Source organism: Ictidomys tridecemlineatus, chromosome 7 (assembly GCF_052094955.1).
Source record: "Ictidomys tridecemlineatus isolate mIctTri1 chromosome 7, mIctTri1.hap1, whole genome shotgun sequence".
In the NCBI taxonomy this organism is placed as follows: domain Eukaryota; kingdom Metazoa; phylum Chordata; class Mammalia; order Rodentia; family Sciuridae; genus Ictidomys; species Ictidomys tridecemlineatus.
In genome coordinates, this window is record NC_135483.1 from 97,574,727 (window position 1) to 97,706,914 (window position 132,188).

At 42.0% G+C, this 132,188-nt stretch overlaps 3 protein-coding genes, 1 long non-coding RNA gene, 1 other non-coding gene and 1 pseudogene across 14 annotated transcripts; 5 read left to right on the forward strand and 1 right to left on the reverse strand.

Annotated features, from left to right (window-relative positions):
• Positions 1 to 903: 903 nt before the first annotated feature.
• C7H2orf76 (chromosome 7 C2orf76 homolog) lies at positions 904 to 61,779 on the reverse strand. 8 transcript variants are annotated; one of them, XM_078017246.1, is made up of 8 exons: positions 61,608 to 61,779; positions 58,775 to 58,812; positions 34,424 to 34,493; positions 18,610 to 18,660; positions 14,132 to 14,169; positions 9,503 to 9,584; positions 2,859 to 2,911; positions 1,871 to 2,013 (listed from the first exon to the last, which is right to left on the reverse strand). In XM_078017246.1, exons 1-7 carry the CDS (start codon positions 61,777 to 61,779, stop codon positions 2,871 to 2,873), a joined length of 492 nt encoding a protein of 163 aa, XP_077873372.1. In that variant the 3' UTR covers positions 1,871 to 2,013; positions 2,859 to 2,870. The 8 variants fall into 8 exon arrangements, with proteins under 8 accessions (XP_077873370.1, XP_005315976.1, XP_077873373.1 ...); XM_078017244.1 differs by lacking the exons at positions 1,871 to 2,013; positions 2,859 to 2,911 and adding an exon at positions 904 to 1,080; XM_005315919.5 differs by lacking the exons at positions 1,871 to 2,013; positions 2,859 to 2,911; positions 58,775 to 58,812 and adding exons at positions 904 to 1,080; positions 32,684 to 32,828 and having other exon boundaries at positions 61,608 to 61,742.
• LOC144365515 (uncharacterized) lies at positions 9,580 to 13,315 on the forward strand. Its single transcript, XR_013424035.1, has 2 exons — positions 9,580 to 12,868; positions 12,991 to 13,315. It is a non-coding gene; the product is annotated as an uncharacterized LOC144365515 (long non-coding RNA).
• On the forward strand, positions 25,627 to 31,506 carry LOC110597528 (dual specificity testis-specific protein kinase 2-like; annotated as a pseudogene).
• Positions 52,692 to 52,847, forward strand: LOC120883820 (small nucleolar RNA SNORA29). Its single transcript, XR_005726012.1, has one exon. It is a non-coding gene; the product is annotated as a small nucleolar RNA SNORA29 (small nucleolar RNA).
• Dbi (diazepam binding inhibitor, acyl-CoA binding protein) lies at positions 61,735 to 66,798 on the forward strand. 3 transcript variants are annotated; one of them, XM_005315918.5, is made up of 4 exons: positions 61,735 to 61,873; positions 63,012 to 63,129; positions 65,099 to 65,161; positions 66,503 to 66,798. In XM_005315918.5, exons 1-4 carry the CDS (start codon positions 61,865 to 61,867, stop codon positions 66,574 to 66,576), a joined length of 264 nt encoding a protein of 87 aa, XP_005315975.1. In that variant the 5' UTR covers positions 61,735 to 61,864; the 3' UTR covers positions 66,577 to 66,798. The 3 variants fall into 3 exon arrangements, with proteins under 3 accessions (XP_005315975.1, XP_077873375.1, XP_040150045.1); XM_078017249.1 differs by lacking the exon at positions 61,735 to 61,873 and adding an exon at positions 61,893 to 62,031; XM_040294111.2 differs by lacking the exon at positions 61,735 to 61,873 and adding an exon at positions 62,149 to 62,265.
• Positions 66,799 to 124,404: 57,606 nt separating this feature from the next.
• Tmem37 (transmembrane protein 37) lies at positions 124,405 to 130,676 on the forward strand. The gene is made up of 2 exons (XM_005315916.5): positions 124,405 to 124,528; positions 129,603 to 130,676. Exons 1-2 carry the CDS (start codon positions 124,508 to 124,510, stop codon positions 130,230 to 130,232), a joined length of 651 nt encoding a protein of 216 aa, XP_005315973.2. The 5' UTR covers positions 124,405 to 124,507; the 3' UTR covers positions 130,233 to 130,676.
• The last annotated feature ends 1,512 nt before the right edge of the window (positions 130,677 to 132,188 follow it).

Here is a 132,188-nt window from a genome sequence, read left to right on the forward strand (position 1 = left end):
GAAAAATAAAAAATTTCCAGCAATGTTATTTGTACAAACCTAGATAACTGTTATGGTTTGGATATGAAGTATCCCCCCAAAATTCACGTTAGGCAATGCAGGAAGGTTCATAATATTTGGAGGTGAAATGATTAGATTGTAAGAGCTGTAACTGAATCAGTGGTTTAATCCACTTGATGGATTAATAATTTGAAAGGACGTCTGTACAAGGGGGTAACTGTACGCAGGTGGAGTGTAACTGCAGGAAGCAGGTCACTGCAGGCTGCCCTCGAAATTACATTTTAGCCCTGGCACCTTATTCCCTCTGCTTCCAGGTGGCTGTGAGCTGAGCAGCTTTCCTCCACCACGCTCTTCCGCCATGATGTTCTGCCTCACCTCAAGTCCACCGTGGAGTTGGCCAACCAGTTTCACCTCTGAAACTGTGAGCCCAAAGTAAATTTTTTTTATCCCCTCCAAGTTGTTCTCATCAGGTATTTTAGTCACATCAACAAAAGCTGACTAACACAATGTCTAAAAAAGGAAAGTGATTACATCATAAAACCTCCGTCATGTAAACACCATTCAATGTCACTTGTGGCGGGAACATCATACACTCCCTGACCTAGAAGATGGCACCACAGTCCTAAGAGCCTCTTCCCATCTCTGGCAGCCAAAGACAGTCACAGCTGTGCTAGCCAGAAACTATGGAAAAAATATAAAATAAACAGTATGACCTTGATCTTCTCTTTTTAAAGGACCCAACATGCAAACCACTAAAAGAATCACTAATTCAATAACAATTTTTTTCGCTTAAAAAAATCACATTTTTCTCATATTATCAAAAGAAGGAAGGAAGGAAGGAAGTCCAGTCTGGCTAAAGAGAGAGAAATCACCAAATTTCAGTTCAAATAGCAGAGCCTGGGATTAATTTTTAAAGATTTATTTGTCAATTTCAAAAACTCACTAGTGGAATAAAGAGCTTAATACAGGTATGCAAAGAGGAAGCCCCGAGGTGAGCCGTTGTTCACCAGGATGAAACGGGATTAGCTTTGTAGTTCTTATAATCTTCTTCACAGAAGAATGCAATTTCTGTTTCGCTGGCTGAAAAAAGAGAAACAGAAAATGGAAAAGAGATTTTAATGTAAAACTAAATTTTAAACAAGTATGGAAATCCATATTACTTTGGTTTGGCATTTTGGAATGGTTTCAGACGCCTGCAATGAAAAATATCAGTTAGTTGTTGGGTGATACCATACGTTTCATCAAATCAGCAAGAAGTGTCAGGTGTAGTTGTAAGAATCTAAAAATCAAATAAATAAAATAAAATAAAATAAAAATAAAAATAAAATAATTTAAAAATCAAAGGAAAAATAATCTGCAAAATTAAAACCCAGAGTTAACACAAGAATTAAGATTTTTCAGAAAATCATGAAATCGCTTATTTATAGTCTTCTTTGCAGTCCTGGAAACTAACAAACCTTGATATTTTTTCCAATATGCTACTCAGTTCCTGAGGGGGGAGGGACTCCCTCCCCTCCCTGAAATTAGCCCGTAGGTATAATAATTTAATAGTTAGAGGATCAGTAGAATATTTTACAGATCACTTTACATTCTCCCTCATGACCCATCAAAATATGTGTCTGAAGAAGTTAATTTTTTGCCCTGCTTATGATTAATTCATGAGGCTTCAACAATATGCAAAGTGAAAGACACAAATTGGCTTCTACCGCAATACCTTCAAATACCTCTAATTATTCACTGGGGAGATGGCACAGCTAAAGGACCCACAAAGGTTCAGAGCAGTCACAATTCTTTCAACCTAGCAGGTCAAGGACTCCATCTTCTAAAACAATAAGTCAGCAACATTATTAATTCAGACTGGAGACAAATCTGATGGAAAGCCTTCCAATTTATTAAACATGCGATTCTTTAAGGTGTTGCGCCAACAAGTTCCACATTGGTTTTTTAAATTAAACCAGAAGTTAATACAGTCTGCTTGGCTTTTACAGAAAGAGCAAAAGGGCCTTTGGAATCCTGAGGAGAAAACAGAAGAGATTATTTGTAATGAATACTGAGTATGCAATTAACATATACTCTAAAAACAGGCAAGTAAAACTCTTCAAGCCAAATAAATACGATGATAAGAAGGGAGCCATGGATTACCACTGGTGTGTGGTTTACAGCTCTAATCTCATCATTAGAACTTATCACAAAAGAATGAAATTAATGAGATTAGCATGTCATCTCATTAAAAATGTTTTTACCATTTGCAAGAATATCAAATGTAGTCTTTCTCCATCATAAGCTACTGTGCTCACTATAGAAAACACACACATGTTCGAAGAAAAAACCAAAATTATGTTTTCAGAGCCTACTATGTCTTCAAGATAAAATTTAATCTGAGTGGATGAAAATCAGATCACAAACTCTTACCCCCGTGAGACTGTGGGGGAGACATCAGAGAGAATGGGAACCAATGAGGAGGGGCTGTAAACAGAGGCACCCTGAGCAAACAGGTAAGTGTGCAGGACAGTTTTACAAGAAAGAGCATTTAAAAGAATGGGGAAGAGGCTCCACACTTGAAATCAGCAACATATTGAAAAGGGGGCATCAGAAAATTCAATATTCAAAGAAGATATTTGGAGAGCTATCTTTTTAACAAAAAGCTCAATGGGTTTCCTTTTTGAAAGGAGGTGTGCTCAGAGATAGATGTAGGTAATTTGCAATAATGGAGAACGAACAAGAGGGACTCTCTTCCTGAAAATCACAGAGCGAGGCTTTGTCTGTGATGTGTTATTTACACATGGAACTTTACACAGTTTTTGCCCGGCCAGCACTTGGCTCAAGCCACGCTCCCTGTAATTACAATTTTCACTTACTGCAGTTGACATTTATCTGTACTCCTTTTGAGAAGCTAATATGTCATGCAGATCTGCAATACAGGAAGAGCAGGTTCAGAATAAGCTGACAGAAAGCAAAGACTGACAATGCAGTTTTGTTGCGATGAGTCTAATTAACTTAGAGAGCGACTTGTTATTTATATAAAGTATTGAGGCCATCTCTCATAGGTGCCAAATGAAATCATCCAGGGTAATGATTTTATTTTCATATGAGTCTGTTCTTTTTTCAACAAAGCTAGGTTGACAAATGGGTTAAACTCAAATATTCAAAGTGATTAAAAAAAATGCTCACCCTTATATTGGAAAACATACACATTCCAAGTTTCTCTGAAATCCAAAAAATGTAAAACAAAATGGATTTTAAAACTTCATTGACAGAAGTAGTAATGTTTTTAAATCCATTGAAAATATTAGAGAATGATTTCCTGGATGTAATACTGCAAATTGATTTGCTGATTTAAGTGAAAACAAGTTACAAATGATTTTCAAGACCTTTACACAATGGCTCTTTTCACCATTATCCCTTACACTCGTGCTGCCCAAATTCTATTTAAAATGGCTTCTTTAAAAATGGTGGGGGAAGAACCCTCAGGAAGTCTAGCATGTGCCGGTCCCCTCGGGCACCTGGTTTTAAATTAAATGTGCTGCAGGCGGCAGTGCGGTCAGGTGCAGAGCGCGTTGGCATGGGAATCTGAAATGAACGTGCAATCTAAAATCCAATAAATACATCGCCACTTCATCCCTTCGTCTTACTATCAAATGAAATCAAGTCAGAGCCCTCCAAATGCATTTGTGGATCAGTTTAATACTGATGTTCTAGTTTAATGAAATGAACACAAGTCAGGACATCTGAACTTTGGCTATGAAATTAACAATTATATAATGCTTCCTAACTGGTCAGAAAGACAGGCAGGTGCACGCGCGCGTACACACACACACACACACACACACACACACACACACCATTTAACAGGAAAATAGTTAACAATGACTTGAAAACAAGAAAAAACAATTTTAAGTGGGTAATCCCAAAATAAGTTAAATGCAATGTTTTTTAACTCCTTCACTATCTCAGTGAACTTATCTACTGACAAGGATTCGCTGCTTGCTTTTTAAGCCTCAAGCTGGTTGGCCCCAAAGTAGTATAAGGGTCAGCCCCTGTGGGCTAGGGAAAGGAAACCAAGAAGTGTGCACTGGCTTTGTGGTGTGATCAGGACAAGCTGTCATGTGACAATCACTGCAGATTTTTAAAAATTATACACACACACACAGGTGAGTGTGTGTGTGTGCGTGCGTGCGTGCGTGCGTGCGTGTGTGCGTGCGTGCGTGTGTGCGTGCGTGTGTGCGTGCGTGCGTGTGTGCGTGTGTGTGTGTGTGTACTTAAAGGAGATTCATGGGGCAATTTGAGACCAAATCTGAAACAAAGTTTCACCCTCTGTCCTGCTCCAGGAATCCACCATATCTTTCCAAACTCCACAAAACCCCAATCTACAAATCAAAGAGATGCTCTGAGTTGAGTTCTATTTCAAAGTTTTCACCAAAGAAGCTCACAATCCAGTAAAGAGAGCAACTCCTGTGCTCTTATTGTCATACCTTCTTCAAATGTGTTTTGGATCAACTGGTAAGAGATACCAAACTACAGACCTAAGAAAACAAATGGTAAAAACTGACTGGACTGACTGAGCATGTGCCTGCAATTTCCATAGTAGCAAGAGGAAAGTAAAATGGGAAGGATAGTCATACACACAGTGGAATATTATTCAGGCATAAAAGGGTGAAATCCTGTCATTTGTGGCGACATGGATGGAATTGGAGGACATTATGTTAAGGGAAATAAGCCAGGGACAGAAAGAATAGACAGACAAATACTACATATTCTTACATGTGGAAGCTAAAGAATGTTTTTATAGAATTAGAGAGTAAAACTGGGAGGGAAATAGGTTAGGGAGAGATTGATCAATGGGTATAAAGTTAGTTAGGTAGACGGAATAAGTTCTAATGTGCTAATCCCAGTATGGTGACTGCAGTTAACAATAATTTATTGTATATTCCAAAATGGCCTGAAGAAAGGATTTTGAATGTTCCCACCCAAAGAAGACATAAATGTCGGAGGTGATAGATGTGCTAATTACCCTGATTTGATCATTACACGTTTTATATATATGTATCAAAATATTCATTTTTACCACCAATATGTACAATTATTGTCAAAGATAATTTTTAAAAATTCAAAAAATAAATAGAAGCCAGGGAAGAACAATCTGTGCAGTGCATTCTGACTCCTTGTTCTGAAATCACTGATTTCTAACCAAGTCAATTGTTACAATGAACATTGCTGTTATAATGTCAGCATGAAGAGGAGCCACTTGGGGCTCTGTCAAAGAAGAAAATGAGGACGCCTCAAGATAGGGAAAAGGCCCAAACCTTAAGGAAGCCCAAGTCAAACATGATCCTGATAAAGAAGCAGGAAGAAAAGAAACCTGTTTTAGCCACATGGAGGAGAAAACCAGAGATGTGATGCACAGGACCAGGTTCTACTCGGGGATAGATGACAGGAGCAAAATGAAAACAAACCACGAGGGAGTTTTGGAATTATTACAGGGACTGGCTTGACAACAACTCTTTCCTCAAATAAGTGCATACAGTCTGGCCTACTGTAACTTGCTTTAAAACATTTCCAAGAAAACACAACTGGCTTGAGAAGAATTTCTCTGCCTCAATTTCTTTCTTATACCAGAGTGGATTCAAAAGATAAATGGATGCAGTAAAATGAAAGAGATAAAATATCTCCCACCCCACAACTTACATGCAATTTATTAATTAGAAAAATTAATCCATAAACTATTGTTAAAAACAAGATAAAAATTTTTCTATCTTAAACGACATTTCTAGGTAAAATTCTCCTCTCTCTTTCTTCCACAAAGGAAATCGTCTTTATTTATGTATTTCTGCACCAGGGTAAGACGTGGACTATACAACGGGGATCTGTGGTGCAGATGAAAGACTCTGAAAGCAAGTTTCCCCCCTAATTTCCCCCTCCCAGCCTTTCTTTTCCTTTCATGACTCCTGCAGAAGAGTCATGATGATAAATTTGTTACACTGGCATTATTCCCATGGCAACTGGCTGTGATAGCAGAGTGACAGCTCTCCAGCAAGATCAAGTGGTGAAAAGGGAGAGAGGGATGACTTCGAATTTTTCTCTTAAACCTCTTAGAAACCTAATCAGACACAGCACGGAGGGAGGGAGGGAAAATTCCGTAGAAAAATCACATACTTCAAGTATCACGGTTTTTGTTTCTTTGTGGTTTTGGTGTGGTACTTGGGATTAAAGTCGGGCCTACACATGCTAGGAGAGTGCTCTCCCACTGAGCTACATCCCCAGGCCTTTTTATTTCATTTTTAGAGAGGGTCTCAGTACATTTCCCAGGCTGGCCTTGAACTTGAGATCTTCCCGCCTCAGCATCCCAAGCAGCTGTGATCACAGGTGTGCACTCCATGCCTGACTCTCAATTATCATTTTTTGCAACTCAGTTCCTACTTAGAATTTTCTGCTGCTCTCTGGGGATCCTCATTTCTTTGCCTGGATACCACCTTGGCTTGCTGTCAGGAGGACAACAACAAGCTGCTAGGAAATAGCAGAGGAAACAGCTCCTGGCAGGGACTGAAGTCGCGCCATGGCCAAGGCCACTGCTCTGCCTGGGTCTCAGGGGCGGTCTGCTCCCCATACCACCCTGACCCAAGTGGAGAAACCATGAAAAGGATCTGAATCTGATCAAAGTTCTGTGGCCTGACAACAAGAATGACAAAAAGAGGGATTTGATTCTCGCTTTTAAAGATGGTCCGTTACATAAGTCAGTCTGAAATAAATGAGAATGAGGCAAACTCTGTCCTAGCAAATTCAAAATATTTGCCAAATGCCACCTCCAAAATGGGTTCCAAATAAAATAGTTATTTTGTAGGGCCTTTTCCATGCATTGTCCTGGACACCTTCATTCTTTTCAATCCATATGAAACCTTCTGAAAGAGGTTTCATTATTCACATTTATAGAGAAAACAAAACTGAAGTTCAGAGAGGCCTAGTGGCTTACAGAAGGTCACAAAGCAAGTGATTAGAGATTTATTATTCTTTTAAAAAACTGGTTCCTTAATTATAAGGAATACTTATAAACTATGAAAAATTTTGCAAATCCCAATAATCATATTAAGATAATACAGAGAAGAAAGGAAACTCAGTTTACTGGCAATACCACCACCCTGAGAAAGCATTTCTATAATTGTGGTATATGATCTTTTCTCTGTGTAAAATATAAACATGTCTATGGATACATTTCCAAATGATAATGGTACTGCACATTATTCTTTGCTATATAAAAATTCCTGTGTCAGTGATTCACAAACAGGGAAGGTAAAAGAGAACCCCACCATCGCTCTGAAGGCAGACCACAACCTCAGAGTTTGAAGAAGCACATATCTGATTTAGTAACAAACACAAGAGAATGTTCAACTTGATCTACGGAACATGAGAGGCAACATACATTCCCAACAGTGGTACTGAGAAACACCATTTCCTTACCCCAGGGGCTCCCCTGGGTACTGCATTTTTTTTTCACAACCGCTAATCCTGTACTAACTGCTACTTGACCAAGGTCACCCACAGAGTGAGAAGCAGAATCGAGGTCTGACCCCACTCGCTGGCTCTGCGCTGTTATTCTTAACCACTAGACCATGATAAAAAGCAGTGTCTATTTTAATGTGCATCTCTCATTACCAATAAGGTACAACTGTTTTTCCTATGTTAGCTATACCTTCTATCAGATTTCATATCCTCTCATACTAATACAAGAGCTCTTTACAAAAGTCTGGCTAATAACTTTATCTTTCATTTATGTTTCACATGATTTTCATAGTTTATTGTTTCTCCTTTAATGGTTTATAATTGGCGGGGGAGTTATTTGGTCAAATCTCTTGCTTTCTCCTTTTACGGCACTGGCCTTTAGAGTCCTGTTCAGAAAGCTCTTCTCTCTCCAATATTAGGTTATCACTGAGCTGCATATTTTGTTTTCTTAATTTTTACAGTATAACATTTATTTCATCTAGAATTCCTTTTGGAATAAAGACTGAGATAAAATTTGAAATTTATTTTCCTGAATATTTTGGCAATGGACCTGATGTAATTTTCTGGTTAATTCAATCTTTTCCCATTTATATGAGATGTCAACTGCATCATCTCGTTAAAAATCTTACCTTTCTTTTTTTGGTTTGTTTTTTGCATTTTCTAACCTTTTCCATGGAGCTATCTGCCAATTTCCACAACAAGGCCAGTCTATTATATTCATTATAACATTATGCTTTAAAGACAAACAGGGCTACCCCTAGGTGCCACATGTCTCAATAACACAGGAGCCACCTGATACAATAATGTAATAACATTTGAAGAAATAAGTGCCAATTAAATAATGTTTTTCAAATAAAAATCCATCTCACATATTCATTATAGGGAACAACACTGATCCTAGCAAATAGCACAGTTTTATACACTGAAACAAGTCTGATTTTACAAACGGCCATGTAAAATTCTATTTAAATAGAAATGCCCATGTCAGAAATTCACATTATTCACGTGAATCATTTCAAAAGTGAATTCCTGCTGGGTGAGGTGGTGTACACCTATACTCCCAGCAACTTGGGAGGCTGAGGCTAGAGGATCTTAAGTTTGAGGCTAGCCTTAGCAACTTAGCAAGAACCTGTCTCAAAATATGGATATTTTATAAAAGGACTGGGGTTGTAGCTCAATGGTAAAAACACTCCTGCATTTAATCCCCAATTAAAAAAAAAAAACTCAACAGAATAAAACAAACAAAAAATGTACAGGTTCCCAGTGTGGACCTCACCTTGCATGTTTTGAAGGAAGTGTGATTTGTGACTTTGCATCATGGTCACAGACCACAGAGGTGTGTTAGTGACACAATGCCTTCACCTGCTGGGACCTCCGAGCTAATCTGTACTCCTCTATTGCCAGATCAGCTTAAGGTGACCGTGTAAGTAGAATAACAGTGACATCTAATGGCCACAAGATATGTCACATACATTTTTTAAAAATTGGAACTATACACACATTCTAGGTTTAATAGTTAAATCAGGCAATTCTTCAACTGCACACACTAGGTCCCTATTTAAAATTCTGTGCCTTGGTCAGCCCTGAGTGACTTGGATGACTATCAGAAGCCACACTGTACGTTATACAAACAACATCTCATTTCATTATTTCACATTAGTTCTACTACGTCCATTTCTCTCAAACCATCGACTCGAATGACACTGATGAGAGTAAGTAGACATGGTACTAATAGCCTGTCAATCATTTAAAATGACCCTCAACAGGATTCTGAGCAAACCTTCTGAACGAACTATTTGCATTTTGCCCATTTGGTGAGAAGATAACGACTGCCCTCGATCAAATGATCAGAATGCGTTTTCCTCTTCCTTTGAATAGGGATGGGAGAGTATGAAGAGCAGCAAGAGGCATTCAAATCACAGGGAGTTATCAAATATAACCAGCCAGGCCTGGCCACATAGGCCGGGAATGTGAGTGCCCCTTCAGCAAGATCATTCCCCTTCCTCACCAATTCCGGCTGCTTTCAGGGTGCTGTCTTCTTTTAGCAGGAGTCTGTCGTCATCTTCCAAACTCAACACCAGTTCATTTGTCTAAAAAGAAAGAAAACATGCATTTCAACAATACTGATATGCTTCTGCATTCAGCAAGACTTCCCAAAGAGGTGGAGCTGAAGTTGGAATCACAGTAATAATCCGAATCACATCAAGTCACATTCTACTCCCTTAATGGCATTAAGGGATATACAGTGCAAACCTACTAAGTGCACACACTGTGCACTGTGACAGCCCTGGCTTTCCAGTTAGAGGTGGGTTCAAATCCAGACTCCCCCGGCACTCAGCTGTGTGCAAACAAACTACATAAACTAAGACTCAGTTTCCTCATCTCTAGAAAGGGGGAAGAGAAATGTACCTTCTTCTTTACCTCCTGCTAACTTATTTTTATTGAATAAGTTAATGAATGAAATAAAATGTCAGTCTTTTATGATTGCTCAATTTCTATCATACTTCAAAAGACTTCTCCACTGCAAGATTATGTTTTAAATTCCATGTTTTCTTCACATATTTTTATGAATTTCATTTTTAAAACTTTTAATTGTGGAGAAATTTGAACATATAATATATATAGAATAGTGTAATGAACCCTGCCCCATACCAATTACCCAACTTGAACAAATTATCAACTCAGGTTCAACCTGTTTCTTCTCTAACCTCCTCTATGAATTTAAATTTTTACATGAGTCATTAAAACAATGGGGATTTATTTTGGCATAAAGAAAAAGATAGGAATTCAACTAGTCTTCTAGATGTCAACCCAGCTATTTCAATACCATTTATTGAATCCTCCATCTTTTGTCCATAGATTTGAAATGCCATATTTACTATATACTAAATTTCCATGTATATTTGAGTCCATATTTGGATTTTTAATTCTGTGCCACTGAACTACCAATTCATGTGACAGTGCCACACATTGTTAATTATTAGAATTTTATAATAATGTCCTAATATATATTAGGGCTAATCACTTATTTTTTTTCAGAATTCTTCTCTTTTTATTTTTTATGTATTAACTTTTTAATAAGCTTCTATAATTTACATATATGCAACTATTACTACTTTATCAAGGTACTATTAAAATTGTAAATTAACCAAGAATTGATATCTTCATACTATTGCACGTTCCTATTTAAAATTGCATAACTATTTCTATGTAAGTCTTATTTTGGATTCCTCATGGTATATTTCACTTTTTTGTTGTTGTTAAACTAAAGTGGAATTTAACATAATAAAATGCATAGATCTTAAGAGGAGCTTACTTTATGAGACTGAATAATTATTCCCAGAGTTTGGATTCATTTTTCAAGTATGTTTGTGGTGAAGATGGGAAAGAACAGTAGCATTTAATTTTCTTCTGGGTTTGGGGTGTAGCTCAGTGGTACAGTACTTGCTTAGCACGTGTGAGGCCCTGGGTTCAATCTCCAGCACAATAAATTAATAATAAAAAAAATTTCCTTCTTGAAGATTTTGCACATTTCTTACACAGTTTATTCGAGGATATGATTTATTCCTTTAATAAGGATAGCTATTTGATTTCCAAACCCACAAAATGTAAGATGGAGATCAAAGTTTTTATTTCAAATCTTTCTAGCAAAAATTATTCTCACTATAATATAAACAGCCTACTGATTACAATCCATAATACTCATACACACATTTTTATGAATTTCTTGATAATCATAGCACAGTAATATTATGATAATCATTTGCATTCTACTTTTATTCATTCACTAAAAGACATTTAGCTCATAGTCCAAACAGGAGGCTTAGGTGGGCAGGGATCCAGACAGCCTTTTTATTGTGGTGATGAGAAGAAATTTTTGAGGACACCTGGTAATTGCAATTAGGAAAGTCTCTAGACCCTTATGTGAAGAAGTTCATTAAGGGTTAGCTGGAAGTCTCTCGCTTTGGCTGAGGAAAGAAATTAAAATTCCAACTGGCCTAAAAAACTGACAAGCTTGGCCAGAGATGCTATAGGCCTTGCAGACGGAAACAGAAGATAAAAAGACAGCAATCACTTGGAAATGAGAAAAATGTCTTGTAGTCATATAAGGCACCAATAAGAACATGTAGGTGAAGTTTTTCTGAAGTTTTAAAACTGTATCTGTAAAAACAGACCTTATCTCTTGGAAGCTTCAAGAAGCCTCTCCAGGGTACAGAGTCCAGACTTGGATTGTTACGGTTAAATGAAGTTTTATAAAGCCAGAGTCCAGAAACATTCTAAGTGACTTCATTTGTTTTGGGGATCTACCAAATAATTAAACAAATTATTTGTTCAACTGAAAAAAAAATAGTCCTAATTTTGAAACTACAGCTGGTCTTTTGTATGGAAGGTTGGTGATCTGCAAAGTCAATCAGCTGCAGGCTGAACACTTGGTTTGGACTATGCTGGTTGCATCTGTACTGAACGTGTGGAGACTTTTTTCTCAACATTATTCCCTAAACAATATAGTATAACAATCATTTACAGTGCATTTACATTGTATTAAGTATTATAAGTAAACTAGAAATGAGTCCAAGTGTATGGGAGAACACACACAGGTTTTACATGAATACTATACCATTTTATATAAGAAACATGGAGAATCTGTGGCTTTTGGTATCCACAAGGGTCCTGGAACCAATCCTGAGGGATGATTCTATATATAATGCACCAAGGAGAGACATGCATTTTAAGTGTAAATAACACTTCTAAGATTTTTTTTCTTCTAAGTTTTTATTTCAAATTTTTTTTCCTGAAGGAAAATTTCCTGATTTTTAAAAAATAATTTTTACATATACTACTGATTATTTGAACATGATGAACACGGTCTTCATTACAAAGAATGAAGAATTTGCCAATTCCTCTTTCTAGGAAAAAATAAGCTTACAAGCAAGACAAACAATATAAAATTAACGCTGAATGGAGAATGACATGCACAATTTGCTTCACAACTTTTTCTTTCTTTTTTTTTTTTAAAGAGTGAGAGACAGTGAGAGAGAGGGAGAGAGAGAGAGAAATTTTTTTTAATATTTATTTTTTTTTAGTATTTGGCGGACACAACATCTTTGTTGGTATGTGGTGCTGAGGATCGAACCCGGGCTGCACGAATGCCAGACGAGCGCGCTACCGCTTGAGCCACATCCCCAGCCCAGCTTCACAACTTTTTCTAAGAGCATATTGCTTCATTTCAACTTTATTTATATATTTATTTATTTATTTATTTATTTGAAGAGAGGGAATTTTAATATTTATTTATTTTTTTAGTTTTCGGCGGACACAACATCTTTGTTTGTATGTGGTGCTGAGGATCGAACCCGGGCCACATGCATGCCAGGTGAGCGAGCGTGCTACTGCTTGAGCCACATCCCCAGCCCCATTATTTATATTTTTATAACAAATTTACATATGTTTATTCCATATAAAATAGAACCACAGTTGCTCTTCTCTACATTTTAGGGTCCAAGTTGAAAACATTTCAGACCTGGAGAAGAGAAAATGGTTAAAGTCTGTGGCCAGATATAGTGGCAGAACTTTCTAATACCCGAAGGAGGGGAAGATGCCACACTTGATCCCTGACGCCTGTGAGCATGAGGTACTTGACAATGGATATGATAAAATTTGCACATACAAAAGAAAAATCCCACAAAGTTACTAATCCAGAGGCAACAGACATATCCTCTTTGTGATCTGTGGCAAACATCTTTTTGAAAGCTGATTGAGTTCATGGAGTATATCTATGACTACACCCAGAATGAAACAAAATAAACTTTATAAATACTTCATTCAAAACTTGTTTTGGAAAAATTCATGTGAACCAGGCATTGCCCAAGGTACTGGAGATACAAGAGGCATACAGAATAAGATATGGTCCCTTGTCCCTGTGTGAACATCATAGGGAAGGCCACTGAGAAAAAACACTGCTCTGTAATGAGAAGCAAACCTTTGATTGTGGCTTAATAAAACATGACTAAAGTAAGAAAAGAGCAATGTAAACATATGGTACACACACAAACAGCTAAAGGACAGAATTCAGATTGCAGATGGCGCCCTCTGTAGAGTGAGCTGTGGTCCTGAACCTTCTCTTACAGCAAGCACCATGGCAAGCAGATCCTCTGGGTCAGCTTCTAGCCCAGTTCTTCTGTGGACTTAAGAAAGTCAAAGAGAGTAGACTGACAGACAATAAGTGGCTTCCCTATATTTCTTTATTGTTTTATGTTTATGTTATATAAATTTATGGTATGCTTTTTTTTTTTTTTTGTGTGTGTGTTTGTGTGTGTGTGTGGTGCTGGGGATTAGAACCCAGGGCCATGCAAAGCAAGCACTCTATTGAGCTATATCCCCAGCCCTGGTATGCTTTATTTTATTAACACTTTTTAAAAGAATCTATGAGCAGGCATATACAGCTTAGTTTTTTTTGTGTTTGTTTGTTTGTTTGTTTGTTTAATTCTCTAATCAGAAAGTAAGGCTATAGAAAGAGTACCTATAAGATAAAAAATGCTATTATAATGGAAAAGACTTACATGCACATTCACTTACTCACCAGTTCAACTAATATGGATTACTGCTAAGTGCCAGATACTGCACAAGTGGAACATACCTTTGATTTATGTGCTTGGTGAATAATCTTCAGTTTATCTGAAAGAAAAAAGCAAATTGTATCCTTACACAGAATATTCTAAGACTTCTTTTGACATTATTAGAGAGACAAATGAGTACCTATGAAATTGAGAAATTCTAAGTTCTTTATAATTTTATGAACACATTTACTTAAAAATCTGTTATAGAGTAAAAGGAAATTTACTTTTGAAAATCATTAAAATTAAAGATAAAATTAAATTTTAAATTAAATTTTAAAATTTAATTTAAATTAAGGGAGCTGAGGGTGTGCGGCTCATTGGTAGAGCACTTGCCCTACATGTAGGAGACCCTGGGCCCCATCCCCAGCACCAGAAAATCACACACACACACACAAAGATAAAAGTACACAGAGAAGCCAAGTGTGGTGCTGTATGCCTCTAATCTCAGTGACTTGGGAGGCTGTGGCAAGAGGATCACAAGTTTGAGGCCAGCCTCAGCAACTTAACAAGATCCCATCTCAAAAAATAAAAAAGCACGGGATGTAGCTCAATGGTAAAGCACCCCTGGGCTTAATCCTTGGTAACAACAACAACAACAAAAAAAAGTACACAGATATTTTAAAGCCTTGGGCTTTGACACACAACTGTGTGTGTGTGTGTGTGTGTGTGTGATTGTGTGTGTGATAACCTGAAGTCACCTCGACTCATTTTTTCCTTTGAACAGAAGACAAGCAAATCACATTACTCTATTTTGTTTTTGAGTCACTAAATTTTAAGATTAGCAGATAATATCAAAAATTACATCTATATAATCTTATCTACAGGTTTAATTTTATGCATTTGTATTTATATATTATCTATAATCATTTATGTATTATATATAATCACATTTATATAGTATATATAATTATATTTATATATTATATATAAAAATAAAGAAAGACAGTAACAAAGGCAGTTTAAAAAACTATTAAGCTCTCAGGAGGTTCAATGATCATGCTGAAAAAGTGTGACCACTCTCAGATTTCTAACATTACCTGGGATCACCGGTAATCTAAGCAGGGCTGTTAATGACTAAAGAACACCAAGATCTGCTTCTTGGTTTTCAAATACTGCACAGGCTTCCATGGTCCAGTATGTTTTATTCAAACCCAATTTCATTCTTTAATCGGTTTATCCTGAGGTCAGGCCACAAGGTCCTTTTGCAACAGGCAATTTCTTCACACTTGGGTAACATTCTAACTCCGAGATAATCAGCCCCTAATTACATAGCAGATGTAGCCATTCAACATGTTTAAATTCCAGAAGTTTCTGATTCTTTACTCAGTTTTATTCAGCCATTTATTGACTAAATTATAACTTTATCTGAATAAGCTCTAAAACTTACACTAAAATTCATTTCTATCAATAATGCTATAACAAGAAATTCCAATAGTGATATGAAATAAAAGGATATTATTTTTTTTAAAGACCTCAATTTAACTATGTTGTCTTAGTGCTGAAGAAAGAATAGGGTACCAATCACCTAGTTAAGACTGGCACTCGACATTACCGATTATTTTAAATAGTCAACTTTTAACTATCCATTGCAATTTTTTAATTGCGATTTTAAACAAGATCTACAGCCTACAACTATATTTTTAAGAAAATAAATAAATTTAACCAAGTAAAATATGCACATCAAGAATGTAAACATGCCACAGATGCTAAAAATAAAATTACAATGGACATAAGAACATAAACAAATGTGACTTTTGGATTATCTATTATTCTGAGTTGCCTATTATATTCTCTTTCTCACTATGAATAGGTAGGTATTGGTTTATTACTTGAGACAAGTTATGTAAAGGTCTGGCGAAACGTCGGAGGGAGAGACCACCCAAGAGACTGTCTCCATGCAATTGGCAAAAGGGGATATTTATTGGGGATCCATTTCAGCGCGCTGGGACTCTGTGCTCATTCAAGAAGGGAGAGCAGCCCAGAGCCCAGAGCAGAGTTCAAGTGGAGCTTAAGTACACTTTTTGGAGAGGGTGGGGGGCTTTGCATACATCAGAACAAATCATCATGAGGCGCGGGAAAATTGAACAACAACCCTGAGTCAGGATTAGTGCATACATTGGCGGGAACAATCAGGCAGGAGTGATTGGTGCTCCTAGGTGGGGTACACATTCAAACTGATTGGTTTAGGTCCTGCAATGCCTACGTGCCAAGCAACTTGGAACCCTTAGCTATTAAACAACCAGAAAGTCAGTGGAAATATTTACTGGGCAGTTCCAGTATTGTCCTAACAGCTACAGGGATTACAGGTTTTGGGGGTAGCAGAGGGACTCTAACAATACCTACTCTTTTACTTTTTAACCCAATCTCTGCACTTTGGAAACTTTAGGATGCCTGGTCTTTTACACTTTAACTCAGGCTCTGTGGCTTAGAATCAGCTTGGAAATTTTACCTTTACAGTTAGAGAAGTCAACAGTAATTTTTTTTATAAAAGAGGCTTAAAGTCTGTTATAATCAAGCTGCAAAACTACAGTTTGACCTTATAAATATTAATCATGTTCTATATATTTTGCTAATAAGCCTTTAAATTTGAAATAACTTTGCTCTAATAGATCCAGCAAACCTACAATAGGAAGTCTACATTTAAAAGAAAGAAAGAGAGAGAAAGAAAGAGAGAAATGCTGTGACTGGATAAGTTCACCTGATTTTTCTCCCCGACAGAAATTGGCAGGACCCAAGAGGAGGACAAGGAAGGAAAAATGACATGCTAGCAAAAGATGTTGTATTAATGTCTCTTTCTTTGTTGAATAATCTCCTTTACTTGTATTAACTTCTTAAAAAATAGACTCAATTTTTTTAGACTTGCTATTAAAAAAACAACATCTGTGGGCATTGTTTTCTTAATGCAAATTCCTTAAGGAAAGGAACCTTACATCATTTGTTTGGGGGACATTTAACAAGTTGGCCCGCGCATAATTTAATTTCACACAGCCTCATGAAACATGCAGGGATTAGCAGCCACATGCTGTACAACATTAATGTGGGCACAAATGCATTACGTCTAGGTAGTAAGGATTTAAAAATAAGTAGCATGAGAGGTTAAATCAATAATAGATGATGATAATGACAATTAAATGGAAGAAGGGTTTCTGAGAAATCTCAGACAGTGGGTGGCCTAGACCACAGCCCTCTGCCCAAGGGCACAGAGACAGTAACTACTTTACACCCTTTCTACTCCCCACCACCCAAAACAGTGTTCTATTCCCAGGGGCCATGCAGCATACTGAGGACAATGACAGGTGAAAAGCAACACTCTAGCCTTCCTGCTCAACACAAAGCAGCAGATTGTTAAAGAGCCAAACTCAAAGAAAGAACCACCTGAAGTCTATCAAAACACTAGTGGTTCTATAATTTCTTCTCTGACAAATGTATTAGCTTTTTCTGTCAATTCACCTGAATATACAGAAACACCAGAATGAAAGGTCGTTAATGAGATGGGATAAGCTAAAAGGTACATTATCTACCCCAATGATGCTTAGCCACTCAGATACTCTGATGCTTTCATTATTTAAAATTTATCTTTTGAAATAACTTGCATGGAACACAGGTTTGCATATAGATACACACACCATGCAAAAAGGGAAACCATATGTAACTATTCTAATTTGAAATGGCATCTGTAGGTTGATTCAAGTTTAAGGTTATATTTCAGGGCATTACACTTCAAAAGCCATGAAAGCTACAATTGAGAAGTTTCATATTTACCTTAATCATGCTTTTTATTCCTTTCTCTTATTCAATATTGAGTATGTAAATTCTTTAGGGCCAATAAATCAAAGTACTTTCCACTCAGTGCCTTCAACTTCTGCTTGACTACCCCTTATGACCTCACAATTAGTCTCTGGATATTAAAATGCAGACGCACGGAGAAGATTGTGATTTCAAAGGACTGTAGGTCACGAGCTGCCCTATTGAATGGGAACAGAATGAAAAGCCACTCCAAAAAAATGATCTAAAGTAATAAAAAATTTATGCTTTAAAATGTCTGCACCAATTAACAGAAATATGCATTAGGTGCACCATAACTTTCAAATACAGTCTTGAATTCTAGTCTGCTGAATACCATATTTATAATGAATAATTACAACCAGCTTTTCACTATACTTTTAAATAACCAGTTACATCATATAAAACTACTACATCATATTTAAATATTAAATTCTTAGTCCTCATTTTTCCTTCTGATTCCCTGCAAACAAACCCATCTTAGATATAGTTTTGCCAAACTTGCTATTCTTCACCTATATAGCACTTCCCTATATAATTACAATAGACCTTAACAACATTCTAGAATTCTTATATTCCTAAATAAACTTCCAAAATGGTTTTTATTTGCAGATAGTAAATTCATTTTTGAAAACCAAATATGAATTGTGTCAACAAAAAACTAATGCCAAATTATATGAATATACATATTTAAAGAAAAAGAAAAATCAGTTACCATATTTATAATTTCTGAATGGTGGTGGAAGGCTGGTCCTCAAAGAGACATCTACAAGAGAAAAAATGTTTTTATTATAAAATATTCAAACAGCACACATAGTCTTTTGGTTCTTTTTGCCTACATCCATAGACTAGGTTACTTTGAAACAACTGACAGAGACAAAAATGGCAGCAAAACATCCATGGACCAAGGAAGACAATGGCACCATCAAAAGCTGCTGAGCAGTTCCTAACAAAACACAGGCACACAGTATTAGAAGAATCAGTACTCTAGCCAACGCAACAGTCTCGATATGCCCTTGAAACCTGTAAAATGAATCTATGAGACAAAGTTGATGTTTGTTTAACATGTGAATCCAAAAACCCCTTGAAGATCTTCGGCCATTACTGGGAACCAATGATCTAGAATAATCTTCATACTCTTATCAAAATTCAGGCAGCCTACAACATGAATTCTCTAACTCATCAAAGAAAACTAAACAAAACAGAATAAATATTATTTTAAAAACATCTCAAATATCACATATGTTACTAATGACACAATCCTTACAGAAGGCAATTTGTAACACATATCAAAATTACATATGTGTATACTCCTTACTCTAGCCCATTTCACTTTTTTAGGAATTGATCATAGAGATAATGACATATATGCAAGAGATCCAACTGCAGCATTATTCTCAGTAGCAAATGTTTAGAAAATTCCAAATGCCCTTCAATGAGATACTCTTTAAATAAATTATAATATGCACAAACAATAAAATATATTTTTTCAACTGTGGGGGAAAAAAAGGAAGGAAGCTCTCTATTAATATAAGATCCTCAAAATATGTCAAGGGTAAAGAGTTGCAAGGAGAACGTTATTTTTAGTAAGCCACGTTTAGTAAGCAGTAAGAAGGTAAAATAAGAATAGTTGTTGGTGTTTGCTTGTATGTGCCTGAGGGGTGGGAGGCCCCTGCACTGGTCAGAGAGGAACAGAAGGAGGAGGCAAAATTTCCATCATAGTTCTTTCTACATTTTGATCTTAAAACCACATAAACGGTTACTTACTGAAGAAAATAAAACAACAAAACCCACCTATCTGAATTCGGAAATGTATTGTTTTATTTTCAAGATGTAACTCATTCTTTTATTCCATAAGTATTTTAAAATTAGTCCCATGATGGGCCCAGGCCCCAGAGCAAACAAAACCAACAAGGAATTTGTGTTTTTTAAGTACCCGTACCTCTTAGAGATGAAATATATACTCAAATTAAAATATACTTTAGTTATTTATGCTATAAGCATTTCAAGTGCCTACCACTAGGCAGTCCAGGTACAGGATAAATAAGCAGTTACCAAGAGAAGTTCCCAGTCATGAAAGTCCTCGTAGCAGCCTGGCCCTGGGCACAGATGATACAATCCCTATGGAAACACCAAAGATGTCCTTCATAGAAACACAAAAACCAATACTAAAATTCACTTGGAATCACAAAAGCCCCCAAATAAAGAAAGTAATCTTGAGCAAAAAGAACAAAACTGGAGACATCACATTCCCTGATTTTTAAATATACCACAAAGCTATGGTAATCCAAAGAGCATGGCACTAGCACAAAAACAGACACATAGACCAATGGAACAAAATAGCCTAGAAATAAATCCAGGCACTTACAACCAACTGATTTTTGAGAAAGGTGCCAAGAATACACATTGGGAAAAGGATAGTCCCTCATAATTGGTGCTGGGAAAACTGGCTATCCATATGCAGAAGATGTTTAAACACAAAACAAAATCCTTCTGAAACATCTTTTAGTTGAATATATTCACAGGACCAGATAGGTAACCATATCACTGGACCCAAATTAGTCTGCTTGCCTCATACAGGCCAAACCAGTCTAGAGATATGGTATTGAGAAAGGAGGAGACTTTATTCTAAAAAAAAATTATTTTAAAATTTGCAGGTCACATGCCTCTCTGGTTGAGACCAGACTTCCCGAGGTTTCTGTAGCTGTTTCTTGTTAGTACAGATGGCCATTGTGAGTTACACATTAATAGACCATCTGCTTCCTGCCACCTATACGTAAGAACGTAGACCGCTTGAAGGCAGTGTTTATATTGGCTCTGTGTTCTGTGACGTTAGTGGTGAGCCATTAAGTTTTAGCAAGCCTCTATCTTCAAAGGCTAACACAACATTCCAATATGGAGGCAATGCTGCTAGGACAAAGTGAGGAAAGCAGGTCAGCAAGAGGGAGCTGCGAGATCTGAGTCGCGAATCCCAGCAGAAAGGGGCGCCGTCTTCCAGTTCTGACTGATCACAGTGCTACAGCCACAGGACCCTATCTGTATCAATGGAAACTCTAAAAGTCTGGGGGAGGGGGGTAGGTGAAATTTCCCAATATTTAAAACACAACAGGCCAGGGCTGGAGATGTAGCTCAGTGGTAGAGTGTTTGCCTGGCTTACATTGGGTTCATTCCCCAGTATCCAAAGGAAACTGCTCTGAAGACAGCATTTGCCTGGCAGACACCTACGAGGGGAAACCTCTGGTTTAGACTTGTCAGAGTGCATAAATACTTCATTTAATCCCTCTTGTTCCTACTCGCTTAAGAATCATGGGCCACAGAAAAGAAGTATTCATTAAACATCAGAAAGGAACAGTAAATCTATTTATGTTCTACCATTCAGAGTCCCTAGATTTGATCATGAAAAGCCCTGAAGAAGGGGGAGAGGTGAAGAGCAAATGGCTGCATGAAACTACTATCATCAGAACTTGAGAGAGGCAATGCCGGGACACACAAGAGCTCCTTTTCTCTTTCTTCCCTTAGACCTCAGCTTCAGTGTCGCCTCCAGAGAGAGGCTTCTCCCAATAACACTGCCTAGAGGAGCGGTATCCTCCCATGTTGTTGCCTTTGTGACTTTTTTTTACAGTTGTAATTTTGTTTTTTTGTTTTTTTTGTTTTGTTTTTTTTTTTTTTAGAATTTTTTTTTTTAATATTTATTTTTTAGTTCTCGGCGGACACAACATCTTTGTTGGTATGTGGTGCTGAGGATCGAACCTGGGCCGCACGCATGCCGGGCGAGCGCGCTACCGCTTGAGCCACATCCCCAGCCCTACAGTTGTAATTTTGTCTACTTACCTATCGTTGTCTCTATTCTCTACTAATTCTAAATTCTCAAAACCTAGAACAGTGTCCAACACAGAACAGATTAACAAATACTGATCCCGTGAAGGCAAGGACTACAGTTTTTTCTCTTCATCATGCTGTCATGACCTCAAATATTGCCCGGCACATCACATGCAATCAGAAATACTCATGAACAAATTAATATAATTTAATCACTTCAACTGAAAATTGAGAGCACAAGGTCCCAAGAAGGTAAGTGGTCAGCCACACTGTCTAGGACAGGGAGAAAAAGCAAATAAGCTCGGACAGTTATCAGGAGGAATACAAACAATAATAAATGCTGGAGAGGATGTGGAGAAAAAAGAACGCTTTTACACTGTTGGTGGTATAATTAGTATAACCACTATGGAAAGCAGTATGGAGGTTCCTCAAAAGACTAGGCATGGAACCACCACATGAGCCAGCTACACTACTTCTAGGTGTTTATCGTAAAGAATTAAAGTCAGCAAGGCTATAGTGATTCATGTACACCTATGGTTATAGCAGCACAATTCACTATAGCCAAACTTGTGGAACCGGCCTACATGTCCATCAATGGAAACGGTATATATATACAACAGCATTCTTCCCAGCCATAAAGAAAATAAAATTATGTCTTTTGCAGGAAAATGAATGGAACTTGAGACTATTATGTTAAGTGAAATAAGCCAAAAAAGATCATGGATTGTATGTTTTCTCTCAAATGTGGAAGTTAGTGAGGAAAAAGAAAGGTGAGGGGGGCGGGAATCTCATGAAAATCAAAGGAGCTTATTAGAATAGAAGAAAGGGGTTTGGTAGGAAGGGGAGTGACATTGGCCAAATTATACTGTCACATTTTGTGCATGTATGGATATGTAACAACCAATCCCACCATTAAGCACAACTGTAATGCACCAGTAAAAAATGGTGAAAAACCCCAGATAAACCTGGAGTATCGTGTCCTACCAGAAAGGAAGGATATGGTGCACACATGCACACACACAGCATATGTCAAATGGGTGGTATATGTCAGAACAGCACAGGAGCCAACTGAAAGAACTCCCAATGGCCAAAACTAGAGCAAGCCAAGCATATTAAAAAATGAACAGCAAATAAAATCCTCCATGCAGAAGAATTATGTAGATGTCCCACCCTAAAGGAAGGAAGCAAAACCTTTCACTCTTTAACTGTGGACTATGCACATGATTTGCTTTGCTTCTGAAGAGCATGGTATAAAGTAGGAGGGGTGGGGGGAACTACTGTGGCAAAATCTAGCACTCCTTCAGCCAGGAGATCAAGGGCAACATCGCCAACCACAAGTCATGTGGAAGTACACACCCTTGTTCCTAGGCTCAAGAGCAATTTAAATGAAATGTATGTGCTCTGATAAGTCTAAAGCCACACTTATCTTTCTTATCTTACTCTTAAAAACAGACAACTCCATCATAATCAGGAGACAAACATAAAAAAATATTCCAACTGAAGGAGCATCCTACAACATACCTGACCAGTACTCCTCAAAATTGTCAAAAAATCATCAAAAACAAGGGAAGTCTGAGTAAATGTCACAGCCAAGAAGAACCTAAGGAGTCATGAAAATCAAATGGAATATGCGATTCTGCAACGGAAAAAAGAACGTTAGGTAAAAACTAAAGAAATCCAAATAAACTATGGACTTTAGCTAATGATAATATGTCAATATTGGTTCATTAACTGGAGCAAACAGCATACTAACATAACTGTTAATAATAGAGGAAACTGGGAGGCATAAGACAGGAAGAAATATGAAAGGTAAAAAAGTAAAAAGAAAATCAAACCATTTAGCACTTCCCCAGTAGAACAGACAGCTTTACAAAGCAACAAGCCACAGGAGGGAGAGGATGACAGAGAGCAATGGAAGCCAGAGGGCTGGACAGCTCCTCGGGGCACTCTTCTTTTTTCATGGGTGAGATGACTTGACATTCAGAAGTAAGACCTGAAGCGTGACAAAGCACTGAAATACTTCCAAATCAAAGAACAATGAAAACGTCTTCTAGCTAGATAAATGTTTTGTATACTATTCTGAATCTAGAAAATTAGTCATCTTTTCAAGGTAATATATTATGGTACCTCTGTAATCAAAATATCTGATTCATCTATTCCTTCTTTGTCAACAATAGGTTTATTAATTTACTTATTATACTTATCTAAATACAGCCTATATGTTTATATTTACTTATAAATACACACACTTATTGTATTTATACAACTCCATGTTTAATGGCCTGATGCTTTTAAGTCCAGTGGTTCTCAATAGAGAGTCAATCAAATTTAACCAGCACTCCTTGGCTGCAGGGCAAATACAGACAGACTGTGGCAGTTAACTAGGTTAAGCCACAGATGACAGAAGGGACTAGGGTAAGCAAAGAACAGGGAGAAAAATGAGTGAGGCTTCCTAAATAACCCCAAAAGATCACTCATCATAGTGACCATTTCTGTCTGTGGGCAAAATTCACTATGCCACAGTGTCAAACCAACCTTCCATCTTTCAGTATTCAAAATCCTGGATCAAGATTAACAAAATTCAAAGACACTTTTGACACCAAGTAAATCTACTTATTTCAAAGATCCTACTTAAGCAAGTGACACACAAGAGAATACAGAGGCAATTTGGGATAGTGCTTAAGAGCACATATTTCATAATTAAACTGCCTGGGCTGATTTGCAGCTTTGCCTTTCACTAGCCACATAATCTCAGGCCAGTTTCTTGGTCTTTCTGTTCCTCAGTTTCTTCATAGATAAAATAGGGATAATGACAATTCTTACTCTAAAGGGACACTGTGAGGATGAATGAGAAAACCCTGGTAAAATTCTTGGCCCAGTACCTGACCCAGCAGTGTTAGCTATCATTTTACAGTTTCCAAAATGTCTCACTGTCAATCCATTTGTTTCTAGTTATGTGCACAATTCATCAAATGCAAATATGTGGCCTGCCAACTTTTCTGAATTCCACAGGACCTCAAATCAGATGACAGAAATAAGCTTGGGCACAGACCTTACAGCTTAAGAATCTGTACCCCAAAAGTTGGCCTTTGACAGTCAGTGGAATACACTTCCTCAGGTGCACAACGGAAAAAGCAGTGGTTACACTCCTGCTCACTCAGGTGAAAGACCTAAGCGGCAGGCCTGAGCATCCAGTGGGCTGGGTACCACGGCTCTGCTGGGGAGGCGTTCTGTGGCCCCTCCCAGCAGGTGGGGGCTCCACAACTTCCCCCAAAACCTTGCAGCAGCTTGGAAATTACATTTTCTTCTCAAGGATTTCAAGAGGAACCTATTCTGCCTGTACCAAGAACATCACAGCACTTGCTGTATCAATATCTAGAAACATCGTAACTCTCAGTACTTGGAAAGATTATGAAACAAAAAGGTAAGGACTTGTTTTTAGTTCAAAACCTGAACATGTTGGGTGAAGAACTCTCAAAAGCAGCACGCTTTGTAATCGACTTGTGGGGGACCAGAACATGCCACCTCAAAATGTGCCTCTCTGGCATAAGGATCGTTTTGAGCTATAGGCTCAATTAAGAAGCAGATGCAAAAATGCTCTCTGCTTTTCCTCAATTTATCTAAAAGTAGGATTTACAGATTTACAAAGGCGAAGGATATCCCTCTTTCCCTCTCTACTAGGGAGAACAAAGGGCAGCTACTGAAGACAACTTTAACCCTTACTAGTCTGCAGATGGCACTAGACGGGATCCACATTAGAAAACTAGCTTTAACCTGCTCCCTCCCCAAAGCTGCCACCCCCAAGGATTCAAAGTCCTTTTTATTTGTGTCACTTCTTTAAAAACTTAACTCTTCTTTGATGAAGATGCTATATGAGCTAGAATTCAAAGCCTTCTCTTTCAGAATGACTCACTCCTTGGGCATCTGCAGTGCATGTATGAAATCTACTTTTTAATAAACTTTTGCTTATTAATCTGTATTTTGTTAAAAGTATCCTTTCCATCTAAGAATTTACGAGGGTTGAGAAAAAATTATTTTTTCTCCCCTACAACATTACCTCTTAGTAACAACTGTTGATTCTCTCCTAAGAACACGGCAAAAACATTTACATTCTCTATGTAAGTCAGTAAAGTTGTCTTATAAGTAATTATGTCCTTTCTATAAAATCCTTTAAAAATCACTACAAAGTAGACCTGTTCTGCAACCCAGGTCTGTTTACTCACCATTATAAAAGGACTCAACAAATCATGGACAGGCTTCTGAAGGGCAAGAAGAAAGATGTATGCAGAATGCCAGCAAAACAGGCAGCACCCTAGGGAAAGACCCATCTTAGCCTAAGTTTCAAGCTCCTTCCATCCTTGGGCCTGGAGGAAAGAAGGGGGCTCAGGTCAGGGAAGGGCTGATGACTGAAGACTTCAAGGTACCATTGCCATGGATGGATGGAACTGGACACTGTAACACCTGGCAGTTGGAACATACCTAACCACAGGGTCATGATGCCCTGCAAATCTTAAAACATTTTGCTTTTATCTCGGTATCTTCAGCTTGAAGTGGGAGGAAAAAGATTAGGTAAATTTAGGGTAAAAATCAATCTTGTACTACCAGTTCCATACAAATGTTCCCTAAATGACTAACCTGTCTGCAGGCAGGGTTGAACAGAAATCTGGGTTAAGGCAGCAAAGAGGACAAAGACAACATGAAGCAGAGATTCCAAGCTTTTCATTCTGTTTTTGTTCCCCACTGGACGCCCGCTCAAGCCCAAGGGAAGAGTCACTGCTTTCAGCAAAAAAAGCCGCCTTTTCAGGGTGTGTTGGCACACGCCTGCATCCTAGCAGCTCGGGAGGCTAAGGCAGGAGGATCGCAAGTTCAAAGCCAGCCTCAGCAAAAGTGAGGCACTAAGCAACTCAATGAGACCCTGTCTCTAAGTAAAAAAAAAATAAAAAAGGCTTAGGATGTGATTCAGTGGTTAAGCACCCCTGGGTATAATCCCTGGTACAAAAAAAAAGCAACCTTCAAGTCCCTGAAAGTGATGTAGACAACCATATCTCATAATCCACACATCCAGAGGTGTCATCCACATCTACTACTAGTGGGGTCTACTAATATATTGCTCAGGTGCATGAACTCCATTTAAACTTATTTGAGTTTTAAAGTCAAATAAAACCAAGTGAAACCAGGGGGGCTTATTTAGGTTTTCTTTCTGTTACAGATCAATCTAATCTTCTTTCTTTTATTTATGATTAAATAAAAGAGGTAGGGGACATACAAAGCTCTTCCTTGCTGTAGATAGCCAATTAGTATATGTAAAAGGAAGGTTGAAATTGAAAAACTCACCAGCTGTCAATTACCATCATGATGATTAAGTCATGCAAGAATCATCAAAGAAAGCCAACATGGCAGATGAAAGTTTGAGAAGTAATAGGATATTCATCTGGTCTCAGGCTACTTCCCTACAAGTTACTTTTCAATGACAATTACAGTGAAAAAACCTGGCAGACACCAACTTAACCAACTCGTTGGTGACCACTGCCTGATCAGTGGTACTCATCCTGGTGTGACACCCCGAGAAGACTTCTCTGCTCTTCCTGCTGAAAGGTTTTATAAACTATGGAAAAGATTAGATACCCAACTGCAGAGTGTGCTGAAGTGCCACAGTCTGGTTGGGCACAAAATCATGAGCCACTCAAGCAGGAACAAACTTTATTTCCAAAACTTCCTCGAACGCTGTGCACCCAGCCTTCTCCCGGGCCACACCACACCAACCGGAAACCCCTCCTCCAGAAATCCCTCCTACCACACTTCCCCAACCAATGGGAACTCTCGGGGAGTCCTTTGAGAGCTCCAAAGTAGCAGACTTAGGCGGAGAGCAGGGGTCTAATATCCAATTGAATGCACATCTTAACATAATCATTATCATCTCAATGGCTTGCTGGCTTCACCTTTCAACCAAAAATGCCATGCGTCATTCCTACTGGCTATGGCTCTTAGCACTGAAGAATAGCCTGTGCTGTACAAAACTGTCCAAGTGATGAAACACAAGGAAGACTCCAGAAGTATTCTGAATCAAAGGAACTGAATGCAATGTATGACCTTTGTCACACAAGACCCTATTGAGACAAATGAAATCTCAACAAGGCCTGGAGATCAAAGAGTACCGGCTCAATATCAAGTTCCTCAGTTTGATCACTGTACTGTGGTAACATAAGAGAAAGGGAATTCCTTGTTTAGGAAATACATAGTGAAATATTGAGGGGTAAGGGGGAATTATGTCAGCAGTGTACTTCTACATGGTTGTCATGGTTTGGACATGAGGTATCTTAGCAGCTCTTGTGCTATTACAGAAATGTTCAGACGTCAAATGATTAGATTATGAGATTTGTCACCTATAGAGTGGATTAATCCACTTGGTGGATTAATAATTAATCCACTTGGTAGATTAATAATTTGAAAGAACTACTTTGATGGATGGTAACTGTGGGCAGGTGGGTTGTGGCTAGAGAAGGTGGGTCACTGTGGGCATATCCCCAAAGACGGTAACTTATTGTCTGGCCCCTTCCTCCCTCTTTCTCACTGTCTGTTTTATAGCTGCCAGAAGCTGAGCAGCCTTCCTCCACGATCCTCTTCCACCATGATGTCCTGCCTCCATTTAGTTGTCCATGAACTAAAAACTCTGAAACCGTGAGCCAAAATAAAGTTTTCCTTTTCTAAGTTGTTCATGTCAGGAAAATCTAACTAATACAATGATTAAGAAAAAAAAAAAAAGGAATCGGATTGGTAAGGAGGGTGAGAGAATAAGGAGAAAAGGAAAAAGAAGTAGAGTTAAAAAAACACTGTAACCCTGTTGTATATAACCTATATTAACAGTATTGTATTCTGCATCAAGAGCAGCCAGGGCTGCTCTGCCCTGTTCTTGCAATTTTTTTGTGAATCTGAAATCATATCAAATTAAAGAAACTAAGGTGCATATAAAGTGATACTTTGTCAACCCTAGGAACCATACAGTGAGGTGTATCCATTGCACTATATATTAATGATGTTTCAGTTAAAATAATAAAAGCTTATGCTAGCTGTTTTATCAAATGTTGATGATTCAATAGTGAAAATCAGAGGTGAGAAACCCATCAAAGACCTATCAAAATGAAAACTAATTTTATGCCAATTTGAAGTTCAAAATGATAAACCACTACCATCAGAATGATCACCATTTCTGTGACTTAAATGACTGACAGCGGCATGATCTGGCTGTACAGGCCTCTGCTACCTTCCTGCCACCCTCCCCAACTTGGCCCTGTGTGCTCAGCTGGGTAACAATTACCCACACTGCCCTTCCTTGTTAATCAACCTCCAGACTCATAAGTCCATTGTAAGAAAACAGATCTTGGGAGAGCTCAGTGGAGCTTCCAGCTGCCCTATGAGTCTCGCTTTTTGGGTCATCCTGGTCACACCAAATAGGTGCAGGTAGATGCCCTGACTGCGGGGCCATGGCTGTAGCCTTCTTGTCCTCTGCTACTAGTTTAGCTGAATCGCCCGCAACTGCGCAAAGGACCCCCACTGCCTCTGTGGGCTTAGCCGCTGCCAAAACAGAGTTTTGAGGACTACTATGCTCAGTCTTAGACGCTGCCTCCCCCTCCTGCCCTTGCAGGTACCCTTCGGATGCTCAGTCTGCCTCAGTGGAAGAGAAGTAAAATTCAATAAATACTATGTATGGAGTTCTTTCTTAATAAAAGAAAGTGATTATTGAGACTATGGATCGGAGCAAATGGAATTCAATTGCAGGATTTCCCCAACGTTGTGGAGAAACGTCTTGAAGAGTTTGAAGGTGGTGGTGGAGGGGATGGAAACATGACTCAGGTGGGAAGAGTTTGGCCATCCTCATACAGAGCTCTTATAAGTGCCATTTCCAGACTGACTCGTTTGGATGACTTCACCTGTAACAAAATAGGGGCTGGTTTCTTTTCTGAAGTGTTCAAGGTGCGCCACCAAGCTTCTTCTGGTCAGGTGATGGCTCTCAAGATGAACACATTAAGCAGTAACCGGGCAAATATGCTGAAAGAAGTACAACTCATGAATAGACTTTCCCACCCCAACATTCTTAGGTATTTGGATATATGTGTACATGAAGGAAAGTTGCATGCACTTACAAAGTATATCAATTCTGGGAACCTGAAACAGTTGCTAGATAGTAACTTGCATTTGCCCTGGACTGTGAGGATGAAACTGGCCTATGACATAGCAGTGGGCCTCAGCTACCTTCACTTCAAAGGCATTTTCCATCGGGACCTCACATCAAATAACTCCCTGATAAAGAGAGATGAGAATGGTTATTCTGTAGTAGTGGCTGACTTTGGCCTATCTGAGAAGATTCCTGATGCCAGCATGGGAAATGAGAAGCTGACTATGGTGGGCTCACCCTTCTGGATGGCACCTGAGGTTCTCTGAGATGAGCCCTATAATGAGAAGGCAGACGTGTTCTCTTATGGTATCATCCTCTGCGAAATCATCGCCAGCATCCAGGCTGATCCAGACTATCTTCCCCGCACAGAGATGGACCCCAAACTGCATCCATCTTTTATGAGATTGAGAAGACCCTGGAGGAAATTATGAAGCGCCTACAGGAAGAAGAGCTGGAGAGGGACAAGAAGCTGCAACCCACAGCAAAGGGACCCTTAGAGAAAGTGCCTTCAGGAAAGAGGCTGAACTCACTGGACGACAAGATCCCCCACAAGTCACCACATCTAAGACGTACTATTTGGCTGTCTCGAAGCCAGTCAGACATCTTTTCTCGTAAACCCCCAGGTACAGTGAGTGTCTTGGACCCCTCTACCAGCCACCAAGAGATGATGCTACCTGTACCCTCAAAGTCAACCCTTTCAGTGCTCGTCAGGACCTCAAGGGCTGCAAGTTCAAGCTCTTTGACCTACCCAGCAAATCTGTGATCTCCCTGGTATTTGACCTGGATGCACCAGTGCTGAGAGCCATTGCCAAGTAGGAATAACACATGGCAATTTCTTTGTCAGCCTACCCCATGTTGCTTAGAGGGCAGTGACTTTGCATGAAAGGTGACCTTGCTCAAGAACAAGGGCGGATTCGGGTTTAGGGTGGATCAGGGTTTAGGGCAGATGGGGTTTAGGGCGGTTCCAGGTTTAAGGTGATTCCTGCTGGGAATAGGGCGTATCCTGCTGCCTCAGGAGCCTTGAGTTCCCATGGAGTTCTCCCAGCATTCTGAGAGTATTTTGGGATTCAGAGCCCTGTGGAGAGTGTGGATTTTCCCCAGAACATGCGTGTAGAGTGCCGGTGAGAGTTCGGGAATAAAGAATTGCTGTTTGAATCTACAAGGCTGTGAGTAGCTCGTGATTTTGTGCCCAGCCAGACTGCGGCACACCAGGGTCTAGAACTACACCCCTAGCTGACTGGCAGGAGCCCTTGGCCCCACCTGCTTGCCGATGGTGTTCTTTGCCCGGTTCACCAGAGTTCTTACATCAGGAGGCCTGTCCATTTTTGTGCCATGAAGAATCACTATCTGATGGGCCCCCGCCACGACTCAGTAGTCTCAAGTACAGGGTAATAGAGATCCCACTATTCGGGGCCAGCTGCTGCAGTCCATGAGGCCATGGACTGCTATACTCTCCAGGAAAAAAAAGGTGTGGGGCCCAAGCCCCAGGAGATAAGCCCATGTTGCAGAAGTGTCTCCAAGGAAATGGAGATAGAAGAAGGCAAGCCAAGAAACTTGGCTGCAGTCCCCTAATCTATCTCAGGCATAGGACTGCAAGTCCAGGGAGAATAGGATGGGTAAGGAGGTTTAGTCCCTGTCTTACCTTGGGGATGGACCTCCACCTGAAACCATAGGGACCCCTTGGTGCACATCCTCCACTCTTCTCTGGGGCCTGGAGAGCAGATCAAGCCAGGCTAAACTTTTGGGTTCCTATTTACCCAATGGCTGCATGAAAGGGAAGGCCTCAGTGAGAGGCCTTCCTAGTTAGGGCTAACTGGTGATGTTAAGCAAGGAGCTCTAGTTCCTACCTGATCCAAGTACACTTCCCCAGACAGGACCAGAGAACTCTTAGTTCTAGGTTGAGCTGGCAGGCGGTATTACCCTGGTTCTTCTACCATCCCAAATCTATGTTGCCTTTTTGGGGGGCATATAAGCTACTGGATGGAACTTGGAGCTGACCAGGAAGTGATAAAGGGCTGAAGACTGGGGTGCTTCTTGCACTTGAATAATTGCTGTTTGTACTTACTGCATGGTCAGACCACATCACTACGTTTCTATGCAAGGGGAGGGCAAGGCAGCGTGGTGGTCATGGCTCTTAGCTAATCCATTAAAAGAACTTTTCCAGTTGATTAATCTATTTTCATATTTATAAAGGAGTCTTAATGTTCTGCCTCATTAAGACTTTCAACCTTGTGGTTGGGAGTGGGGCTGGTTTTGTAGGCCCTAGGGCCTGCTCTATGTCAGCAACAGGTGATAAACACCCAATTGGTTAAATGGTTTATACTTGGACTGATTTTTTTTTTCCCTTCCTGCTTTAGCTGGAGCTTCAGGAACAGTCTGTCCTTACAGAGCCACAATAAGAAATAATTAAAGAATAAAGTTGGTCAAATATTTTCATAACTCGTTTCTGTTGATTTTTTTGTAAAACTCTCCCAAGACACTTTCAGATTTAAAAATAAAGTTGGTGTTGCAGGTGAAAAAAAAAAAGAAGAAAGAAAGAAAGAAAAGAAAACACAGATCTTATTTTTTTTTTTTAAGTCAAGCAACAATCTGTGGTGAGGACACACACGTAGCTTATTAAGAAATCTTGGGGCAGGCTGATGCCAAGGCTCAGAACAGGAGCCAGCCTAGCACCTGGCTCAGAACCTAGATTAATATCTTCCAATTACCTCTGTGTTTTAAAAAGATTACCATTAACATCACAGCCAGCTATATTTTCAAACCACCAGTAAAACAAAATGACTTTACTGTCTCATACCTTGCTTTAGAAATACTATAAAGTCCCTTACGGTTTGATCCAAATTAACTCCATGATACACTACGGACTTGAAATTTCGGTGCTCAAATGAACGAATGAGGCGCACTGTAATGGTCACTTCCTCAGCAGCCATGTGAAGAAATTCCTGTGGCAAGAGGCAACAGAACAATCCAAATGAAATCAACTCACAGTATCTATGACTGACCAGTCCACATTGCCGTCATCAGCTCTCTGGCACACGGCCCACCTATCCCATGCTGTATGGTTATTGACTGGGTTCCCAAATAGAGCCAGATTGCGGGGCACACAGAAGGGGCCTGAGGTTGTGCCCACCCACCACTATGGGTGGTCCCATACAGCTCTATCACTGCCTTCTGACAGGACACAGAAGATGAGCATGGTATACAGGGAGAACCAAGACAGTCCTATGCAGACACTTGATAGTTCTAGATTTTTTGTGCCAATGGTCTCCTTGATTGAGATTAAAGTACATTTTATTAGAGTCAACTATCAACACATGCTTCCAAATATCAGGACTGATCCACATTTATACCATGGTATCACCCATCTTTCATAATATTGAAACTGAGTATGTATATTTCATCCTAAAACTATATACTAATCCTATGTGCTAGGTGTTAATGACATCTAATTTTGTCATCAAATCATAAGATATACCCATTTAAAAGATGAAGAGGCAGATACTCAGATTACATAAATAGTTGAAGGTCATATAGTGATAAATAATAGAGCTGTGTGTGATTCAAGCATCAATCCAAAGTACATGCTTTTTAAAAATATACAATCAAGAAACCACCCCAAATTATGTCTTCCAAAAAAATGTGCAAAACTGCCAATATTTCAAGGATAATATGGTATAGTTCTATCTATCTATGCTACTTTCAAATTTGCACATCACTTTCAACCATTATATACAATAAGTCCAGTCATCCCTTGGTGTCCTCAGGGGACTGATTCCAAGACTCTTTGCCCCCCATGGATCCCAAAATGTCAAGATACTGAAGTCCCTTATATAAAATGACATATTATTTGCATATTATACTGTATACTTTAAGTCATCTCTAAATTATTTATAGTGTCTAATACAACATAAATGCTATGTAAACAGTTGTTGTGTTGTATTGTTTGGGGAATAATGACACTGAAAATAAAGTCTACATAGTTGGGCACAGAGGGGATTGCCCATAATCCCAGCTATTTGGGAGGCTGAGGCAGGAGGATTTCAAGTTTGGGGACAGCCTTAACAACTTAGTGAGACAAAAAATAAAAACAGAAAATAAAAAAATAAAAAGGAGTGGGGATGGAGCTCAGTGATAGAGAATTTACCTAGCATATGGAAGGCCCTGGGTTCTATCCCCAGTTCTGGGGGGAAAAAAAAAAAGTCTGCATATTCAGTACAGATGCATTTTTTTCCCAAATGTTTTCTATCTGGGGTTGATTAAAGCCACGGATGTAGACCCACAGATATGGAGGAAAAACATAATACGATGAAATATCTATATTATTAATAAACACAAGAAGAAAAGGTCAACCTCAACAATAATCAAGAAGATTCAAAACAATAAGATATCACTCAATGGCACATTAATCTTCAACAATACCTAGTGTTGGTAAGGGTATAGAACAATGAGAGACCTAATTGGCAAAGGTGGAGATCTTAATGGGTACTACCCTTGGTGACAACCTGACAATGTTTAGCAAACGTGGAAATACACATACCTTTTAATTCAGCAATTTCATTCATAGAAAAGTACTGTAGGGAATCTCTCACATATAAGCACAGGGAGACCTGTAAGACAGCATTGACAACAGCATGTTTTATTAAGTGCAAAAACTGGAAACAACTACCTGTCCATCAGGAGAAGAATGTATAAGTAAATGATGACATGCTTATAGATCATAATATTACCAGCAGTAAAATGAACAGACTAGAACTACACATGTCAACATGGGTGGATCTCAAAAATATCATATTGAATGAAAAAAAGCAAACTGCAGAACAATTAGCTTATACTATCATTTACAAGGTCCAAAAATGGTTATTATGTTTTAAAATAGAGGCAGAAGAAGAATCAGGCACTTGAAGAGCAGTACAGAGGGACTTCAGTTATACTGGTAAAATTCTATGCCTTCAATAATATGTTAGATATAAGGATAAGATATTATCTTTATGCCTTTCAGTGTTTCTCACATATTTTATAACATACACAAACAAGCCAATTGATTTGCCTGGAAAGTTTCTCTGAATCACAGAATGCTACTTTTCTAAGTAAGAGAGAATATATGTGTGTGTGTGTGTGTGTGTGTGTGTGTGTGTGTGTGTGTGTGTGTGTGTGTGTGTGAGAGAGAGAGAGAAAAGCAAAGGGTTCTGCTGTTTGAATGAATTTTAAAACTCTGTAATTATAATTAGCATATTATTTATAATTGAGTAGTTTTAAAGGATATGAAAATAGACTTCCCCCTAAAATAATGACTCACCTTATAATCTTGTCTTGTCGTTAATAACCTTAACAAATCTTTTGATAATTCCAATATTTATATTATTCTTATTAATCCTAGTTTATAATACTCCCCAGAAAACTGATCCTAGAATCTACCAAATAATAGCAGTTCAGTAAACATCTACAAAATAGTTTAAAACATAATGAGGTAGAGCATTTGTCTAGTACTTGCAGAACATAATACTTAATGAAGAATAGTTCTTGAGAATGAGATGGTGTATTATTAAAGTCTTCTGTGTTTTAGAAGCAGTGCCTTCAAGTTTGCTGAAACTATAACCACTTCTCTCTCTGCTCACCCCTCCAAACAACAAAAGTCCTCCAAAATGCAGGCGCATATGTACATCTGCACACACTCACAATGGCAGGAGTCTGTAATGTAATCTGAGACCTCGATGAGTTGAAGCCTCGAAGATTTAACTTCACTATCAATTCACCTCCTATCTGCAACATAAGAAATCCTTAGAAAGCTGTTCAGTGAATTAAAGAAATTAACATATATTAAATATGTAAGATGGAGAGCCTAGCACATAGGACAATCTCAGTAAGTAGTAGCTGCTTTTACCTTTACTACTGTACTTTGGATAAAACAGGTTTGAGCATTAAGACAGCTCATACAAGCAGCAGAAAAAGATAACAATTCCCAGGTACAATAAAATAGATCCTATAAATAGTCCAACCAAGAAAACTGGCAGGCTAGAAGACACATGCCTTATGAAAATCTTTTATAATTGTAGGTTCATCTTGTCACTTGATAAAAAGTTGCCTGAATGATGTAAAGAAATAACTGAAGTTTTCAATTTAAAATTCCAAATTTGAATTAGCCTTTAATTTTGATCAACAATGTATTATGTCTTCCTCAGAAATTTGTTGTAATTTATACTTAGTAACTAAACAATAGTGACTATCAGAAGGAAACTATGACTGAATTTGCCTTAAGGACAGTGGGAAATAGAGCTTGTCGGCTTAGGGAGCAGCTTAGAAAGCTAATATTATAGATAATAAAGTCTGACATTTTTCCCAGAAGGTATGACCTCATTAAAAAAAAATTGAATCTGATCAAGTTTAAAAGGCATTCCTCAAACAAAAGGACAGAGAAACTAACAATAATAAACTTAGAAATAAGGTAATAAAAAATACTCAAGGACACAAAAGATGACTTAAATGAATGAAAGACTACATTCTTAACCATGAGAGTTTAAAACTGTAAAATCAGTCCTCCTTAAATGAAATATAGAAGGTATTTGGAGAACTTTACAAATATTTTCAAATCCACTTGGATCAATCTGTGGGCTCTGCCAGCAAAGTCATAAAATAAGAAAATAGACAAGCAATCAAATATTAGAACATGTCACAGTGTCTAGGGACGTAGCTCAGTGGTGGAGCATTTGTCTAGTTCTTGCAGGGCCTTGGGTTTGATCCCTAGCACTGCAAAACCAAACAAAAACAACAACAAAATTAAACATTATAAAGCAACAAGAATAAGTTCATATAATTTTCAAAATTTCATAAATTCCAGTAACAAAAATGTTAATGGAAAATCAAGCTGTGGTAATATAAATTGTGACAGGAGACCAGTCATAGACCTATCAGTGGAACACAATACAAAACTCAGAATCAAAATGACAGAGAACTAAGCATAAAAGTGGCATTCCAAGTTGTAATCAAGAGTAAACCTTCCAGCTTCACCTGCTTGCAGCTGACTTTAAAAATCACAAATGTTGGAAGCTACACCATGGGGCAATGCATTATTAGTTTCCCAGGAGCCTTGCTGTAGATAACACTTCTGAAGTGTAGGTTATGATGACACAGTGGCCTAGGGTACTTATCAGGGACTTGGAGAATGCCTTTGTAGAAAGCATTGACTCTTCACTTGGGCCTGCACAGGTGTCCAAGGGGTGACTGAAACAGGCTAAGAAAGCCTGGCCCTTCTGCCTTCAGATCTGCTGTTCGCTAACCTTTGGGTTAGACTGCTTCTGCTCAGCTTTGTATGGATGCATGGTAGTCATTTAAGGAATCTTGTCTAGAATTGGTAGTACAAGGCTGATTTACTCAAAACTTCCCTAATCTTTCTCTTCCTGCTTCAATGCTGAAGATGCCAAAATGAGAGTAACTAAATTTTTGAGATTTTTCAGAGGCATCATGATTGACAGATTGCCAACCACCAGGTCTCACAACACCCTGTTCCTTAACACAGGAGTGGCACCTTAGGTCTCCAGTCATCAATCCTTACCTGATGCAAGCCTTCCTTCCACCCTACCCCACTAAACCTAAGGATAGGAGGAGCTTGAAATTTATACTGAGTTAAGATGGATTTTTAGGGCACTGGCCCACTATATTCTTGATTTCTCTGGCTTACTGATACACTGGGCTTCTTTTTGGGTGGCCCAAGTAAATGAACTTGGATTTGGTAACAAAGTCAGTGGGTAAAGATAATTTATTTAATACGTTGGCATGGGGATATTTTTTTAAGTCATTTTTTTTAGAATTTTTAAAAATATTTTTATGTATTTATTTTTCGGCAGACACAACATCTTTGTTTTTTGTATGTGGTGCTGAGGATCGAACCTGGGCCGCACGCATGCCAGGCGAGCGCCCTACCACTTGAGCCACATCTCCAGCCTTGGCATGGGGATATTGATCAGACATTTGGGAAAATGTAATGCTGCACCTTATTTCTTACATAAAAATAAGCTCTCCATGGAGCCACTATTTAAATTTAGCTATAATATTTAAATATTTAAAGGTACTAGAAAAAATAAGTACATATTTTTATAATCTTAAGGTAGGAAAGAGTCTAAGCAAATAGAAAGCAGAAACCATCAAGGAAAAATACTGATAGGCATAACAACAGAAAAATGTAATAAAAGACTAATATCCCAATAGAAACACAGGTAAAGTTAATTAACAGACAACTGGCTAGTTTTTTAAAAAATTCAATAATGTGAAAAGATCAATTCTAACTAAGCGCTGCAATAGAAACAGTAAAATATCAATTAATCATCAGATTGGTAAAATTAAAAAAATAAAAATTAAAAACAGGCCAAATCAGTGTTGGCAAGGATATAGAGAAATAAATATTTTTATATAATGGTAAGAGCACAAAATGGTATGATCTTTCTGGAGGTGAGAGGGGTAATCTATATAAAATTTTTAAATTTGTCTACCCTTTCATAGGACTTCTCTTCTAATAATTTACCTTGAGAAGATAACCACATCAAATATTTTTAATCCATGATTTCATGATGATACTTAAAAAAAATTGCTAATTAGTCACTCTGAAGGCTGGCAGGGCACAGATCTGTGTTCTCTAAAAATTGGCTTAAGGGAGAGGAATAGAGAACAACAACAACAAAAAAAAAACATGTTATTCTTCCTTTCTTCTACAGACTATTTCAGAGTCACCAAATAACTGAGGAACAAGAGTTCTTTATAGAAGAATTGCAACTGAAAGGTAGTAAAAGAATGAAACAATTTAAAAATCATCATTCACAAAGCTATCAGAATGACTAAAATAAATACAGTGATAACCCCAAACGCTGGTGAAATTAGATGTCTCATTCACTACTGGTGGAAATACGAAATGGTTCAGCCACTCTGGAAAAAGAATATGGCAGTTTCTTACAAAACTAAGCATGCTTATTATATAACCCAGCAATTGTAGGGGGTTTTGTTGTTGTTGTTGTTGTTGTATGTAGTATTAGGGATTGAGCCCAGGGTCACTCTACCACTGAGCTACATCCAAGCCCTTTTTATTTGGAGACAGGCTCTCATTAGTTTGCCCAGGCTGGTCTCAAACTTGTGATCTTCCTGCCTCAGCCCTCTAGTATCTGAGGTAACAGGCCTACATCACTTCACCCCCATTCTTGGGCATTATTCAAGAGGCAACCTGTATATGAATGCTAGCAGCATATTGATATATAACACTAAAACATTGAAAACAACCCAAATTTGCTTCAATATTTGAATGATTAGAAATGCTAAGTAATAAAACAAAATAAACCATTGATACATGCAGACATCTGGCTGGATCTCAAGGAAATTAAGCTGAATGAAAAAAAGCCAACCTTAAAAGGTTGCATACTGTATAATTCCCTTTCTTGTAAAAACAAAATTATAGAAATGGAGAACAGATTTGTGTTTCCTGGGGTAAGGGACAGGGAGGGAAGGAGATGGCTGTGGCTCCAAAAGGTAACCTAAGGGATCCTCGTGATAGATCTTGGTCCTTGCCTGTGGTTGTTATCCCTGTTTGCCTATACATGTGATGAAATTGCATAGAACATCTGCACACACCAGCATGCTTGGACGGACGGACACACACACACACACACATACACACTCACACATATATACACACACAGGGATATGTAAAAGTGAAATCTCAATGGCCACCATGGATCACATTAGTGTCAATTCCCTGGCTCTTTCTATATACTCAAGCAGGATATTACAATGGGAGGAAAGTGAGCAAAGGGTGTAGGGATCTCTCTTATTTCTTAGAACTTCATAGTAAAATACAATTATCTCACAATTAAAAGTTTCTAAAAAGTATCATTCTGAAAACCCTAACAAAATAAGAAATATAGGCAACGCGTCAAATGACAGGATGCCAAAACTGTCAGGTAGAAGCCTAATGGGGAACTTTGGAAGGGAGTCAGCAGGGGCTGACAACACCTCAACTTCCCAACCAATCCTAATGAATGAAAGGAGGAGCCTCCAGATCTCCCAGGCTATGTGGGGAGGGCTGTGGAAGACGGGTTAAGTGACACCACAAAGAGGACACCAGCCAAGTTCAACTGGTAAGAAAGCCTACTAGAGAAATGACTCAGCTTCTTCAACAAATAGATGACATAAGAAATGAAGAAAGTGAGGTAGGTTTTAAACTAGAAGAGACTAGAGGAGCTGTTTCAAGCAATGCATCATTTAGGCCTTGTCTGGGTCCTGATTTGCATTGTATTAGATAATATTAAGAAATATGTTAATTCTGTTTAGGTGAAATTATGTCTTAAAAAACTAAGGGACATATAGGTGAAATGATATGATACTGGTATTTGCTTTCACACACTCTGGCAGAGGAAAGACAATTATGGAAGTATAAATTAAAAACTAGGACAGGACTGGGCATGTAGCTCAGTGGCAGTGTGCTGGTGTAGCATACACATTCAATATCCAGCCCTGAAGACAACAACAGTAAAACATCGTTAACTGTTGAAGAGTCGGGTATATATAAAACCTCATTATCTCATTATCCTATTCTATTTTTGTATATGCTTGAAATTTTTCACAACAAAAACATTTTAAGATAAATACATAAAGATATACATTCAAGGAAGATTTTCTTTCATTGAATATATTTCTAATAGTTAACAAAATTAGAATCCATCTAAATGTCCATCAGTGGAGAACTAGTTAAGTGAATGTGTCACTCCCTAAAATAAAATATCCTGTGCACATTAATGGGTGAAAGGCACTGCAGTTTAGCTATGGCTTAAGTATGTGTCCCAAGGGTTCATGTGTTGGAAGCTTGGTCCTCAGTGTGGTGATGAGAAAGACGGGGGCAACTTTTGAAGGCAGAAGTGTAGCTCAGAGTTGGAGCCCCTGCTTAGCACGTGTGAGGCCCTAGGTTCAATCCCCAGCACCACCCGGTTGCCGCAACCCGGCTGGGCACAGAATCACAAGCCGCTCAAGCAGAAACAAAGTTTTATTTTAAAAAGGCCGCCAGTACCCCGTGTGCGCCCTGCTAGCAAGCTGGTCCACACACGTGTGTCGTCTACTGGAACCGGCCGGACCTCCCCCGGAAATTCCCTCCTACTATCTTTCCCCAACCAATGGGAACTCTCCAGGAGTCCCTAACATGAGTCCCCTAGCAAGGTGAACAGCAGGAGTCCAATTTCCATATGAATGTAAATTTTAACATAATCATATCATCTCAATGGCTAGCTGGCAGTCACCTAAACCAAAGGTGCCATGTATCATAATACTTTTGCTGTGGCTCCTAGCACCCGGTTATACTCCTGATGTATTGAGAAATAACAAATAAACCCAAAAAGCATTCATCAGTCAGAGGCATGAGAAGCAGGTCACATGGCCAGAAGGTGTTGGAACTTGTCTAAGATGGCACAAAAGGCTTTCCACGCTCAGCCCCTCCCTGACTCTCAGATGGTATCTGCGACCATCACAATCTACTATTCACATATCCTTCCAGCTTCTAGGACAGCAATGATGGCTCATAGCTCCCCACACCTACCACACTGCTGTCAAGCCTGTGCCACACCTTCCACCCTAGCTTCTCTCAAGCCCCTTCCACCCTCACCCACCTTACCTTCCAATACAAGCATCCTTCAAATCTTGACCCAAGGACTATCTTCTGCAGGACACCTTCAAGGTCAGCTGCTCCTCCCCACCGAGGCTGAGTTATAGGCCCCTCTGTCTGCTACCATACCAAAGTCACTTATCTAAGGGGTCCAGCCTATGGGCTCCTTGAAGAAAAGAATGCTGCATGGTTTATTTTTCTGTGCCCAGCAACTTGTGTAGCATGGGGTACATTACAGGCACCATGTTTGCAGAACTGAAGAGCAACCAAAGGGCTAAGGAAAATCTGAATTCTTTCTTTTCTGAAGGACACATTGATGCACAATCCTGCCCTAAAGACACAGAACACAGGAAAACATGCGAAAGCTGCGGTGTGGCTCGGTGGTGGAGTGCTTGCCTAGCATGTGAAGAGGCCCTGTGTTCCACCCCAGCATGAAAGAAACAGGGAGAGGGAAAGAAGGAGAAAAAGAAGGGGGCCAGGGAAGGATGGAGGGAGGAAGGCAGGCAGGAACAAAAGAGAGAAAGAGAGTGAGTGAGAAACAGAAAACAAGTAAGACTGAACCTTGTAGAAAAAATTTTATTGCTTCAGAATATGAAAATGTTTTTTAAAATCAAAATTATGATTTAATTGAATATCTACAAAACATAACATTTCAACAACATAGGTTCGATGTAATGTGGGTATGGGAATGTTTTAATGCATTTCATATGACACAGGGTGGGGCTTTGAGAAGTAAGAGGGATGGGATGGGAGCTAAGGAGGGTCTTTAAACCTCCCTGCCTACAAACCTCTTCTGGCAACTACTTTACCCAGGGTCTGAGACAATGAAGAAAACTCCATATTAAAAGCAAAACAAAACTCTTTCAAATAAATAAATAAAACAAATAAAATCCACGTAGGAACTCCCTCCATGGAGCTCCAGTTCCCCAGCCAGTAAGAAGCCTGGAGACCCACCTCCTAGTCCTCCCTGGGAATTAAGAGCTGCTTTTAATTCCAGCATGGTGAAGAGGGGCACATGGCTTGGGACACATGTTTTGGGTCCCTACAGCTGAGATGGGCTTTCAGCCTCCAGTTCTCAGGGCCTGTGGTAGAAACTCAGCAACCAGAGAAAGCCGGGCAAGCTGACACCAGGCTCCCTAACTTTCCCAACTACTGCCCTTCCCAAGCTGGATCCCCTCCGGGTGGTAGAATTCCCAACTGAAAAGCCATAAACCAGAGAGAGGAAAACTAGCCCAGCACAGAAAACCTCTGAACCCAGCATATAATAAACACAAAACATGCCTGCTCCCCAAATACTTGATTCCTGACTCTGGACTGATCTGTATCAGTTTAAAAAACAAAATGTAACTACAGTCAACCCTGGTTATTTGTAGTAGTTACATTCACTGTATCACAGTGAACAGTGAATTAGCATATCCTGAAACAATCAATGCTTCTAGGGGAAATATGGGGTAAAGTTCCTAGAAGATTCTGGTCGCAACAGTCAATCAATACATAACCTCATTTCACTCATGTTTCTGTTTGGACTTTAGTTATGATATACAGGTAGATCTATTTATCTACCTGTCTAACTATCTATCTATATAGTTGATTCATTTAATATTGAATTCACAGCCAATAACACTGTAACTCACAGCTTATCCAGCACATGTATTTCCTCCCTACAGCATACTGAAACCTTCTTGCATGTAAGAATATTCAACAGCACTTTAGCACTACACCTAGGAGCATTATATACAGCAAAATTACCAATAAAAAACAAGAAATGAACCACACAGACTACAAAATGGATGCTTGTTTATACTACACAAGCTAGAACAAGAAGGCCAAAGGCAGCTTTGATTGATCTTAGACAAGTCAATCAAATGTGAGCTTTGGGTGACTCAAACTTCACTTCTCTGCACATGTCCAAGAATGACTGAGAAAACACTTTGAGCACTGCTTTGGGTTTGGATTGTGAGTAAACTTTAGTGAATACATGAATTTGCAAGCACAGAATCTGCGAACAATTAGGACTATCTTTCCAAAATAACAATACCTCTGCCTCCCAGTGTTTGAAATAAGGATGCCCTTAACTTTTCTCTTGAGAATGGAATCCAAAATGAGGTAACAATTAGAAACCAGAGCATTGGAAAAGCACTCAAGCACTGAGCCAGTTAAATGGAGAAGACTTCCATAGTAATTGGGTGGGAAAGCACCCTGGCTGACCTTCCTTCATCCCACAGAAGCAGGGTTTTAACAGACTCCTGGAAAGAATTACTTGAAAAACTGAAACATTTTACAAAGTTATATCTATTCCCTTAAGTACAGTAAAATCAAAATTGTCACATATGAAGTTTGCTTTAAATCTGGTCTTAACTATATGAAAAAAACAACTTTCAAAAAAGTATGGTTCTGGGCTGGGGATATGGCTCAAGTAGTAGCGCGCTTGCCTGGCATGCATGTGGCCTGGGTTCAATCCTCAGCACCACATACAAACAAAGATGTTGTGTCCGCTGATAACTAAAAAATAAATATTAAAATTCTCTCTCTCTCTCTCTCTCTCTCTCTCTCTCTCTCTCTCTCTATCTATCTATCTAAAAAAAAAAAAAAAGTATGGTTCTAACCACATACAAAAATATACTCTAATGTTAGGAACCAGCATTGTAGGTCAAAAAGGCATTACCTTCCTTTTAAAATAAATAAAACAATAAAAAGAAGACAGTATTTTCTTCTATCATATTAGGTATATAAACCATCACAGAACAGCAGGGATAAAAGTAGAAAGAATACAGGTGTGGTGGCACACAGCTAGAGCCCCAGCAACTTGACAGGCTGAGGCATGAGGATCACTTGAGCCCAGGAGTTCAAGGCCAGGCTGGGCAACATAGTAAGACTATGTCTCAAAAAATGGGCAGGGCAGAAAGAGTAGAATTCTACTGAGAGGAGAATCACTGAATATGCAAATGATTCTGGGATTACACCCTAATGATTTTGGAGTAAATAATCCTTAAGTTCTATATCATTATATCATTCAAATGTCATTATAAGAAAAAAAAAAAAAAGGTTAAAGCCAGGGTAGTGGAGAACCTACATTCTTTTTATTACTCTTTCTAAAACTACTCGGTATCCAGCATACTGCTAGTAGGTGAGTGATAAGTGTTCACCTTTTAAAGAGAACTTAACCTTGGCAAATTAATAACTTTATATAAAATTCCAGTTTAAAGTTCAAAAGAATGATCAATTATCATTAATTCACATTTAAGACTATGACTAAAATGGAAATGTTCATTTCATTTTAAATCTATTCTGCCTTATTTCAAAAGCACAGTTTTCTTTTAACTTTTAAATGGAGAACAAATTTTTCCTCTAAAAATGGAAATTAGAACAATGAAAAACCAAAAGTTGGTCATTATGATAAAAAGAAAAAAGGTACCAGGAATTAGCTTTTAAATATTTTAAAAAGCATAATTTTAAAATATGAAACTAAGCATACGTTTATAACTAGGACCATATAAGTAGTACATAAACATTTTAAAACTTCTTAGCCTTTTTCAAATTTGTATCATACAAACCAAAGTGTCATTATTTTAGGAAATCCAGTTGAATCAGTTTAATAAAACTTTTGAGAAATGTTCTGTCAATGATTAATTTATGAATCATTTTAAAGTCTCTGACCTCAACCATTTTTTAGGTAGTTTAAAACAATTACTTGCAGGTGTTTAAGTAACCCAGCAGATCCAAAATAAATATGAACTAAATCTGAGAACTATACACATGTATTATTTTTTTATTGCACAGTGACCTTAGCAGCCAGCCCTACCTGAGGACAGATCATAATCAATGCTAAATAAATAAACGCATGATTACTGCCCACACCTAGAATACACCACCTGGTGACAACCATTTCCAGTTCCACGAACCTACACTCATTGTGACAGTCTGGGGAAAATATCCAAAAGCATGTGAGAGTCAGGAAATTATTCTGACTCTCACATTTTTCTAAAGTGTTAGAGACAACCATTTGAAAAACTATTTTCATCCTAACCCATTAAGTCCCAAGCTTCCAATTCTGAAAATATTTCAACAAAATTGATACAGGTGCATAAAAATAAGTTGGAAATTATAATCTACAGCTAACATATTGTTTTCTAAATCATTCACTTATTTTTCTCAAAAGAACAGAACTCCAAAAACAACATTTATTTCAAATGTTACCATGAGTGGTATATTTGTTATTCAACTTAAGTTTTTATAGGTGTCCCACATTTGGGACTATAGGACTTAACAGTTAAACAAGGTATAATGCATATAAATTTTATTTTTCTTGATTCACAATCATCAGTGAGAGTGTTAATCCTGCCCTGCTTTGGGGGATACATTTCTCTATGGGCCTCTGGCACTTCTGCGTGTCTTATGAGCAAAAGGGTCTGCTTTTGTTCTGTGATGGCTGCTTTTGGTCTAAACTTTCTTTGGATGATGTGCACATAGCGAATAGCCCAGCAAGACATAAGATCTTCCACCAGAACCAAGAGTAGATTTGCTTACTGTCCAGTAAAACAAAGACAATATCTCCCTCTTGAGTAAGGTTGCTTGTAGCCCTTTATAAAGAATTTGGATAACCTATATCTGTGACACAAATATACTCCATGTATAGTGGTCACCTAGGCCACCTTTCACTGGTCATAACGGACTATTGGTGTAAGAAGTACTGACACAAACAAGCTTATGCTGTTGGCTCTACCATGTGTAATACAGTCCTTTGTCTCTGACCCAGGAGTCTTATGACTTCTGCCAACAAAAAGATTTGGATTATTTAAATGCAAGGCACCTCAACTATGACAAAAACCCACTACATGGACAGTGTTCATCAAGGCCACTCAACATTGTCCCTGTGTGATTTAATAAGAAAAGAACTAATACAAACACGAAGGTTTTTGAAGCAAATAAGGGAAGCAAGTAGCCTAAGGTTGTCTCTGTACCAGAATTCTTATGTAAAAAAAACTGGGAATTTAATTTGGGAACATTCTAAATAAAACAACAACAAAAACACAAGCCACAGCCTACCAACAGAACAGTCAACTACTGACTGGTTATACAACTGGGATCTCTGCTAGGACCACTTTCAAATAAAGAAAATGCCTCATTATACCATACCTCATAAAGCAAACACCTCACTGTAGCCAATCAGAGATTTCTGTAGTTTGTATATTGGCCTACAAAAGCTTGCTGCTCACATAGATAGAGTGGAGCTCTCTGCATTTTTTGTTTCTGATGCTGCCCAATTCATGAACATTCTTTTTTTTTTTCATTATTTTTCATTGTAGTTGGACCCAATACCTTTATTTTATTTATTTATTTTTATGTGGTACTGAGGATCAAACCCAGCACATTGCACTTGCTAGGCAAGCACTCTACCACTGAGCCACAGCTTCAGCCCACATGAATCATTCTTTACTCAAATAAATCATGTTAAAGCTTGTCTCAAGTTTTTCACTTAACTAGGTCACACTGTTGGCTGTGCCATGAGCAATATAGTCCTTTGTCTCTGACCCAGGAGTCTCATGTCTGCTGAAACCATCCAGTAAACTGCCAGGCAGAGCTGTTAGCTTGCAAACACGATAAAATCTCAGACCTCTTCTACTTCTTGACTGTTGATACAGGATGGTTTTCTAAAACAGAACAGGTTTTCTAGAACAGAACTGACAGAGGTCTACATGTTTGGGAGATGAGAAGATTCTTCAGGGTTCAGTAGCAAATGTGGTAGGCATGGGGAGTAAAATTAATTAATGTCTAGTGGGTAGGCAGTAAGGAGTAGGATTTAAACAAGCTGCTCCACCAGTGGGTACTTGTTTATTGTTCACTCTCCTCTGGGTGAATAATCACCTGATGAGAGGAAATGTGGCTGCCCGTTTGAGTATAGTCCCCAAAGTTGAAATGAATGATGTCAGCAATGAAAATAGATGTCTTTGGGTGAATGAAAAGGGCATTATGTCCGGCCAAGAGTATCCATCAGACTACATGAAACTTAAAGCTGACGGAGCAAAGTCAAGCTCCTCCATCCCTTCCCCTTGTCCTCTAGCCTGACATCTGCTTTAAGGAGAAAGATGATTAAGGATGGACCACACTTATCCTGGTCCCTAAGAGGAACTAAAGGCCTTATGCACTTATCCAAGTATGCTGTTGGGGGGCGGGGGAGTGGGAGAGAGCAGGGAGGACTCAAAACTTTCATAGTTCTGTGGACACGGGCATGTCCTGTGGTGACATCCTGGCCTAGGGGAAGAGAACTCAGATTCAGCTAATGGGGTTTGAACAGGATTCACAATTGAGGAGTATATTAGTCAACTTCCCATTCCTCTAAAAAATACCTGAGGAAATCAAACTATAGAGAGAAAATGTTTATTTTAGCTCACAGCTTAGAGGTTTCATCTCATGATTTGTTGGCCCTATTGCTTTGAGTCTACGGTGAAACATCATGGTGGGAGTACATGATAGAACAAAATTGCTTGATTCATGGTTAGGGAGCAAGAAAGAGGGAGGAAAAGACTGAGGTCCCATATTCCCCCTCAAAGCCATACCCCCAATAACCCAAAGCCCTCCCTCTAGGTCCCATCTCTCAGAGGTCCCACTGCTTCCCAACAGTGCCAAGCTAGGGACCAATTCTCTCATACATGGGCCTTTGGGAAACACTCAAGATTCAAACCCTAGCAGGGAGGGAAACATGTCCTAGTTAACAGGGTCATTTGTGCCAAGCAATATACCGCTGTCAATTCTCTCAATGTATAGCAGGAAGTGACCTGTTAAATATAGTTGCCCTTTTCATGGTGCCACCTGTTACCAGTGGGTAGGTCAGGATTTAAAGCACTTGTCCCTACTCTCCAATGTTCCAAGAATGCACTATATAAAATGATGCTTGGAATGGCTTTGTGATGTGTCAGCTTGGCTAGCTGAATTGCAGTCTTCAAAATGCATTTTCTAGTGTGTTTCTGATGCAGATGGACAACAAGGGACATTCTCTCCTGAGAGAAACTGGGGAGAACAGTGGCCATTTTGTAACATACCCACCACTCCCCATTTTTTAATCAGATTGAAGGGCTGCTGAGAAAGGATGTTGCTGGTATGATTCAAGGCTCCAGTAAGGTGACTTTAAGTTAGTCAAAAGGGAGATTATACTGGTAGGTCTGACTCACTTGACCCTATAGGGGGATGTAGGCTTTCCCTGACCTAGAAAAAAAAAAAAAAACTGTAGCTGGGTCTTCATTGCTCTCCCTTTTCCTTGGGTCCTTCTCCTGACTACTGCCTGGGACAACAAGCATCAGCTCCTGCCTAGAGAGCATAGTCTGCTCTTTATCAACCCTTGTGACTGCCAGTTTGGACTTCAGACTTGCTCGGCCAGTACCCACAAATGAGTAAGCCAATTCTGCACACCTGTGTGCATACATACAAGTGTCTTTTGTTTTTTCTTTACTGGTTTTGCTTCTTCCATTGAACTCTGACCACAACACTCCACATCTGAACATTCTATGTGGTCATTTATATTGGCTAACCCACAAGCAAGCATCCTGAATGGTATCTAAACCAACTATTGGAAGCCACACAGCAAGCTATGGCACATTCTCTACTTTTGGTGCCCCTCAACCCTAATGACCTCTCTGAGGTACCAGTCTCTGTGGCTGATGATTTTGTCAACTAGAGTCTCTAGCAAAGGGAGACAGCTTCCACCTAGATGTGCCCCTTTAGGTCTTAGATGCCTCACCTCCCTGACATCACATCAAGATGATGGCTTCTGACAAGCTTCTATGAGCTTACAACCAGCTCTGGCAAAACTCAATAAATTACCCGTGGACCATGCAACACTTCAGCATAGAATCCCCATTTGGAGCAAGTACTCTAACATGTAAGGTGGGAAGGGCCAGACAAGCTCACGTGTTAAATGGAAATGGTATGTTTGTCCCTCCAGCTTGATGTGCAGGAGAAGCTGCACATAGCTACAGTAAGTTAGTCAAAAGGGAGATTAACCTATTGTGCCCCATCTCCCACTTGAAGCAAAGCTTCTGTACCCTAAGGACTCTCAATTCACCAATGTTCAAAGGCCTAAATCCTTAGGCCACCCTTAGTCACAGGTGGTTTGGCTAAGCTGGAACCCAATGACATCCACTGGTCCACTGTGGCTATTCAACCTCAGTTCCAGGCACAAAGAGCTGAAAATGGATTGATTCAGTGGACAGAACTCCCCCAAAACTTATATGCTGAAACCTAAGTACTAATGTAATGGCATTAGGTCCTGAGGGTGCCCAGAAAGCTGCCTTGCCCAGACTACCACATGAGAACCCAGCTAGAAGCTACCATCTATGAGCCAGAAATCAGGCCTTCACAAGATACCAAATCTGCTAGTGCCCTGGATCTTGGACTTTGAAGCTTTCAGAATCATGAGATAAATTGCTATTATTTACAAACTACCCAGCCTCTGGTATTCTGTTATAGTAGAGGGTACAGACTAATCTAACATGATTGTTGTCCTTACAAGAAAACAACCATGTAAAGACAAACACACAGGGACCATCATGTGGAGCTGGAGACTGAAGTAACATACCCACAAACTGGAGAACAACTGGGGCTCACAGCAGCCTAGAACAGATTCCCCCTCAGTATCTTCACAAGAAAACAACTCTTCCTACACCTTGATTCTGGACTTTCGATCGCCAGAGCTGTGAGACACTGAATTTCTGTTGTTTTAAGCTGTCCTGTGTGTGCTACTTTGTTCTGGATGCCCTAGGAAACTAACACAAATGCCAAATTGGAAAGACTTAAGTGAAAGAGACTCTAAGGGGTGATGGAAGGGCTAAAGGAGGTATGAATGGCAGTTTTAATATTGTGTTTCTTTATTTAAATTAAAAATACCAGGTTCAGGGTGTAGCTCAGTAGCAGCACACTTGTCTAGCAGGCATGAGGTCCTTGGTTCAATCCCCAGTACCAAAAATAAATAAATAAATGAAACTTTCATTTTTTTTGAGTAACCTATTAAAATATGGGACTATCTTACAGTGAGGCCTCACTACCAGTCCCCCCTCCCCACAAAAAAAAAATCAGGCAAATATCTTATTACAACAATCCATGCTAAAAAAGAATAGTTCTTGACAAATCACAATGGTGTCAATGAAGAAAGGCCACAAACTCCTTAATCTCAATTCTATGACTTTATGATAAGAACCACAGCAGATTATTTGACCTCTGGTTTTGTTAAGAGTTTGCTTCAAGGCTGCAGCTTCAATAAACTTCATCAATAATGGTAATAACAGTGACAGTGATGCAGTGTGTGAGTGTGTGTGTGTGTGTGTGTATGTGTGTGTGTGTGTAACATGGTGCTAAATGCTTCAGATGTATCACCATAAGCCTCACTTAACAATACAGCAAAGTTAGTTACTGAATGATGCTAATTCAGTAATTCTGTAACTAAATACAAATCTTCATACTTCCATCAAGAGCTACCCACTGTATTATACCAATAAAGTATCTGACACACTATAAAGAACAATTAGTTTCACTGCAGCAATCAGAAAATATTATTAGGAAAGATAAATTCAAAATTTCCTTTTGGCAACACACATGCCAGAAAGGATGCCTTTTAAAATAAACTATTTCTACAGCTAATACTCAGAAGTGGATGTTTTATTAAACGCTAGTTAAAATTAGATTTGGCTTTACTGAAACTCATGTTTAATGAACAAACCAGTAAATACCTGACCACATGGATTTTTTTAAGAAAATAAATCTGCTATTATATTTAGTAGATAATAATCTTCAACCTTTGCCACCTCTTTCCAATGGCCAAACCCACACTAATGTTCTCCCAAAGAAAACAGGGAAACAATGAATCTTTACTAGACTTAACAGCCACAACAAAAGTTACTAGTTCAGAACGCAATATATTTCATGGAAATAACAAAAATAAATTATAAATGGTGCTGTCCTATATGTGAAGATGTACTTTTCCCTATACTTCCTGCTAAGTACAACTGAAAACTGTGGGCATTATGTATAAAACAAGCATAAGAAGACTCTGAAAGATGAGAAGAGGGCAGACAGGTTAGGGAACTCCAGACCCAAGGCCTGACATGGTGGTGAGTTTTCTGGTTTTTCCTGGGTCTCAGACTTGGAGTTAAAGAAATTAGCAACTGGAAACACCAACAGGTGTAGAAAAGAAGAGCCTCAACAAAAGCCTGTTCTTTCTAGCCAAAGGACCAGGAAGGGGCAGCCTAGCAAGTGAGAAAACTCTCAGAGAGTAACTGCTCTCCTCTAGCCAGGAATCAATAAAAACTGTGGTCCCACCACCACCCACACCAGCAAAGCCTGTGTGGGGAGCTTAGACCTCCACCCTTGCCAGGCTCCTAACGAGGCATCCCAGTGATCCTGCCGGGGTGGTGCCAAAGAAGGTCAGAGGGAGCAGGACCATAATAAGCCTGACTCCCGCTCTTCCCTGTGTCGGTGAAGACCATCTGAGGGACACATACTTCTACCCTGTCTCCCAGTAAGAAGGGCTTCTTTCCCTCAATGGGTGGGCACAGGTGAGGCCTACTGGAGAGGCAAGATGAGGCCACCCTCCCACACCTAGCTCAGTGTCCCTGGAAGACATGTCAGGATCAGTAGCAAGGCACTCCTATCCTCCCAGAAGCATCCACCTCTGCCAGAACTCCCACTGCCACCTCAGCTGTCAACAAGAAGCAAGCAGAGAACCCGAATTTCTGTCTCTGCCTGGTAATAACAAGTAAGCTAGCTGTCCCCTTCCTCTGCCAGAGTGTCAAAGAAAGTCATTAACCCAGGAGATTTAAAATTGATCCAGAGTCTCAGAACCCAACAACAAATGTCTAGACTTCAAGTGACAAAAATCACTTGACACATTGAGAAGTGGGAAATCACCTGAACAAAAATTCAATCAACTGAGGCCAACACCAAGAGATGTTAGGATAATGTGGTAAAGGTTTAAAGCAGCATAAAAATGCTTCAACACACAATTATATATAATCATGAAATAAATGAAAAAGAGGTTTTATCAAAGAAATAGATATAAAGAACCAAACAGAAATTTTAAAACTAAAAATCACAATAACCAAAATTTAAAAATTCCATGGGTAGGCTCACACCAGAATGGAAGGAACAAATTAAAGAATAAGTAAACAAGAAGATAAAGCAATAGGAATTACCCAATCTTAACAATGGAGAAAAAAGAAGACTTAAAAAATAAGCAAATAAGCAGAATCTGTGGCTATGCTTTTGGGATAGATTAAAGTTGCCATGATCTGAAGAGGATTTTTCAAATGTTCTCCTTCTATATGAAATAACTGAGCAGAGGGGAAAAAAAAAAAGCAAAAAAACATCTCCTATGGAACTGTAACACTCTTGTCATCAGAGTTCAAAAAGATGGGACAAAAGGGTGGACCTAAAAAGTTAAGACTGAAAACATCCCAAATTTGTTTATAGACATAAACTTTTAGACTTGAGAAGGGAACTGTAAACTGGACAAAATCAAACAAAATCTATATCAAAACACAATACAAACTTTTCATTACTAAAGGCAAAGAAAAAAAAATTTGGAAGAAGACTTAGAGCAAAAGAGCCTATTGAAAAATAACAATTTAAATGACAGTGGGGTTTTCACCACAAATTATGGAGGCCAGAAGGAAGTGCACACACTTTGAATGCTGAGAGAAAAAATCTGTCAACTCAAAATTCTTTGTCCAATGAAGACACTTTTCAGAAATAAAGGGGGAAATCAAGATATTCTCAGACAAAGGAAAACTAAAAGAATTCATCACCAGCACATCTCAACTAAAAGGATAGCTATAGAAAGTCTAAACAGAAAAGAAAGCAGTTAAAGAAGGCACCTTGAACTAACAGGATGGAAGGAAACTGAGCAAAACTGTGGGTAAATACATTCCTTCTCCTCCTGAGTTTTCTAAATTATAATTAAAAATGAATATTATATGCATGTATGCAAAGAGAAAAGTTACCACATTACCTGATAAGATTCAAGACGTATACAGAGGAAATATTTATAGCAATTATCAATTGTGGAGGGGGTAGAGGGTGATAAAGGGAGGTAAACTTTCTCTACGTCACTCAAGCTGATAAAATGATGACACTAAGACTATGACTGCAAATAATATGCATTACCTAGAGCAACCACTAAATAACTACACAAGATACACACAAAAACACTACAGATAATTTTTTTAAAAAAGTAACTCTAAAATATGCTCAAGTAACAGACAGAAAAGTAAGAAAAAGAAATAAAATAAAACAGAAGCAACAAAAAATAAAATGGCAGGCCTTAATATGTAAATAGTTACCTTAAATCTAAATAATCTAAATACACCAACTGAAAGAGAAGGTCAGAGTGGATTTAAAAACATGACTCAACTCTATGGTAGTAGCTCCAGTAATCAACACTGTGCAATATTGGTGGAGGAACAGGGGAAGAGACCAATGGAACAGAACAGAGAACCCTAAAAACACCACATAAGCATGCCTAACAGATTACTGAAAAAAGTGCAAAAGCAATTCAACAGAGGAAAAATCACTTTTGCAACAAATGGTGCTGAAGCAATTGGACACCAAGGGGGAAAAAGAACCTTAAATCTAAATATTTTGTTTAAGATCAGGGTCTGGCTATGTTGCATAGGCTAGCCTTAAATTCCTGGGCTCAAGTGATCCTTCTGCCTCAACCTCCCAAGTGGCTGGAATTATAGCATATACCACTGGGCCTGGCTTTTAACCTAAATCTTATACTTTATACCAAGAATTAACTCAGAATGTATTATGTCAAATATAAAATACAAAACTACAGAATGTTTATGAAAAATGGATCTAGACAACACTAAGGTACAATCCAGAAAAAGAAAAATTGATGAACTGTACTTCATAAGAATTTAAAAATTTAGGCTCTATGAAACAATGCTAGGAGGATTTAAAAAACCTTGAAGACAATATTTGCAAATTACCTATACAACAAAGGACTGGTATCTAGAATATATGAAGCATTCTCAAAAATCAACTCTAAAAAATCAAATGAGAGTATGGGCAAAAGAATGAGAAAACATTTCCCAGGAGAAAACAGATAAATGGCAAACCCAAGACAGTGCCAGAGCAGTGTGAAGAAGAGGTAAGAACACCTCTGAACTGACCAAAACTGCACAACACTGCGTTTCTGCATCCAGTGCCTATAGCACATCGCTGTCTCCATCATGCCCAGAGGAAAGGCTGGAGGAGATGCTAAAGGAGATAAAGCCAAGGTGCAGATGAACCACAGAGAAGATCCTCAAGGTTGTCTGCTAACCTGCTCCTCCAAAGCCAGAGCTCAAGCCAAGGCCCCTACAAAGAAGGGAGAGAAGGTACCCAAAGGGCAAAAGGGAAGAGCTAACACTGGCAAGGATGGGAATAACCCTGCAGAAATAGAGATGCCAAACAGCCCAGGCACAGAAAGCAGAAGGTTCTGGAGATGCTCAGTGAAGTGTGTGCATTTTTGAAAACTGTGAACTTCTGAGGACTGTAAAGTTTGAAATACTATTTTTTAATCAAGCTTTATTAAAAAAAAAAGAGTTTTACTTTTTTTTTAAGCTATGTTGCTAGTACACAGAACACTTCATTGTTATTTGGAGGAAAAGGAACAGACGGCACTGATAGAATGTCTCCAAACCTGGATTGCTGAGGAGGAAAACTGAGAGATTTCCTCATGGCTCAGAGGAAGAGGAATTCCCTGATGTTGGCACACATAGCCACCTTGGCACAAATGCCTCGTGGTGTGGAAATACTCAAATCATCTTTATGTCCTCCTCTCCTCTCTGCCAACTGCATAGACTTAACTTCCCTGAACCCGTAGATCTATTGAGACCTGACACCCACCAATTGGGTTTACAACCAGGACTTCCCAGTGATATCAATGAGATAATGTCCACTAAAAGAGCAGCAGTTCCTTTTCTAGATTGCAGATCTTCAGATTAATAATTCTGCTATTTTCATTTCATTTCCTGGAAGTCAGGATCAATTCAAAAGTAGTTAAACAACATGCTGAAGGTGAAACATCAACCTCACTCTAAACTGTCCTTATTCAGAGGATCAAATGAAGACTTCGTTGGGTTTTATAGTGGCTCTAATTTTGGTAGTCCATCAAAATTAGATGGGAGTTTGAAAGTTGTTGTACTCTGTTAACAATTATCTGCCCATCTCCTGCCTGAAATATCATGATTGTTTATGAAAAGTATTTTTAATAAAGCTGGATAGTTTGGCTTGGGAAAAAAATAGTAATGACGCCATGTTTGCAAGGATGTGAAGATTCACTGTTGATTCATTGCTCATGAGAATGTTAAAATAGTGCAACCACTCTGGAAGAGTATGGCAGTTTCTTACAAAACTGTACATGAAATCATCACCTATGACCCAGAAATTCACTCTGGACATCTATTCCAGAAAAGGGGAAATGTGCACTCACACAAAACCCTGTATATGTGATAGCAGCAGCTTTATTCACAAAAGTCAAAGAGCAGAAACAATCCAGATATCCTTCTCTAGGAGGGAATGGTTAAATGGACTGATTCATCCAGGTGACAGACCTCTCTACAACAAAGAGGAACAAACCACTGATAACACCCAACAAGGTAGAGGAATATCCACAGAACTATTGAGTGAAAAACCAAGCCCAAAAGGTTACACACTGCATGCTTTCATTTAAATAACGTTCTTGAGGTCTAAGGAAGAAGAGAGGCAGGAAAAAAGTGGTAACAGCTTTAACAGGGCAATACAAGGGGTCCTTGTTGATGGAAATGATCTGTTATCTCATCAAATATATCAATGCACTGTTAGGTCTTGTACATGGTTTTGCAAGATGTTACTGTATTAGTCAGCCTCATATCACTACAACAAATACCTTACACAAGCCTACTTATGAAGTAAAGAGATTTATTCTGGCTCACAGTTCTAGACATACAAGTACAAAATGGGGGCAGCCCCATTGTTTTGGGGCTCTGGCAAGAGCAGCACATCATGACAGGAGGGCATGTTGGAGCTAGTCACATCATATGACAGAAAGCAGGAAAAGCATATGAAGTCTCACAGTTCCCAATGACCTAAGTACCTGCCACTAGGACTGCATTCCCAATACAGCCACCCTGGGGACCAAGCTCTTACGTTGAGTTTTAATGACCTTTGGGGGACATGATCATATTCAAACCATAGCAGTTATCATTGGGAGGAAGTAGGTAATGGATACAAGGGATCACTCAATATTATTTCTTAAAACTGCATTTGAATCTAGTTATCTCAAAAAATTAGCTTTTGTTAAAATGGCATTATTTCAAAATGGTTTCTTTTTAATGGTATTTGCCACCAGCATCTGCCACCAGATTTTAAACATTTCTAATTTCCTTGTTGGCAAGTGATAAAAGAGGTAGGAAAATTCATCTCCCTGATAGTGGTGGTGTACTCCTGCCATTACAGCTACTTGGGAGGCTGAGGCTGGAGGACTCCAATTTTATGGCCAGCTTGGGGGCAACTCGGAGAGATCCTATCTCAAAATAAAATTTAAAAGGGGAATACAACTCAGGGGTAGAGCATTTGCCTACTATGTGATGTCCTGGATTCAATCCCTAGTACCACCAAAAAAAAAGGGGAGGGCCTAGAAAATTCATCTCTAATAGCTTAACTTGGAAGCAGTTACCAAGTGCTTGTCATATGCAACTAGGAAACAGGCAAAGATGCAGAAAACAATGTAGAATATATATTTCTAGTGAGGTTGACCAAGAACTATACTATTAAACTCAAAACATTTTACATCATGTTCCATTATTTCTGCCCTGTAATCATAACTATTTCTAATCAAGAGTACAGGAAGGGCCTGACCAGTGGATGACAATTATATAGGATAAGCAATTATATAGGATAAGCAATTATATAGGAAGTTTTCTTTCCTTCCTTACCCCTAGCCAGCCTAGGACACGTCCCTACCAGATTCTCCCACTCCCGAGTTATCTCCCTATCTCTCTTCAATCATCCTACCACCCCAACCACGTGTGCCTGGGTAGAAGGAAGGGAGGGAAAAATGACACACAACGGCACGCCATCCACACACCCACATTTACTCTCATTTCATGCCCCTTGCTGCAATTCCTCTAAAAAAGAGGGTATAAATGGCAAACAGGGAACTGCCCAACCTCTTCTTGCCCCATCACTTTCAGCTCTGACCTCCCTCAACCATCACACAACCCTCCACTCCACCCATCTCTCCCCTCTGTAGTCCCAGAAGCAATTCCCAAAGCCTGCTACCAGCTTTGCTGAAGCCCTGCTACAGGAGTCACATTCCAAGAAAAGGAAAACACATACAGAATGAATATAATTCATCAATTGTGAATGCGTTTCCTTCCAATGAATCTCTCTTGTAACTGTAGTTCACTTCTAAATAATCCAATTACTTTTAGAAATTAGAGGTTTAGTTTATACCAAGACACCTAATATTAAACTGTTATTCACCCATGGGGCAAGAACCACTTACACCTGTTAATATATCTTAACTATCAAGCTGAAATCCAGCAAGTGAAGCCTATGGGTGGTCAAAATGGTATCCTACAGATGTAAAAGCAAGGTACAACAATGACAATGGCCTCTCTATGGCTGGCTAGGTCAATTTGGCTGACAAGTTGGCTGGGCAGGTTGCCCATCTTCCTTTAACCCTCCAGGCACTCTGCTTCCAAAGCTGGACTGCTACAAAGAGATCATGGGGCCTTGCAACAGAGTTCATTTGCTTTATTCAAGCCCACAGTTTCACATTTGTTTCTAGCAAATTTAGTTGGTTTCCAAGTTCACAGCTAACCAGAAGGGACAAATCTTCAGAGAGAGAAAAGCACTTCATTCATCTAAAAATCAAGTTGCGTACCTAAGCACTAGACATTTGAAAATAAGGCAGTGGCCAATACACAGTAACCCCTATCCTCCCTAGTTTATGTAGGGGAGAAAACTTAAAGTAGAAAATTAAACTTAAAGTAGGAAATTAAAATAACTGTAAATAAAATAATTACAACATGTGTTAGTTGCTCACAGAGACATAAACAGAGCTGAGGATCTTATACTCTCCCCATCTATCCCATTCTAGACCTGAATCCAGTACCAATGAGCTACATTCCCAGCCCTTTTTATTTTTTATTTTGAGACAGGCTCTCATTAAATTGTTGAGACTGGCCTCAAATTTGCAATCCTTCTGCCTTAGCCTTCTGGATAGCTGTGGAGATCTTGCACCTTCTCAGGATTATGAAGAGTAATGATCCTTTCCAGGCCTATAGAAATACAGAATTAAAAACTCACACAATCCATTGACCTCAAATATACCCTAAAATTTATATTTAAAAATGAAATCCAATATGTATGTAAGGGAGAAACCTGGGCTCAACCCTACACCTGCTGCCAGGGCTGTTAGATATCCAACACAAGTATCTGAACCCCCAGGACACAGGATGCATGCCTTATTTTAGGTAACTCAGCCAATCCATCTAGCTTGTTTTTACTGTTTATGAACTGAAAACAGAAGCCATCAGACTTCTTGAGCCTCATGAATGGAATAATATGCATGGTTGAGTTTTATAAACAGCACAGTTCAAATGTTGCTCTTGTTGCTAATGTTGCTAAAAGGTTGATAAACATCCTGCTTAACACCCACCCACCCCCCCAAAAAATGAAATCCCAGCTGGCAGTTTGAATGCCATCCCTATTTCTTAGAATATAAGAATTAACTAAAGGGCTTAAGGTGGAATTTCCCTAGACAGAAGTAACAAAAATAGTCACTGAAAAGTGAGGAAAGGAAGCAGAAAGTATGCTAAAAGAACACCTCCAGTTACTTTGAAATTTGGCCTAGGATGCACGCTGCAATAAGCAAAAGCACTCTTCCTTTTCCTAGTCAAGGTCACTTAGCATCCTCCTCCCTGGGATCTACAACCCTTACTCATTTCATACTTCATTTACTTTAAATAACTTTTGTAGAATTAACAGGGAAGCACAAAACCACAATGTGGAAAAAAAAAATTCTTTTGGAAGGGTGAAATGCATTCCAAACAAGCAACCAACAATCAACCCTACTCGAACTGGAGACTGTATATTTAACGTCAACGCTCTCACTAGCCTTACTTTCTACATTTGACTCCAGTCAAATGTAGATCAATCACATCACTGATCTTGACAAAATGATAAAGAAAACAAACTATCCAAGGTTATCTAATATTTTCAATCTGTCACAGTATTCACCTAGGCCTCAATAGGGAAAAGAAGTTTTGAAGAATCACTGAGGACAAAGCCTGCATTTCTTACAGTTGGAATAAAATTTTCCCAAATTCAACCCCAAGGTTCTTGTTAATTTAGTTTTGCTTTCTCAAATAATATTATTCATAGACTAACAACTCTAGGTTTGTTCCCTACAATTGAAGTTCCACTTCTTCCCATTTATAAAGCCTGACCTACATTAAGTTATGAAGTGACATCTAAAAGCTTCTACCTGGCCTTCCTTTCTGAACACATACAGCTGTAAATAGGGGGAGGGGGCGGGGGGTAGAAAAGGTAGAGATCTGTAGCCCTCTTGTCACACATCAGGAATTGCAGAGAAATAATAATTATTATTATAATTACTATTGGTACTGGGAATTGAAACCCCAGGCACTTAACCTCTGAGTCATGTCCCCACCCCTTTTTGAGACAGGGTTTCACTAAGTTTCACAGGGTCTCACCAAGTAAGTTACTGAGGATGGTCTCAAACTTGCAATCCTCCTATCCTGCCTCAGCCTCTCCAGTCACTGGGATGACAGGCATAGGCCCTGTGCCCTGTCATTTCTTTTTCTTATATGCAATGCTAGAAGCAATGAGGGGGGAGACACCACCTTAATCCGTGGTATCTGATCAGGTTCCTCCGCCTCAGCCACCCACCCGGTGATGAGTCTGGTGGCTCTGACCTGCCTTTGACAGAGAATTCTAAACCTATTCTCAGAATGATCTCTTTATTAATGATCTCCAAGGCATTTTCCATCATTTCCCTTCCTTCACCAACTCCCTTTTAGCCACTGCCTGAAAATTCTTCCCTTAGCCTCCAAAGCATCAACCCTCAAACTACTCTATCCACCAGTGCCTCTCCTCTGTTCCCACTATGATCAACCTCTGTACCCACCTTGCAAAGATGGATCCCTGTCTCATTCATCATCTCTGCTCAAAACCCTCTGATTACTTGTCATCTCCATCAGGATGAAAGTCCAATGTAGAATGGCCAACCTCTGCATCATCTAGCTGGTCTGCCACCTCCCCAGCCTCACGCCTTTCTACTCTCCTCCTTTATATCCTGCCCACATTTTGTTTTGCACTTGTTCTCTGCCAGAACGTTCCCTCCCCTCCTGTGGGACTTGTTCAAATGTTAGTTTCCCTATGCCCTGCCTCCAACTTAAAATGTCCAACTCTATGTCCCTAAAAACTCTCTATATAATTTACTGCTTTACTAACCCACTGTAAGTTCCATGATTACAGGGATTCATTTGTTTCGTACAGTGATGTTTCCACCAGGTCTAGTACAGTGCAAGTTAGCTGACAAAGGTTCCACAAAAATCCGGGATGAAAAGTCACTTAATAAAGGTTTGCTGAGCACCTGTTCCTGTCCAAGTCCACTAAGACAAGCCACTGTCCCTGCCTTTAACGCCCCGAATGAAGCATGGCACCACAAACGTGTTTAAAATCAGGATTTCAAACTAACAGGTCAAAGAACGTGCCAAAGTCCAGAGGATGAGTCCTGGGCTTAGCCTTTCTGGGACCAGTCCAGTTTGCTACCATCACACAGTTCACCAGGGGCCATTTCCGGAGGATCAGCCCTAGGAGCAGCGGGTCCCACTTGCAATCCCCAGGCCTGAGAAGTTACTTGTTCGGATTGGCAACTTCCGGCCTCTGGGCGCCGGGCATGATTTTAAAACCGTTAAGGCGTCTGCCCTCGGGCCTCAGCCTCCTCCGGTTAGACCCGTGTGCAGCCCCCAACCTCTGTTGGGAGAGCAACCCAACTCTGGGCCTATAACCCGCACCACCGCACACCCACTATTTCGGCGTTCCCCACCTGCTCCCGACGTCCCCTGCGGCTTGCCTTGCGCGTGCGCAATCTGCCTTTCGTGGGCTTGGGCGGAGCTGGCGCGGGAGATGAACCTAAACACGCCCCCGACGTAGAAGCCGCTTCTGATTGGCTGTTGATGCTCGCCCGAGCGAAACTGGGACTCCCGGGGGCAGTGCATTTAAAGGCGCTGGCCAGTCCGCTGTTGGCTGTCGCTTCCTGCTCTTGCCGCTTCCACTCCGAGGAGTCCTTGTAACCCCGCCAGCATGTCTCAGGTACAGCGCGTGCCCTGCCAAACTGCGGAGGTGGAGCGGGGCGGGAGGCCAGAGTGGGGATCTCGTCCGGCTGGCAGAACCCCGCGGAGTCCTTCCCACGGATGCCCTGCTCTTGCTCCTGGACCCATGCCCAGCTCTAATTCTTTGCACGGAGCCTTGTAAGCGGAACTTTCCGTTTGTGGATTTCTAAAACAGCTACCCACTCCGCAACTGCTGGAAAGTTGCCCATGGGGTGGACTTTTCGTGGCGAAGCAGGCTAGAGTGGGAGGCTAGGGTCCTCGATAGAAAGATGGGGTGATTGACGGGACGGTGATTGCATGTACGGAAAGAGCAAGGAGACTGAGCCCCACACTTGGAAGGATCTGGCGGGACTTGGCAGTGGGGGAGCGAAGGTAAAGGTGGGAAGGTAAAGAGACCGTAGCTGGGTAGTGGAGGTCAGGAGAAGTAAGAGCCAAGTGTCTGGCGTGCGGGGAGAGGATAGTGGCTGCTCAGGTAGAAGTGACCTAGAGGCCTTTCCCTGCCCTCTAATGTAGACCCTTGTCCAGTACCGAGCTATGTGGGGCGATCGCTGGCTCCTCCCACCTGCCTCTCCCCACTCCGGGCACTGGGACAGAGGTCAGCGCTGAACTCCCAGGCCCCATGGGAAAAGGGGCCAGCGGACTTCTGCTTGGAGAACACTTATTTGTGTCCTGTTCCTTTATCAGATGTTTCCAGCACAGTGTGCCACCCCTCTCCTTAGGTTAGGGCTTCACTGGGACCTCAGCCATTCCCTAGTCTGGCCCAGTGGTGGCCAGGCAGTTGGCCTTGCTACTTTTCCTCAGTGCCCACTCACTGTAGGCCAAGTCATGTCCTGCTTCCCTCACCACTGTATTTCCAACTCCTGATGTTTCTGTTGTAGGAGCACCAGATAGTAGTTGTAGGTTGAATAAGTGAACTAATATACCTTCCCTCTTTAATTTACTGAATCCGTAATTGGGAAGGGAGACACTCTTGAGGGGGGCTGCTTTTCCTGTCCTGCATGGCACTAGGAATGCTGCCTTTCCATCCTCTCATCCTGTCCCTGGGCTCCATTCAGGCCACTTTCTGCCCTATCCCACTTGGAATCCACTCTCATTCCTCTCCCCTCCCTCCCACTTAGGCTGAGTTTGACAAAGCTGCTGAGGAGGTTAAGCACCTCAAGACCCAGCCAGCAGATGATGAGATGCTGTTCATCTACAGCCACTACAAACAAGCAACTGTGGGCGACATAAATACAGGTATGCTGAACTGCTCATCAAAGCAGGGGCTTGCCGGTGACTGGGAGTCCTTGATTGGAAGTCTGGGAACTTCACTTTCAAACTACCAGAGGCTCTATTCTTCAGGCATGGCATGGTCACAGTTCTTGGGGTTTAAGCTAGGGAGTTTCCCCAAAGACCATATTCCTGGATCGTCAGTGTCTCAGGTAGCAGAATTCCAATCCTGGTTTTAGAAGGGCTTATCTGATTATCACCAGAAGTTTCCATCTACTGGGGAGGAAATAAAACCCCAGGAAAAGAGCTCTGTCCCAGGCTTTCAGCTCAGAATTAGCTTTGTTGAGCAGTATTGCTTCCACCCGGGGTGGACAGTCCTCCCACCAAGCCTTATGGAGAAGCAGAGAAGCACCTGGTGTCTTGGGACAGTCAGGAATGTTTTTGTGAACTACAGTCTGTACCTTCCTGATGATTTCTGTTCCCTATCCAAAAATCTTGTTGCAGATTTTGAAGCTAGGCTTTGTACCACTATCATCTACAATGTTATCTTTCCTGCCTTGGGCAGTTTTTAGACAAACTAAGTTCCTGAATTAATAACTGTACAGTGAGGCGAGAGCTTAATGCATTCCATGCAAGGACTCAAAAGTCAGTGGTCATGTCAGCATCAAAGGAGTGACCCTCGGACCCTTCAAGAGGAGGGGAACTCTAGCCCCAGTTCCTCAGGAGCTAGGGTATAGGGTGTAGGGTGGAGCTGGTAGGCTGGCAGCTGGCCAGCTGCAGCAGTGCCCAGAACTAAGGATCTTGGGCAATGCCAAATGAGGCTCTATGGTTCACATCAAGGGCTTAGTTAAGGAAGGTCTTGTAGCAAAGATGAGTTTTACAGTAGGTGTATAAATTGTCTCCTCCCAAATAGGGAAAAGAGAGTGAAGTGGGTGTGGCCAGAAGGGCTGAGATGCTTTTCTGTCACATAGTGTTTTCACAGAGCGTGGCCTCTGTTTGAGCTAAAGGGACTTGCTCTCATATAAATGTAGGTAGATGGACATGGAGTCTATCACTGCCTGATTGGAGATATTGGCTCTCTCTAGAGCTGTACTTTTCATACAGTAGCCACTGATGACTATTTACATTAGAACTCAAAATAGTTAAATAGTATCTAAAGTTCAAGTGCTAGCCACATGAGCTCTTTTTCCGGGAAACTTAGTTGCCACAAGTGGCAAATGATCCTGAATTGGATATTGCAAATAAACATGTCCACAGTGGATAGAGGGCCCACAGTGGTTAGAGGGCTCCCGGTGAGTGCAGCTTGGGATTCTGGTGATTACTATTGACTGGGTATAGTTTTTCTTAGGTCCCCTGAGGAATGCTGCCTTGAAAGCACTCAGGAGCACTTGCTATTTTCTTCAACACAGTGCTACAGGTTATGGACACTGCAGTCATTCCTCTTGGCAGTGAAATAGATCATCAGGGAGGAAGGGAATGTTTCCCAACTACAGATGATTACCCATCTGGAAATAGTCTAACAGCTTGCTAGAACAATGGGACCAGGATAGGAACAGACAGTTCACATTGCAAGAACACCCAGAAGACTGATAACAATGATTCGTTAGGGAGAGAAATTGGGTGACGGAAAACAGAAGTAGGAGGAACTTTGATACTGCTAACCTTTGTAGCTTTGAATTCTGAGCCATGTGCATAGATCTTTAATTTTTTAAGTGATTTTTTTTTTTAAGGATAGAATTTGAAGGTAACTTGCAATTCAGAAACTCTCCTGTAATGAGAACAGTTTTCCTCCTGTTTTCTCTAGGTTTTTAAGTTTGGATTTCTGTATACCTGGATCTGTTAAGGCAGAAGCCACTGTGTAAAACTCATTAAATTCCATGAGAGAACCTAGAAGAAATCAGTTTAATAAAAGATGACTTTCATGGAAAGAAAGTTGATGAAGTTCAATGTTAGAACTTGAGCAAATCTAATAATGTATTCCTTTGCCTTCTTTAAGAACGGCCCGGAATGTTGGACTTCAAAGGCAAGGCCAAGTGGGATGCCTGGAATCAGCTGAAAGGTAACTATTTCAAATCAGTTTCCCTCCTTTGTGAAGCCCAGTAATGAAAGACTCTTCATTGTAGAGTACACACGGGCAGAAGGAAACAAAGTACAGGAGGCACATGCTGGAAATCAGCCTGACCTGAGCCCAAGTGGGGAAAACTAGGCCACCTACTTTCTCTCCAAATATTCTTCATGCCTTTTCTAAAAGTGCCATTTCTGCAAAAGGGTATCATCTGGAGGGGAAGGGCTAGGGGTCTAGGCCAGTGAGAATGGGCTGAGAGGTAATGTCTTTGGATATGTTCAGAATAAGGGTGGATTCCACACCCCCCTCTCCACAGGAAGGCCAAGCAGTGACCCCTTAACTGGAATGGCCCTCCCCAGTTCCCTTCCAGCCAGAAAGGCACATGAAAAAAGGGGATGAGGTAATGCCTGGCCAGCCACTGGTAGGCTCAGTGAATGAAGCTATTATTTGCTGAGCCCCAACAGCCGAAAAGTATCCAAGTTTCTATTGAATCACGTGTCCCCAAGGCAGCAAGACCCAAAGTTGGCATCAAAGCTCCTGGCAGCTTTTGTGTCCTCACTAGCTAGTTGCTGAATAAGCCTGCTGTCTTCCTGCAAATGAGAAGTCCATGAATTCAGAAAAGACCACAATACAATAAATATACTCCTAGGATTTGCAAGCGGGGGGGGGGGGGGGGGATGCCCGTCTAATTGTTCATTTTCATCAGGCACTTCAGAATAAGTCCCAGAGGGCCTCTCTTTTTACCAGAGAATCCATGGAACTGGGTGTGGCTGTCTCAGAAGATATATTCAGTGTCTTTTATGCTGCAGCAGGGAAAAGAAAGATTTGCCTCATTCCCCTCCAAGAATCAGCTGCCTTTGCTTAGACTCTCAAACCTCTTCTAGCTTCTCTCTGGTGAGAAGAGTGTGGCTGGCTTTGCTCTTTCACTGCCAGCTTAGTAGCTCTAGGAGATAAGAGCCCAACACAGAAATATTTGATTGAATAAAGCCAAGCATGAAATCATCAGGACAAGTAAAGTCACCATGGTGACAGTTGCTTGCTTGACTTGGAAGGCTAAGGCTCACCCTGTCACGGGAGACCCATGGGGGACAAGCATTGGATCTGCCCCTCCATGCATGATGAGTTCAGTGCGTTACAGAGCATAACTCAGGGCCATAATTCTCAGGTGTTTTTAAGTCTAATTATCAACAGATCTCGGAGATGTGGGTAAACCCCTTCCACATGGAGGAGAAACTCAGCCCTGGAAAATTCAACTGGAGCTGATGAGGGCCTTAAAACCTGCTGCTTTTCTACCTCACTGCCTCCCTGACAAATAATCCTATTGATTCCTTCTAGGAACTTCCAAGGAAAGTGCCATGAAAGCTTACGTCGACAAAGTAGAAGAGCTAAAGAAGAAATATGGGATGTAAGAGACTGGATTTGGTTGCCAGCCACACAGTGAACCTAAAATGATATAATGCCTTTTTTTTCTTCTAATACCATGAATGATGTGAAGAGTGAAAATAATCAGTTAACCCATTTTATCAAGGCTTCCCAGCATGTGGCTCTAACAAAGTAGGGGCAGAACTGATGACTGACCCTCCCTGAATAGTTTTTATCTGCGATTATTAAAAGTATGTTTGTTACTTGAAGTCTTCAGTAATCTGGATTCTTGAAATTATTCACCCTGTTCCCATCTCTCGTCCTCACCTCCTTTTTCTAAAGACGTTCTCTGGAAGTACTTCCACCTGCCTTCCTCTGTATCCTGGTGGTCTCACCTGTTCCCAGGCCCCTGGTGGACTGAGCCTTGGTGTCGAGGAAAAGGGTTACAGGGGTGGCTTCTTCTATACTGAGGAGGATTGGGTGGGCTAGCTGAGACTTCCGATTGCAGATACTTCCAGCCATCTGTCAGGGACATGGCTGGCCTCAAGGTTTGGAGGGGAGTGGCGTTGAAAAGTTTTGAAGTTTTGTCCAAGGGCCAACCAGTCCATGGATCCACATAAACAAAGAGAGTGGGGAGCCCCTATCAGGAAGAGGGTGCACATCTGGCATGAGGCTTCCCCAGGTAAAGTTCCTAAGGAAGCTTGGCCACCAGCTGGAGTGGCAGTGAGTTTTCAGTGAGCCAAAGAATTCCTCAGCAGGGAGATGGGGGAGCAGGACTCCAGGAGGCTGCAGACAAGAAATGCTGGAGTTTGGAGGACTTTAGTTATTGGAAAGGAAGGAGGAAGAGAAAAAGAGTGGACAAGATCAAAATTGCCAGATGTTTCCCTTCCATCAATTCTGTAGTCCCACAGGAGTTATGGTTTTCTCGTTTTGCAGGTGAAGATGCTGAAGCTAAAAAGAATTCAGGAGATACTGAGGCCAGATAGCTCTCAGGCTTCTTCCATCCATAGACTAGGCTCTGGTCTTAGACAGTAGTTCAGCCTCACCCTCAGAGGAACAGTGGGCCTGAGAACAACTTGCCCACCGTCTAGCAGATAGAAATATGGGATGTAAGAGACTGGATTTGGTGGCCAGCCACACAGTGAACCTAAAATGATATAATGCCTTTATATATAATGAAACCAACTTTCAAATTCAGATCACCCTGGTTCCCAGCCTGAACCTCCATAGAGGAAGGAACACAGGGGACAGCTGCTTGGGGTGGCTGGGTTTGGCACACCCTCTGTAAAATAGGACTAGGGAGTGAAGGGGCTTGCAAGTATGGAATTTGATCCTAGGCCAAGGGGAGTGCCCAGGAGCAGTTATGATAAAAGGTGATCTGAGTAAATCAATAGCCATTAAGAATTAGCACCCCCAGTTCTGGCCCGGCCACTGAGGTGCAGATGGGAAGTTGCTCTAAGAAAGCATACGGGCCAAAGTCCAAAACCCACCTATGCATCCAAAGCAGGGAACTTACTGAATGGCAGCGACATTTGCACCTGCCTCCACACTCCAGTGAGACTGCTAATGCAACCAAACTCAGGCACGTCCATGAGATCCTAGAGAAGCAATGGGGAGCCACAGCCACCAAATAACATGGACCATGTTTGGATCATTTCCTTGGCTCAGTTAGTGTTTCAAGAATAAATCAAAAGAGCCCAGTGTAGTGGCACACATCTGCAGTTCCAACTACTTGGGAGGCTAAGGAGAGAGGATCACTTGAGACCAAGTTCAAGATCAGACCAGGCAATAGGAGATGGCAAAAACCTCATCTCAAAAAATAAATAAATAAATAAAAACTGAGGGTAATCTCACCAGCTGGGAATGTGCTCAACATGCACAAGGCTCCAGGTCTTATTTCCAGGCCAAAAAAAAAAAAAAAAAGTTAAAGGAGAAACGGCCTTAAATGGAGTACAGGCTGTTGTTCCTGTCCAGCCAGATCTGGCTCCAGGCTCAGTCCAAGCACAGCTGTCCAGAGTGGTGAGGGTTTGGTGGGTTAGTATGAGAAGCTTCTGGCATGGAGTGTGCACCCAAAGCATACCACTTGATAAGGAACCTTGTTCCCATCAGCTTTCAAACCATCTCTAGTCCCTGGAAACCTCCCTTGCAATAATTGCATGTATCAAGGACTTAGTCTGTGAGCGAGCATCACTCCACTGATAACGATGGTGGGGATCAGAAGCACCTGCCTCTTTCTGGCTTGTGCAAGGTAGCTAAGCCAGCAGACTAGCTCCCAGGCACAAAGTCTGCATGTCAGCACTGACCAGTATCAAAGAAGAGTCTAAGGAAGCCCTCACAAAGATGCCGCAGTTTGGCTCTGTGCAGTTACCCTGTTCTGAGACCATATTTTGATTACTTATTGTTCCCTTTCTTGGGATGGAAATTAAAAGTCTTGGACCCAAGACCCTTTAGGGCCACAGCTGCTGTGGCCTCCGGTTAGTGACCATCATTTACTGAGAACCTGCTAGGGCCAGGATCTGACTCCAGTTCTTCACTTCAGTTCTTGCATTTAACCCCTCAGTCCTCTGATAGGGGGATTAAGCCTCATAGTCATTTGTTAATTTTTAGTAATATATTCCAAGATGTTGCATGGATGCCTGAAACCACAGATACTACCAAAATCCATATAATTTTTTTTTATCTTTGACATACTGTGTAATCAGTGGGCTTTGTGTCTCTGTCACCAAAATACCTGAAAAGAACAACATAAAGGAGGAAAAAGATTTGGGCTCATGGTTTCAGAGGTCTTAGTCTGTGGCTGGCTGACATGGAAGAGCATGGCAAAAGAAAGCTGCTCAGCTCATGGCAGCCAGGAAGCAGAAGCAGAGAAATAATCCAGGCCACACCCCCAGTGACCTATTTCCTCCAGCTAACCCCTGCTTACTTAAAGTTACCATCCAGCAATCCATTCAAATTATTAATCCACCAAATGGATTAATCCAGTGATGAGGTTATAATTCTCCCAATCCAATTACTTCACCTCTGAACATTCCTGCATTAACACATGAGCTTTTGTGGTGGGGGGGCACCTCATATTCAAACTATAACATACATATCTATGCTGGTTTATAAATTAGGCACAGTGAGATATTAACAATAACTGATGAAAATAGAACAATTATAGTGATATAAGTTATAAACTATTATTTAAGACTTATGACTTGTTTATTATTGAATTTTCCATTTAATAATTTGTGGACCATGGTTGACCTCAGGCAACTGACACCACAGAAAGCAAAACCACAGATAAGATAAGGGAGACTACTGCACTTCATAGTGGGGATTGCCGTGCCCATTATTCAGATGAAAAACTAAGGCTGAGATGATATAAATAGATCCACAACCACGGCTCTTTGATAGGAGTGTCCCGGTGTCCCTTTTATGTCCCTTCCCATGACCACTCAGCTCTGCAGCTTTGCTGTGTGGCTGATCACAAGAGAAGCATAAGGTGTTCTTGTGAAATCCTGCCCTTGGCTGTGGGACCCATTCCTGAGGAGCGTCTTACAAAACCAGATCACATCTTCAAGCTGGAGTGAGGCCCAGGTGAGCTGTACTTTTAAGAACCTCAGGTGATTCTGAGACTTAAGTCAAGTTAGTGAAGTGCCCTCCCTGCTCACCAGCAAGCCGTTGTACTGGTTTCTCAGAAAGTAAAATCAGCGTGGTGTTCTGGGAGTGAGTCAGCTCCAGCCTCTGGGCCTGTTCTGCTTCTGTGGCTATCACCGGAGTCATCCAGAGAGTGCCCATGGGGAGCTAGTGAGATAGCAGTTGGGGGTTCAGCCATTTTCACTTTTTTTTTTTTAAGAGGGAGAATTTTAATATTTATTTTTTAGTTTTCGGCAGACACAACATCTTTGTTTGTATGTGGCATTGTGACAAACCTCTGTGGCACCTCCATGACATGTCTTACCTCAAATCTGAATTCTTGACAGACTTATAAATCCTACTTCATTCTCAGGTGCTGGATCCTTGTTTTCTTGGAGACTCATTTCCGTCTTCTGGAAAATGGGTACAATCTGTACCCCACAGGGCTGACAAAGCAGAAAAAGTGCTTAGCACAATGCCTGCCAGGCAGCAACCTGAGGTCTTCCTAGCACGCATGCTCACCTCTTTCCCTCCCCACCATCTGGACGAGTCCTGGCCTGGCGCCCCACAGTGCTGCACCTTGCCTGGACAGTGCTCCAGGAATTGGTGAGTAAGCCAGGCAGGCAAGTGTGGGTCATCCAAGGATGTCCTCCCACGCCAAAGTAGTTCCAAGATCCAGAACCAGTTATCTCAAGGGAACATGGAAGAGTCACTGGATTGTAAGTTAGAGGATGTTGGCTCGGCCACTGTCCAAGTTAAATAGACACAGGGAAGCTATGTCACCTCTGTGAGACTCAGTTTCTTCATCAATAAAACAGGACTGAACAGAAGATTATATGTCCCAGGAAAGACAGAGGAGTGAAAGAGAAGGCCTTTGGGGTGGCTAGCCTGACCACAGCCAGGCTGGGAAGTTGTGAGGGGGCGGCATAAGCAGCCAGATGATTAAAGCTTCTCAAGATTAAATTATAGGCCCTTGGGGTGGAGGATGAACCAAGAGAGGTCACCAGTGGGGGCGGGTTTTCACAGAGTTGTGCCTTTAGGTCAAGGTTGGGTTAAGATCCTCTTGCCCACTGGGCAGCACCATGATACAGAAGGTCACAGTGTTTCTTTCCTTGCTTATTTCTGTGATCCCTGGATCCCAGGGTATGACGTACCCTTGCCCTGAAAGAGTGTCACACAAACCACGGTGTGACAGCAGTGCCCTGAGTGGGCCTCTCTGCTCTGCTCCAAGCAGATACTCCTCTGCCTCGCAACTCCTTGCCTTGGAACAGCTCGATCCTTGGGAGACCAGGAGTCAGTCTGCAGCTTTTTCTTATGTTTTGTGATTTTTCAATAAGTAGCCTTGCTAAGTAAGGAATGCGCACGAGTCTAGACTGAAAATACTCTCCTTTTTCTGAGGCTAATAAAGATAGCACCATAAAGTCTTTCCAGGGAAATTGCTGAGCATCGAAGACAGAAAAGGACTCTGTGCTTAAGGGGGGGTGGGTGGGGATGTGAAGCAGCCTAATGGGGTCATTGTGAAGTCCCCCGAATACCCTGCTGTGGTGGATGTAATTGTGTACCCACCCCCACAAAAGACCTAATGTCCAAGTCCTAATTCCTGTGCATATAAATATGACCTTACTTGGAAATATAGTGGTTCCCCTTAAACCATGGTGGATATGTTCTAAGACCCCCAGTAGATGGTGCCAAACCCCACAGATATTATGTTTTTTCCTATACATACCTACTTGTGATAAACTCACTGATAAATTAGGCACAGAAAGAGATTAATAATAAAGTAGAACAAATGTAACTGTGTATTATAATAAAAGTTACATGAATGAATTTCTCAAGGCACTTTTTATTAGTGCATTATAATTGTACATAATAATGAGATTTATTATTCATTGTACCATATTCATATGTGCACATAATATAATTTGATCAATATTATTCCCCAGTACCTTCCATTTCCCTCCCTTCCTTGATCTCTCAAAGTCCCCCACCCCATTTTTTTTTGTACTGGGAGTTGGACTCAAGTATCTCAATGCACTTTTAAAGGAAGAACTTTACAGATTCTTTTTGTTTTGTTTTATTGTTTTTGTTCTTGTGGTGAAGAACAGTGCTGGGAATTGAACCCAGGGGCTTGCTAGGCAAATGCTCTACCATTGAGCTATATCCCCAGTCCTTTTTAGATTTTATTTCAAGACAGGCTCTCACTAAGTTGCCCAGGCTGGCTTTAAACTTGCAGTCCTTCTGCCTCAGCCTCCCAAGAAGCGAAGATTGCAGGCATGGACCATCATATCCAGCCTCCCTTTTCTGAAGGGAGCTGGGCATGGCAGTGCATGCCTGTAATCCCAACAGCACAGGAGGCTAAGGCAGGAATATCTCAAGTTCAAGGCCAGCTTCAACAATTTAGCAAGAGTCTCAGCAATTTAGTGAGACAGGTCTCAAAATAAAAAAATTAAAAAGGGCTGGAGATGTAGTTCAGTGGTAAAGTGCCCCTGAGTTTAGTCCCCAGTACAAAAACAAAATGAAGGAGCTAGAACTAAGGTTGCTACCAGTGCAGCCACACTGAGAAGTCACCCACCAGCACAGGCCATCAGCATTCAGTAGGAGATTTGCCATAAGAAATTGTGGGAGGAGATTGCAGGGGCTGATTATACTGGCCTTTAACACACTTTTGCCCAAGGTGGCCCTGAAGGATGCAGCCATAACAGTTTATCAGGCAGTATTTGGGGGTGGGCACTGCAGATAGACTTGAGATCAAATCACAGCAGAAGAATATCTGTTCTTTGTGTGTCTTGAACAAGTTTTTTATTTTCTGTGTCTATAAAACAGGGATAATTCGTAAGTTGCAGGATTGAAGGAGGATATTTAAGTGCCTGATACACAACAGGAACATCAATACATGATGGTGATTAATCATCAGCAAGAGTTTGAATGAATAAAGAATGAATCAATGTTCTCAAGATTTTGCGAATTGAGACATTCCTGTTGAAGAAGCTCAGACTTCGTAATTGGAGAGACGATATGTCTTCCGTGCTTATGTTTTCTTGGACTAGCACCCCTTTCTTGAGGGGTAATCCCTTACTTCCACCTTGCCATCCCTATTCCTTGTACTAGAATGCTATCAGATCCCTAGTGTATTAGTATTTTCCTGAGAGTCTTAGCATGAAAGTCCCAGGGAAGACTGATGGCTTGGGTTACCTGAGCATCTCTGTACCAGTCCCATGCCAGAGGCATGAAGCACCTTGACTGGCCATGCCTAGGTAACAAGTCCACCCGACTTCTGGAACCTCCACTTGTAGGGATGCTATATGCCAGAACTGTTTGTGCCATTTTTTCCAAGCTGCATAGGAGAAGCTCTCTCCCATAGCAAAAACAAACAAAAAAAATGATGCCAGTATTCAAAAAGAAGTGGAGCAGTTGATGGATTGAGAGAAACACAAAGCTTCACAACATTATCTGGGTTCTGGATCCAGCTGTGCAAGAACATTCCATCCTGGAATGTTCATAAATGCTAGCCAATACATTCCTTTTTCACACTGACATAAAACAGCTTCTTGTACTTTCAACAGAAAGAGTATAAAATCGTATCCTTAACAATTTCTCCTGAGTTTACCAGCCTGGTGAATGTATTAGTCAGTATTTGGCTATCATAATGCTCTGTAACAAATAATCCTCCAAACTCAAGGCCTCACTTAAAAGTCTGCAGATCAGTCATAACCCTGATAGACTTTTCCTGAGATCAGCTGAGTTCAACTCTAGGCTGAGGTCTGGGTTCAGATCTGCTCCATGCATATCTTCATTTTGAACCAGCAACTAACTGGGAATGTTCTTCTGCTGGAAGACTAAAGAAAGTCCAAGAGGCAAACCAAACTCTTTAACCTTGTCCAAGACAGCTTTGGTCATATCTGCTCTCATTTCATTGATATAAATAAGTCTCGGGCTGGAAATATAGCTCAGTGGTTGAGCACTTGCCTAGCATGTATGAGGCCCTGCACTACAAAAACCAAAACAAGACAAAATGAGTCTGTGGCCAAATCTCAAGCCAACAGGGATGTTCACCCTACCTACTCCAGTAGTAGGCATTACAGAGTTTCATGAAGAAGGACATGGGGAGTTGGGGATATAGCTCAGTTGGTAGAGTGCTTGCCTTGCATGCACAAGGCCCTGGGTTCGATCCCCAGCACCATAAAAAAAAGTCTTAATATGAAGGACATGGATTGTAATTCTAAAGAAAAAATGGAGAACAATAATGCAGAATACAGAATAGACATCAGAGCTGGGAAGTCCTAAGTTACAATCATAGCTCCATCAGTAATGCACTTGACCAAGGGACATACATACTCCTTGGTCTGTGAAGCTCCAACCAAACCCCTCATTTCAGAAAGAATACATGTGGAGAGATGAAGAGGAAAAAAAGGATGAACAGATAATATCACAGGAACTCCAGGAGAAATCTTAAGGATTCTAAAGAACTGAGTTATCCTTGGGTTGCTCACCTGATTTCTCTCTGTAAAAGAATAGAGCCTTGTGTGTTGAAACCACTTTTTTTTTCCAGGGCACCATTACACACAGCTAAATACAATTCCTAGTGATAGTGGTACAGTGATTAGTCAGGACTCTGTCCATACAAGGTAAGTGTTACAAAATCCTCATGTATAGGACCTGGAATTATTAATAGAAACTACTGAATGTGCACATATCTGAGAATCTCCAAAATCTGATGCTCCAGGAATAGGAAAAGGAAAAAAAAAAAAGGAACAAAGATCTTTTTGAGTAAGAAACATCTCTTAAATTTGGGTTGTGAGTACATATTTCAGCATTTGTTATATTGGTCTCTGTCCTTCTGTGTTTTAGTTTTGGTTTGGTTTGGTTTGGGGTATTTTGGGTACCAGGGATTGAACTAAAGAGTGCTTAACCACTGAGCCACATCCCCAGCCCTTTTTATTTTTTACTTTGAAGCAGGGTCTCACTAAGTTGCTTAGAGCCTCAGCTAAGTTGCTTAGGCTAGCTTTGTTTTTAGTCTTTTTAAAAACAGTGGAGGTGAGAAGAAGAAAATCACCATAGCATACTCCTCCAAATCAAGTGGGCATAAAGAAGAATCCCTGCGAAACTCCCCCCACTGATGAGGGAAGTGGTTGGGCCCAGCCCACTGTATAAATGGGATGATTGGTCCCAACCCTTGCCATCCTCCCTGGAATGAGTCACACATCTGTGCCCTTCACTAGGCCACTCTGCAAACCTCCAGAAGAATGAGTGCTCATCTCCTCCCCATCACTGCTGGGTCTGGTCATGTGACTCGCTTTGACCAATGAATGTGATCAGACCTGATAGCAGCAAAATTTTCAACGTCCCTGTTTAGTTTGGCTGACCCTCTTATACTTCTGCCGTCTGCCATGAGAAGAATGTACCCGAGGTGCACCTGTTGCCAGATAGATGGGAGACAAGTAGAACACACCTGAACCTAACCCCAGCCTAGAGTCAAGTCCAGTTGATCCCAGACAAGCCTGGCAGAGCCACCAGTAGCTATATCAGTGTTGTCAATTGATTGCCATCTGCAGCACGATAGCAGCAAACGCCTGGCTTATCTATCTGTCTGGCACTCCTTCTCTTACATTACTGATAACAGTTCCTCTTTCTTTAGAGAAACTGTCAAAAGATGATCCTGGCAGGCTGCCCATCACAGTACCTCATTTCAGAAGTGTGTATACCACAGTAGCAAGGAAGAGGAAGAAATCACCAAAGGGTACTTTAAAAAAAAAAAAAATCTGGGGTTGCAGAATTATGATCTCACCAAAGATGTTCACACCCTCCTCCCCAGAACCCGTGAATGAGTAAGACGGCATGGCAAAGAGAAAGTTAGGATTGAAGATAGTCTGTTTGGTGATCTTTAGATAGGGAGGCTATCGGAATTGTCCAGATGCGCCCCTGTAATCTCAAGGGTGCGTGGGTGTGGAAAAGGCAAGAAAAACAGTCCGTGTCTGGTCAGAGAGGTGACATAGAGGAACAACTCCAGTGACCGCCACTGGCTTTGAAGATGGAAGGGTCTGGAAGCCAAGCCATATGGAAGCATCTAGGAACTAGAAAAGTCAAGGAAACAGATTCTCCCCTAGGCCCTCCAAAAGGAAGACAGTACTACAACACCTGGCCTTTAGCCTAGTGAAATCCATGTTACTCTCCCAACTCCAGAAGGGTAAGACCAAAAAAAAAAAAAAAAAATTGGTCTGGGGATGTGGCTCAAGCAGCACCACATACAAACAAAGATGTTGTGTCCGCCAAAACCTAAAAAAATAAATATTAAAATTCTCTCTCTCTCTCTCTCTCTCTCTCAAAAAAAAATTGTGTTGTTTTAAGCTACTATATTGTAGTAATTTGTTGCAGCCACAATAGCAAACTAGTATAAGAGTATAGGATCCTTCCATGAAGGACCACACGTACTTCTGTTTTTATCTCCTTGGCCAGAATTTAACATAAAGCCATGCCTAGCTACAAGAGACACTGGTACATTGCCAATCCAAACAAAATTAGGATTTCATTACTAGGGTGTCAATCTATTTTTTGTTGCTAATTGCCAAACCACAATTTGGGAAAGTTAAAAAGAATTTTATTTTGACTTATGATATTATTTTCTCCAACCCTAGCCCCCCACCCTTTTTTTTTTTAGTTTTGGGACAGAGTCTCACTAAGTTGCTGAGGTTGGCTTCAAACTTGCAATCCTCCTGCCTCAGTCTCCAGATAGCTGGAATTATACATATCTGCCACTGTGCCTAGCTTGACTCATACATCTTGTTCAAGGTTGAGTACCTGCAGCTTGTGATGACTTTCTTATTGACAGTCTGGATATGAGGCACATGGTGAGAGAGTAGGAGCGTGTGAGAGATCTAACCAAAGAGGCTTTTATAGCAGACCCATTCCAGAGATGAATTCTTTAATCCATCAATCCATTAATCACATGAATGGCAGAGCCCTAATCACATCATTTGTATGTGTGTGTTGGGGGTGGGTGGTAACTGGAGATTGAACCCAGGGTGCTTTACCACTGAGCTATATCCCTAGTCTTTTTTTATTTTTCATTTTGAGACAGGGCCTCACTAAGTTGCATAGGCTGACCTCAAAATTGCAATCCTCCTGCCTCAGCCTCCTGAGTTGCTGGGATTACAGGCGTACACCTGTGCACCCAGCCCTAATAACATCTTATTTTCCCTTTCTTAATGTCTCCTAATGGGAATTAAATTTCAACCTGGGTTTCCGAGGGTACAAACCATATTCAGGCACAGGGGAAGAAGAATGAATTTGGGGTATACACATGGCAATCTGGGCACAGAATCCTGTTCCTGGGGCCACAGTGATTTTCCTGAGGTAGACATATGACCCAACAGACTAGCTCTTACTTGAGATTTTACTTGAACATTAGGAAATGTGCATGTGTGTGTGAGTGTGTGTGTGTGTGTGTGTGTGTGTGTGTGTGTGTGTGTGTTGCTGGGGATTGAACCCCGGGCCTTGTGCATTCGAGGCAAACACTCCACCTACTGAGCTATATCCCCAGAACTTATACATTAAAAGAAAAATATTTCCTAAGGAATTACTAGTGGGACTGATAGAAGCCTGGGTGTAGCGACTGTCTATGTTTTCTACCAGGGCAGAATGAATTCTACAACAAAGAGAAGAGCTAAGAGATGGAGGTTGTTCTCGTTATTTACTCCTGTGTAACAAATCGCCCCCAAATTAATGCCTTAAAATAACAACAGTAATTTATTGTCCACATGGTTCTGAGGTTGACTCAGCTCAGATGGGAGGTCTTGTTCAGAATGATCATATGGCCACAAGATGATGGCCAAGACTGCAGTCAGCTCAAAGCTTCCTTACATGTGTCTAGTGGTTGATGCTGGCTGTGGCCAAGACTCTTATTCTTGGCTGGCCTTGTGACTTGAGCTTCCTCACAGCATGGTGGCTGAGTTCCCAGGGTGAGTGACCCAGGAGATCCAGGCAGACTCTGCATCATCTTTTTTGATCTAGCCTTGCAAGTCACATAGGATCACTTTCACCATGGTGCTAAGTCCCCCAAATTCAAGGAGAAGGAACACAGACCCCTTAGTTCTTGGTGGGAGGAATGTTGAGGTCTCCTTGAAGGAGAGGCTTGTAGAATGGGAGATTCTGTTGCAGTTATTTTAAGAAAATATAAGCTGCCAGAGATTGTTATATGTTATATGAGGCTGTGATCAAGCTGTTCTTGCCAGATAGCTAAAGCAATGCATCTCCTTTTGCTTGTGTTGGTAGGAGGCAGGTTTCTATCTCAGCCTGGCTCCGATATTATGAGGCACAGCTAATGGGATTGTTATAAGGATTAGGTGAGTGATAATGTTTGTAAAGTCTTTCATCACAGAGGTCAAAAGTGGGCTCTATAACTGGTAGTTCCCTTCCCCCATTCCCTCTCTTCCAGTGACCCTTCATTTTCCCATGTGGATGGTGGAAATTTGCCACCAATACCATCTATGTTGCAAGAAAGCAGCGGCAGCAACTTTTGCTATTATGGGTGGTTCACAACCCTGCCTTGAAATTATACTCTCAGAAAGTTTTGTAATTCCTTTGCTCCAGCCTGATGCAGACAGAGCTCCTTCTACCCAACCACAGTATGATTCTAAATTGGGACCTGTGTGGTCGTCATAGTATAAGCAAATTGTTTTGCAAATTCTTAAGAATTTGTAAAAAAGACTTACAATAGTTTCTTTAAAAACATTTCATCCTCAGTCTTGCAAACCCAGAAATCCTAAAAGAGGTTAAAATAAAACAAGGACAATTGTATTGGGGTACAGATTTACAAATTATAAAACAGACTTCTTTATTTTTATTTTTTTTTTAAAGAGAGAGAGAGAGAGAGAATTTTTTATTGGTTGTTCAAAACATTACAAAGCTCTTGACATATCATATTTCATACATTTGATTCAAGTGGGTTATGAAATCCCATTTTTACCCCGTATACATATTGCAGATTCACATTGGTTACACATCCACGTTTTTACATATTGCCATACTAGTGACTGTTGTATTCTGCTATCTTTCCTCCCCTCCCCGAGAAAGAGAGAGAGAATTTTTAATATTTATTTTTTAGTTTTCAGTGGACACAACATCTTTGTATGTGGTGCTGAGAATCGAACCTGGGCCGCACGCATGCCAGGCCAGCACGCTACCACTTGAGCCACATCCCCAGCCCTAAAAAACAGACTTCTTTAAACACCAGGAAGGGCCCTACCAAAATTCAGCAGAACTAGGACTTCTGTAACAGATAGGAGAATTCTTTAGGGAAGATAAGTAAAGACTGAGGTAAATTCCAGTAAAACTAACACAAACTAATGTGGTCAAAAATTTGTAACATTAGAATGTCCAGGTCAAGAAGCAATCTAATTGGCCAATCTAGTCTTTCTCAAACTTTGCAATGTATTATTAGATTCTGGAAAATTTTTTTCTCTGGCAGATTCAGTTCCTGACATGATGACTTTGTGGCAATCCCCAGTCAGAAAAATCTCTAAGACTTAGGAAAGGATTTCTGCACATTTTGACCATTCTATAATCATTGTAATTTTTATGATATCAATCTCCAGCAGAAATCTCCTTTGCAGCACATTTAAAACTGGTGCATTTAAAAGAAAGTTTTCCTAATATGAAAAATAATGTGTGTACACTGCAGAAAACTTAGGGAATACTGAAAACTGTGAAAAAGAAAACAAATAATCTCTCATATTTTCTTAGCATATAGTGAAAATCACCTTGTATATAAATTTCTGTAATTTTATTTTTCTTCCCTAAAAGCTCATCATGAAAAATGTCTCCGTGGTAGACACTTGCCTAGCATGTGTGAGGCCCTGCCTGGGTTCTGTCTTCAGCAACACACACATACACACACACACACACACACACACACAGAAAGTCTGCATAATATTTGCATCACTTTGTTAAACTACAAGTTAATTAATACCCTGAAAATTATATCCCATTCTTTCTATTATAATAACCTATTAAACATCTTTATATGGAGATGTTTGAAAACATCTTAATTGCTTGAACTTAGAGTAGATATATCCTTGGACATAATTTATTAATTCAAAATGACCTTTAAAACATATTATTAAATGACAGTATTCCATAAAAGCCTCAATAGTAATATTTAAAAGTGCCCTGTCATTGCTTATTAGCCCTAAATAATATCATTTAAAAATTTGTTTTGTTTTTACAACTTAACAGATAAAAAAGAATATCTTGCTTTCAGGCTCCCTTGGAAGTGAAGGTTTGATGGTGACCTTCTCCATGGTCACTCTCTTTCTCTCTGGGCCACCCTGCATCATTTCTGTCCTCCTTTCTATTGGCCTCTGTTGCTCTTCCTGGGGACTTCTCTCTTTTTCAGTTCCGGCTCTGCTTTCCCAAGTCTAATTGCCAGGGAGCAGCAGGCCAGATGTTTTCCACTCACCAAGGGACTGTACTGTGTATTGGTTAACTGGTTAACCTGAACCCCCCCAGGGCCATCAGAAGGGTTGAGCAGGCATCTCTGGGGCAGAGTGGCACCACTTCTCAGCAGGGCAGCTGGATGCAGCACTCAGGGGAGCCGCAAACCAACCTTTTCTGGCCTCAAGTACAGTGAGTACTTGAGGAAGCAAACCCCCTCAAAAATGCACATGATCAGAACTAAAATGCTTAAAAACAAACTCGGAGATCTTGTGTGGGCAGAGATGGTGAGTCGTCCAGATATGGTATTCAGGCCCTGAAGGGAGGAAACCACTCTCTAACGGAGGGATCCATGGGGCAGACAGACACACACACACAGAGGGGGCTGGGGAACTGCAGAAACTGGGGAATTGAGCAGCAGTAATCTGTCCCAGGTGGGCGTTGGTGGTGCTATGCTAATCACAGCTATGCAGGAAGATTGCAAGTTCCAGGTCAGCCTCAGCAACTTAGTGAGGGCCTAAGCAACTTCCTGAGACTCTGTCTCAAAATAAAAAATAAAAGGGACTGGAAATGTGGCTCAGTGGTTATGTGCCCATGGGGTCAATCCCTGATACACAAAAATAAAAATAAAATAAAATAAAATCTGTCCTGGGTCAAAGAGCAGAGAACAGTCTCTTAGCCATATTTAACTTTAAAGAAACTTACATCTATTTATTTATTTATTTATTTATTTATTTATTTATTTATTTATTTATTTATGATCATTTTATTATGAAACTTTTCAAATACATAAGAAAGTAAAAAAAAAATGTATAGCCAATACCTATGTGTCCACTACAGGGATTTTATCATAGATTTTTTTTTTTTTTTTTTTTTTTGTTCTCCCATACTAGGGGTTGAACCCAGAGGCACCGGGCCACTGAGCTAAATCTCCAGCCCTTTTTATTTTTTATTTTGAGAAAGTTGCCAAGGCTGGCCTTGAACATAGGATCCTCCTGGGATTATAGGCCTGAGCCACTGCACCCAGCTTACCATAATGTTTGACTCTGGTTACTTTATAATCAATCCAATTGTCTATTTTTTCTCTCTCTCTCCAGCAATCTGAATTATTTTTGCTGTGTTTCAAAGTAAGCTATAGACTTCACTATACTTCCCCCTAATATTAAAACATGTACATTATTAACTGGAGTTTAATATTTGCTTACAGGTCTATCATTTCTTTGGGGTCAAATTTATATACCACTGTTATGATTTGAATCTGAAATATCCCTCAAAGTCTCATGGATTGAAAACTTGTTTGCCAGCCTTTGGCACCACTAGGGGTGGGGACCTTCAGAAGGTGGGGCTTGGTGGGAGGAAGTTAGGTTCCTGGGATGCCCTTGAAAAGGATGTTGGAACCCAAGCCCCTTCCCCTCTCTCTCTGCATCCAGGCCACCATGAAATGAGCTCTTTGTCCCATCCTGTGCTCCCTGCCATGATGTACTGCTTCTCAGCAGGCCCAGAGGCAACCAGGCCAAGCAACCATGGACTGGAGCCTCAGAAACCACAAGCTAGAATAAACCTTTCCTTCTTGTGTTTACCCCAGGTATTTTGTCCCAGAGAAAGAAAGCTAACACAACAACAAAAGGCACAAACCCTAAATGGACAATCTCATGAGTTTTAAAAAATGCATAGGCTTGTACGACACAGATCCCTATCAAAACGTGGAACATTGCTATCAATCCAGAAAGTTCCTTCATGCCCCTCCCCAGTCAGTATCTGTCCTTATGATCCCAGAGGCAAACGCTACTCTGATTTTTATACCAGGTGTTAGTTTTGTCTGTTCTGCAACTTCCCATGGAAAGTACACACGTGTGTGGCTTCTTTCACTTAATTTAAGGATACTTTATTAGGAAGAAACTGGCAAACTTCGAAGCCTGCTGGGAACCCTGTTTTTATTTGGGGACAAGGGGAAAACTTTTCTCATTGAATAGAATTTAAAATGGTTGTGGGAAACGCCTTGGCTATTTCCTGGCTCATATATACAGCCAGTACCATCCCAAAGTCAAAACCAAAGACATTATAAGAACAAAAACTACAGACCAGTATCTCTCATGAGCCTAGATGCAAAAATTCTCAACAAAATATTAGCAAATTGAATACTATAGTATATAAAAAGAATTACACATCATAACCAAGTGGAATTTGTGCCAAGTATGCAAGCCTGGGACAACATTGAAAAATCAATTGCTATAATCTATTATATCAACTAGCTTAAAAGAAAAATCACACAATCATATAAATCAATATAGAAAAAAGCATTTGTCAAAACCCACACCCATTTATGATAAAAAAATTCTCATTCAACTAAGAATAAAATGGAACTTCTATGACTTGATAAAGAATAGCTATACAGATACACAGTTAACATCATATGTAATGGTGAGAAACTCAAAGCTTCACTAAGGAAACAAGGAACAAGACAAGGATTTATCTTCTTATCACTGCTTTCAACACTGTACTATAATTCCTAGATAATTCAATAAAACAAGAAAAGGAAACTAAAAGAATACACATTGAGAAGAAAGAAATAAAACTATCTTTGTTCACAGATGATATGATTGTCTATGTAGAAAATCTTGGAAAATCATCAACAACAACAAAACCTCCTAGAATTCATAAGCAATTATAGAAGGTTGTAGAATATAAAATTTCTATTAAAAAGCCCATTACTTCTCATATACAAAGTGGAATTTGAACAAGCAAAATTTGAAGTTAAAAATGCAATACATTTACATCAACCCCCAGCCACAAATCAATTCTTTAGGTACAAATTAACAAAATATGTACCTGATCTACAAAACTACAAAATTTTGATGAATGAAATCAAAGAAGAACTAAATGAATGGAGGAGGCTACATGTTCATGGATAAGAAGACTCATATTGTCAAAATAAGAGTTCTTACTCAACCTGACATATAGGTTGGGTAAGTAAGTCCTAACCCAAACCCCAGCAAGCAATGTTATAGACATTGACAAACTGATTGTAAAGTTTATATGGCTAGGCAAAAGATCCAGAATAGCCAACACGTTCTTTAAAAAGAACAAAGTCAGAGGACTAACATTATCTGACATCAACAATTAGTATAAAGCTACAATAATTTTTTTTACAAAAATAAATAAAATCTTCATGTTTATTGATTTATATAGAAATATAACCATATATGATTAATGTGTTATCCTTTGTACTGCCTTGATATTTTGACTTTTTTAAGATTTATTTATTTATTTTTATTTCTTACATACATGAAGATAGTGGAATGCATTACAATCATAATTATCCATTCACAGCACAAATAAAGCTACAATAATTAAGACAGCATGGTATTAGGGGGGAAAAATAGAAAAATAGATGATTGAGGCAGAATAGACAGCCCAGAAATAGATCCACATAGATTAAAGCCAACTGATCTTTGACAAAGGAGCAAAAGCATAATGGAGACAGAAGAGTCTTTTCAACAAATGGTGCTGGAACAACTGAACATCCACATGCAAACCAATGAATCTATAGACAGACCTTATATCTTTCACAAAAATTAACCCAAAATGAATTATAGGTCCAAGTGGAAGCTGCAGAACTACAAAACTCCTAGAAGATAACACAGGAGAAAACCTTGATGAACTTGGACACGGCAACTTTTTTTTTTTTTTTGGTTAGGTATATGACAGCAGAATGCATTTTGATTCATTGTACACAATTGCAGCACAACTTTTCATTTCTCTGGTTGTACATGATGTAGCATTACATCATATGTGCAGTCACACATGTACTTAGGATCATGATTTCCATCTCATCCCACCATCTTTCCTGCACCCATGCTCCTCCCCACCTCTCTCTCCCCTTTGCCCAAAGTTCCTCCATTTTTCTCATGCCCCCCCCACAATGTGGCAATGACTTTTTATGTACATTAAAGGCATGATCTATAAAATAAAGAACTTGTAGGCTGAACTTCATTAGAATTTAAAACTTCTGGGGCTGGGTTGTGGCTCAATGGTAGAGCGCTTGCCTAGCATGCTTGAGGGACTGAGTTTGATCCTCAGCACCACATAAATGTAAAATAAAGATATTGTGTCCACTTAAAACTAAAAAATAAATATTTTTTAAAAAAGAATTCAAAACTTCTGCTCTGCAAAAGACAGTATCAAAGCTGGGTGTGGTGGTGCAGGTCTATAATCCTAACAACTCTGGAGGCTGAGGCAGGAGGATTCCAAGTTTAAGGTCAGTTTCAGCAACTTAGGAAGACTCTGTGTCAAAGTTGAAAATATAAAAAAGGACTGAGGACGTAGCTCTGTGGCTTGCCTTTGCACTATCTTTTGCAAATGTTTTCTCCCGTTCTGTGGATTGTCTTCTCATTCTCTTGACACTCTCTCCTACCCCAAGCCCCTCTCCTACCCTAATACCCAGAAGGTGTATTCTATACTCAGGTGTATTCTACCACTGAGCTACATCTCGGTTTTATTTATTTTTTATTTTTATTTTGAGCATGGTTTCACTAAGTTATTCAGGTTGGCCTTGAACTTGTGATCCTCCTGCCTCAGCCTCCCGAGTAGCTGAGATTACAGGCTTTTGCCACCTGGAGTAAAACTGTCTTTACTCACAGATAAGATTGTAGAAAAGCCTAAAAAATCTTCAAAACAGCTACAAGAACTCATATTTGAGTTTAACATTATCACAGAATTCAAGGTCAATATTTAAAGGCTGAGATGTAGCTCAGTGGTAGAGCACTTGCCCTAGCATGCCAAAACCCTGGGTCTGATCCCCCGAACTGAATAAAAGAATGAATTCTACTTCTATATACTGGAGATAAGCAACTTAAAATTGAAACATAACCAAAGATTTTCCCAGGAAAGCTGCCCAGGGCAGATGGAGATTCATCTAGAGGTGCTCCACTTTGCTCTGCAACAGAAAGACTTGGAACTTGGTGTGCTCTGGACTTTACACAGGAGATACTGGGTCTCTGAGCTCCAAAGTGGCAGAACATCCTTATCTATTAGGAACAAGGGCAAAGACTGGCCTCTTCCAGACAATTTCTCCTTATCTCAGGACATTTCAGTTTCATTTTGTTGTTCAGAAGTGCAAGCAAGAGGGGGAGCATTAGGTCAGTTAAGGCCATTTGGGGACTTCCCCTGGAACTCCAATGTCCATCACAAGAGAATGGAAAAACAAATTGTGATGTCTTTATACATGGAGGTACCATTCAGCAGTAAGATGGAACTAGTGACACAGATGAACATTCAAAACATTAAGCTAAGTAAAAGCAACCAGATACAAGAATGCATACTTCATATTTCACTTGCATAAAACTCTAGAAAAGCCTAATTGAATCTATAGCACCACAAACAAGACCAGTGATTTTTAACTGAGTCAACATTGGGCCAGGATGAAGATGGGAAAAGGTGGGAAAGGACCACAAGGAATTCTTTGGGGTGTTAAAAAGGTTCTATCTTGATTATGGTGTTCTCTTATGGTTACATCAATTCACCAAGACTCATAAAATAAATGTACATTTAAAGTGGATTTGTTTTCCCCTGGGAAAACAGCAAAACACACACACACACACACACACACACACACACAGGAGTTTGTTTTATTGTATTAAATTATACCTCAGTAAAGTTGCTTTTAGAGCAAAAAAACAAAACAAGAAATGACTATTAGAGGCAAAACAAAGCTGACCTTCCTTTAATCACATTTTACATAGTAAGCCTGTTGAATATTTTTTCACATTTTATTGGTGCATTATAATTATACATAATGGGATTCATTGTTACATATTTGTATATACACACAACATAACAATATAATTTGGCTAATATCTGAGGATGTGGGAGAAAAGATTTACTCATACATTGCTGGTAGGACTGCAAATCAGTGCAACCACTATGGAAAGCAGTATGGATATTTCTCAGAAAATCTGGAATGGAATCACCATTTGACCCAGTTATCCCACTCCTCAGCATATACCCAAAGGACTTAAAATCAGCATACTATTGACACGGCCACATCAATGTTTATAGCAGCTCAATTTACAACAGCTAAGCTATGGAACCAAATTAGGTGCCCTTCAACAAATGAATGGCTAAAGAAATGTGATATATATATATATATATATATATATATAATAGAATATTATTCATCCATAAAGAAGAATAAAATTATGCATTTGCCAGTAAATGGGTGGAATGGAGAATATCATGCTAAGTGAAGTAAGCCAGTCCCCCAAAATCAAAGGGCAAATGTTCCATGTTATGTGAGTCTAACTCACAACAAGGGAGGGTAGGGATGGGAAGAAGATAGAAATTCATTGGATTAGACAAAGGGGAATGAAGGGAAGGGAGGGGGATGGAATGGAAAAGACAGTAGAATGAATCAGACATCACTTTCCTGTGTTCATATATGAATGCATGACCAGTGTACAACCACAAGAATGGGAAGTTATACTCCATGTATGAATAATATGTCAAAATGCACTCCACTGGCATGTACAACTAAAAAGAACAAATTAAAAAAATAATTTGACTGATATCATTCTCCAGTATTTACCCTTTCCCTCTCATCCCCCCTCCCCCTATGACTCTTGATCTTCTGAGTTTGGCTTGTTTCACAATACAGTGTTCCCCAGTTCCATCCAACATCCTTCAAATGACATAATTTCATTCTTCTTTATGACTGAATAAAACTCCTTTGTATATATATATCACATTTTTTTATCCATTCTTCCACTGATGAACACTTAGGCTGGTTCCATAGTTTGGCTCTTGTGAATTGTGCTGCTATAAACATGGGTGTGCTTGTATCTCTATAGTATGAAGACTTGCATTCTTAAGGATAAACATTGAGGAATGGTATAGCTAGGTCATATGGTAATTGCATTCCTAGTCTTTTGTGGGACCTTTTTGATTTCCATAGTGGTTGTACTAATTTGCAGTTTATTTTTCTCCATATCCCTTCCTCATCGAACATTTTGGACACACTCCAGTCTAGCTAAATAAGAAGGGCTGTCATATATAGGATAACTATACTAGAATAAAGTATTAGAGGGTTGTCTTGAGGCAATATATGATAATGCAATTAGTATCCCAACAATGAAGATAAAACTAAGCCTTTAAAGCTGGTTATCATCCCGGAAATCAAAGAATTTGAGACGGAAGTTGGATTGAGTAGAATTTATGTAGGAGACAGAGGCAGCAATGGAGATGAAGAAACCTAAAGCTGCAGATGTGACAGGGGTCATGAAATTTCTGCAGATGGAGATGGCTCCGCTCTGACCAAGAGACCTGACTACCCAGCAGCCCAGAGAGGGAACATGGCAGATCTGCCCACCTGCTTAGGAAAGGTGGAGTGAGTCGGGCTGGAGACCCCAGAAGGAGCCTGCATCCAGGTCGTCAGAGGGACATGCAGAGAGGTGGTGCAAATGCCCCTAGTGAGTGGGCCCAGGTCTGGAGGAAGTTGGGCCTTGGGGCCTGTGAGCCAAGTGAGCAGCTCCCAGAGAGGGAGCCCTGGGGCACAGTGCTTAAAGCACAGGATTTGCTTCCACCCCATATGCTCAAATCTGGCCTCTGCTATGGCTCCTTAACCTCTCTGAGACTCCAGGGTTGTTATGGGGATCGAATGATATCAAATATGTTCAGATATATAAAGTGCCTAGCACCCACTGTCTGCTCAATAAGTTGGGTGATTTCAACATGTGGAGGGAACTAAGACTTGATGCACAAATTGCAGAAGATGAGGACAAAGAAGTCCCCACCTATAGAGGACATATCAGACCCCAAGTCTGAGTTCCTGAGATATCCAACATATAGCTCTGTGGACTAACCACATGCATATAAGCGATCTGTTTATGTGTCTTTGTCCCTGCATGCACACACACACACACAGACACCCCTGCTTGCTGAACAGGGACTTGAACTATACCTGGCACACAGCAAGCATGCATTAAAAGGATGAACCTTTATAGGAAGCACTGGAGCTCCCTCTGGAGGTCAAAAAAACAACTACAACTGAACCAGCCATCCAGGCTGCGGTCCCAAAAGGTTAGTCAAGTCCAGTGACTTGGGGCTATGAAGTCTCCTTTGTAGGCTGGAAAATGTGCTGTGAAAGCAGATTCCTACCAAATCCTGAACTTTCTAGGGAAATCTTAGTCCTGGAATCCACTGCTTGCCTCTTGCCACTTGCCTGATTGACCTGCCAGGAATCTGCTTCTGATTTACTTCTAGATAACCTGCCTCCAGGGCTGGGGTACCCTTGTATGACCAGCTGGTGACTCTCTGCTCTACCCCACTCATCCACGTGGACATGAGTCTATTGCAGACCTCTCAGTGCTTGTCAGTACAGCTGCCTGCTCCCTCCCAGTCTCTTGAAGGACATGGGACCTTGAGGTCCTTGAAGACAGGTGTGTGTTCTCCAGTTCTGTATCCTCACACCTCAGCCATGTAAATCCTCAATAAATATTTGTTGATGGTGGATGGACTGATGTCAAATTTCTACCTCCTTCTGGCCTTCCTCAGCTCCAACCCCCTTTCAAAGTACAAGCTACACCCCATCCCACAAGGGCTCCTCAACTTCAAATGGGGTTTCATCCAGATAAAGTCACTCCAAATGGAACATATCATGTAAAAAATGCATTGCGTACATCTAACTTCCAAACATCACGGCTTAGGAACACAGTATGCTGTGGACTGCCGGTTATGTACAGTTGTGATTGCATGGCTGGCCGGGAGCTGCGGCTCCCTGTGATGCCCAGTGTCCGCATCATTGTCAGTCATTACTACAATTAAGATAATGCTATTTGCTGTAACAGCAAAGTCAAAAATCTCAGCGGCTTGACTGAGAGGTGTGGCTCAGTGATAGACTGCTTGCCTAGCATGCGAGGCTGGTTTCAATCCCCAACACCAGAAAAAAAAAATCCCAGTTGTTCTGTTATGGGCCAGACTATATGGGTAATGGCCAAACAGACTCCATCTTACCCTGAGATTTCATGTAGTATAAGAAATGCTTCTCCCCTGGGAATACCCTGCCTCTGTACCCATCAGCAGTTGCTTAGCATAACATGTTTGGCAACACAAAATGGCAGTTCTTACACAATGTAAATTTATTCTCTTTTTGGTTCCCATTTTTCTTGGACAGTGTACCCTGTCAGAGAATGATTGTCTAGACATTAGTAACCACTCTTTAATAGATAAGGTCTCAACTAGGTTCATTTTGACCCACTTCCCCTTCTGCTGATGATCTCATATTTGTTTATGGTTTTGTATTATAGCAACAGCTACTTATGATTATTATGGTTTTGGATTATAATGTGTACTATAACCCTTGGAGGGGGTCGAAGAGTGTGGACTTGCTGTCTGCCTCTTGGCCCCCAGCTGGTAGATCCAGACGGCCAGATGGTGAATAAAGTTTCCATCTCCTGCTTTAAGATCTACTGGGTGATTTATTGCAATCTCAACATAATATTTTGGAGGCCCCACTGAGATGATCAGCAGGGTCGAGGCTATGGCTCCTGGGTGCCTAGGAATCCTGGACCCTCTGAAGCAGAGAGAGGCACCCTCCCTCTCTGTTTGTGGGAGGGTCTGGACCTCCTGTTGTGGCTGATTTGAGCCTGCACACAAAAGCTCTGGTGTGGCTCACATCTGTTATTACAGAGGCTTTGAAGGAGGACAGAACTGCATGTGTTGGGAGCTACCTCATTGGTTCCCTCCCTTTGACTTGAGTGTAATTCCTTAGAGGTTCTGAGCACCTGAATATAAATCTTTTGAAGTATATCAGGGGTTCTCCTTGGGGGTGTATCAAGCACTTGATTGTAAATCTTTCAAAGTATATCAAGTACTTGATTGTAATTGCCCAAATGTCTATCAAGTGACCAGGGACCTGACAAGGCCCAGGTCAAGGACCAGGGAACTCCACCACTGTGATGGTGGCCTGGAGACTGGGATCCAGTAGAGGAAGGAGAGAGAGTCTGTCTTGTGTTTTGTCTTGCCTTATTTGTTGTTATTGATTGTCCCCTATTTGTTTATTGGTGTTAATTTCTACCTTGGTTTGTTTCTAACATTTTTTTTCAGCTGTTGGACCTAGTGAGACCCATCAGTGTCTCGCCAACCCACCACCTTCAATATCCAGTCACACTTAGTGCTTTGTTAAATTCTTGCCTTTCACCTTCCTTTTATTTCTGCCTATTGTTTTATTTGTTAGCCTTGTCATGGGAAACCTAATCAATCCTGGCCTGATTACCTACCTGGAAAACAAATGGTTACAATTTTTTTTCCTTTCTTTGTTTTTAATTTTAATAGTTTTAATTTTTTAACTTTATTTATTTTATTTATTTACAAATTTTTAACTTTATTTATTTTATTGATTTACATGATGTAGAGTTACACCATTCATGCATTCATACCCATACATAGGGGTAATAATGTCCATATCATTCTACCATCATGCTTTTTTAATTTATTTATTTATTTTAATTAGATATCTATGACAACAGAATGCATTTTGACCCATTTTACTCAATTGCAGCACAACTTTTCATTTCTATGGTTGTACACGATGTAGCATCACACCATATGTGCAGTCATACATGTACCTAGAGTAATGATGTCCATCTCATTCCACCATTTTTCCTGCCCTGATACACCCTCCCTCCCCTCCCACTCCTTTGCCCAATGAAAGATTTGGGGATTTAGATTCAGCTCTGTTATTAACATGTATAAGTCTTTCTTTCTTTCTTTCTTTCTTTCTTTCTTTCTTTCTTTCTTTCTTTCTTCCTTCCTTCCTTCCTTCCTTCCTTCCTTTCTTTCTTTCTTTCTTTCTTTTTTAGAGAGGGTCTCACTAAGTTTTTGAGGCTAATCTCCAACTTCTGATCCTCCTTCCTCAGCATCCCAAGTGGCTGGGATTACAGGTGTGCCACCAAGCCTGGTAGTAGACTATTTTAATAGCAGAAAGGCTTTTGTAAGTAGACAGAATTCTTGCCAGGCTTAAACATTTGATCACCAATTACAACTTAATGCAATAAATATTCTAAATGATGTAATTAAAAGTAGAATTTTATCATGACATTATTTGAAGCTTAAAATATTCTAGTCGAGGAGTCAGAAAACTATAATTCACTGTCTGCTTTCAGAAATAAAGTTTTATTAGCACATAGAAACACCCTCGCTTACTACTATCTGTGACTGCTTTAGTGCTGCAACGGCAGACTTGAGTAGTTACAACAGAAACCATATGTCCTGCAGAGGCAAAACTATTGACCTCATGGCCCTTTAAGAAAAAGACTAGGGATGTAACTCAGGGGTATAGAACACTTGCCTAATACACATGAGGCCCTATGTTCAACCCCCAGCACCACACATACACACACACACACACACACACACACACATACACCACACTTGGACAGAAACAAAATATCCAAAAATGTAGCAAAACTAACTTCAGTGCTACATTTACATTTACAGTAGTTTCCCCATATCTGTGGTTTCTCCTTCAATGGTTTCAGTTACCTGGTATCAACTTCAGTCTGAAATATTAAATGGACAATTTCTAGAGATAAATAATTCATAATTTAACAATTAACAATTGTTAAATAAACAATTCATTTTAAATTGTATGCTATTCCAAGTAGTGTGGTGAAATCTCATGCCACCTCACTCTGTCCTGTCTGGGATGTGACTCTTTCCCTTGTCCAGAGTATCCACACTGTATACACAGCCCACCCGTTAATCCCTTAGTAACATCTTAGTTATCAGTACGACTCTCTTGCTATCACAGTGTTTGTGTTCGAGCAGTGCTATTTTGCTTAACAATGACCCCAAAGCCAAAGAGTAGATGATGGAGATTCAGATATGCCAAAGAAAAGCCACAAAGTGCCTTTTTTTAAGTGAAGAGGTGAAAAATACAATAAGATATTTTGAGAGTGCATTTACATAACTTTCATTACAGAGTTTATTGTTATAATGATTCTATTTCATTATTAGTTATTTTTGTTGTCAATTTCTTATTGTGTCTAATTTATACATTAAATTTCATCATAGTGTGTGTAAAAAAAAAAAAAAAAACCAAAAAACAGTATATAGGGTTTGGTACTATTGATTTCAGTCATTCATTGGGCATCTTGGAAAGTAATCCCCATGAACATGGGAGGACTGCTATAAACCTATTTTTGTTTGTTTGTTAGTTGTTTGTGTTTTTTATTTGTTTGGTTGGTTTTTTTGCAGTGCTGGGAATTGAACCCAGGGCTTTGTGCATGCTAGGCAAGTGTTCCACCATTGACCTACACATCCAGCCTAGGGTTAGTATTTTAAAAGAGCTTTCTCTATGAGGCTGGGGATGTAGCTCAGTGATAGAGCCCTTACCTGCCTAACATGCACAAGACTCTGGTTCAATCCCTAGCACTGAAAAGTAAGTAAATAAAATGCTTTCTCCGTGGAATTCATCTTATAGCCCCTATCTTTGCACTTGTTTTTTAACCTTTTTAGGATATGTAATGCTTATTACCTTGAAGGGATAAAGAAGAAAGACCCTGAAAACTGAGAAAGAGAGAGAAAGGAGAAGGAAGAGGAAAGATAAGAAAAGCAGGGGAAACAAGTTTACTTTCTCAGGATTCTTCAGGATTTTGATTAATTACGACAACTAGAGGTTTCAACCCCAGAGATTAAAGACGGAAGTCTAGGCAAGTGGCTCTGTGCCTTTGGAGACTCACCTGATCCCAGTGTCCTTCTGCATTCTCTTGGGCCTCTTTCCATGCTGTGACTTTGGTCCCTCCCTGCTTTCCTGGTCATCTCTCACTTGCTCACACTTTCATGTTCATCCTTTCACACTTAGAAATGGAGACAGGCACATACCTGTAATCCCAGAGGTGCAGGAGGATCATGAGTTCAAAGCCAGCCTCAGCAATGGCAAAGTACTATGCAATTCAGTAAGACCCTGTCTCTAAATAAAACAAAAATAGGGCTGGGGATGTGGCTCAGTGGTCGAGTACCCCTGAGTTCAATCCCCAGTATCCCGGCCCCCTGCCAAAAACATAGAAAAAAGAAAGAAATGGAGACTGTGTTGTATGCAGCTCTATAAATAGACATGGCCTAAGAAGCACTGCCCTTACAAAATAGTTATTTAAAAGGCTATTTTGTGATTTTATATAAACTTTTCCTTTCTAGATATCATAGTCTCATGTCCTTTTAGATTAAACCTGAGAAAACACTGTAATTATGATAATTATGATTCAATTTCCATGGACAGATCATGATAAATCATTGCCAATTGTTACAGTTGGGTCAATTAACACCACATTTCTGAAACCTTCCACAGTTTGAGGCCAATAGCATGATATTCTGGGCTCATCCTGATCTTTCCCGCTTCCAGGACATGGACAGCATATCAGGACCAAGGGGCTCATTCCTCTTGCTGTAGAATTATATCAGAGTCCAAAACCTAAGCACTTAGAATTATGCAAAATACTTCCACTGAGATATTCTGAAATGAAAGCCCTGGAAAAGAGATATCTTTTGAATGTGTCATTGCTCATCTTTCAAACTGATTTTTTTAAATCCCAGAAATGCAATAATCTTGAAAATTTGATCGAATGGAGACAGAAAACGTTATCTAATTCTGAAAACCTCATTACTTATCAAAAGCAAAGCTTAGGACAGGCCAAAATTACACCTTTAATATAGGTTGAGTATAAAGAAGATACAGAATCTGTCTGCTACGGTTTAAAGATGGTTTGTTCCCTCTGAAACTCATGTTGAAATTCAGTCCCAAATATGAGATATGAAGAGGCAGGACCAGGTAGGACCTTTGGGTAGGACCAGGTAGGGCTCTGCCAGCATGAATGCATTAATTTGCTCATGTAATTAGTGGATTAATGGGATATCTCCAGAGTGGGTCTTTTGCTATAAAGCCAGTTTGGCTAGGTCTGCCATTGAATCCCTGAGTCTCTGAATGTGATGTCCTGTGTTGCCCCAGGACTGTGCCAGTATCACCAGATACAGTTCCCCTACCTGGGGCCAGAGCCATAAACCAAAATAACTCTTTCCTTTATAATTTACCTAGTCTGTGGTATGGTGTTATTATTATTGTTATTATTATTATTACCACCAGGGATTGAACTCAGGGGCACTTGATCACTGAGCCACATCCCTAGCCCTATTTTTGTTTTATTTAGAGACAGGGTCTCACTGAGTTGCTTAGCATCTCCGTTTTGCTGAGGCTGGCTTTGAACTACTGATTGTCCTGTCTCAGCCTCCTGAGCCACTGCAATTACAGATATGCACCACTTTGCCTGGTTGTGGTATGGTATTATTAATGACAGAGAAAGGACCAGGATACTCACCTAAAGGGAAGGGTGTTTGCACTCTGTGGTACAAAGGAGAGTGGTGAGGAGGTTTGGGGGAGGGGAGTTAGCTGGGGAGGAAGAGAAGGGCAGGAGGTGAGCCCCATATGTTTTCTCTTCCTTCCTCCTGGACTGAATATGGAGGAGACTAAATCCAATTAGAACAAAATACTCAGGTGATTTGGGTGTGGGGATAGGGATTAGGGTGGGGGCAAAATTGCGACATCTGCAGTCGAGGGGAGAAATAAAGAATGTCCACGCACTTCTGCCCCTTTCAATGTTTTATTCACTCAAATTACTCAATACAATTTCACTCTATAAGTTCTTAATCAAGAAAATGACAATCCTTAATGTGAAGCACTGCAATAGACATAATCAATTCACAGCCAACAATTCTAGATTTATTCTAAGCACTGCAAAACACACTTTATCATGATAGGCTAATGACAGGCATTCCCTCTGCTTGCTAAGTTCAAAAGTCTCAATCAAGCCTTAGGCTTTAAGTCCAGCAGATGCACACTCACTCAGACCATGGTGACCAGGACTAGAACCAAGGCAGGCTTTTCCTGGCATGGAGTCGACAACCAGTTGAGGAGAGGGTCATAGGGAGAAGTTGCGGCTCTTAACAAGGTCCAGACAAGGCGGTAGAGTTGAGAGTGGTGGGGATCAGGTAGAGGCTCAGGAATGAGGACAAGTGACGGGATGTCAGGTCCTCATCAGGCTCTCCAGCTAGAGGGCATCCTTGTCTTGGCTGCCTGAATCCCTGTTCATTTGCTCTATTATTTATACTAAATTTGGTTTGTTTGTTTGTTTGTTTGTTTGACCCGCCTTTCAATCCTTATCAGCTACCACCAGATTTCTCAGAGACATCATTTACCCTGGGGTCAGAAACCTCTGGTCTGGTGGTCTCCGCCCTGATCTTCTCTCCTTTTCCTCTTATCAGGCAGGAACAGCCTGCCAGGGGCTTCACTCTGTTTATCAGGGTGAGGCGAAGGGTCTTGTCTGAGGCCACACTGGAGGGCTCTGTGGGTGTGCCTGGTGAGACTGCAGGTCTCAAACTGGAGTTTTTAAAGTGGAGCTGCTTAGGCTCAGGCCTAAGGCCATCGTAACACTGGGTCAAACATGTAACTCTTCTATTGGGAAGACTTGAGGGCCCCTGCCAAGGAGAAGAGGGTGCAGTGTGAGGAGGGCCATAATCTAGAGATGCCAACCACCCAAAGACACCCAGGGATCTCCAGGCCACTCACATCAGCAAGGGATGGATCCAGTGAGGACCCCAACCGCTAACCTCCCTTCTGAGAGGAGAGGGAGTCCTGAAGCGGAGTTTCAATTCCCAGAGACTAAGTCTTTGGCTCTGTCAGCCCAGAAGAGCCCAAGATAGCTTACTCCACAGGTCACCACCTCCCACCACTCCCACCCTCCCTGGGCGCACAGGAAAGACCAGCTGGAGGAGCCAGGCGAGGCGGCTCGCGCTCTTGGCCTCTAGAGGGCGCGCGCCGCGCGGTCGCCAGGACAAAGTGTTGGTCCCGCTTTCTCCCAGCCTGTGAAACCAGCATGCGTGTCCCCCCATCTGCAAAGGGCTTCCCCTGCTTGAAAGCCTTTCACGGCTCCGCCAGGGAGCCTTTGTCTCAAACTTAACTTTTGCATGCTCTAGGGTTGCAATGCTCCAGGGTTTTTCCTTTTCCAAGTATAAATTCTACGATTTGAATAGAGATTCGAAATGCATTGGCCACCTCCACCCCAGCCCACCCTAGCTGTTTCCATCTCCTGACACGTGCACGCACACATACGCACACGTCTTTTTCGAGAATGATTTTGGAAGATCTGTCCTCCGCGTGGCCATTCTCTGGAACAACCTGGGACGGATCCCACCCAGGAGGAGCTGACATCTCCTCAGAGTCCCTCACCTGTGAACTGTTCCCCAAGGATGGGAGCTGAGCTAGCCTCCCAGATCCCCCTAGCAAACCTCTACCTTCTGGATTTCCCTCTTCCTTTCACCCAGCCCCTCCTCTGAAATGCTTAGGATTTAATGCTGTCTAGGAATATTTGCTTTCCAAAAGGAGAATGGAAAAGAAGGCAATGTTTACCCCCAGAGCTGCAAGGGGTGAATGCTCAGGTGCCTGCTTAGGCATCACATTGCCAGGGAAGCTGCACAGGCCACGCCACCTTCCCAAGGCTCTTCCCTCTGGACCCAGCACTCACAATTAAACAGCTCACCATGAGAAGGAATACCAACCCGAGGAGCATTTGGAAGCAAGTCACCAAGATTATTCCAAACTGTTACATGGAGTAGTCTTATGGGGTTTTGTTTGTTTGTTTAGTTGGTGTTTTAGCTTTCTCACTGCTCTGACTAGAAGACCCCACAAGAATAATTTTAGAGGAGGAAAAGTTTATTTGGGGGCTCATGATTTCAGAGGTCTCAGTCCATAGAAGGTTGGCTCTATTCCTTGGGGCTCCCGGGGAGGCAGAACATCACCTCCAAAGAATGTGGCAGAGAAAGTGGCTCAGGACTTCACATCAGAAGTAGAGAGACTCCACTCCCCAGAGACAAAATACATCCCCCAAAGGCACGATGACCCTCCTCCATCATCCACACCCTACCAGCCTCAGTCAGTTAATCCTGTCAGGGGATTAATTCACTAATTGGGTTAAGGCTCTCAAAACCAATCATTTCACCTCTGAACCTTCTTGCATTGTCTCCCATGTGAGCTTTTGGGGGACACCTCACATCCAAACCATAATGGTTAGTTTTTCTGGCCATATATATGGTGTGTGTGTGTGTGTGTGTACATATTTTTTATATATTTCATTTCCCTGTGTTCAGATTCATTTTCCTGTGTTCATCTGGGTGGGTGATCAGAGGCTGCTACAGCTGTGGTTCAAATGGGACCAGGTGTGGCTCCTGTAGGCAGCAGACCTTGGCAGCATCCATGAGATGCTTGTTCTGCAGGTTTGCAGAATGTGAGAGTTGTGGGGACAAGGAGGCTTCCACCCAGGTTTCCACTGAAAGTCTGAGAGGCCAGAAGTGTATAGCAGGATCAGAGTCCCTGAAAAGATTCCCAGAGAGAGCAATGCATGAAGCCGTGAGCAGGGCCAAAGCTGCAGTAGAGACAACAAGAAGTGAGAGATGCCAGAAATGTGAATCGTTCTGGGTTTTGGACTTGCTTTGTTCCTCTCTCTCCTTTCTATATCTCCATTCTTTCCTTTTAGAATGGGGATGTTTGCCTGTTTTATCTGTCCCACCATTATATGTTAGAGGTTTGTAACTCTTTTAACTGGTTTTTTTTGTTTGTTTGTTTGGGTTTTTTTTTGGTACAGGGGACTGAACCCAGAGGCACTCAACCACTGAGCTACATCCCAGGCCTTTTTTATTTTTGTTTTGAGACAGGATCTAAGTTGCTGAGGATGGCCATCCTCCTGCCTCCCAAGTTGCTGAGATTATAGGTGTGCCCTATCGTGTCCCGCAAATTAACTCATTTTTAAAAAAGTGATTAGGTCATTAGAAAAATTTGGATTCTATTGGGATGATTGATGATTTTAAGGAATCACTATTTATTTGGGAGAGCATGATAATGATGTGAAGAATTATTATATTTTATACATATATATACAGAAGTATTTATGGGTGAAATATGATATATTTGCTTAAAGATCATCCAATGGTTGGGTTGTAGGTAGTGGCATACAGATAAAAGAAGATGGATCATGACTTCATGCTTATTGAAGTGAGTGATGGGTAACATGAGGTTTATCTCTGCTTTTGTGTAGAAATTTTAATAATGAGCATGTCAAATAGAATTCACAGCCAAATAGGGACATAGGCATATAAATAACCAGTGATCCTATATACAGGAGGAGCTGTCTCTAAATCCCTGTAGGAAGCTCCTATAGGAAGCCAGGGAGCATCTATAGCTTCACACCCTTCATAGTCAGAACTCCATAAGTGTCCCAGTCATGCCCTGACTGTGTTACACAGAACACAGGTGATCCCTGAGCTTCATGGAGGCCACATTCTGGAACTGTCATCCTAGTTACTAACAGTGAGCATTTAGTAAATGTAATTCAGTAAATTTAGTCCACATCTTGGACTCTAGTCTCCTGCCCACCTGTCCTGTGCTTATTAACGCTCTCTTGGCTACAGTAGATGAGGACATCAAGCATGCTTAGAGGATAGGGCCACCAGCCATCTGAATTTCTCAGGACTCACCTTGTGTTGGCACTGAAGGTACTTCATCAGGGCTACCTCTCCATCCTGGGCAAACCTGAGCCCACACCTAAGGGCCTTCTGTCTGTCAGCACTGATTCTTTCTCCCATGAATCCATGGCTTTTCCAAGTTGGTGAGTAGGATGGTCTCGATTTTAAGTGTTTTTTTTTTTCCATTAATTTGCCTTGGTAACAGCAGATTTAAAAATCAGGGAAGAGGGTGTTGGGGTTGTGACTGAGTGGCAGAGTGCTTGCGTAGCATGGGAGAGACACTGGGCTCGAGTCTCAGCACCACATATAAATAAATAAATAAAGGTCTATCAACAACTAAAAATATATTTTTAAAAATTAATGAAGAAATTAATATTGATGAATACTGAGAAAATAATGGTGACTCTTAGTTTGCATAGCCTGTTTTTCCACGTGGGACTTATCCACACATTCATATCATGCAGCCAGATTTTTCTACTAATTCTTCCTTCCTCTTTGACAGAAGGGCATTGAGTACATCAGTGGTTCGTGGTGCTTGTCATCGTAAACATCATGGTTCCTCAGGGGGTTCCTTCCTGGTAATCCCTGGCAGGCACGCCTTTCTTCATGGAGGCCACACTGGATTTCTGCCCATCTGCTACCCCTCCAGATAACTGGTATTCCCTCAGTTATAGAAGAGGCTCTGAAGCTCTGCTTTCTAGGCTTTTTGGTCCCCACATGGAAGGAGAGAAAATCAGCCTTCATTTGAGTGCAGAACCCGACTGATCCATCAGTACTGGCTGACTGGAGAACCGTGTTGAGAGGATTCTAAAGCCACCTCCAAGACTTGGCAAGAGAGCTCTGGCTAGTGATGCTTACCCTAGGGAAGATCGTAGAATTGTGCACACATGCCATATACCTTACTAACCCAAGCTTAGAAATCACCGTTATTTTGTGAATAATAATTACTAATATTTATTGAGCACTTACTGTATTTCAACCACTATAGCAAGTGCTTTTCACGTATCATCATCACATTTAGTTTTCACAGTGACTTATGGATTATTATTATCACTTCTCAGATGAGAAAACCCAGGATGAAAGAGGGTGGCAGACGCCACAGGTCACACAGAGACTTTCCAGGAGAATGTCAGTCTCCATGTTCTTGGTCCAGATTTCTATAACATTGGTATAAAGTGCACAAAGTGTGGCCCCTGAGCCAGCAGACTCAGTATCACTTGGCCACTTCACAGGAGGCAAATTCTCCAGCCCTATCTCAGACCCATCTCAGGCAGACCCCATGATTCTGATTTAAAGTCAAGTTTGAGAACCTCTATCCTACACCCTTCTACCTCTATCTGGCCCCATCCTGCAAGTTACCACCCAGTGGGAAGAAACCAGGTGACCTGGGAGCTCAGACTCCTCAGTTGCAAAGGGCGAAGAGGGCAGCACCCACAGTGCAGGGCCAAAGGTTACTGGTTTTTGAGCCCTCCTGTTAACACCTCACTCTTTACAGGGCCTCAGGGGAATTTCTGCTCAGTACTTGAAATGTAGAGTCAAACAGAAACTAAGCCCCAAGACATTTGCATATGTTCCAGGTATGACTGGAGTTTTCCATTGTTCATTCTTTGACTTATGGAGCATCTTCTGAATACCACTGTGTGCCACTCATTGAAAAATGCAAAGTTAACAGTGGAATCCGGCTGCTTTAGGACAAGTTGGTCAATGGAAGCTTCTTCCATTCTCCTAATGCCTCACCCCCTCAGCGGCTCAGGAGGCGCCAACCTCCTGTCACAAAGTGTCAAGGCCAGCCCAGTAAGGAGTCCCTGGGCCCCTGCTCCAGAAGGCCTGGCTTGGCACAGTTGTGCCAGTCGTTAGACATGAGGGGTATGAGAAGGAGGGACATGTACCTCACAGTGCAGGGGCAGGGCTAGCCTCAGAGGAGGCCACCCAGGTGAGACTCAGAGTTTTAAAGTTCCACAGAATGTTCCTGGTGATCCAGGCTGCAGATGCTGCAGTGTGTCCCCAGGGGGAGGGAGTGAGGTGGATCCACACTTACTAAATCATTTCAAGGATGTGACTCAGTTTCCACGCCCTGAAGAGCCTCACAGCAGCCTTGAGTATTAGCCCCATTTTTCTGGTGAGGACACAGGAAGACTGAGAGAGTCTTGTCCAATGCAGCTGAGAATCAGATTCCAATCTACCTGATGCCACCAGCTCATTGTGTACACAGCTCTCAGCTGCCCCTGCAAGAGGTAGACACCATGCTTTTGTTCCATGACATTCCCAGGAGTTGCTTCTGCACCAGGAGATTGGCATGGGAACATATATTTTGTCCCTAAGCAGCATTGTTGGTTCCCTTGGGTCTCTTCCCCTGGGTTCCACTTCCTTGTCTGCAACCTGGGAGGGTAACAAAGCTCAGCTGTGTGTCTTCTCCATCAGCACACTCTTAGCTTCTCACCCCATCTGTCCTTACACCTATAACCTCCAGCCTTGAAGACAGGATCTGTGACATATGCTATGGGCCCAGAGAAATGAAAATGCAGGGCTCCTGGTATGAGAGCTATCATTTTGAGGGAGTGACAGCAGAGCATTAAAGCAAGCATGGACCCCCCTCCCCTGCCCCCCTGCACAGGTCACATGCCCAGGAAGCCGGCCCAGGCTGGATGGAATCTGACAGAATTTGACAGCCCTGGTGAAAAGCCAAGGCCTTGTGCTAAGCATATCATATCACCTGTCCTGAGCTCCTGATTATTCAAAACCTCTCCCTATCTCTCCAATAAAAGCAAAACAAACAAACAAACAAACAAAAAAACCCTCAACTATTTCTGCACTCTGGAGCCCAGGCCACAATGGAAGGTTCCATTCTAGACCTTCAAAGAATGTTAGGAAAAAGAAAAAGGTTAACAGCAGATGAGGAGGAGGAGAAACTCAGTGGCGTATCATTGTTCAACATCTACAGTCTTAAAAACCATTATGTTTGGGGGTTTTCTCAAGAATTTTCCCTTGGCATCCCCCCAAATCAGACTCTCAAAAGAGCATTTTCCCACCATTCCTAGGATACAGAAATGGCACAGGCTTTAAAATTGGCACTCTAGCTTTTTGTTTCCTTTTTCAGTCCTGGGGATCAAACCCAGGGCCTCATGCACGCTAGGCGAGGGCTCTACCCCTGAGCTACACCCCCAGCCCCAAATCTGCCCATTTAAATGGCCTTGCTGCATTTGGGACTCCTCGTTGTAGTGGAAATGATAATCAAACCATTGTCCTTTGTTTCCCATTAGGGACATATGGGATGTCCTGCTTCCATAGGTTCCAGAGACATAGCAACCAGGAGCTGTGTGAGGCATGGGGCAGGGGCCAGGTGGGCTCCTGCCACGGGAAAGGCTGCACGTGGATGGGTAAACTGCAGCTTGGCCTGATGTCCTTCCAGTCTAAAAGCACAGGACCAGGATACCTGGAGAAAATGAAATCTTCCATCTCTGCTTGAGAGAGAGAGTGGGAGTTTAGCAGTAGGGTTGGGGTGGACCCAAGGACATACGTAAGAGTGGACGAAGAGCATAAAGTGTGAATGCACACTGCAAGCCAACCCAGGGCGTCCCCAGTCACAGGCTGCGCATGTACAGCTATGTCTGTGTGGTAGGGTGGGAAACTCCAGGGGCCCCCAGCTTGTCTTTGGGGGCTTTTCCTCCACTTAAGTTTCAACAAACTGGTCAGCCTGCTGGGACTGGACCTAGGAGCATACATGTTGCTCTTGGGCTTTCCCTCGGGGTCCTGGGTGCAAAGGCCTGTTCCCTCCTGCTGCAGAGGGATGCGCTTGGAGGAGGGCCATGGCCACACACAGCCCAGCTGATGGCCTCACCTAGGGGACCTCGGAGGATGCAGGGACTTTCACGGTATATATATAACTCTAGGACGGTCCTGTTTAGGGTAGCACCATCCTCAGACCTATCACTGGTACAACCCTGGGCCATATGTCAATGTCACAGATGGGATTCTGAGATGTGGCTCCATTGGGATTAGGTGACCTGGCAGTGGGAAAAGGACAAACTTCCAGCCCCCACCCCAATAATGGGGTAGTGCTACCAGAAGAGGAGGAGACATGATAATATGAGGGCACTTAAAGTCGCACATGGTTTAAAGTGTGTACTTGTGGGAGGCGGCCCCTGTGCCTAGGCTTTGGCACCGCTGATTCTTTGATTGTAATCTCAGGCAGAGGCCAGCAGAGGGCGCTGCAGGTTTGTTTCTGAGGCCAAATGTACTTACAGCTGAGACCATTCATCCTGTCGGGTTGGGTCTTCAGGGAGAGAGGAGTGGCCAATGCTTCCTCCCTGCCAGCACCACCCAGCCCTGCCAGCCTGTCCAGGGTCGTGGGTGGACATGCCGAGAGCCCTGGATCACTCCAGGTCTCGTGGGGTTTTCCCCAGACAGCTGCCTTTCTGGGTCCTCTGCTCATCATCAAAGCAGCTGGGCATCCTGGAAAGTCTCTAGGAAACATCAACACAAACAGTCTTGGGGAGCCCCTAGGGGGTGAACCCAGATGTGGGTGACAGGCAGAGTGCTGGTCCTGCACAGGCCTGGGTTGAACTCCCTGACAGCCAAGACTGACCATGTGTGCCTGGGGCGGTTGCTTGGCCTCCCCATGCTTCTGCTGTCTCTCTCAAAAATGAAGACAGAGTAGCACCTGCCTACAAAGGCTGATGTGAGGAAGGAATGAATTGTACGTTCTAGCATGCTTCGCACAGTATCCAGTATATAATAAATGTTCAACAAATATTTTTATATTATTATAAGTCCTAACAAACCCCACACATGAAAACCTTATTTATCTGGTCGCACATAAATCTATCTTCCAAATTTTTGCAGGTGACCCTTTTGGGCGCCTACACTCCGTCAGTAATAGAGTGAAAACTTTTTAAGTGTTCGTGGGCTCCCTGCTTTCCAAAGCAAGTGTGAGCCAGCCTGTCCTGTAGACATGAAGACACAGGAGCATCAATCAGGGCACTAGGTTAATGAATAATAACTTCAGCGGCTCAAATTTGACTGTGGAGAAACTTCAGGAGGGCTTATTTCTCTGTTCTTACTTGTGCTGGATGAATGCAAAATTGCCAAGAATGTGGCATGTAGATAAGGAAGGATAACTCCTCTCTCAAGATATATGTGTCAACAATGGAGTCACATGGGTCTCCAGCATGCACACACACGAGCAGCTTCTGGCTGGCCCTTTTACCTCCAGAAAGAGTCACCCCCAACCCTTTATTTCTGAGTCCACATTACTGTGCAGGCAATTGTAAACAAACAAAAGAACTAATAAAACTCTTAAGATCAAGAATCCAGAAGAGGAGACAAGGGTAGAGGGAAAAAAAAAAAAAAGCAGAAAATTTTAGAAGTAGAGGTTTTCAATCACAACTGTACATCAAAATCACTGGAGGAGTATGTTAGTCAGCTTCGTGTTACTATAACAAAATGTCTGAGATAATAAGCTTAAAAAGAAGAAAGGTTTATTTTGGCTTAGTTTTGGAGATTTCAGTCTATGGTCAGTTGGCCTGTTGCATTTGGGTTGGTGACAAGTTAGTATATTATGGTAAAGAACACATAGTGGAGGAAGCTATTCATTTCATAGCAACCAGGATATAAAAAAGAAAGGAAGAGAAGAGATCAGGGTCCCAATATCCTCCCTTCAAGGGCATGCTCTGAATGACCTAACTTCCTTGCATTAGATCCTATCTCCTAAAGATCCATCACTTCCCAATAATGCCATGGTCTGGGGACCAAGTCTTTGATGCACAGACCTTTTCATAGTAAGGAGCTTTAAAAAATAATCCCATGCCCTACCCCACAGAGATGCAGAGTTCATGAGGGAAGGGTTTTGCTTTCTAAGTTTCCCAGGTAATTTTTTTTTTTTTCCGATTTTACTATACTAGGGATGGAACCCAAGGGCACTCTACACTGAGCTACACTCCCGTCCCTTTTTATTTTTTATTTTGAGGCAGGGTTTCACTAAGCTGCCCAGGCTGGCCTTGAATTTGCAAGCCTCTCTCCTCCTGAGGAGGCTTCCTGAGGAGCTATGGTTAAGGAATGTGCCATAATGACGTCTCCCCAGGATATGCTAATGTGCAATTGGAGCTGAGAGCCCTGGATTAGGGTTTGGCCTCTGGCTATAATTTAGAGGGCTTTTTTTTTTTTAATTTATTTATATTGCCAGATAGTCTGAGCAGTAGAGATCGGTTGCTGTTAACTACTTTCTTCAAGTTAAAAGTTCAATGCCTGGAGAAGAGTAAATTGGACACTTACAACTTAATGGTAATTAGTTCCTCCCACCAGTTGACTTCTAGGTCAATGAAGGAAGGAAAGTTAGAGAACAATGAGGGTGGGTTCTGGTTGGGTTTCCCCAGCCACAAGTCAAGGGTCTAAGGCAGTGGTCATCAACTGGTCATCCCCCAACCATTAAATCTCAGCCTCTGCAGTGGAACACAAACAATGATATTTTTTAAAGCTTTCTAGGAAATTCCATAGAATAGCCAAGGCTTGGAACCACTGATCAAGGAAAAAAAAAAAAAAAACAGTAAGAAACAGAACATCGGTACAGGAAAGAAGATAAGAAGATACTATTACTGGAGGGGGGAAAAACTTTTCTTCCCCGTCTTAGGTTGAGTGCTTAGGGGTTTGTGAATTAAACTGACCAAAGACAGGTGAACAAGAGAAATGGCAGAGTTTAATCACATACGTATTGGAATTCACACACACGAGAAAAACAAACAAAAAACAAAAACTTAAATAGATGGTTAAAATTTGGGGTTTATATACCATTTTACTAGGAGAAGGGGACAGAAAAGACCCACATGGGAAATTAAAAGACTTTTTGGAAAGAGGAATGGTAGATGGGGATGATGACAGTCTTCTAACAGCCTCTGTTTAGATGTGGTGCCAGCTTCTGGTCTTTGAGGATGAGAGTCCTTCTTCCCTTGTTGCTTTCAGAGAGGAACAACTAATGACAATTGAGTTTGAAGAGTGGTAAAGTGTGTCACCCTAATATAAACTACTTTGGCATATGCACTATTTTGAGCTGAAAGCAATGGAGGAACAAGCAGGTGCAAGAAAAACCCTCTGCCCACTCCCACGCCCCACATGCTTAACAGCAGGACTCATATTAGTAAAGGGGTCCCACCTCTCTTCTCTAGCAAGGGAGATGGAGTTAAAAGACCAGAGGCAATTCTAGATGCTTATTAGCCTGGAGATGCACCAGAGGGGTTTGTTATATATAACAAACCTTGATCACTAGCCTTTCCTCTTTCTCTCTCCCCTTCTCCCTCTGCTTTCTGGTCTCTATGAAGGGAGCAGCTTTGCTCCACTGTAGACTTCCACCATGATATGCTACCTCATCTCAGACCCCAAGGCATCAGGACCAAGAGACCAGGGACTAAAACCTCTGAAACCATGAGCCAAAATAAACTGTGGCTCCTTACAAGTTGATTTTCTCAGGTCTTTCTTCACAGCAATGGAAAGCAGACCAACCCCAGGCCTACTTGCCCTGACTCCCCAACAGAGCAAGAGGCTGTTTGCCCCTAGCACCCTCGAACCTCACATAGAGTCTGTTAGGCTCCCTCGAACCTCACACAGAGCTCCTATAATTTACTCTCAGTACAGAAGGCTAATGACAGAGACTGGGGAGAGGGGACAAGGTAAGACAGGGGCATTGCTTACCCAGGGTTCAGGTGGTGTGCACCCTCCGGTCCACTCACTCCCTTCCAAGACGTATATACGTGTTCCACCTCTTTTTGTGTGTGTGTGTTTTAATTGATCTAGGCTGGGGTGTAGCTCAGTGGAAGAGCGCTTGCTGAGATAAAGACTCAACTTGCATAAGGACCTGGGTTCAACCCCAGCATGGCAATCAATCAATCAATCAATAGACCTAACAATTCCTGTGACTACTGCATCCCATTTTTCTGTTGTGCAGTTTTGTTCTGTGGTGCTGACATGGAACCCAGGGTCTTGCATATGCTAAACATATGCCCTGCCACTGAGCTACAGCCCCAGCCCCAGCCATCCTAATTTGATCTGTGGGCCATTTTTTTTCTCTCGTGACCTCTGGATCAACCTACCCAGTAGTATACTTCCAAGTTTCCATAGCATAAAGATATTTCTCCACATGACAGAACATGAACAAAGATATTCATCAGTGTGGCTGGGGTGAGGGGCTGGGGACTCTCAAGTGACCTAGTTGTTCATCACTAAGATGAACAAATAAAATGCAATGAATGAAGACAAGGTCAGCAGTGAGAAGCAACAGACTAGATCAAGGGCCTGCAAATGTTTCTTAGTGTGACCCACAATATGAAGAGGAGATATTTTTTACAATGCACCCCAAGGCTGATTCTGCCAAAGCCAATGTCTCGGCTTGGCACCAGAATCACGAGCCACCACACAGCTTTGTAGGTTCAAACAGCAATTCTTTATTCCAGCTCTCACACCGCCTCCACACAGGTCCAGGGGCAAACACGTTCTGCCGTCTCCCGCACCAACCACCTCCTCCACGAGGCTCTCTCCAAAATCCCATTTTAATCTCAGGAGAACTCAACGGGAACAAGCAGCAGGAACACCCTAATCCCGGCAATAATCTTCAACCGCCAACTTCCCTAAAACCCATTATCTTAAACTGGCAACGCCTTAAATTCAAGGAGCCGGTTACTTCCTCAAACCTGATCAGCTCTAAACCCGAATCCGCCTTGGTCCTTGAGCAAGGTCACCTTATTAAAGCATGCATGCAATGTTCCATCAAATGTCCTCTAAGCAGCATGGGGTACGCTTGGCAAGGAAATTTCGATGCGTCATTCCTACTTGGTAATGGCCCTCAGCAGATTCGATCTATCTTTGAAAACATTATGAAAAAGTATTTACTTATGTTTGAGGTACTCTGATATTTTCTATTTATTATATATGTACTTTTGTTTATTTTTATTTATTTTTTAAGAGAGAGGAGGAAGAGGAGGAGAGAGAGAGAGAGAGAGAGAGAGAGAGAGAGAGAGAGAGAGAGGAGGAAGAATTTTAATATTTTATTTTTTAGTTTTCGGCAGACACGACATCCTCTACCGCTTGAGCCACATCCCCAGCCCTTTTGTTTATTTCTAAATAAACATAATTGTAGAATAATAAATAATAATTGTAGATATTTATGGGATACAGCGGAATATTTCAGTACTTGTATACAATATGTAGTGATCAGATTAGGATAACTGGCATATCAGTTACCCCAAACATTTACAGCTTTTTGGGGGTTGGGTTATTATTTATTTTTATGAATGATGTCTCTGCTTTCCCACACTGGTTTCACTAGTGGACCTAACTGGTCATTCGTAAATCACTGAATTATGTCTATGAATATATTTATAGGTGTTTTAGTCAGCTTTTCTGCCCATGTGACCAACCAGCACAATTGCAGAGGAGGAAAAGTTTATTTGAGGGCTCTGGGTTTCAGAGGTCTCAATCCATGGACAGCCAGCTCCATTCCTTGGGGCTCAAGGTAAGGCTAAACATCATGGTGGGAGAGTGGCTCAAATGTACATCAGGAAGCAGAGACAAAGACTCCAGATACAAATATAGACCTCATAGCTACTCCCATGCTCCCAGTGAGCCACTTCCTCCAGCCACACCCCTCCTGCCTCCACATACCACTCAGTTAAGCCCATCAGGGATCAATGCACTGATTAGGTTAAGGCTATGACCCAATCACTTCTCCTCCAAACCCTCTTGCATTCTCTCATTCTCTCAAACCTGAGCTTTTGGGGGACACCTCATATCCAAACCATAACAATAGGAATGGTCTGAAATCACGCTGTTGGGAGAGAAACCTGGGAAACAGAACAAGATCTATAGAACAGTGTCACTTAGGAAAACAAGAACCACACACACACACACACACACACACACACACACACACACACCACAGATAAAGGTATACAGCACATTAAAAGAAGTATCAGATTGAATTGAAAAGGAAAATAAATTCCAGAAGGATCTTGAATGCAAGGATCATGTCAATGCACCATGATCTGAGAAGAAGGATTAATCAACTCTGAATTAGCATTAAACCAAACAAAAACATGGGGACAATCTGTTCCTTTTTTGAGGGATCAGGCATATGTCTAGAAAATATTAGGAGCTGCAGAATGGTGCATTTAAAATTCTTTACATGTATCAATAAAATCATGTCAGAGACAAAGTATTTTCTAGTGCAGGGGTGGGTATACATCTCAGTGGTACAGTACGTGCCTAGCATGGGTGAGGCCCTGGGTTCAAACCCCAGTTACCCCCCCCACACACACACACACACTAAGGAAGAAAAGTACCTCCTAGCACAAAGATGGAAGAGAGGAGGAAGGGTCACCTCACCATGGAGGCAGAACAGGAAGTCATTGGCTTAGAAACTTGTAAGGAAGAGTGCCAGAGAGGCAGGGCTGGCCAGTGTGCCTCAGGGGAGGGGGCTTGGGTTTGGGGTTACCATGGGCCAAGGAAGGCCAACCCCTTGATGCCTACTACCTCAGAATCCATGCTTCTGGCTACATGACCCCCCACCCAGCCTTTGGTCACAGTTTTTTGGGTCAAGTTGGGCCCCTAACCCCACAGTATGCAGGTCTCAGGCTCCTGGTTACCTTTAAACCTAGCACCTGACTCTCCTGGGCTCAGGAGATTCTCCCAGGAATCTGAACCCGGAAGTGGACAGTGCTTCTGCCAGTATGGGCGAGGGCTGCCCCAGCTAGGCCAGGGGCGGGGCCTGAGCAGAAGGGGCTGGGAGGCCAGCAGGCCAGGGCGACAAGGAACTGACACCAAGGCCGCCTGCCTGGGAAAGCCGGTGGTGGCAGGGTGGAGAGAGGCAGCTGCAGGGCCGCCTCAGCAGCACCACACAGGGCTGTGCTCACCAGGGACACTCCCAGGGGACCGGACAGACAACCCAGAGGAGCAGACACAGCCAGGGGCAAGACTGGTGGGGCCCCTGAGGCCTGGCAGTCCAAAAGGCAGCCCTACAGAGCTGTGGCCATTGTTACCTGGCAGAAAAATGACCCTCAGGGTTCCAAACGGTTGTTTTTAAAGAGAAAATGAAAATTCAGAGCTTTTAAGGTTCAACCCCAGTTTTTCAGGTTTTTTTGTTTTTTGGTTTTTTTTTTGTTTTTCCCCTGCTTTTAATAAAATTCACCATGTGTCAGGATATGGTGACGTGCTCTACAGTCCCTGTTACTTGGGAGGCTGAGGCAGGAGGATCACTTGAGCCCAGGGTGGGCTGGGGACCGTAGCTCAGTGGTAAAATGCCCCTGAGTTCAATCCCAGACCTGCCAGGGAAAAAAAAAAAAGAAAGAAAGTAATATAACATCCTGAACAACACTGTGAGACCCCAGGGCTTTAAAAAAACAACTAGATATGTAAAGACTACCACCACGACAGCTTTAAAAGAAGAATTAGGGGAAGCTAACACACAATAAGGGGAGGAGGGAAAGACGAGAAATTCAGTATATTAGCCAAAGGGGAATGAAGGGAAGGGGAGGGGGAAAGACAGCGGAATGAATCTGACATAACTTTCCTACGTATCTATGAATATACCACACTAAATCTCAACAGCTGTACATTCAGAAGCCTGGGGCCCTAATTAGAATTAGATATAGTCCAGGCTTATAGAATTATATCAAAATGGATTCTTCTGTAATGTGTTACTAAAACGCACCAATTAAAAAAAAAAAAAAGAATTAGGAGTGGGTGTGGCTCAGTGGTTGAGTGCTTGCCTAGCATGCACGAGGCCCTGGGTTCCATCCCCAGCACCATAAAGAAATAAAATAAAACAAGAACAAACTACTTTGTCCTAACAGACTGGCAATTTAAGAAGAGGGGAATCTGACTTCACATAATGCAATAAATAAATTCTAAATGTGGGCGAAGGGCTCAGTGGTAAAGCACACGCTTGGCATGTGTGAGGCCCCGGCTTGCATCTCCAACACCACAAAAATAAATAGGTAAATGAAATAAAAATAAAAAGGGCAGGGAGTGTAGCTCAGTAGTAGATCCCCAGTACCAGAAAACAAAAACACCACCCAAAAAAATCACACCTAAGGGGACTGAGGCTGTAGCTCAGTGGCACAGTGTTTTCCTAGTATGTGTGAGGTACTGGGTTTGATCCTTAGCATCACATAAGAACAAACAATTAAAATAAAAGCACTCTGTCCATACAGAACTACAAAAAACAAACAAACAAACAAAAAACACCTAAAATCTGAAGTCAGTAGGTAACCAGCTGGAAGACTCCCAGGCTACTGGCTAGAGGCCTGGAGCTTGCCTCCCACCCTCCCCGCAGGCCAGCTTTCCCCATGGAATTCCCTGGAAAGCCCAGTCTCCCTTGTCCTCCCTGCTGAACCCTCTGACCCAGACTGCTTTCCTTGTAAACATCAGATCTGACAAATTGAGTGGTGCAGCATTTCCTGGACTCCCTCAGAGCTCAGGCAAAGCTTCATCTAAACTATTTAACTCCCCCACCATCACCGTGGGCTTGCCAACCTCTCCTAGAGCCTAATATTGCACCCTGGGCTCCTCCATCCATGCCGGGTTCCCTGAGGGAAGAACATGGATGCATTCCTGGAAGTGAAGAGCTGGCAGTTCTCTATGCAATGACCCTGGGTGCCTCTGTTTACTGTCCCCAAGAGACAGACTTCTCAGAGTTTGCTGACAAGTCCAGTGTCCAAGTTTGCAAAGAAAAAAGTGATAGAAGTCTCTTGGCTAGGGGGAGCAAAGTCCGCCTAGAAACCTCCCAGGTGCTGGTACCTGGAGGACTCCCATCTTAAAGGAGGACTAGTGAAAGTGGGGGCCCCACAGAAAGATCCCCCTTAAAGTTCCCATCTACACCACTCTTCATTACCTCTTTTTATTATATTATTATTATTGTGTGTTGCTATGGATTGAACCCAGGGGTACTCTAACACTGACCTTCACATTCAACCCCTTTTATTTTACTTTTTATAACATTATTATTTATTTATTTATATGTGGTACTAAGGATCAAACCAGTGATTCCTGCGTTTTATTTATTGAGATAGAGTCTCACTAAGTTGCTCAAGATATTCTCAAATTGCTATCCTCTTGCCTCAGCCTCCCAAGCTGCTGGGATTATAATACCGGCTCCATCACCTCTTTTTGGAGTCATCTTCCAAAACAACCACAACAACAATAACAAACAGTAGGGGGAAATTTCAATATGTAAAATGCTTTGGAAAGGTATCTACTGTCTGGCTGGTTCCAGTGGTGGGTTCTCCAGCCTCAGCCTCCCTCATGGAAGCTGGGCATCAGGAGTGGGGCTGGCTGGCTGAGGCAGGCCCTTCCCTCAGACTCAGGGTCCATGTCATACCTGTGACCCTGCTGAAGGAAAGCAAAGGGCAAGGCTGGGCAGGGTAAGGCAGGGCAGGGCCTCCTGGGGACCCACCCGTAGCCCCCAGCTGTGCTAGTAGAATGCAGTAAACAAGGTCTATGTCGCAATCTGGTGCCTGCAGGGAGGTGGAGGAGGACCTCAGGAATGCAGGTCTGGGGCTCAAGGTGGAGGAGAAAAGAGCAGGAGGCAAGGAAGCATCCTGTCAGGAGGAGGCTGGGAAAAGAGGAAACCAAGTGGGTGAAGGCAGGGGGTGGGGAGAAAGAAAGAGCTGGCGTGTGGGGGGCACAGCAGGTGCACTGCTCTTTCTCCAGGGCCAAACACAAAGGGACAGTCTGAGAGATCAGGAGTATAAGGGGTGGGAAGATTAGCCATCCTGGCACCAAACAGCTCAGCTCTAAAACTGCCCAGGGAACTACTCCTGGTAGGCTCCCCTTATCACCTCTGGCCCTTGGAAGTGTGACTGTCTCACCCTGACCTGAGACCAGGACCCCTTGTCCCATTGCACCCCCCCCACAACTCCTCAAAGGAGAAAGCTTCAGTGCCCAGATATCCTCCCAGACTAAAGTCCTATACAGGTGAGATAACCTCTCCTATCTAAGTTTCCCTGGGTTCAGAGAGCACCAGACTTGGGGCACCCTGGACAGTCAGAGCCACAAGTTATTGTGACCTACGTGTGCCGGACAGGACAGTCTGCAGGCACCTTTTACATGATGTGTCCAGGGATCCTCACAACACCAAGAGGAATATTTCCCCCAGTGGATGGAACATTGAGGCTTGGGGGGGGGAGGGGAATTTGCCCAGAGTGCATGTGACAACCAGCTCATCAGTTAGCAAGCCTTACTAGCCAGCCCCTATTGTAGAGACCAGCCCACAACAATGAAAAAGAGACAAAGTCCCAGCTTTGGTGGAGCTCAGAGTATATATTTATAAAGAGAAAGAGAAAAATCCAGGAACTAGTAGAAAAGTTTAATTAGTGATCAAGAACATACAAAGGTGAGCCGGGTGCATCCGCACATGCCTATAATCCCAGTGCCTTGGGAGGCTGAGGCAGCAGGATCATGAGTTCAAGGCCAGCCTCAGCAACTGCAAGACACTAAGCAACTCAGCAAGGCTCTGTCTCTAAATAAAAGACAAAATAGGGCTGGAGATGTGGGTCAGTGGTCAAGTGCCCCTGAGCTCAATCCCAGGTAACAAACAAGAAGAAAAAAAGAATATACAAAGGTGTATAACAGTGATCCACTTTATGCTTTGAATGTAGCCCTTGCTGCTCTGCCCCTGCAACTTGTTTTTAAAATGGACATGTTTCTTCTTCTTCCTCTCTCTTTGCTCCTCCCTAATTTCTACCCCTCCCTAATCTCAGAGGAAACAGGATTACCTTTCTTAGGTAATTACTCATTTTAGGCAGATTTATCTGTCCTTGAGCACACACCCACCATAGGAACAAGTCATCCAGACTTTGGGGATGGCACCAGAGGATCTCAGAAATGACTATCTCCCAAATTAACAAGCGCATTACAACTCCAACAGAGAACACTTGGAATGTAGCCTTTGAGTCAGCTCTTTAAAAGCCCCCGCCCTCGTTTCTGCTGATGGGACAGTAGTCCCCTGTGTTCCTCCTTTGCTAGTAAAGCCATAAACTTTTTCATTTTTCTCAAAAACACATCCTCATTATTGGATTGGCATTGGGGACCCAAGAGCAGCCCCCTCTCCAGCTCTCTTGGGCAGGCCTGGCTCTCCATGTAACTCCACTTCCAGCTGAGGATGCGAGGTGGCTGGAGAACTTACTGAGAGCCAGCTGCTGGAGAGTTTGGAGATAGGAATAGAAGAGCTATTCCAATGAGTGAAGGGAGGGTCTGAGAGACCATCTCAGCAGCTGCCAAAGCTCCTTTTGCTTCAGAGAACTCCTACCTCTCTCCCTGAATGGTACAGGTTGCTCCACCATGGTCCACTTTGAGAAAAAGAAAACTGAACTCAGTAAAGTCATGACATCCTTGGCCACTTGATAAGTCCCCAGTGTGCATGCCAAGACCCTTGAATCCACAGATCTGGTTCCTCTTTTTGGGAACATCTGGTTCCTCTTTGTGAGGACATCTGTGGCACCACTGGTGCAGAGAACCTAGGGATATTTACTTCCTTTGTGATCTGTTCTAGGTTCTCATCTATTTGTTGGCCTTGGGTTGGGGAATGCCCTCTAGTTGTGTGACTGTTTTTTATATTGTTTGTATCTGTTACTGCCTGCGCCTTTAAGACACGGCCAATACTGCATTGATCCTATAGGTAGTCTCTGGGAAAAGATCTTGTCTGGTCAATTTAAAGGTTTCTGCTTGTTGGCCATGGTTTTGGGGCTCCTCCCTGATTGTTTCTCTCTGTGTTTTTTTTTTGTTGTTGTTGTTGTTTTGTTTTGTTTTGTTTTTTGTATAACTTTGCAGTTGGACTTGGTCTGTCAAAGGTAAAGCAAGTGGAAGAATTTTGTATGGGCAGCTCTGTCTGTTTTAAAAGTTCCCATCTATCAGTCCTGGTTTCAGTGCTCCTCTCTGGTGCTTTTTTTTTTTTTTTGTATCTCTTACTGGCTCTTTGAGACATGGGTCCTGCTGCAGTGATCTTACTCGAAGTCTCTTGAGCAGAGTATTCTTGGCTGAATGGGCCATCTATAGATGCAAAAGGAGCTTTGGCAACTGCTGGGATTGTCCCTCAGTCCCTCCCTTTACTCATGGGAATAGCTCTTCTAGTTGGACCCGAGGCAACCACACCTGGTTTACTATAATGCAATCTGGACTTTGAATGGTTTTCCTGGATTATTATACAATCTTGACATTGAAGTTGGTCTGTCAGGAGTAAGGCATATGAAAGAGACTCCGAATGTACAGGCATTTATGCAGTGGCATAATAAGGGATCTGAACAGTCAGGAACTAAGGTGCCAACTTCTGGTGTGCAAGGGTAGCAGGACACCAGAAGAAAGGGTTTAAAATGATTTGAAGCTTTTAAACCCAGTGCTGGACTCCTGGTGCTGTTTCTCAGCCTGGCCCCAGGCAGCCATGGATCCCTCTGTGGATCAAGAATGTCAAGAGCTTTGTAGTGTTTTGAACAACCAATTAATTTAAAAAAAAAAAGAATACTAGCCCTAAGCAGGAAAAAAAAAAAATCCCAGAAAAGCTGCCTAGGCTGTAGAATATGGCCAAAGAGAACCTGGCCTCTGCCCTGCCTTCCAAGCCCTTTTGCTTGGGGCGGGAAGGGAGGGGGGGGCGGTTGGGGTGGGGAGAGTGTTGGCCACAAAGGCAGTAGGTTCTAGAACTATCAGTTTATAACCTGGGGAGAGGAATAGTCTTTCCTTTTAAGATCTGACAGGACACCCCATTTGGCCAGGGGATATTCATCACTGGGGCAAAGCAATTCTTGCTATAAGAGTATCCCATCAAACTAAATGCCTGGGGAGACTGGCAGAATAAATAGTTACACTCAGAAAAGAAAAAGACAGAAACTAAGGTCACCCGTGTTTTGTAAGCAGCCTCTGCAAAGGAACTTTCAAAGAAGCCTAAAGAAAAGGATGGGAAGGACCTCCTCCATTGCATGTCAATATGCCTAGTATAAGAAAAAGTTTTGTATCTGCTGGATTGTCCAACCCTCTCCTGGGATGAAATTTGTTGTGTAAATTAAATGCACAGATACATTCATAAATTCATATTGTGAAATAGTCCTTAAGAAAGGGTCCAAAAGTAGAAAGATAAAAGAAAGTTATAGATATGGAAATATACTTTATTAATGAAAAATTAGAAGGTAAAAGAAATGTTTCTGGATGAGAAAGTATTTTTTTCTTTTTTGGTTTGGTAAAGTAATATTCTTGTTTTAAAATCCAAATGAAAGAGAGGATAAAATTCAGGATGGAAACAAGTTGTGAATATCTAAGTAAGCTGCGGAAGATTTGCAGAAAGTAAATCTCAAAAAGTTTATTTGTGGTTAAATTCGCTATAACTAGCACAGTCCTTCAAACTTATTTAAACTTTAATGTACTGATATGAAGCGAAGTCTGAAACATTGATCTGCTCTTATCTATCAAGATAATTTTTCTTGGTTTTATTACTTAGGGAAACTAAATCTTAAAGGAATTAGGATTTATTCCTGTCTTAAAGTCTTTTAAATGGTTACTTTGTAACTGATTAGTAAACAACTGTTTTGTTATTGTAGGTTATAACAATATAGTTGATACTTTAAATATATGTGACTAGATATAAGTATACATCTGAGAACTACATTTATCTGAGCCTCATCCAAGTGTTATGTAAGATTATAAAATGAAAGTTTATCTATCTTTGCTGGCAAGATAATCAATAATTGTTCTCCTTTTTTACATTGTATCTGGTATAGAAGGGCCACGCTGTCATCTAAAGACTGTCTATATTAGTTTGCTTTGATTAAGTCTTTTTCTGCTCATTAACACTATTTCGTAAATGTATAAAAGGTTTAAGACTATCTTTTGATTTTTTCTAATACTGCTAACCTATGCAGACCTGTGACTATTGTGACCTTACACTATGGGTTCTAAATTATACTTTAAAAGTTAATTTACTTAAGTGTAACGATTAGAGGAGAACACCTTACCAAGTTGATGTTCTCCAAACTAAAATTATCTGTAGCAATAATCTCAGATTTATATAGAAATAACAAATTTGGTTGGTATTTAGTCATGTCATTTGATGGTTTATAGCTGGATAAACCATCCTTAATAAGTTATAGATAAGTTTGTATCTTCACAATTGGAATATGAATTTAAATGTATTTTTGAAGATAATAAGGAGAACCTTAACTGTTTAAAGGTAACATTGTAAAACATGGAAGCATTTTTGCTACTTTTTCCACAAAAAGAAAGTTAAAAGCTCTTTTAGCCTTTATTTGATGCATGATTCAGATGTAATGTTGTATTGTGTTACTTGTCAAGAGTGCCCCCCCACCTTACCCGAGATAAGGCTCTGCCTCTCACCTTACTCCATGTTAGAATGGCTTCAAAATAGGCTAGATTGAGCTCATTTAAAGTTGTATTCAAATGATGGATTTTTGTTGTAAAAATTACTGTGTCCTCAAAATAAATAGGGGATATAATACATAACTATAAAAGGCTTAAAGATTATAAAAATCATTTTGCTTGGTTCATAAGCTATTACACAAACTGAATTTTTTTTTTTGCTCTGTTCATTCCATTTTGTATTTTCCTTATAAATTTTGTAACTGTTGCCTGTTAGTGTTTAGCAACGGTACTGCTTCTAATAAAGCAACCTGAGTTAATTTGAGATAATAAGCCATATATCCTAGGACACATAGGATATAACCCTTACAGTACTAATACTGACCCCAATGAAATGAAAGGGATCAGTTATCTGTTATTCCCACTTTAAGACTGGTACAGTGGCCTGCCAGATGTTTAAAACCAAAAAACTTATAAACCAAAGTCAAGGAAGTAAAAGGACCAAGGAAAAAGCAGCCAACATTTTGGACCTTGCCCTCTAAGGTCAGCCAGGACCCTGAGAACAATGGGGCCCTGCAATTCTAGTGAGTCACCCTACCTGGTGAGTCTCCCCTGTCATGAAGAGTAAAAGGACCCTAGAGGAAAGGAAGCCAACCACTGCACACTCTGCAAAGAGAAGGGCCACTGGAGAGGGAAATGTGCCTTATCCTTCCAAGAGAAGCCACATGTGGTCAACCAGACTCTGACTCTTCCAGATGACACCACTGGTAAAGCTAAAGCAGCCAAGAGACTTTGCCCTGAGAATGATCTCTGAGGAATCTCAGCCGACTGTTAGTGTAGCTAGGAACAAACTCAGTTTTGACCAACTTGGTCCTAAACACCTGGCAGGAGAGCATAGCCTAAGCACAGTCCTACGTGAACACTTAAAAGGAAAGACAATTTTTTTTTAGTTTAATGTAACTTAAGATGTACACTGTGTCAGCCCTACCAAAAGTAAGTAAAGCTGGAGGCTAGAAAGGAAGGGTTCTTGTGTGAGAGCGCCTAATAATAATGATCATGAAGTACTCTAGAGTCACAGGTTTGTCTTGAGTTAATTTGAGACTGATCTCATAGACCTACAAATCTTTCTAACCTCCTATATTGATAAACTTGATCTGTTGTCCACTGATATGAGTTCCTGACTTCATGGTTTTTAGAGACTGGCTGAAATACCAATTGCTTTTGTGCTAATTGTTTACAAAAAAAAAAAAAAAAAGTAATGCTTTGCTGTCTCATTTATTGTTGTCTTATCATGATCCCTGCCCTTATGCCTTGTCCAGTCACCTGCCACTTGCCATTGTGGACCTCTGGACTGCTCTGATGTTGAATACCCTTAACTGTCCACACCCCACTTATATAGAACAAGGACTTTGGGTTACTTCCCCCAACATTGCCCTCTTTCAGCAGGAAGCAGATTGGAGATATCATCACCATTTTCCCATAGAGATGGAATGTAAAAATTGATAGTGGGGAAATGCAACAGTGTCCCACTTTGGCTTTGAATGTAGCCCTTGCTACTCTTCCATGGCAACTTTTTTTTTTTTTTTTTTTTAATGGACATGTACTTTCTTTTCCTCTCTCTCTTCTCCTACCTAATCTCTAATCTCAGGGGGAAACAGGATTACTTTTCTTTTCCATCTGGGCAGGTTTATCAATCCTTGAGTACACACCCACCATAGGAACAAGTAATCCAGACTTTGGGGATGGTACCAGAAGATCTCAGAAATGACTGTCTCCCAGATTAACTAGTGAATTACAACTCCAACAGAGAATACTTGGAATGTACATAGTATTTGAGTCAGCTCTTTAAAAGCCCCCTGTTCCTGCTGATGGGCAGAATCCCAGCCCCTGAGAAAGGTGTCCTCTGTGTTTCTCCTTTGCTAGCAAAACAGTAAATCTTTTACCTTTTTCTTAAAAACATTTCTTGATTATTGGATTGGCATTGGGGACAAGGACCCAGCTTTCAGCAACAGGTGGGCTGGGTGAGGATGTAGTTCTGTGGTAGACTGTTTGCCCAGCATGTGCAAGGCGCTGGGTTCAATCCCTAGCATCACAAAAGTATAATAGAGAGTGACAACTGTATCTGTGTGTGTGTGGGCGGGGGGTGCTGGGGCACCACTCTGGCTGGAGAAGTCAAGGAGGACCCTAAAGGGCCCTACAGACACCCAGGGAAAGCCTGGTACACAGAAGCTCTGAGGCTGGACAGAGCGTCTTTCCATGGCCTGAGCAAGCAGGCACAGCTGGAGACCAATGGTGGGGACCTATGGACAGAAATGGGGAGGAGTCTGGGCAGAGGCCAGGTCCCTCCCTCCTCTTGGGTCTTGGGAAAGAGAGGAAGAGAAGACACTTGAAGGAATGGTGTTGGTGAGAGTAGACACAGTCACACAGGCACCAGGGTTAGAGACTATGGGGTCTGCAGTGGGCTGAAGCTGAACAGCTGAAGGGGCACAGAGCAGGATGGAGTAAAAGAGGACTGTGAGAAAGAGGGAGTTGGAAGATGTGGGGCCTGGACTGAAGTGGCCAGGAAGAGAGCAGAAATGGAGGCAGATTTTTACACTCAAACCCAAGCTCTCTATCACTGATAGAGACTTGGGCTTTTTCCTTTTTTTGACCCTCATTGGCCAGGATGGTTGTTGAGTCCATAGAAACTGATTAATTAATTCATCCATTTATTCAGCGAATATTTATTAAGCACCTGCAGTATGTCTGGTTCTGTTGTAAGCACCATAGTTATACCAGTGAATATGGCAAAGTCCTTGGCCTCTTGGAACTGTTACATAAAAATTATAGTTGGGCTGGGGTTGTGGCTCAGCAGTAGAGCACTTGCCTAGTATGTGCAGGGCCCTAGGTTCGATCCTTAGCACCACATAAAAATAATAAAGGTATTGTGTCCAATTAAAAACTAAAAAATAAATATTAAAAAATTAAAATAAAATAAAAATTATAGAGCTTGGCATAGTGGCATATGCCTGTAGTCCCAGCTATTCGGAGGCTGTGGGGAGAAAATTGCTTGAGGCCATGAGTTGGATACCAGTTCAGGAAACATAGCAAGATCCCATCTCAAAAATAAATTAATTAGGAGCTAGAGTTGTGGCTCAGTGGTAGAGCACTTGCCTAGCACATGTGAAGCACTGGGTTTGATCCTCAGCACCACATAAAAAATAAATAAATAAAATAGAGGTATTGTGTTCACCTACAACAAAAATAATTTTTTAAAATCAATTAGTTAGCTAATTAATTGAAATTTAGAGAAGGCCCCAATTTAGACTGAACCCCTGTACTGGGCCCCAACAGACCAGGCTAAAAATCAAAATGGAGTCACTAATGCTAAAGTTCTGTCACTCAGCCAAAACTGAGCAGTTTAATCTGACTTTCCTAGCAATAAGGATTGAGAGAAATGACAGTCAAATTTCCCAAACAGGCCAATTTCGGTTGTTATCATAATGAAGTTCCTCTATCTTAATCCCTTTACATAAAATGTAAGCTGATGTTAACCAACTACTTATTTTTCTATTGTTCCCCTGTCTCTGTGCCCACCTGATAGAAAGAGCTTTGGACTAACATATCTGCTTTTGGATTTTTGTTTTTGCTTTCTTCAAGCTGTCTTCTGTCTCTAAAACCAACCAACCTCCTCTGCCCAGTTCACTGGAATGCATGTTCCATTTTATGGAATGAAGCGTTGCCCAATTCTAGAATGGAAAATAAAGCCAACTGTTGTACATTTGTTCTCTGATAGAGCTTATGCTATGGAGGCATGGGGGTATGGAGGCGATAAGGGGGAAGGGAAGAGAAGGGAGGGAGCTGTTGCTTTGGTCTTTGGGGTTTTTCTGTCTGTTGTGGTACTGGCGATTGAACCTAGGGATGATTTACCACTGGGCTACACTCCCAACCCTTTTCAAAAAGTTTTTTGAGATAGGTTATCACTATATTGCCGAGACTGACCTTGGACCTGTGATTCTCCTTCTATAGAGTAGCTGGGATTACAAGGGTGAGCCACTGCACCTGCCCAGGAGGTCATTTTAGAAGAGATGATCAAGATAGGTTTTCCTGAGAAGATGATATCTGAGCTCAGAACTTGGGTGATGAGTCTTAGAGTGAATATCTTATTTTCCTTTTTCTTCTAATGCTAGGGATTGAACCCAGGGCCTGTGCATGCTAGGCAAGTGCTCTGAGCTACACCTCCAGTCCAGACGTGACTATCTTGAGGAAGAACTTTTTAGGCAGAAGGAGCATGTACAAAGGCCCGAAAGTAAGAGACTACTTATTGACTGACCAATAGATCTAACACTTCTTGATCCACTGAGCAGAATGTATCCCTGCCCTTATCTTGGGAATTCCAAGGAACCTGCCTGAGTCCTTTTCAGAAAAACGTGGTCAGAGTGTTGGGTGAGGCCATTTCCTGCCTTTCTGTCACTTCTCCTTCCCCAACCTTGGTCAGATTGGAGTTGGGGTAGGATGCTTTGAATTTGTCACACAGTGTGGAGAAAAGGCAGAGAAAGTCAAAAAGTAGGCAGGTTCAATGCTGTCCCAGAGCCCACCATTCACACCTTTGTTTTCTGGCTTTAACTCTTGGGGGCTCACCCTGTCATCCCGCCCCAATCTCTGCCCCTGCCATGGTCTGGCCCCCCTCACACTGAGGCTTCTGCCTGTTGGACATTCCTGAAGTGAGTTACTTGCCTCCCTGTCTCACCAAGGGGGAGTGAGTCTGCTGCCTCTCCTAGCTCTGCTGCAAGTACAATGGTCTTCAGAGCTCAGTACAAACTCAGTCCCTAGCCTTCTTATGGACATAAAATGATGTGCACTGAGTAGTTACTTCCTCCTTATTATTCCTATGTCATTTCTGCTTCTCCAACCATCTTGCTGACAAGACAAGTTGCTCCACATTCTACTGATTCAAGACTTTTCTTACTAACAAAGCATAACAGTCAACTTGTCCCTAAACATGCTCGACCACACAAAAATCTTAGAAGGAATCCCTGGAGGCGAGGAGGGTGCAGATTGCCCAACCTGACAGCTTTTTCAAATTTTCATTCCAGGCACTGTCTTCCCAATCAGGTGAAGTACTGCAACCTGGAGATCTCTCTCACAGAGCATTCTAGGGTGTTTTAGTCAGTTTTTCACTGCTGCGACTGAAAGACCCAACCAGAACAACTATAGAGGAGGAAAGGTTTATTTAGAGGCTCACAGTTTCAGAGGTCTCAGTGGTTGGCTCCATTCTTCAGGGCTCAAGTTGAAACAGGACATCATGGTGCAAGAGTGTGGCAGAGAGAAGCAGCTCACATGATGATGAGAAGCAGAGAAAATCCACTCTCCAGATACAAAATATATACCCCATAGCCACGCCCCCTATGACCCACTTCCTCCAGCCACATCCCACCTGCCTTGAGTTACCACTCAGTTAATTCCATCACTGATTAGGTTAATGCTATAACCCAATCACTTCTTCTCCAAACCTTCTTGCATCATCTCACAAGTGCGCTTTAAAGGGGGACAACTCATATGCAAACCATAACAGGGTTTCATGAAGGTCCTCCTTTCCCACGAGTCCTTCCTACAGAGCCCAGAGCTTTAGAGGTAGGAGCACCTGGATTCTGGGACCCTTGACTAGGGAGAAAGTAGGCAGGGGCCATGGAAAGAAGGCACCAGATTAGAGAAGGGCTGCTCTGCTTTGCCTTAGCTCTGTGGATCTCAAAGTCTGGCCCCCAAATCAGTAGCATCAGTGTTACCAGGAGTCTCACCCAGACTCAGGGTCAGAAACTCTGAGGGGCCCAGCAATCTGTTTAAACAAGCTCAGGGGGTGACTGCTGATGCAAAATGGTGATAAGAACTGGGAAGGCCATGGGCATCGCTCTCATGTGGCTGGACTCCATGGTTCCTGGACTCCATGGTTCCATGCGTCAATCCCCAGGATTGGGTTACTTAATTTCACCAGTTCTACGGGGCAGTGATATAATCAGATGAACATCTAAGAGAGAGATGCTCAACTGTAACTTCCCCCTTTCTCACATGGTTCTTTGGGGTGGGGCTTGGGGCAGATAGTGCAGTCACTTTAAATGTTTCTGGCTAAAGTCACTGAGGAACAGTCTGCCTGCCTGAATAATCCAGAAAATTTAACATACTTCATTTGCTTGGGAGATCTTACTTTACCTTGAGCAGGAACCCCGCCCCCCCCATCACCACCCATGCTTCCCTACAACAGCAGAAGGGGTGGGGGTGCCACTTGGAATTTGCTGCCTTGGGGGTGGGAATGTTTCTGCATATCTGCCTCCTCCTCCCCCTTCCTCTCCTCCTTTCCTTTTTAAATTTTCCAGTGCTGGAGGTAGAACCCAGGGCCTCACACCATGCTAGGCCAGTCTATCACTGGGTCACACCGCCATCGACAATCAGAATCACCCCAGAAGGTTCCACTCCATTCACACCAAGGCCTTGCAAAAGCCCACCCTATCTTATCTTACTTATTAACCAAGGTTCAGTGAAGGAGGCCACCGCCCCCTGACTCTTCCCTCTAAATTCTATTTCCTTCCCTAGAAGCTGGATTGGGCCAGCTGGGGTCAGAACAAATTCCTCGGATCTTTCCCTGGCTGCCATCGAGGAAACTGCGCCCCAGGCGAAACCATTCTCCCAAGTTCGGGGGCGAAGGAGTGCCTCTGGGATCTGAAGTCAGACGGCTGAGTCAGCCTCTCCCAGGTGCCCGAACCTCCTTCTAGGAACTCAGGGGATCGCCACCCTAGAGTCCAGGGTCCTCTCCTCCGCTCCCCCGGGGCTCCTCCGGGCCTCCCCAGCTGACTCAGCGTAACCTGAGCGGCTCAGGGAGGCGGAGCCCGCCCTGTTAATTACGAAAGGCCCCGCCCCTGCCCCGCCCCCTGCCCCGCCCCGCCTCGCGCGGGTAGAAAGCTCCGCTCCGCTGAGGCAGCAGCAGCCCAGCGGCTGGAAGGAGCGAAGTGACTGCGTGCGGCTGGAAGGAGCGAAGTGACTGCGCGCGGCTGGCTGCGCATCATGACTGCCATCGTCGTGCAGGTACCCGGAGCACCGCCAGCGCGGGGTGCTGCCCGCCGCGTGGGGTGGGGAGGGAGTTCGCACCCACTGCGAGTTCAAGCCCGGCTCGGGGCTGCGGGGGCCCGCCGTGCCCACTCCCTGTTGCAGACCTAACGGGTCCCCAGGAGGGTCCCCGGGAAGCTTACCTGGGGCGTCTGTCCCGCAACGGTGCTCTCGTGGAGCGGGCTCCCCAGGCCTCTGCTCGCGGTCCCGAGGCTCCCAAACTCGTCTAGGGAGGATTTTCCGCTTCTTTTCGGGGTCACCAGCGATCTGTCGGTTAGGTTCACCAGAGGGCTCTCTCCTTCTTAAAAACAAAACAAAACAAAAAACGAGGCGAGGAGAATGGACAGAATCGAGTTGCAGAGTGGAGCTTGCCTTATGTAAGGGAGGGTAAGTTTCTTGGGAAGTTAGAACTTTCTGGAGCTAGAAAGACGACCTTGGTCCCGCGGTGGGTGCTGGTGGCGAGGTGAACTCACTGGGGACCAGACACCTCCGAGAAAAGGCTCCAGCGAAGGGACGGGGCTACTTCTGAAGACTTGATTCCTCCTTGGAGTGGTGCAAAGTGTTTATATTGGCTGAGAACCTACATATTCTACCCCCTCCAAAAGGATTTCTGCACGCGGAGCCCTACAGAGCGAGTTTCCTTACATCCAACCCTGATGGTTAGAGCCCAATCAATTTACATGCTGAGATCCTCATAACACGGTTAATGTTACTCTTTCCTTTATTTAATTTATTTATTTAGAGTTGAGGTCTCGCTATGTTGCCCAGGCAGATCTGGAACTTGTGGGCTCAAGTGGTCCCAGGGGGCATTTGGCCCTCCTCATTTTGTAGATGGGATAACCAAGGCTCAGAAGTAAATTGCCCAGAGTGAATGGCCAGTTGACAGAATCAACATTCAAACTCGGGGCTTCCTGCTTCCAAATACTATTCCACCTCTCTGGCTTTCTCCAACAGGAGACTAATAACCCACAGGTCACCCCATAACCCCTGCTTTTGGAGTAGGGCAGGGAATCCACTGCTGTCAATTCCTCCTCTTGGTTTTGGTAAATGCCCTGAATTATCTCCAGTGATTGATAGGCTTTGGGAGGAAGGGGACAGCTGGTGAGAAGGGTGGGACCAGGTGTGGTCTCTCCCCTCAAAGAGTTTATCATCCATCTGAGGAGAGACACTTGTAAACAAGGAATCATACCAGGAAGTGAGAGCTAAATTAGGAGGTACACAAGCTTTGGGCAGGGTTACTTGGCAGAGGAGGAGGAGGACTTTTTTGTGGGGCTGAAGAAGGAAGAAAGACTGAGCCAGGTGAGGAAACAGAGCTAATATGGAGAAAGAGGAGGAGGGAGATGTGGGGAGGAGGGGCAGGCAGGGCATGCAGTCAAGCCAAGGGGCCCTACTCTGAGCTTGGGGAGGCCACAGGCTCCCAGAGGGAAAGGAGTTGTAGGCTGACCTGGTAGTTGTCCCTGACACTTAGGAGCTCTTACTTGGCCCATAACTTCATCTCCACAACCACTCTATGAGGTAGGAGCTATTACCTTTGTGTATAGGTGAGAAAGAGAAAAAGAAAAGGGTTTTAAATAACCTAGCTTAAAAATCTAGGCCTGGTCATAGAGGCCTGGGGGACGGAGCCGGTTGCATGCTGGGGCTGAAAGGAATAGAGGCAGACTGACACATTAGCAGGTGTGCAAGAAATTTCAGGTTGTTGTTGTTGGTGATGGCCTGACTCAGGCCTGGGCACAGTGGGTGTTGAGGGGCAGCAGATATAGTAGTTGTGTTAGGGTGTGGGTAATATGTGGAAAGAGTCCAAGATGTCTTTGGGGGTGCTATTGGTTGAGGGAGGCCGATGAGGCCCTGGATTACAGAAGAGGGCAGGACTATGGCATTGTACTCAGTCAATAAGTCTTTATTCTCCAGGTCACTAGAAATTATTCAAGGTCACAGATGAAAAAGGGAAACACGTTTTGTTTTGTTTTTTTAAGCAGAAGTCAAAAGCCCTGAGATTTAAGTGATTGCCAGAAGGCACAGAGCTGGGGCTGGCAGGTAGGGGGTAGGACTCTACTGCCCTCTTTTCCACTTTACTACCCCTCCATTGAGCTGCTGCTGCCAGCTTGCCCTTCAAGAAAGGATTTCAGGGCCTGGATCCTTGAAAACTGGCAGAGGTGACAGCAACACAGGGGTGAGGTGCCAAGTGTTTTGGAACAAAGACTCCAATGTGTGTTATTGTTAGGAATATTATGAATCACTCCCCAAAATGGAGAGCTGCCCATTTGCCATGCATCTTTATATACATGATCTCATTTCATCCTTGGGAACCCCCACCCCAGGGATGGAATGCAGGGACTTGTACATGCTGTGCAAGTGTTCCACCACTAAGCTACAGCCCCAGCCCCATCCTTGGGATTTTTAATGGTCAGAGTTTAAATGAAGCCCTGCTTTGAGGCAGGAGGAAGGAAAGATGAAATGAGATCAGTTGTCCTCTCTCCAGATCCCAGTGTGATGACTTAGGGCCTGGAGATTAAAGTCCAGTCTAGGCCCAGGACAGGTGGGGCTGAAGAGGAGACAGGACGTGCCTGTTTTCCAGACCCATGTCTCGGGTCAAAGGCTTCTGGATCCTGTGGTCATATGACTTGTTCTGTGCATCCAGGGCTCTTCCATCCTCTGACTATATTAATCTTTAGGAATTTTATAATCTTGCCAAGTGGCTTCACAGCCACTGCTGACCTGCAGGTGTCACCAACTTCATTTAATAGATAAGAAAACAAGAGCTAAGAAATTGTCCGAGTACAAATGCCTCTACTGGTTTGTGGTATAGACATAGACACAAATTTCAAGAGTTTTCTTTGGTAAATTGTTTCTTACCAGTAGATCTACTTTTATTCCCTAATAAAGTTCAATGCAGATTCCTTGACTCTCAGTGTCTCAGCAGATAAAGTGAGGAAGGGGACCCAGCACCCTGCCTGGAGCCCCTCAAGGAAGCCAGGGGACATGGATTGATAACCACAGTGCACATTCCTGCCTAGGTGCTCTCTGCAGCACCTTGGGATCTCAGTGAAGGTGCTGGTCCTAGTTTTGGTGTGGCCTTTTGAGTATCCCTTTGTACTCAAATCTTCTTCCTAACCAGTAATACCAAGGCTTCAACATGAAGGCCCAAGTCAGTATCGATTGCTGAATGAATTCTACCTCCTGCACGCTGTGCAACTGTCTGAGCAACTGTAATATGCATTATTGTGATGTGAGTGAGTGATGCTGGGCAAGTCACCTGCCTTCTGCATGTAGCTTTCTATAGTACCATCCTCCTAGGTGTAAGAAGAAATAGGATGCTACTTAGGCAGCAGGGCTGAACGCACACTGCATCCCTATTCGTGTCACTGGGGTGGAAATGAGAGTTGCCTCCTGTGTCTGAATCACATTAACAGACAGCTTGGGAGGGTTTTGGCCAGTCTCCCAGGAGCAAGGCTTTGCATTATATCCTACACTTGTCGCACTTACCTCATGGTATTGGCCTAGGTCTCATTGCACATGGTGTAAGGCACACCCATTGTCCCCTTTCTCCATTCTCCTGGTTTTTCTAACTGTGACCATCATGTGTGAGCTGTTTTGCTTACCTCCCAAACTGGGGTGTAGCCTGCTTCTAATACACACGCTAAAGGGGGTGATTTACTGTATGACTGGGCAGATGACTCTTTTTAAAGGTGCCTTGGATAGAAGTGACAGTGGTTGCAAACCTGACTCTATCCCACGGCTCTTCCTCAAGTATCTACTGAATACAGAAGTCAAACACTGTGTCAGGTACTGGGCACATGGCAGTATCTTGATGTAGGGACCCTGCCTTCCTGGAGGTCACAGTGTCCAATTGAGACAGACAGTAATGTGTAACTACAAACCACCATGGGAATGGGGAAGAAAACAAACAGGGTGCCTGGCAGAGAATGCCAGGAAAGGACCTACTTGGGGTTGGGTGGGGTGAAAGTCCTCCCTGGGGAGGTGACTTTAAATAGATCTGCAGCTCTATGGAGAAACAGTCATCCTGGAGGGGCAAGGGAGCTGCAGGGAGCCTGTTGGGCAGAGGGGGCAGGAGTTCCCAGATAAGAAAGTTCTAGGCATGGAAATAGGACTGCCATGGTGCCTGTGCAAGGTGGTGAGGGAGAGCCAACTGGGAAATGGAGTCAGACAGGGAGGCAGGCAGGTCTTGCAAGGCTGGGGGGCTATGCTAAGGAGTTTTACTCTCTGTAATAGTTCTGTCTTTTGCCTTGTGGGTCAGTGGTTGGGAGTGGTGGCTCAGGTGGCAACTCAGGACTATGAGACACCTCACTAGACACCTAGCTCACTTGCCAGGAGGCTGAGGAGGTGAGGCATGCACTTTTCCAAGGCCGAGACCAGCAGACAAGAGCTGCAGTGGCCACCCCATGCCTAAAAGCTGCTAGAACAGACACTGGCCCCCTCTGGGTAGAGTATAAGCTGAGCAAGGTTAAAGGGCAAGGTGCAAACATCTCTTGCAGTAGTCAGGATAGCAAGATAATCACATGCAGGCTGGACCAAACATAGAAAGTACAGAACCTGGTGGGTAGGGGGGCATGGAATAAAACTGGATGTATAGTGGGGAGAGAAACCATCTTACATAATTATGTGCTAATGTCTCTGAGCTTCTCAAAACCCTGTAGCCATGACAAGCAGGGCTCTTGTTTTGTGTAAAGACTGGAGCAGATTGCATGCTCAAGGTCCTAGGAGCCAGGCAAGACAGGTTTTTGGAGTTCAGATCTCAGTAGGGTTTGCCAGCCATTTTGGATTCATTGTAGAGATGGTGAGAGGAAGAATGGGAAGGGACCCATCTGTGCCTAGTGAGGCTGGACAAGCAATGCTTACAGGACTAGAATGGAGGACAGGCTAAAAGGGGTCCGTGCTGTGGAAGCTGAGTCAGGGGAAAATTCCAGTCTTTTTATGAGACCAGAGGAGAAAACAGGTGCTGTGGGAAGTGGGTAGCCTGGGTATTCCCTGGAGAATTTAGAGAGGGTGTGGCATGGGGTGTCACTGACTTGCTGCTTCCTGTGTTGTATTCCAGGCCCAGAGGCTGTTGGGCCAAAGGAGGCCCCACCGGTCCTTCTTCGAGACCTTCATCCGGACTCTCATCATCACCTGTACCGCCCTGGCTGTGGTCCTCTCTTCCGTCTCCATCTGTGATGGGTACTGGCTTCTGGCTGAGGACCGCCTCTTTGGACTGTGGCAGTTCTGCACCATTACCAACCAGAGCGAGCCACACTGCCTCCGAGACCTGAGTCAGGCCCACGTGCCTGGGCTGGCCGTGGGCATGGGCCTGGCTCGCAGCGCAAGTGCCATGGCTGTGGTAGCCGCCATCTTTGGCCTTGAGCTCCTCATGGTGTCCCAGGTGTGTGAGGATGTCCATTCGCGGCGCAAGTGGACTTTTGGTTCCTTCCTTCTCCTGGCCTCTTTCATCCTGTCCTCCGGGGGGCTCCTGAGTTTTGTGATCCTCCTCAGGAATCGGGTCACGTTCATCGGCTTCACCCTGATGTTCTGGTGTGAATTCACTGCCTCGTTCCTCTTCTTCCTGAACGCCATCAGTGGCCTTCACATCAACAGCATCACCCAGACCAGAACCAACCAAAGAAATTCTGGCACCCGCCCCAGGGACCTTGGATTCCACAAGAAAGTGATCAAGGTGGAACTTTTCTGACTTGTGACCTCTGGTGGAGATGGGGTGGGACAATGATCTTGAAACTGCTGCCTCTTTTGCAACTGGTTGCGAGGGTCAGAGGCCGGGAGCCTGCCTCCGTGCCACCAGACACACAGGTTTTGTCAAGTTATTCGGATATTGATTTTAAAAGAAGAATATTTTAAAACTCATTTCATGGGTTTTCTTCCTTGGACTGGAGTAGATTTTGAAGCAACTCCGGAAATAGTGTCTAGGCTAACTGCTCAGCCAAGTGGGGTTTACACCTATTTTATTGACTCTATGCTTAGGGTATTGGCTGCGGGGGCCTGGAGCTCATGGTTGCTAAGAATGTGATATTCTTCCAGCAACGGGACCAATCAGTACCTAGGACTCTTTCACCAGCACAGTGGGTCTTCATGTGTGTTTTCTCTTATAATGTTTTGTAAATAATGCATTTTCAAACCATTTGACTTGATTTCTCTCCCACTCTTTTGGGGACCACACAAGCCCTGGATGACCCCAGCTTCTATCAGTTAGCTGTTCCTTCTGGGGGCCCTTCCTGTTAGAATCCTTTTCCTTAAGCGAGCCCTCCCGCAAGGCCCAGCTGACGGGGAGCACACTGTTTTTCCCAAGGCCTGTGTGTGTGCTCTTATGCACACTTGCATGTCTACAGCCTTGGGGTACCATTTTGGAACATGAATACATTTCAAAGAGCACGTTTCTGGGCCTGCTGGGCTTCACCGGGGGTAAAGGGAACAGCCAGACCTTGGGTAATGATTAACAACCATCCTGGGGATGAGGAGAAGAGAAGGGGTCAAGAAGCAATGGAGATTTCCATCCTTGCTGGAAGGAAGATCTGTCTGTACTTTTTTCACCACGGTGAACAAAATCCTTTCCAGTTCCTTTTTCTGCCCTGAAAAAGTGGACTATTAGATCATTTAATTCTAGGCTGATTCCTTCCCCCTCCCACCTAGTGAATTCTGGCTGCTACCAATTGCATGGGTTTTTGGTATCCTCCTGGGCTGGTCATGTATCCTACCTCCCTGTGGTGATTTTTGTTGTTGTTGTTGTTGTTGTTGATCCAGGGTCTCACTATGTTGCCAAGGCTGGTCTTGAACTTGTGGGCTCAAGCGATCCTCCTGCCTCAGCCTTCCCAAGTAGCTGGGACTTTGGAGGTGTGCCACTAGCCTGACCCTTCTATGGTTATTTTTTAAAAAATCTGTATTCCAAGATGCACAGATTCAGAGGCTGTAGATACTAAGTTTGAACTATCAAGATGCAGGGAGTCCGTAGCGATCACCTGAGAGGATTTTCGTGGCCCTAAGATGGAACCCAGGGCCTTGTGCATGCTAGACAAGTGCTCTAACACGGAGAGATACCCAGCCCCTTCTGAGGGCTGTTGGTTTTTCAGAGAGCAGAGCTTGTCAATCACACAGGCTGGATCTTATCTTGGAAAGTAGGACCCTACAGCGGTCTGTAAGGTGCAAAGAGGTGACTTGCTTGTCTTTAGGGAGAGGACAGGAGAGCCACCCAAAGCCAGGACTGGAGCTGGTCGCCCCTCAGCAAGATGCTTTTTTCTTTAAACTAAGTAGTTTCCACTTCCCTCCAGAATGCTTCCTGTGAGGTTTTGTTTTGTAAAAGGATTCCAGTATATTGTCTTCTTTCATCCTTATATGGGCAGACAGTGCAGATATATTCACAGGAAACTAGAGCCAGAATGAAGGGTAAGACAACAACCCCAGGAGCTTAGTGGGGCTGGGAGAAAGACCCTGCCCAGCCCTGCCTGGGAGTGGGAAGAGTTTAGACACAGCCTTGAGCAGGCACAGTTGAAGTAAAGGGCCTTGGGCCAAACTGCCACCTCCTTGCTGAGTAGCTTGAGCAGGGCCCAGGGCTTCGGTAAACCTGTTTATCATCTGTAGTGGGATCATGCTGATCTTGCACCTCCCCCCCTACCCACATGAATCCATACTGGTAAGC

Coding starts and splice junctions, on each gene's coding strand:
- C7H2orf76 (XM_078017243.1), bottom strand. CDS start 61,779: ATGCACTGCCCCCGGGAGTCCCAGTTTCGCTCGGGCGAGCATCAACAG. Junction 58,813..61,607: donor GCAGGGGACGTCGGGAGCAG/GTGGGGAACGCC, acceptor GTATTTCTATAG/GCCTGGAAAGGATCATTACT. Junction 34,494..58,774: donor CTCTTCATAATCCTGAGAAG/GTGCAAGATCTC, acceptor GCTGTCTTACAG/GTCTCCCTGTGCTTATATGT.
- Dbi (XM_040294111.2), top strand. CDS start 62,191: ATGTACGGAAAGAGCAAGGAGACTGAGCCCCACACTTGGAAGGATCTG. Junction 63,130..65,098: donor TGTGGGCGACATAAATACAG/GTATGCTGAACT, acceptor GCCTTCTTTAAG/AACGGCCCGGAATGTTGGAC. Junction 65,162..66,502: donor TGCCTGGAATCAGCTGAAAG/GTAACTATTTCA, acceptor GATTCCTTCTAG/GAACTTCCAAGGAAAGTGCC.
- Tmem37 (XM_005315916.5), top strand. CDS start 124,508: ATGACTGCCATCGTCGTGCAG. Junction 124,529..129,602: donor TGACTGCCATCGTCGTGCAG/GTACCCGGAGCA, acceptor GTTGTATTCCAG/GCCCAGAGGCTGTTGGGCCA.